General features: G+C 38.0%; 6 protein-coding genes across 9 annotated transcripts; 4 read left to right on the top strand and 2 right to left on the bottom strand.

The window, feature by feature from the left end:
* The first annotated feature begins 1,822 nt into the window (after positions 1 to 1,822).
* Positions 1,823 to 9,062, top strand: LOC102232413 (inward rectifier potassium channel 16-like). Its single transcript, XM_005794795.3, has 2 exons — positions 1,823 to 1,898; positions 7,451 to 9,062. Exon 2 carries the CDS (start codon positions 7,461 to 7,463, stop codon positions 8,745 to 8,747), a length of 1,287 nt encoding a protein of 428 aa, XP_005794852.1. The 5' UTR covers positions 1,823 to 1,898; positions 7,451 to 7,460; the 3' UTR covers positions 8,748 to 9,062.
* A 7,273-nt stretch (positions 9,063 to 16,335) lies between these two features.
* LOC102222149 (inward rectifier potassium channel 2-like) lies at positions 16,336 to 21,007 on the top strand. Of its 2 annotated transcripts, none has more exons than XM_005794670.2 (2): positions 16,336 to 16,476; positions 18,190 to 21,007. In XM_005794670.2, exon 2 carries the CDS (start codon positions 18,415 to 18,417, stop codon positions 19,684 to 19,686), a length of 1,272 nt encoding a protein of 423 aa, XP_005794727.1. In that variant the 5' UTR covers positions 16,336 to 16,476; positions 18,190 to 18,414; the 3' UTR covers positions 19,687 to 21,007. The 2 variants fall into 2 exon arrangements, with proteins under 2 accessions (XP_005794727.1, XP_023196152.1); XM_023340384.1 differs by having other exon boundaries at positions 18,187 to 21,007.
* Positions 21,008 to 63,411: 42,404 nt separating this feature from the next.
* LOC102221885 (dual specificity mitogen-activated protein kinase kinase 6) lies at positions 63,412 to 97,333 on the bottom strand. The gene is made up of 12 exons (XM_014470901.2): positions 96,969 to 97,333; positions 76,221 to 76,284; positions 75,253 to 75,301; positions 74,694 to 74,807; positions 73,622 to 73,741; positions 72,909 to 73,025; positions 72,765 to 72,816; positions 71,582 to 71,709; positions 71,273 to 71,350; positions 70,762 to 70,901; positions 69,087 to 69,132; positions 63,412 to 66,581 (listed from the first exon to the last, which is right to left on the bottom strand). Exons 1-12 carry the CDS (start codon positions 97,126 to 97,128, stop codon positions 66,504 to 66,506), a joined length of 1,146 nt encoding a protein of 381 aa, XP_014326387.1. The 5' UTR covers positions 97,129 to 97,333; the 3' UTR covers positions 63,412 to 66,503.
* A 1,280-nt stretch (positions 97,334 to 98,613) lies between these two features.
* Positions 98,614 to 103,324, bottom strand: btbd17 (BTB domain containing 17). The gene is made up of 3 exons (XM_023340615.1): positions 103,230 to 103,324; positions 102,165 to 102,456; positions 98,614 to 100,350 (listed from the first exon to the last, which is right to left on the bottom strand). Exons 1-3 carry the CDS (start codon positions 103,306 to 103,308, stop codon positions 99,276 to 99,278), a joined length of 1,446 nt encoding a protein of 481 aa, XP_023196383.1. The 5' UTR covers positions 103,309 to 103,324; the 3' UTR covers positions 98,614 to 99,275.
* Positions 103,325 to 114,562: 11,238 nt separating this feature from the next.
* LOC102231909 (probable G-protein coupled receptor 142) lies at positions 114,563 to 122,770 on the top strand. Its single transcript, XM_014473108.2, has 3 exons — positions 114,563 to 114,715; positions 120,420 to 120,574; positions 121,569 to 122,770. The coding sequence occupies exons 2-3, from the start codon at positions 120,436 to 120,438 to the stop codon at positions 122,513 to 122,515; spliced, it is 1,086 nt and encodes a 361-aa protein (XP_014328594.1). The 5' UTR covers positions 114,563 to 114,715; positions 120,420 to 120,435; the 3' UTR covers positions 122,516 to 122,770.
* An 8,417-nt stretch (positions 122,771 to 131,187) lies between these two features.
* On the top strand, positions 131,188 to 141,491 carry gprc5c (G protein-coupled receptor class C group 5 member C). Of its 3 annotated transcripts, none has more exons than XM_014474630.2 (5): positions 131,193 to 131,320; positions 134,077 to 135,097; positions 138,196 to 138,296; positions 139,185 to 139,310; positions 140,727 to 141,491. In XM_014474630.2, the coding sequence occupies exons 2-5, from the start codon at positions 134,110 to 134,112 to the stop codon at positions 140,757 to 140,759; spliced, it is 1,248 nt and encodes a 415-aa protein (XP_014330116.1). In that variant the 5' UTR covers positions 131,193 to 131,320; positions 134,077 to 134,109; the 3' UTR covers positions 140,760 to 141,491. The 3 variants fall into 3 exon arrangements, with proteins under 3 accessions (XP_023197264.1, XP_014330116.1, XP_023197263.1); XM_023341495.1 differs by lacking the exon at positions 131,193 to 131,320 and adding an exon at positions 131,399 to 131,505; XM_023341496.1 differs by lacking the exon at positions 139,185 to 139,310 and having other exon boundaries at positions 131,188 to 131,320.
* The last annotated feature ends 454 nt before the right edge of the window (positions 141,492 to 141,945 follow it).

The raw sequence follows: 141,945 nt of genomic DNA, 5'->3' as shown, positions 1-141,945 counted from the left end.
TGAAACTAACAATTTCAAGATGGTATTGGGCCTTGAAAATTATCCATCAGTTCCAGCTTTGTATCAGAAGTAATCAAGCAGGTCATGTTTTATAAATCTGCTCCAAATGATAGCTGTAGAATATGTAATGGAATTAGATTAATCTAGTGGTTGCCTTCATAAATGTCTTTAAGCAAATGTATATACCACAGGATTACACATCCAACATACAGTTGAGGAAGCAGAGATGATCTGTGTACCACCGGTGAACATGTTTTAGTGTCAAATGTGCAAATTAACCTGAGAACAAAAGCAGCAGATCTTTTAAAGATGCTGCCTAAAGCTGGTAAAAGATCATGGAATGAAAAGTCACTCAGTAAGGAAGAAGCTATCCCTCCAAGACTTATTTAAATCACTGTTTGAAAAAAGAAACACTTTAAATTTTTTAAGTATGTCCTTTGGTCAGATGAAAATAAGAAATTAGCCATAATTAATTATTTAGAGTAAAAATGTTAATTATTGCAAGTCTGATGTTGCAAGTAGAACATTATTCCAACTTTTATGCTCTGTTGCTGTCTTACTGCAAAAAAGGAACGGATGTAGTTGATAAAACAGATGGAGGAATCTTGAGGAGGGCAGAATATAGAAGAAATATCTCAAGACATCAGCCAGTAATTTAATACTTGGACACACAGTAGTCTTTATAATGGGCAATGACCCCATGAATTCTGTAAAATTAGTTCTAAAGCGTATTGAGTACAACAATGTCAGTGTACTGGAGGTGGACTGACAAAGTTCTGATCTCAGTCTGAAAGAAAATAAATGGGTAGAGTTAAAAAGCAAAGCAAAGCAGCAACAAACAGAGCGAAAGATATCCAAGTTAGTAACTGCAGTAAGGCTTTATGTTTTGGACAATAAGCAGAGTTTTGTTACACAGCAGTTTGAAGGTAAGCAGGCAGATATAAGTGTTGACCTCTCTAAGGAGTTTCATTCAGGGAATTAGGGATTTCTATGAAAGCAAAGACACAAAAAGCAGGGCAGAGTCAGTCATTGTATCTGGTGTGAATGAAGGTGTAACCCATGCATTATTCTCACAGTCTGGTTACTTTTATGACAGAGCTGGTCAATATGATGCTATGGGATTAATGTTTATATAGTATAACCAGGACAGACCAGATGAAATAGTTTTTGAATTTTAATCTCAAAGTTTATTCAAGTCAACCTCACATCTCACTGTTGTGTGCATAAATTGGTCAGATTATTGTTATATGGAATAGATTAAAATTACAGACATGTCATAATACTATGACGGGCCGTTTAGGACAAAAAATTAAAATGTCACACAAACATACAATTTTTCTCTCACATGCATACACAAAATACTAAAATTGTACATATACACTACTAAAATATCACACACGCATGCAATTTTTATTTTGTGTGTGTGAGAGAGAAAAATTGTATGCGTGTGTGATATTTTAGTAGTGTATATACGCAATTTTAGTATTTTGTGTATGCTTGTGAGAAAAAAATTGTATGTGTGTGTGACATTTTTATAGTATATACTGTATGTGCAATATTAGTGTTTTGTGAGTGTGTATGAGTCTTTAGTAGTGTGTCAGAGACAAAACATAGTGTCTGTCCTAAACGGCCCCTCATATATTACAAAGGTCTTTTGACAAGATGAGCCGGCATGCAAACAGACCCACAACATGCATTCCTGCAGGTTGACATTTATACGCACACACACTGACTAACACCTGCTTGACAGACACCATGTGATGATGAAGGGAGGTGTTAATCTTTAGTTTTGCTGTGACGTGTGAGGCGGCTCATTCCTGCAGGTGACTGCTCTGAGAATCTCTGGAACCTGGGACACAGAGTCCTGCAGCTGGCTGAGAATTTCCCTGTGCAACACGGTAAGAAATGATGCCATATATCTGTTGTTTTTGAGGAAATTGTGCAGCTTTGTATGTAAGAAAAAATAATTGAAGCGAGACGGAATGCAAAGTGTTACATAAAGACGTTTACATATTTGCGTAGGCCAACAAATGCCACTAGTTTCAATGTGGTCATTGGGGTGAAAAATATTCAGACACAAAAAGAGAGCTGAAAAACGAGTAATCTGAGCTACTGAATTAACAGCAGCAACACAAAACAATATGGGATGCGGTCAAGGTGATAAGTGCAGCTCATGTGATCATGTTTTACTGAAAAATATGATCTTATCTTGGATTAAAAAAAATTCTAAATAACTTCAAGTTGCATTTCTTAAAAGCATATAGATGTTTGCAGAAATAGTCTTTATGATGTGCTCTAATATAAAAATATTGATTTAAGAAGAGTCCTGGACATGTGGAAACGTGATAAGTTATAGTTAAACCTGGTCATATCAGAAATGATATGAAATGAAAATAGAAATAGAAATAAAAATGACGTGGAATAGATATAGAGGCAGGTGTGCAGTGGAAATAAGCTCCAAGCACATTAAAAAAGGTTAAAATTCTGCATCTGTAAATGCAAAGCTGAAGTCTTTCTGATGACGCAAGTAGAATTCTGTTCACTTGGTACTTTTTATGCTTGGATAAACCATTAACTCCCAGGAACACACTTCCAAAACATAATCAAAACACTCCGGTATGCTGACCTTTAATCCTTACTAAAAAGACCTCTGCTCCAGGACTTTTCAGTTCAGAGCTAACAAGTCTTAGACGTCTGTTCATCTGGTGGCAGAGCTTCAGGTGATATGGCACACTCGTATTGAGATTCTGAAGGTCATTGGAGGTGGCAGAGAGCCTCAGGCAAAGCTGTGACCAGCCGCTTGTGTACTCGGTTCTGTCCCAGTGAACCACATGTGGGTGGCACGGTGTCATTTGCAATAAGTGAGCATGTAATGGGGTTGTAAGTGCCCCGAGTAGTGAAGGAAACAAGACAAATTGTTCAAGTTCTTTCCAGAGTTCATCTTTTAATTCTTAGTAAACTGTGGATGCAAGACATTCGGTTTGACTTTGGGAAACAAAAGGAGACTTTGAGAAAGTGTTGTGGTCAAAAACAAAAACGCAGCACTCCGAAAAAAAAAAAAAAAAAAAAAGCTATTTCACTTTGGAGTACAGCGGAAACTTCATACCGAAGGTCATAAAGTGTTTGTGCTGTGAGCGCTTGTCAAGTGTGGTGTTTAGTACAAACAGAGGGTAGCTGCAAGTCTGATCTCCATAAATACATCAGTTGATGTGGTAACAACAGTTCAGTCTGTACACATATGAAATAAAACCTGTCTTTGTTCAAAATGTTCTGATTGTTGGGAAACAGACGGCTCTCACAGGTCACCGTTCTGCATGGTACATTCGGTAGAAATTCCTCTGAGATTTTGAACCAAGCTGAAGTGATTTGCTTCAAATTTGAGATTTTCTGTTTATTTCTGTTTATTTTACAACTGGGCTTTTCTTCAGCAGTTCCCTCGCTGCTTGCCTTAGGAAAATTTAGATTTTCAGATTTAATGTTTGAGATCCTGTTGTGTTTTTAGAACCAATGTTATACGTAGAAATCACACATTACAGCAAACCATAACTAAATAAACTTAATTTTCATTCCTGACAGCAGAGACACCAATTCTTAGTTTAGTAGTTCATTTTAGTTCTGTATATAATGCTAATTCGCAACAAATGTCATCACAGTTCACTTTGTACCACTTAACCTGACTTGCATTTCCTTGAAAAGATACATATCAAACAAGTGAATAAGACTCCAACACAACTTTCTACACATCTAGTAACATAATTTATGCAATTTGTTTCAATGTGGCAGGGATGATTTGAACATATACAAATCTTAGATAAGCTATGCACATGCACCATTGCTATAAAGTTATTGTAAGTACTGTGCAAATATCGCACCAATGACTCAATAGTAGTGTTATTTAAACTTGAGCTACTTCACACAGACGCTCTCTCTGTACTGATGAAGATTCACTCAGAGCATGCTGAATGTTTGAAGTGGCTGCAATTTCAGGGTTGTCTTCCCTATTTTCCAATTTCCATTGTTTCTGCTAATATTTAAGTGAGTTCTTTGGCTTATAAGGACACTGTGTTTAAAGCACATACATGCATCTTCCATTACTTGAATGAAGATGCTTAAAAACAGAGAGTGGCATCATGCAAAAGTCATCATACCCTTCATACCAATATGCAAGCAACTTACAAAACAGAGCTGCCAATGATGCACATACTTCTTAGATATAACATGATTTTCCATACAATGTGCTTTTATTTTTTCATCTTCAGAATCATGGAAAACACATTTTGGATGTGCTAACATGTGGCAAGAAAATATACTAGACATAGTAACCTTTTTTTGTTTTATAACCATAAGAGAATTAACTTTTTCGGAAGCGCTACTGAAGGAAATAATAAATAATACATTCACCATGTTTCCCTACAATATTTGCTGTAGTAAAACAAACAGACTTGATGCTTCAACAGGAAAGCTCAGCTGGCACAAACGTGTAAATATGCAGAAATTACCAGAAAAGGAAAACTAAAATGACCCTTGTGCAAACACAGCGTTTCTTGGAAATCTGCTTTGAGCTTCTATTCTGCAGCTCTCCACACAACCTTCAGACACTAAACAAACAGAAAGAGAACATTTACATTGCCTGCACTAACTTGTGGCTCATTTCAACCATAAAATGAGATCCTACCTGCTGAACTATGATTTACGAAGCAGATAAAGATGACCCAGAGGAATTTAGGGACAGGGGTGTCTAGATTTTCTCTATATCTAAAAAATAAAATAGAATTAGAAACATCAGCTGTGAATCCATAGGCAGACAATAAATGTAGTACCCCTCTTTTTTTTTTGCTTTAAACTGGAAAACTACTCTTCCCATTGATCCACATCTTCATAAAGGGTCACTGGGCACTACATAGATGCCCGAATCTGTACACAGTAGCTGCTGGTTTGACACTCCAGAAAACAATAACTCAAATTCTGCAGGTTTTCATTTGGATAATCTGATTATTTTAAACCATATCAGGACATTTAGGATAGGATTACAGGAAACTAACTGGAATATATTTCCATGACCTCATGGAACGAGCTCCAAATTGTGGCAGGGTGAATGTTGGCTGTGGTCAGAAAAGAGTGGAGTCCCAGTTCACCCAGTCAGATAAGCCGTGATTCAAACTGTGTTTGTTTTGGGCGTGGAGGATGCTCTCAGTGGTTTGGCTGTGATTGATCCTTCCTCCGCCCATGATCCCACCATGACACCATTCCAGTTTCCACATTTTCTTTTCCCTCTGCTCACTTAGACCCATTTAGTCCTGGGGTTACATTAGTATTTTTCAAATTGGGCAACTGATAATTTTCTGACCTCTGTCCAAAGAGCAAAAAAGTTCTTGGACGGCTGCTTTTGGACAGACAACCTTTGCATGTCAGAAATACTGTATTTAAAAAGTTTTATTTATTTATTTACTTATGTTTATTAACCAATTTCATCCACGTTTTTATTATTATAAAATATGCCAGATTTTTATGTAGTCCAAAATATATTGTCTGTAATGAAAGACATCCACTGTTTTATTTAATCAGGTTCATGCAATCTTTATATATGAATTACACAATTTTGTAATGTCTGTTTTATATAAAATAAATTACATCTATATTTTAGGGGGCGTGTAGGATTCTGAGGCCACTTCTGTTTGTTCATTTTCCACAGTAAAATTAACATTACAGGCTTTGAAATCATCATCTCTTATGCATTTTATTTTTTTAAGACCAAAAAGCGAGATTATTGGCAAAAGAAATGAGCAGCAAACCAAACATGAACTGTTATGATGAGTTTGTCATCTCCAGGCAACTGCCCCATTAAGATCAAACCTATTAAAGTACAACCAGGAAGAAAAAGGAGAATTACTCAAGTAAACATTTCCAGATTGCAGTTTTGAAAATAAAAGTAATTTGAGGTGAAAAAAACTAAACAAAATGTGATAGTAAAACATGCGGATGACTTGAGTGAAGCAAATTATCCCTGCCAGATGCTCTTCTTATCAACAAAACTGTCAGCACATTTAGTTTTAACTTGTAGCATTTGTCTTATGGAAATTGATTTAGATTTGTGAAAGTATTGTTTCTTTTGCAACCCAGAGTGTGTTATAAACTGTTCATGGAGAAAACGTTTAGCATTATCATGCGGATGAAACCAGCGACCGCAGTTTTCAAGAGCAGGAGCCTCATAAACCTGGTAAAACCCTTTATTTTCATGTCCCATTTGGAGACGCCTAATTTGGGTCAGAGATCAGACAGCTCATCTGTCGGGCTGCTCTTGCCATCATGACATTACTCTGACTTTAACTCTGACGAGGTTTGGGGTCAGTTAAACTGTAAACCAACAAATTACACTGCTGTAAGCCAAACAATCTTGATTGTTGGATGATAGTTTCCAAATGAAACTGTAGAAGGCACAAATATCTTTAAATATTGTGTTTAGTTGATGATGCAGGAAAGAATACACAGAGACCACTAAAGCTAACTTCACAAATAAACTTGACTGATTTTTCCATGACTCCATTGACTCATTATTGCACTACTTTTTCTGAGATTGATATAAAGATTAATGCAATCAATGCTTTAGCAAATTTCCACACAAACTCAGTTGTTTGGATCTTTCCTACTACTCTTTTTTCTTCTCATCTATTGTGATATTCACCAATCCTGGAATCTAATCAGGTATTAAACATACTTATCATTAAGTATGTTTATCATACTTATCAACAGCAATAAAAGATGCTGTTTTATTGGTCTAGTGTAATATTCTACATTTCAAGCTGTAAGTAGAAAATCATCAGAGTAACTGAAATAAGACTTGAAAACCTGTGTCAAGTATTTGTCTTAGCAAATTACATTAGTGAAAAAATATTATTTTGATAATATTCTAAACTCTGACTATGACTCCTTACAAACCAATATGTATAATTTAGAGCCTATGTGAATTATGTGATTGTAAGTGACTGGAAATCTCTCTCCAGACTTGTAGTAGAGTGGCTACTATAATACAAGTACATACTTGAATGTTTCTACTGTAAATGTAAGGCCGTATTTAGGTTCTAAGCTCCTTAACTCTGGAAAAAACTCCCTGAAAATGAGATGTGGAAAAAAACCACAGTTGGTTCCTTTAACTCATAACTTGATAGATCATTCTTCTACAGATGCTTTTTGATCACAAATTGACTAATAAACAGTTTGAAACATTTGCTTCTTCTATGCCTTTAATATTTGTATTCTAACAAATGTTCACCTATACAATGCTTTCATGCTTATGTTTTCTTGTTTTATTTCCGTCTTCCCTGTGATGTCCTGTAGACACTTTGATTTACCTTTTGTATGACTGGTTCTATATGTAGTAAGTAAACTTGCCTTACAATGTTAGATGCAAGTCAGCCAAATAAATTCACACCCTTTTCTGTATTCTCCACAGATTCTGAAAAATGCCTAAATATCTATCCGTGAACCCCTTTGAAGAAGTCAGTGTGAAGACAGAAAATGGACCTCGCTCGAAGAAACAACGCTACATACGCAAAGAGGGCAGTTGTAGTGTGGTGTTTCGGCATGTCCCAGAAGAGTGGCTGCTTTTTGTCAATGACATCTTTACCACCTTAGTTGAGATCAGATGGAGGGTGATGTTCCTGATCTTCGCATCGTCTTACATCCTTTCCTGGCTCTTTTTTGGGATACTCTTCTTCATCATTGCTTTGGCTCATGGAGACATCAAAGACCACAATAAAGACCCTTGTGTATATGAGGTGCATAGCTTCACAGCCGCTTTCCTCTTTTCTCTGGAAACCCAGACCACCATTGGTTATGGCTTCAGAGGAATGTCTGAGAACTGCATGATTGCTATCATCATCGTCACCATACAGGATGTCATCAGCTGCTTCATCGACACTTTTGTCATCGGGATTGTGGTGGCCAAAATGGCTTCGGCCAGAAAGAGGGCGCAGACAGTTGGCTTCAGCAACCATGCAGTTGTCAACCTCCGTGACGGGCATCTGTGTCTTTCCTGGAGGGTTGGGGATTTCCGCAGGTACCACATGGTGGAGGGATCAGCCTCCGCTCAGATTCTCCACACCACTGTGCAAGCAACCGGGGAAGTTAATATTACCTATGAAGACCTGGCCATCCACCAAAAGGACATTATCTTGGTCACACCGACCACAGTTTTCCACAGAATTGAACCTGGAAGCCCATTGTACAAGATGAGTTTGGAAGATTTGCGAAAAGCAGACTTTGAACTGGTGGTGTCCTTCACCTATACAGATGACTCCACAGGCATGCTGCATCAGACAAGGACATCGTACACAACAGATGAGATCCTCTGGGGTCATCTTTTCCAGGAGATGATCAGGGTGAACAAGAAATACTACAAGGTGGATTACAACCTGTTCAATAACACAGCTAAAGTGCTGGTACCTGTGGTCAGTGCTGAGGAGTATGAGCAGAAGAAGAACGAAAAGGAGGAGCAGGAGGAGCAGAAGCAGCTTCGGCGTTCTGCTCGACCTTCTCCTAGACATTCCCCAAGGTGTTCCCCACAGCCATCTTCACGATCGCCGCAGAAATGTGATCAAGAGAATCGTCTGAATGCCCCAACAGTAACGGTGGAACTTATGCAAGACAACCAACCAGAACCAAATCTTCCCACAATGGAAGCCGAAAGTCAACATCAAGACACTTTGACTGTGCTACGAGACCCCACAATCACAGAAAAGGATAAATAAAAAATTTACCAATACACCCAACACTAACTGTGTGTATGTGACAGAATGCCATCAGCAAAACTTAAGACATTCCAAAATATATTTCATCACTCAACCAAATTGTTTGTGGAGCAGAACATTTTCACCAAGGGTGCTAAAATTACAGAGGTTCTAGTGACTGACACAATTTCTTCTCCTTTTTTTCCCCTTCTTCAACAAAGCCAATCTGGTTGTGGTACCGCACTGCGCAATAAATTCAGGCTTGTTTCATTTCTTTTTTTCTATTTACTTTAGTGTACACACAAAATGCGAATAAACATTAGACTTTCACAAATACTTTAAATGTGTTATTTTTGTATGCACACTCAGCATGGACTAGTTTTGGTACAGATCAGTTTTTAAAAAAAAGTTTTTGAAACAAATATTTTCTGTTACACATATGCCTAAAACTGCTTTGAAAAACATTAGAGTGTAAAGTTTCTCAGCTTATGCAGGATGTAGATCAGTGACTCAACCAGGTCTTTAATTACCATGTAAATTAGATTTTTTTTAATCACAGTATATTTTAAAACGGGTTACTGGTTTTCTTGTATTTTATCAGACATTTATTTGTCAACCAAAACATTTAGAGTAGACTCTAAAATTAAAGTCTGAAGTTAAAGTTACTATTAACGCCTTCATATGCCTCTGTGTCTTTGTGGTTATTAAATATTCAAAATATAAATATTGAACATCAAATGTGCCATAATTTAGTGCATCAATATAATATCAAATAAATATCTATGTGATTTTAAAATGTGTAATAAATTACATTAAATACATAGGAAAAACTATCAATATTTTTTTATATAAAACTTTACACTTTTATGATGTACACAGATAACTAACTAAATGTGTGAATAAAAATCAGAGACTTGGAGCTTTTCACCATTTTGCCCTTTTTCCCAATAATAAGGCAAATGGCAAAAAAGCTGGTCAGTAAATATAAGGAGGCTTTAATTGCTGTAGCGTCCATAAACATTTTTCAATTGATTACTTAAAATAATGTTTACCCTTTAATTAATATGTAAAGAAAGGAATATTCATTTTGCAAAAATTATTCTCCTTTTATATTTCATCTTTCAAAATAGGTATCTGCTACACCGGTAGCAAATTTGGTATGTAGCTATTTATTGGATAGTAAAGTAAAAATATTGAACCTCACATTTGGATATAAAGACAAGACAACTGCTGTTTTGTGTTGTTTCATTACTTCACTATTACTTTCACACAACATTAAGCTGATGCAGCATCAGGTGTGACTGAAAAGGAAACAGCAAACATCCCAAAATTAGATAATGTTCCCTAATGGTGTTAAGAAAAAAAAAAATGAAGATAAACAGATGAGCTCACATCATAAGGTTCATGTGAGACACAGCGGAGCAGATATAAATTGTACTTTGAGTTATTTATCTTTTATAAGGTCAGATTTACTTTAAGAAAAAATTTAAAACATCAAATAGATGATGATTTGCCTCAGACTATTTTACAATTCATGGCATTTTTAGAAAAACAATTTCTAAAAATGTTTATCAAAACCGCTCTAGTGTGTGGGGTTTTGATAAATATGTCTTTATTTGGTTGCTTCTTTACTCTCATCAGTCATCTAAGACTGATTTAAATTCTTGATGCCCTGAGCTTAAAATTCATGCCAACATCAAACAACCAGACACAACCTTCATCTGTGTTTTGCACATTTTTATAATTCATTTAACACATCAGAAAAGAGCTTGTGATGTTACACCGGACCTGTTTAGTGACAAAATCATGTCATATTTAACACAAATTAATTTAATCTGCCCAGAGGTTCATGAGACTACATCTTTTCATACACCACATTGACGTATCAAAGTCGTAAACTTTGCATTACAATTTATTGGAAATAATAGGAATGTTTGGGATCAAACGGCAATAAACTGGGAATTTAAAACTGTAACAGATATTTTAGATATTGTTGGGGAAAATATTTTACCATGATTGTTAAAAAAAGATGTACTCTTGAGTACATCTTTACTTTTTCTCAATATAATGAACATCTATGCATCTTCATGTGCATGAAGTGATGCCATGCTCCCCACATGCACTATGTATTCCTCCATTACATGCAGAAATTATTTGGAAAGACTAGTAAAGCCACAGATTGGTGTCCGAAATAAATATAATCAAAATGTTTTAATGATAATAGTGGGTAAATATTGATATGCTATACTAGCATTCAACTTTCAAATATGACATGAAAGTACAATGGATTGCTAACTGGCCAGATAGACAGATGGAGTGATAAGCTACACTAACAGTGTGTTCCAGGTGTTACCATAAAACCCTGGATGTGCCTCTAATTAACTCAAACGTGTTAGTTAACCTATTAGTAGTATGTGGAAGGAAAGCCAATTGGTTTGACCCAAATCATACATTTTAAAAGACAGATATCCCTGATACTTACCACATATGTAATTTTTTTAATTTGGGGAAAGTTACAAAAAAACCTCTAAAAAAACCAAAACGTTTCTGGCATTTAGCCAATAGAAATAACGTTGGTCATTCTAACTAAGCAAAACCAAGAATTTGATTTATGTTCAGACAGTGACAAAAAAAATGTGTTTGTGTCTTTTTATTTGATGTATGTAAATGTTGTAAATTGGCACTATACAAATAAATAGAACTTAATTAAATTGACTCTCAGGAAACAGTAGTTCAGCACCCTCTCCACCAGTTGAATGCTTTCATGAAATCCACAAAGGACTCTGGGTGTGTGTTTTTCATTCACCATACAGTCAGCTGCTCCACTTCATCTATGTAGGTGGACTCATCCTCCCCAGAGTAACATAAACTGCAAATTTGACAATGGTGTTGCTGTGGTGGGTTGTAACATAGCCATATGTCTAAAGATTTAAAAGCCCTGAAGAGTATCATGCTGACACTGATAGCTGAGGGAGCCTGAAGGTCATATGTGTTTACTGAGTCAAAGTCTTCTATCCACAGGAGCAGGTGGAACACTGGAGACACACATAACACAATACATGTGCTGTTAAAAGTAAAACTAAAGTCAGTTAATATGACTGACTGGTCCTCCAGGTAGAGCGGAGAACGCAAAACTTCATCAACTCTAAGACTGCTTCTCAAATCTGCAAAGAATTTCCTGTTTATTCATTTCCGACAAACCGAATGCACTCAAAAACAGCTTTGAGAAGCTAAAATTGCCATTGTTGAAGCATTTTCAACATGAAAGTTGTGCATTTTCAAACATCTTTTTTCGTTTTTTTCTGTTTTTCATTATTTTATTAAATTTTCAAATTGCCAAGTCAGAGACGTTTTGACTATACAGAATACATATTCAAGATATCAGTAATGTCATTCTGACTAGTCAGAATGTTAATTTAAGATATCTTAAATAGAAAAGCTGTGTCAGATATCATTGATATCATTAAGATATCTCTAATCATTAAGATATCTCTAAATGAATTAGAGATAGCTTAAAAGGAAATTTGACTAGTCAAAATTACAATTCAAGATATCTTTAATTTAGTTTTGTCTAGTCATTATTTGCTTTTAAGACTAGTTTTCACTAGTCAAAACTACATATCTCCTATCCAAAAATAAATTTAAGATATCTTGAATTATGTTGTCATTGGAGATATTTTTAGTTAGATTTATGACTAGTCAAAACTAAAATAGAGATATCTTGAATTTACTTTAAGACTAGTCACAATTTAATTGAAGATATCCGAAATGTGTATTTCAGAGAGTGAGTAATTCATTGTAGTCAAGTCTAAGTCTAAGTCTAGTCAGAATGTAATTCGTGATACAGTACAGACCAAAAGTTTGGACACACTTTGTCATTGTATTCAATGAGAAATTGAATCATTGAATTCAATGAGAAAGTGTGTCCAAACTTTTGGTCTGTACTGTATCTCAAATAGGTATTTTATCTAGTCAAAATATAATTAGAGATGTTTTAAATCGCTAAAATGTCTAGTCATAAAACAATTTGAGATATCCGGAATGTATGGGCGGACCATACGTTTGGTGCGGTGATCACAATTTGAGCAATACTTCTGTAGACCTATGATCTCTGTAATCTCAAGGTTCTAGGTTTCTATATTCAATCATAGAACTTTAGGGGATCAGATTATCTAATTCACCAGCCATGAAGTATCTGGAGCAAATTGACTAATAAAACAATACTGAGCCGAATATTACCAAAACTTTGAGCATATAAAACAAACTACATCTCACTTGGTTTTCTTGGCTGCGCCTTCTTGTAAATAAAGAGTGACTTCACATTTGGATGATCGTCCAGAGCCATGGTTTGTTTTTTTTTAAAATGAAGAGTTTCTATCAAATGCTGCCAGAACACCATTGTTTCAGCTTTCCAGGTCTGTCTGACCTCCCAGAGCAAATAATGATGCAACGAGCAGTTCACATCTGCTGGGTCCCTGCTAAGGCGCTGAAGAAACTGGCCTCAGTGTGAAAGGAAATATTTTCCCCAAATAACAGAAGAATCATTAGTCATGATTGTCTTTAAATAGATCTGCCCTTACTTTGTAAACAACCTGTTTTTGTCTGGCCACTACAAGGTTGCATGACTCCGTGTTGTAAACAAACTGAATATGATGAGCAAATACAGAAGGTCGTTGTTTATTTCTAAAGCTTACACTGCAGCTGGTCAAAAACGAAAAAAAAAAAAAAAAACAGCAGGTGGATGTTTTGCTACTGTAAGTGGACATCAATCTTTTTTCTTTCCTGCATTGAGGATTAATCTTCAGTACAGCTTGCAAAAATTAAATTCATCGGTACTTACAAATTTGAGCATAAATCTCTGTTGTTATCCTTTTTGACACGTTCAGTTCTGTACTCAATGATTTCGGGATTGAATCTAATGTGGTCATAGGTCAGGATGATGGCTAACATTCCAACACAGGATTCTACTTTGAATTTAGCCATTTTAACCATTGTGGCTGAATGTGTGTTGAGGATCATCCTGCTGGAAGGTGAACCGCCATCTCTATCACAAGCCTTTTGCAATCTCTTAACCTGTTATGTTCTTTTCTGAGGTACAGCAATAATGTTCATGGGTCAATTTGACCAGGGGAGTGTTTAATTATGCAATAGTGCCAGAAACCAAAAAATTCCTCCAAAACATTTTTGTATCTGATTATTAACTCCAATACTAACTATTTCAATCAATATTTTTGCAGTGATGTTTTTTTAGTTCTCAGAAATTAATGATCAATGACGACAACCTACTCAGTTACGGTACTCATTTGGACATAAAAAATGGAATTTACATTTTTATGTCCACTGAAAAAAACTTAGACACAAAAGCGCAACAATTTCCTTGAAATTGATCCTTTGTAAATGTTTTTATATTACATTTTGATTCTTTTTTTCAATGGGTGATCTTAATAATTGAACTTGAGACATGTATACTGTTCTGGGTCAAATTGACCCATTGATTAAAATCAAGATAAATGAGTCATGCAGAGTATTTATGTTTTCCTCCACTTCTGCTGAGTGTCCACTCTGTGTGGGGGGAGTTTGTCCACGGGAACAGAAAGGTTTCCTGTCAAAAGTTGTATGAACACCTGCTTTCTCGCAGTTTCCTAGTGAAGTAAAGAGAATAGTGAGAAAGTGGGCTGGGGTGTGTCGGTGTGTACATGTATGTGTGTGGTGTGTTGTGTTTGTGTGGTGAAATATGGTTCATAGCTGCAAGGAAACACATAGCATTGGACATTTTTTAATCTTCTTTTGCACTTCAACTTGACTGCCGGGTCAAATTGACCCGAACAGTATCTATGTAATACGTAGACGCAAATGTGCAAATGTGTAAAATGAATAAATTTTCAATTTATATGTAGAACATAACAGGAGGGTTAAGTTTTCTTCAAATATTGCCCTGTTTTAAACTCCATCTCCCTATGAACTTCAAAAAACTCCCCTTCACCATGATGCTGCTACCACCGTGTGCCACCATGAGATTTGGTGGTAGTTAGAGCACATTTGGGTAGATATTTTAGAAAAAAAAAATCAAGAGAAAACACACCTATGGGAAACCTATATTACTTGCATAAAAATCGAAATTGGAACCTTTAGACTTGCTTGCTGTAAGTAAACGGTGCCGGCCATTACAGCTTCCACTATTCACCTCTTTTTATTAAAGAAATAAATATATTTTTCAACCACAAAATTTTACATGTGTGCGCATTTTATTTGTTAGTATTCATTTATATTTGGATTTTGGTGAAAAAGATAGTTGTGACTACCTGCTCTTTTTGAACATTTCCAGTTATCTCTTACGTTTTTTGTTTTTTTTCTTAGATATTTTTGACATTTCTACCACCATCATGAGCTACATGTCTAAGCTGAAAATGAAAATTGTAGCAATAGTTATTATGTGGCCGTTAAAATCTTCGAAACGCAGATATGTGTGCACAAAAGTGTTAAAGTTTGTTGCACGATTCTGCCCTCAATCTGTGTTTACACATCTTGATCCTCTAGATGCTGCTGCTGCTGCAACCTGAAAAGTCGGACTGAGAATCCTCCTCCTGTTTCACGCAGTGCTCACACTTCAGAGCCGTGTGCTTATCCGTGGGAGAAAACCCCACCGGTTAAATCCAGTCTCCAGCCCTCCACCTTGTGGTCCACACGCAGCAATGGATCCCTGCACGCATTGCTGGAAATTGGGCATGGAAAACAAACACACACACTCACGCACACAGTTCACTGACACAGGTGGTTTGGACTAAATAAATGTGCTGCTATAAATAAACCCGAGCTAAAAATAAGCCGGACGGGGAAAAATGAAGGCTGTGTGAAAACATGAAGCTTGTGGGGTTAATGTTTGGAATGAATTAGTGAGCAGGAAGAATGGTTCAGCTGGAAGACAACATGGTTAAGGACCGACCTAAAATTACAGGGCAACAGATGCGCAGTCTAAACATCTAAAGCAACCCGATAGCTCAGTGGAGAAAGACAGTCATATCATAATGCAGGCATGTAGGCCCTGTATTGAGTGAGTCAGTCTTTCCGACAGAACACTTCCCCCCCCCCCCAAAAGCCTCATTTTAACAAACCCAAAGTGCAAAAAGAACATGCATCACCAGAATCACCTTTTGTTTATTTGTAATTCATATGTAAATGTTGTGTAAATTAGTTTACACGGAGCCTAAGAGCAGCTGCACTTCCTTTTCCACTTATGCTAAATGAATAAAACAACATACAAGGTGATATTGCGCCGATTTTAAAAGCATCCACTGCGGCTCTCCTGGTAATTATTTTCATGTCTCGGCTTCCTTTAAATCCCTGATTTGGGTTTAATTTGTCGTCGCCTAATTTGCTTCACTTCCACGCTGTGACCTGCACACATGAGTGGTGTCGGTCAAACATGAAAACACGATCACTCAGCCAGTTCCACGGTGCGCGCTCCCCAAACCCCCCCTTCCTCTAACCCTCAAACTCCCTCCTGTCCCTCTGCCATTGGTCGGGCGCGGAGCGGGGGGGGCGGGTCCCGCAAGTGCAGCCGATTTAAAACGGTTTGGGGGAACTCAGCGCGAAGCATATTATCAAGACCGGTCCTCCAGAGACGCTAGGGAAGTCTCAGCTCGTTAGTGCTAAAGTAAATAATAAGCGGAGCGGTTAAACGGAGGCCACAGGAGCGTCTGGATTATATTTCAGACAGCTTGATCCAAGCCGGTCCACAGATGCGCAACAGGTAGGAGCAGTTTATTGCACAAACTATTTGTGATAAGACAGTATACAAAGTAGTTTTAAAGTACTTTTATTTGAATTGTTTTTGATCAAACTCCTGACTTTGATGGGTTCAGATGTTTCTCTTTCACGCTCAGACTTCCTGCCTTTTACACAGTCCAAATGCGCGCGGTCACATCTGTCTGACAGCCCGCGAAAAAAGTTTTTAATTTATTCACTCATTTCATATTTTCTTTTTATGGGTAAAATGTAAACGTGGATCTCTATGTGCGGGATTGCCTCAGATTACAGCGCATTTTTCCAGCGCTGCACCTGTTAAAATGTGTCCTGCGGGTTTGGTACGTTCTCTGTCAGACAAGTAATAAATATTTCAAATCATGTACAAGCAAGTATAACATGGTCAGGGAGTTTTGTGCATCTGTTTAACTTTCTGTGTTCAAAACAACCGGGAATACAAATGAAACGTGTCGCTTAGATTTGTATGCATTTAATTAATATTTAATAAGCTAAAGCAACATCCAACAGCAATGTGCTGTAAAATAATCAGACTTCATCCATCACGCTAAGCAGCCTGCATTGCATTTGACTGAGCAGGCACATCAAAATGAGTTTAAATTACCCACTGATATTTTACCCAGCTGTAGCTTTTGATGTTTAACACAGCAGAGAAGTTGCGTCAGCCATATGTTGCGCCGGTGTGAAACTTCACTATGAATCAGCAGTGTATACAGCCTACTTGTGGTACCGGTACATCTGAAGACGTTTCTAGCTCTCCCTACCTGCTTTTCTTTCACTTTTAAGCATTATGCAAGATAGAGAATTTCACTACGAGTTTAAAAAATAAAATAAAATAAAAAATCATAGTTGAACTGGTCGATTAGGACTTTGTTGCCAGGACAGCCAGACGTAATGAGAGATGCTTTGGTTCTGCTGGGAGAAGCACAGCAGAAAGCTGAAATCCCTCCAGCGGGAGTTTGTTGTGAGTCAACAAGCTGTGCATCATAAATGGAGCTCATGCTTCTGCACCACAGAACAAGTGCACAAACCCTGGGAGTGACATTAGGCACCTGTACCTGTGAACAACCAAAGGTTAACAAAATATGCAGCTTTGAATGCCGACTAGACACAGACATTACACATTTTATCAGTTGTGTACAAAATTTATTTCATATATAGTATTTTGCAAATACATGACATTATGCTTTATATATTTGTGTAACTTTACAAGTTTTGTTGTATTTTGAATAATTTGTTGCATGTTATGTGAATTCTGACACAGAATGACACGTTTCCTTAGTAAAGAGAAAACCATTACTGTTTACCTGATCCAGTATTTGCCATATAAACTCTGTAATGCTGAACTGAATTGGAAATGATCAGATCATGAGGGGCATCTAAGAAAAGTAAGACTGCTTTGTAAATAGGCAAAAACTAGACTTAAGTGAAATTACTGTGCAATCTCTGTTAGTTCAAGCTGCAATATAAATCAGAGTAATATTTTTATGTTTGTCAAAATGGGGTAAAATCTGAGGTTGAGACAAGTTCCTTCATCCTTAGGCTTTAGGTTCTGATTGTTTTTCTCAGGCTGCATAAATGCCGCATAAATCCATCTCTAGTGATTTAATCTTGTTTTATGTTTTCTTATTTTAATAAAGTTTACTGATTCTGTTTTCACTAGTTTATCTAACAGATCATTATCTCTGTGTTTCTGCAGCAGATGTCGTCGATGAGGTCCAGTGGCCCAATGAAAGAGGAGTGACCACTTCACCCTCCTCCTGTTGCACTCCCATCCTGAGGCGTCCCTTCTGCCGCCTCATTTTGTCACCATTTTCTCCCTTAGTTGGTCTCCCGAAGCGTTTCAAAACTGTTTCTCCAACGCTTTTTCCAGAAACTCAGACTGTTCTCTAAAGTAGAAGCAGCACGGCCCTCCCAGACTGAGGTGATGGGAAGTGTGCGAGCCAGCCGCTACAGCACCGTGTCATCAGAAGAGGACAGCATGAAGCTCGCCACCACGGGGGTACCAAACGGCAAGGCTAAGGTGCACACGAGGCACCAGCCGCAGAGCCGCTTTGTGAAGAAAGACGGTCACTGCAATGTGCAGTTCATCAACGTGAGCGAGAAAGGTCAGCGCTACTTGGCTGACATCTTCACTACATGCGTGGACATCCGCTGGAGGTGGATGTTCATCATCTTCTGCCTCGCCTTCCTCCTGTCGTGGCTGTTCTTCGGCTGCATCTTCTGGCTTGTGGCCATCTTTCATGGGGACTTGGAAAGTGATACTAAGAAGTGCATCTCCAACGTGAGCAGCTTCACTGCTGCCTTTCTCTTCTCTATCGAGACTCAGACTACCATTGGCTACGGCTACAGATACGTGACAGAGGAATGCCCCGTTGCGGTCTTCATGGTGGTTTTTCAAAGCATTGTTGGATGCATCATTGATGCCTTCATCATTGGTGCGGTCATGGCCAAAATGGCAAAACCCAAAAAGAGAAACGAAACGCTGGTGTTTAGTCATAACGCCACAGTGGCCATGAGGGACACCAAGCTTTGCCTGATGTGGCGCGTGGGCAACTTGAGGAAGAGCCACCTGGTTGAGGCACATGTTCGAGCTCAACTTCTCAAATCTAGAATGACAGCGGAGGGAGAGTACATCCCTCTTGACCAAATGGACATCGATGTGGGCTTCGACAGTGGAGTCGACCGCATTTTTCTGGTCACCCCGATCACTATTGTCCATGAGATCAATGGGGACAGCCCCTTTTATAACATGAGCAAGCAGGATCTGGAAAACTCAGACTTTGAAATTGTGGTGATCCTAGAGGGTATGGTGGAAGCCACAGCAATGACCACGCAATGCCGCAGTTCGTACGTCGCCAACGAGATCCTGTGGGGCCACCGCTTCGAGCCTGTTCTCTTTGACGAGAAGAACTACTACAAGGTGGACTACTCTCGCTTCCACAAGACATATGAGGTGCTAAACACTCCCCTATGCAGTGCCAGAGACCTGGCAGAGAAAAAATACATCTTGTCCAACACCAATTCCTTCTGTTATGAAAATGAGATGGCACTAGACAAAAAGGAGGACACGGATGAGGGGAATGGGGGCAGTGTCGGTCCCGATGGCACCCAGATGGACAGCATCTCAGAAACTGAACACAGCCAAGCCATGGTGCCGCTGGAACCAAGGCCTCTGAGGCGAGAATCAGAAATATGACGACTCAGACTTCTCATGAGTGACTGAAATAAAAATAAAAAAAACAAACATCTCCTCTCTGCTCTGAAGGCTTGACAAGCCAAGTCAGGAACAAGGGGGAGTCAAGTGGTACTGCTGTGGGAAGCCGGAAAAGGTTCAGGACTCTATGTAAGGGTCTGTCTTAACTTTGACTACAGACAGTATGATGAAACACAGCACTATGAAGCATGTGCTGAATGCAGAACTAATTCTCCTCCAAGAACTCCCCACTAATGTGTTCTCCGTCTCTGCAAAGAGGAAGCAGGTTGTTGTAATGACCTCAGAAGTGAAGAAATGTACCCGGTTGTCCCGTCTAGCAAGTACAAGGCGCTTTCTGAGTTTTCTTTAGAGTTTTAGTGCTGCTACACAATAGAGAAAATACACACTCGCATCTCTTTCATTTTGACGCTTTTACCTAGAACCAAAGAGTAAAAAAAGTCGGAACAAAGAAGGTACAAAGCAGAGTATTTGTTCGTGAGCTGGTCTCAGAGCAAGAAGATATCACAGACCATTGTCTCTGTATGCAATAAAGAAAATGTGTCCTCTGACATCACAGCGCTGATTCTCTGAGCTTATGTTTTACAGCAGTTGATCATAACGTCTGCTAAGAGCTGCTCAAATCAACTGAAACCTCTGAGCACAGCAGTGTTATTCCCTCAAAACTGACAGAAATCATTAATTTAAAGAGAGTTAAAGGATTTAACTATGGGGATGTGAATGTTCCAAAATAAGTGCTGCTATGGTGTTGCTTCAGTTGTTTTCTTTTCTGCAGTTTGTTACTGAAAAATACCAAAGAGTATTATTACCATAGTTATGTTTGTTTAAACCAACACCTGATTAGATTTGGTACAGAAAAGCAGAATACTGTAGGGAATTTTAATAATGTTTGTTTTTAAAGAATGTGTGTACAGTTTCTTTTAATATTTTTTTTACAGTGATCATCCTTATCTTGAGCCACTTCATCAAGCCTTAATCTGAGCGGTCAGAATGAGGAGAGAAATCTAAGTTGTTTTTTGTAGTTTTCAGAACTAAAACATTTTTTTTTTGGATGATTCTTTTTATTATTTTTGGCTTTAACTTGAATTAAAAATGTTGATTACTAAAGACAAACCTATTTCACAGGTTTTAAAATATGATGAAGCAATGCAAGATTAGAAACTACAATCTCTGAATGAAGATTGTGTCATAACCTCTAACTGAATCCACTTCTTTTGCGATGTGAGAAGACTAAAGATCATCTTTCAACATCAACACTACTTGAGTCTTCATTCTGTGTTGAGAATGTAAGACTTGAAAAAAAAAAGTTCAAAGCCAAATGTACTGTAACCCCAGCACATTTCTCTGCTGCACAAAGAAAACACATTTATATCCTGTATGTTTTGTTGAAAACAAACAAACAACAACAAAAAAAAACAGACGGAAAGCCGCTCGGCTACACATGTATATACTTGTCCTCCCTGTTGCAGTTGTTTTGTTAGGAGTCTTCCAAATGCACTGCAAAGCCACAGAATGTACAGATTTTTGTATTATTGTTATTATTATTGTACATTATATTATATTGTTATTTTTCAATAAAACGTCAATGGACACATAGAATCACTGTGTCACCAATAATTTCTCTTTCATTTATCACTTATTTCTTATAGGGTCAAGCATTTGATATCAGCAAAATCCAATACTTGAGACATTAGCAGCCTGAGCAAATTCACAAGGCCTGTCAACAGAAAAGCTTTTGATGACATATGGTTTAAAATGAAGCACAAAGAGTAAAAAATAGGAGCCACAGTAGAAAACAACTAAAAAAATAGAAATGCTGTAAATTACGTGAGTCAAAGTGCTTTACAATTCCACCAAGCACTAAGATGAATACAGTATAAAATAGTTGACGAAATACAATAAGAGATAAGAGCCATGTAAGAAATAAAACTGATACAAAAAACAATTTAATCTCCTTCTTAGTTCAAAGCCATTTAAATAAATGGTGACTTTCATGGCAAGAGAACATGTACCTTCAAAAAGAAACTGATTCAGCTTAAATCAAAATGATTCTAAGTTTCAAGGACAATTTTGTACCTCTTTGATCAGGGCAGCACAAATAATAAGTCCCAGGCTGCACAAAAGCAGCCTAGGGACTCCCCAAGCAGCCCTCTGGAGACTCCATATGTACATGGAGTGTTTTCTCTAAGCTCTTCAGAGATACCACTTAAAACTTTAACACCAAGATGAAAATCTTTCCAAAAAACCTTAGAATATTGTCTCCATTGATGAAGAAGAAATCCAGGCCCAGTTTTCCCTACTGACATGCAAGGGAAGATAACTTGCGTCTTTCACTGCACAACTCCCTGAAACTTCACTTTTAGCTGAGTGACATTTAAGTGTTTCTCTGTTTCATTAGAGAAACAGAAACAGAACAAGAAAGTTCTGTCTCTTAAAAGTCTTTTTAGCGAGCTGCACTGATCGTACTGATGAGCAATGTAACACTAACCAGCTACCTCACCTTCTTTCACTCCATGAGGGAGGGATTAACACCTTCTATTCTGCTCTCAGAAATGCTTCACTTTCATCCATCTCCCATCCCACCTTAGACTGTTTCTGTCATCCGTCTCTGGAGTTATATAATGGATCCATCCAGAGATGAAATCCAACAATCAAACTGAGAGAAGATTTGATTTAAAAATCAACTTTAAATAAATCTATGTCCTTTATTTTGGTAATTACAGTGTAAATGTATGAGAAGTTTAAACAAGTCCATGAGGCTACAATAAACATTTACTGTAACATTTACTTTATTATCATATATATCAGGGTTTTATTGAATTCAATCTTTTATGCAAGATAGTATAGAGTAGTAGATTTTAATTTGATTAAGTATGAAAAGGAACCTTGTTTTTTTTTATTTCACTGTTTTGAAATTGTGAAAAGTTTCATATGTCAAAGTATTGGATTATGAAAGCCACACAGTTAAAAAATCTGAGCTTTTGTGGTGGTGTTAGCTGCCAGCCCCGAACTGGATGTCAAAATATATATATATATATATACAAGTAATACTTAAACTATATAATGAAATTTTGTAATATCATTTCATCTGTTGCAGAGGAAAAATACTTAGAGAACTTAAATAAATTTAATGCATTGAAAAGAATGTGAAGTTAAAATATTGCTGCCTCCCTGAAATAATGGCCTAAGACACTTCTCAAAAAAGTGATTTTTACTTTATATATATATATTTTTTTTTTGCCTAAATCATCTTTGGCAAAAAGAGGTGTTGACTTTTTTGTCATAATCATTTGTGGCAAAAAATGACTTAGGCCATTATTTTAGGAAGTTGATGATATCTGAAAATTTAATCATTTTAAATTGTATTTTAGACTCTGAGATTTATAAGCAATTAATCAATTCAAAGAAAGAAAAAGATCAGTTCTGTAGGAGGCACTTTATGTCCACAGATAGATAAACAGTGTCATTGATGCATCTGAAAGAAAAACCTCAAAAACTAAGTTTTCTGAGAGACTTTAATGCTCTTGAGTGAATGTGTTGGTGTGTGATCTTTTTATAATCTATCTCTGTCTGACACGTTATTCTTAAATCCTCACAGTGTAGCATAAGTGAAATGTTTGAAATTTTTAGTTGGAGAAGAAACAAAGCTTCTTTATTGCCATTTTGGTAAACAAAAGCACTTTTTTGACTTGCATTCAAAACTTGGCTCTATTTTGTCAGTGCAGGGTGGGAAAGTAAGGAGGCACTTTCCGGTCACACCATTTAATATTGCTTTTATTTATTGGATTATTAATATAAAGTTGAGAGCAGGAAAGGCCCATCCTGCTAGGAAGGAAGAATAGTAACACATTGTTAAAGCGAGAGCAGCAGCCCTTACTGCTGTAAGTGAACGGCTGTTTCTGCTGTGCTGTTTATAACAATAACTGTGAATCAGTTCAGTAAACAATCAAAGCTAAATGTTAAGCCAGCTTCTATTATTTCTGTGTAAACATCTGACATATCAAATATCCAAGCCAATTACTTGTTTGATCACTATTTATTTGTGCCCAGCATCCGCTGAGCCCTGGTCAAGGTTTAAGTAGCAAGTGTAATCTAGAAATAACAATGCAGGAGTAACATGCTTGAACCTGCAACACAAACACAGTCGGTGCTCTTGAACTATAACCGGAACACCGGGCTTTTGCTGAGGCTTCTGGGAAAGCTGGTGTTCAAACAGACTCAGTTTCCCTGCAGACCTGTGATCCTTGGTGTTTTGTCTGTGAATACAGTAAAGTCTTCCTGCTTCACATGGACCCCTGCCTGATCAGACAAAACTAAAAGTCCACATAGTGGATGGCTTGAGGAGCCAGTAGCCTTTGGAGCTGTAGTCAGATCACTGTGTTGACCCAGATAACCTTTTACTTACAATGACCCTTTGGTGGGCTGCCCACTTAAGATAAACAGCTTGATTTTATTATCCAAAATAGATCCTTTTGTTTCAAAGAATGCAGCTTTAATACTTCTGACCATCTTACCTTTGTCATAATAAAAATGTTTTTTGTTCCACCAACTCAGCAGACAGAAACAAACAGAAAAAGAAAATAGCAAAAGATCAATAAAATATGTTTGTCCATGTTTGACAGAATATTTTTTTCAGCCTCAACTCATTGTTATAGATAAACTATGCTTTTCTGACTGGCTGACAGTCTCTTCGAGGACTACTTTATTAGTATCTTCTGTCGCTAGCTTGTGATTAGAGAGACAGAAACGGAACAAGAAAGTTCTGTCTCTTAAAATAACATGGACCCAATCTAGTCAGGAGCACAACTGTTTACATACTGGGCAACGTTTTAAGAAGCACATATGCCCCACAAAATATAATCCTCCTGGGAAAAGATTTTTTTCATTCATTCAGCAGGAAAATTCACTTCTTGATGACCTCAAGTGTAGGTATAAGTTCAGACTATATTTTACACTTTACATTTCCTTCAGAGCTACATTTGGACATCGTATGTCACTATTTAATCATACTTATAATTCTCTTATTATGAAGGCCTGCATTACCATGTCTAGTCAACCCTTATAACCCAACCCTACCCTTATAAATTACAATTGCATTCCAATTTATAATATAACAAAACAAAAGGGCAAAGAAGCCAACCCCATTACCTGCCTAGCAAATGAAAATACTTTTGACCAACATCAGAAACTGCATATTTCTAATTCAAATATGTGTGGTTGCAGCAGGATGTTAATCTTGAAAGGGCAGCGTTTCCTCACATCACATGATGTCAAAACTTTGTACACATGTATATCAACGCTATATATCAATATTTCATGTTGTCCAAGTACAAAATTTCACAGTAGTTCTCTGGATGATTTTCATTTCATATTTCTGCTTGAAATACCCCAAACCCATTTTCTTACTCAACCATACTTTTTAAGTTTTCAGAATTCAGTTATCAAGAAAACCGACCTAGAGTAATCAGAAATACATTATCAGCACAAAGCCCTGAAACTCACAAAGAGACTCCGGAATGTTGTGTAGAACCAACCACTGAGAAGATCTGAAATGCCTTGTTGCCTATTGATTTAACCCTCCTATTATGTTCGTTTCTGAGGTGCAGCAATAATGTCCATGGGTTAGTTTGATCCGCGGTGTGTTTAATCATGCAATAGTGTCAGAAACCAAAAAATTCCTCAAAAACATTTTTGTATCTGATTATTAACTCCAATACTAACTATTTCAATCAATTTTTGTGCAATAATGTTTTTTATTTCTCCGAAATTAAGGATCAATGACGACAACTTACTCTACTCATTTGGAAATAAAAAATAGAATTTACATTTTTTATGTCCACTGAAAAAAACCTAGACACAAAAAACAATAATTTCCTTGAAATTGATCTTTGGTAAATGTTTTTATATTACGCTTTTTTTTTTTCTTCAGCGGGTGATCTTTATAATTGAACTTGAGACACATATACTGTTCTGGGTCAAATTGACCCGCTGATTAAAATCAATATAAATGAGTCATGCAGAAAGTATTTATGTTTTCCGCCCTTCTACTGAGTGTCACTCAGTGTGGGTGGAGTTTGTCCATGGGAACAGAAAAGGTTCCCGTCAAAAGTTGTGTGAACACCTGCTTTCTCGCAGTTTCCTAGTGAAGTAAAGAGAATAGTGAGAAAGTGGGCTTGTGGGGGTGTGCATGTACGTGTGTGGTGTGATGTGGGTGTGTGTTGGTGAAATATGGTTCATAGCTGCAAGGAAACATATACAATTGGATTTTTTTAGCCAATCAGCTGCAGCACCCAAAGACTTCCAACAAGTCCAAGAAGTCTTTGGGTGACTTCCAATAATTGTCACTATCAGAAACAAAGCATCCATCATCATTCTAACATATAATCATTTCCTCTTGAACTTATGACCTAAACTTCGCATTCAAAAAATCTTCTTCTCATTCTTATCTTTGGTAGCAAACACGTCCCTTCTTTGAACAGCCCTCTCCAAGGTTCCTGGAAAGCTGATTATGGAAAAAGTCACTTTGTTGTTTTTATATTATTTGCATTGGGAGAGCAGTTCACAGATTGGAGTTTTCTTACAGTTCAGGTTTCTGCTCATCAAAAATGAGCTACAACCAGTTCTATAAATTCAGTTCTGACAACCTTAAATTCTGAATGACTCAGTTAGGATAAATTTCTCTACTTCTGAACTGATTTAACAGAAGGCTTGTAAACAACATGTTGCTGAATAATTCATCAGCCTTCTTGATACCTCTTTGCCTTGTTGTGTCTTCTTAGAAGGCAAATTTGGATTTCACTCTGCTTACCAGATAATCCTGTCCCTAAAGACGCATTTTCATTTCCTGCATCTGTTAGCTGGCACCTTCTCTACAGAAAGGGACAGAAGACTAAAGGTATGATATCAAAAAACATCTCCACTGGAGCTGCATTGTCACTGACAGCAGTAGATGCTCGGTAAAGCTATGAGACGTCTTGTGTTTGGGGTGCAGCATGTACATTGCAAGAAATTATGAATATGAGAAAGTTACATCAAAGATATTTTATTTTTATCTTTCATCTCTTAATATATTATTTTTTTTCTGTAATGACCTCATTGAAATTAGCACACTCAAGATCCCAAGACCTGTTCTTACATATTTTCCATCCAACAGTGGTAAGCGGTTGAAAATTCACAGGAAAAAAAAAACCCTCCCAACTTCATAGTAAAAACAAAAAGAAATCTTTTTTTTTTTTTTAACACAGACCAGTCTAAGTGTTTGTATGACCAGTGGATGACCATTAACAGTGTATTATATTAAACTGAGATATTTTAGAGGTTCCATAAACCCCGCTGCAGAAAACCTGGCAATATGTTTCACATGTTCTTTCTGATTGAGAGACATATTCTCCTAGTTTTTATCACTTCACTAATAACATTTCATTAGAAATAATCATATAAAAGAAGCAATGTTCCTCTGTTTCCACAAAGTAAAGAGACCAAAGCATTAAATATGCACAAAAAAAAGGTTTCCGAGTCGGAGCACAGGAGTTTGTTTAACAGATTCCAGCTCTGATCCTCCTATTATATCAAACCCAGCAGAATGTCATGTTGGCAAAAAAGCTAAAGAATGTGAGTGATGCGAGAGGCCATATCATTTAGCTCCGTAATTCCACAGTTATTTGGCCTTTTGTTGCCAGTCACAACAGGGTGACAATGTACAGTGCAGGTTGGCACACCTTGTGGTACAGTGCAATTCTGCTGCCTCATCTGATAACACAAACATAAACACATGGGCAGCAGCCAATTAGGAAGGTTTCCCATCATCACCACTACCATCATCGTGAGGCAGAATCGCTTTGTTAATCCAATCTGGCCTCACTCGTTCTTTTTATAGAGCATGACACAGACAGCTTAAACATCAGTGAGCGAGCAACACGAACAAATCCAATCAAAGATTTGACTTTCCTTCACAGGTCTATGGCTGAGGAGGAGAGAGGAGCAAATCATAAGAGAATTATAAAAAGTAACATTAGCATCAGACTCACGCAGGCTTTTACTGTATCCTCATTCAAAAGATGCTTAAGTCCCACTCTGTCCAAAATAATTTACTGTTGTAATTGGGTGAGTCAACTATAGACAATAAAATATAAAATAAGTGATGGTATTTAAATATTTCAATGGGCTGTTCTAACAGGACTTTCTGAACAGTATGAGTCACACATCCTTGTGTGAAGTATTAATCTGAATAAATCAGCATTACCTACCAATGGAGCTGAGGCCAACAGACCATTCACAAATCCTCATTCTGAATAAAATAACTTGAATTCTTAATTATGTTATTCAAATAACACCAAAACTGATTTTGCAATGCATGTTCAAAGTTTCTACAGTAAAGTACATCCAAGGTCATCAACAATTTGACTGCAGGTGAAAGAGTGCCCATTGTCTTTGCTCCTTTTAAACAACCTCTGGGTTTGTATCCGGTGTAGCAGCTGCTGGGAGCGCACTCAGATTGTGTAATGTTTGAAGGCTGCGGATCAGCTGCAGTTGGAGCTTTAAAGCTGGCATGGAGCAGACATGGATTGCAGGTTGATTTGAGGGTACAGAAGTCATTGGGTTCACCAAAATCATAATTTCTGGTGGTTTTTGGTCCATTGTGTGGCATAAAACATTTTACTTTGTAGCTCAGGTATTGTATTTTAAATTGGGTTTTACATATTTTACCAGTAGGCTGCACAGTGGCGCAGTTGGTAGCACTGTTGCCTTGCAGCGAGAAGGTCCTGGGTTCGATTCCCAGCCGGGGTCTTTCTGCATGGAGTTTGCATGTTCTCCCTGTGCATGCGTGGGTTCTCTCCGGGTACTCCGGCTTCCTCCCACAGTCCAAAAACATGACTGTCAGGTTAATTGGATTCTCTAAAATTCTCCCTAGGTGTGAGTGTGTGTGTGCATGGTTGTTTGTCCTGTATGTCTCTGTGTTGCCCTGCGACAGACTGGCGACCTGTCCAGGGTGTACCCCGCCTCTCGCCTGGAACGTAGCTGGAGATGGGCACCAGCAACCCTCCCGACCCCATTAGGGACAAAGGGTGAACAGAAAATGGATGGATGGATGGATATTTTACCAGTTTGCACATCAACGTATGCATGACGCTGCAATGTTGTTCATCATGCATATGACAGAAAAAGCCACAAGGTGACAACATGTGTGTTGTCACCTTTATTACATTGATTGTAATGCAATCAATGTATATGTATTATTGATGTATTTTTTAATTTAATCAGAATATTATCTAATGTTAAAATTCCGGATTCATTGCACACATAACATATTTAATGCATTTGTTTTAATTAATTTTGAAGATATTGTTTTACATTGTTAATTCAGTTTCATAGAAAATAAGACTATATTGTATAGATCAATCAAAACTTTTAACAGAAGTGTTAAGACTATGTTATAACCTGCAATATTATTGTGTATCGCGTGTTTGAATTTTGACTCTTTCACGTAAATTTCTGAAATTTATTAACTGTTGAATAATCTGCCTAATAGATTTTTGAGGTTTGCAAAATTTCAATTAAGCATTTCTATAAACAGCATGCAACTGCAAACCCCAGCGGCCGTTTGGAGCAGATGCACACTTCTAGATGGCAGAGCTGAGGTCTGTTTTGTGGGTGTCTGAGCCTAGACAAAAGTTTAGTTTAAGCAGTCAGTCGGATATTAAACAGACATGAAATCGGAATAATGGCTAACAGTTTCTAACGTGCAGTGTGTTCAACCAGTAATATTAACCAGTGGTAGTCATGGTTGCAAGACTCCGCCAGAGTTATTTTGTGGGTAAAAAGGTGAAAGACTTTGGAAGCCATCATCTCTGATGATTACAAAGTAGATGTTTTTACTCCATACACTACAGCCATGCTTCAGTGGACTTTCGGGCATCTTGTATGTCCTGTACAGCATATGCCATGCAGAACGCATATAGGATAGAATGACTGTTTACCACGTTTTTACACAACTCACAGTGAGGCACAAGTGAATCAGGGTTCAGACAGATCCCCGTTTTGTCCTCCCAGAGTCTATTTTTGTTTGCCAAACACTTCACAGCTGATATCTTACCCTCCCTATTCTGGGTGGTCGATTTGAGGAGAAGAGGTTTCACTGTGACTGTCAAAGAGGGTCCAGTCTGGAAGGAACATTAGATTTTAGATAGCATTACAGAAATAAAGTTTATTCATCCCTTTGCTTATGTAAAAATATTCATAAAATCTGATACATAAATCATTTTAAGAAATTCTTTTTGACTTTGAAACAAGGATTTAATCCTGGAAGAGAGAATACTTCCCGCAATCTTAAAATTTAAATTTATATGGCAATAATAGAAGCCCAACTGCTAAGAGAAAAGGAGATTTCATCCAGGAATTTTAAGAGTACCAATTTAAAAATCTATATCTCTAAGACTTTATAGGAACACTTGCTTTATACCCAATTCACTGGAAATTATTTCTAGCATTGTTATTGACATTATTATTTATTGTTATGGGTTAAGAAGTATGACAAAATATGGAATAGTGGCCAGCCAACCAAAATGTCTTCTAGATCATATCAACAAAAGAACCCAGAATAATATCTAAACCCCTGTAGAGCCAAACGTTCTTCAATTAAACACAGTGCTCATGATTCAACAATAAGAACTGACTTCCACATGATAGTTTCAGGGTGAAAAACACTGCTGGCCAAGAAGAACTCAAATTCCCATCTCATATTTAGAAAAATGTGAGATGGGCCAACACTTTCTAATCTGTAAGAGGCATGTGTGTCCCATTGCATTTGGTTTAAAACTAAACCAGCTGTTCAGAAAAACAATGACATACTTACAGTGAAACATGGGGGTGGTGTATTAGGGCTACACCACAGCAGGTCATTTAGATCCTAAGCAGCAGTCAGTCACATTTGATTTAGCAGATTATCCAAACTGCATCGCCAAATCTTCCCCTGAATAGTAAAAAAAAAAAAAAAAAGGTCTTACAGTGGGTTGATAAAAGTGTGGTGTAACAAACACTTCATGGAAGTCATTTTTACCAAGAGTAGCTAAAGCAGTTACCCCATTTATTAACAAAATCATTGTATTTTCAATGGCTGTGTGACATTTTTTCTGTGATATTTAATTTGGCTTTAAGATATTAAAGATCTGAATTTGACAAACAACTGAAAGATAGAAATCTTTAATGGCACAAATACCATTTCTGACACTGAATAGCCACAGGATATGAAGCTGAATACAAGGACAGTTGTGGTCAGGTAATTTTCTACAACTTCACTATATGTAGGACTTTATTTTGTTATTTACTTCAGTGTTTTTCTGGGATTTTTTTTAAGATTCTATAGATTGTATTTCAAAGCCAATGTATTAAGTTCTAAAAGAAAAATTGAGTACATTTGCCTATCTTTACTATTGTGGAGTAAATCATCTTTTATAGGTGCAACATAAACAATCCCATTCCTTCTCAATTTGCCAGAGAAGCTGATGGCCTAGTTATGTTGATTGCATCTTGCAGGATGCACAGAGACATTGTCAGTGATTTAATGAACATCACAGAAGGTTGGGATAAGGCCGTGTTGTCTTGTGTGTGTGCCAGATATCTAGTGACAAACAGAGAGATTAACTCAGAGTGAGGAAATCGTAGGTGGAGAGGAGAGGGAGGGTGTACACTGGTCAGTGTGGCTAATCAAGGACTTGGAGGGCAGTGACAGGGAGAAAGGAAAGCAACAGCTGAGGACAGAAAGGGACACTTTTAGTTTGAGCTTTGTGGGGACAGACGCTGGACAAGTTGGGCAGAGCTTTTCCATTGCCTCTTTTGAGAGAGGCAGCAGCAACTTATGCAGGAGCTCACAACAGACCAGAGTACGTCACTTCATATTAGAGACGGGACAATTAAATAAATAAAGGTGAAATGCGATTGTCCCTTTTGTGATATAAATGAAAAACTCTTTAAATTCAACAGGTCAATCTGCTGTCATAAAAGAAGATCCCAGTGATTAGTTATCCTGTATACCCAAGTTCCTTTGATCCTGTTCTTTGTAATCAACTTGGTTTGATTTCTGCTCTTTGTGCTATTGGCTGATCTTTATCACTTTCCAAAATGAGTAGCAAAAATATTTCACTTTTTCACTATATTCCAATTACAAACATAACTGTACAGTACAAACATGAAGATTTCAACCACCTGTGAATCCATGTTTATAATTGTGGCAATATATGTATACTTTTAATATGTGGGGAAAATATTATTTGACGAGAGCTAATTCAGTTAATATGTTACTTAACATTTTATGTCTCGCTACTTATTATCTTCTGGCAAAAGGAAGGGTGCAAGTTTAAATCCAGCGTACCATTCCACATATAAAAAAAACACAAACTGATCCGAGTGTGTCGGGTTTATATGATTTATAGTGTATGAGCACTTTGCATTCCCACCATCAGTAGAAAATGAACACAGTATAAATTATTCCAGCTACCAATCAAATTAGCTTTTTGTAAGGTGGATCAGAGCTTATGGGTGGCTGAGCTAAATAGCCACAAGACTTCTCATTTCAACAGCTTTCAATGAAAACCATTAGACAATTTTTATTCCCATTGTTATTTTGTTAAACACCCACTATTTATATGATAGCAGGGGGACTGACATCCATTTTTAGGAGTTAAAAGCTGATAGGACAGGTAGCCAGGCCATCATAGGGGAACACAGAGACAAACTAAAACACTATAGACAAGAAATTTGGAGTCTCAGGATAACTTTTAATGAAAAAAGCAAATGGAAACACTTACAAAAACAAGCAGCATGGTGCACAGAAAACCATGAGGGTTGACCAAGGACGGGAGGCAAACTGGAGAATCCAACATCGTAGAGCGAGTGGTATAGATAGTGGGGAGCTTGATTACTGAACAAAGGACAGATGGCTGATTAGAAACAGGTTGCAGCTGGGTAGAAACCAGCCAGGTAAGCTGAGAGGAAGAGAGAGAAATGGCTTGAGAGGAGAGGAGATGGCAGTATACAAATCTAATAGTCACAGAATATGAAAAAAAAAACAAAGAATAAACAAACAGTATACAAAAAAAAATCCTTTGTCCTAATCTAATAGAGTATTTACCTAAGAGCGGATATGTCCCACATGTTTTTGTTTTTTTTTTCCCCCAATGGTTTTCTAAAGCAAACAAGTTATTCTGAAGAAAGCCATCGGAAAAAAGTATATTTAGAAAATGCCAGCTCTCGGCTTCCATATTTTTGTGTGTGGAATTTTGAGGAACTAGATTAATTTAATACAGTTTGGAATAAGGCTGTGACATAACAAAATGTGGTAAAAGTAAAGAATACTGTGAATAATTTCTTGATGCACTGTACCTTAAGTGATTCATTCAATATATTAGTTTTTTTATGTTTTTATTTTACTTTATTTTGTTAAGTTGCTTTTTTTTTCACAATGACATTGGACAGTGTAATTTTCGGACAAATTTTCAGTTTTAATGTTCAGGCTCAAAAAAAATATTTATGCAAGAAAAGAGTTATCTAACCTGCATTTAAGTGGTTTTAGGATAAGTTGAATGAGGCAGACACAAAACAAGTTTTTCAACCCATCGACATAAGCTTGTAAGAGAAGTGGAGCAGAAAATGCATCCAGCCTTTTAATATAATGATCTAAAAGTAGCTTGTGGTCCGTACAGTCTGCACAGAGCTCATTTAAGCACCAGAGATGTGACAGCCTCCCTGCAGTGAACAGCTGTTGCTATAGGCACACACAGTCTGGACTGGGAGGATGCTGACAACCAGCCACATCAGCTCGGGGTCTAAACTCCCTCAGGAGGGACCGGTGTAAAAGGAACAGGTACATAAAAGCACAGACGGTAACAACAAATTGTTACAAATAATTAACCAGGCAGAAATGCCAAGTCAGCTCAGAGAGTCCAGTAATTGATTAATACAGAGTTGGAATCAAAGCTGTTTGATCATTCACTTTTTAGCTTACACGAGACATAAAGTTTTATGCTCAGGGATCATTCCTTTCTAAAATGTGAAGTAATTTTAATAGTTTCATAGAGTCAATATTTCAAGGTGAGTTTGTCAAAACATATCAGTAATTGAGCAAATAAATCTACCTGGCTTTCTCTGTTCACCTAGATTAAAAAGATAAATAAACTCATCTCCTTTCTCAAATATAATTAATGTCAGCTGCTGGATATACTGGTTCTCTACTCGTTGCTAAATGTGAAAGCCAGTTCAGCCTCAAAAATGTAACAATTTAATTAAATAAATATAATTAAATGTTGCCATGTTGAATGTAATTAGATTCTGCAAGTTTTCATTATTTCATGACCTGGCCAGGCCATTCTCCTTACATTTTAAAAACATATGTACTGTTTACTTCCTGCCCTGAAGAAGCTGTTAAGAACAGTTTCTTTAATAAATCCATAGAGAAAAATAACACTGTTCTCATGGTCAGCCTGGTTAAGTAACTGTATTGCTAAAGTATTATGGAAGGAACAGTTTGTGAATCACTTTGTCTTTTTTATGGGAACAATGTCCAGAGTTTTATTAATAATGTGCAGGAAAGGACAGCAGCACATTTCAGAAACAGACATCTGACTCGTCTTCAATTAGAGGCCTAATTTAGTTGTCAGTGCCAAGGCAACCAACAAAGAGCCTGTATTTACTGAATCAGAGAAAAATTTCTTTAAAAGGCATAATGGCACAAATTAGTCAGAATCCTCTTTAAAGAAGAGATATAAAAGAAATGAGGTCATACCCATAATTAATGCTTAAGGGGTACCAGAAGAGTAAACCCACAAACAAAAAGCTTGTTTTTTGAGTAGTGGGTGACACTGAAAGAGGGTCCAAACCATACAGCACTGGGTTGACTAGAGCAGGATGAAAAACCTGCTAAGCACAGAGATACAGCAAATAAAACACAAGAACAACAACCCCCCAAAAAAGTAGAATGGCTCTGGGTTGGTTTATTCCAGGATTTCAAACCCACACTTCTTTTATCATGGTCATGGTTCTTTTATCATTATCGCAAGGTGATCTACTTCCTTCCATAAACATACAATTTATTTCTCTTTCTTTCTCATCTTGTTGTCTTTTTTCTTTGAAATAAAAAAAAAAATCGAACCTGACATACTTACATTTAGGATATTAATGGGGTCTTTTTTCTCCAACATTTGGTTCACAGGCCTTGGTGGTGGTAATGCTTCTAAAATAGAAAAGTTGTCTCACACTACAGAATTAGCAAAACACAGATAAAATTACAGTTAAGAAATCTAATGAATGTAACTACCTATTGCGGCATAGAGTCACAGGCCTCTGCTAAGCACTCAGTTTCAAAATCTAACACATTGGAGCTTATGTAAGTACAATCTCAGGTTACTAAGGAAAGAGTGAATTTATTTTAAAAAGGAAAAACTGGTATTTTAGTGAAGCTTTTGCTGAAAACATCAGCGACTTGCAAAATTGCTTCAGACTTCAGATCACCTTCGCGTGTGCAGTCAGCTAACTGGCCGTGCATAGAACTAAGTTAGGGATGAAGAGCAGTACTGTCACTCTCCAGTACTTTCATTGAACTCTCTCTGAAAAGACGTGGATGCTGGAAAAGTTTAGTGGTTTTTGAAATCGCAACTGTTTAAATCTTGATGTAGTGTGCTACTGGAACCTGGACCTGGAGCTTATGCACAGGAAGCCAGGACAGTAGAATTAGTGACTTACTTTTGACATTTGGGTGTTGCAGATTGGTGTTCACTCCATGCCCCCCCCCCTTTTTTTTTTAGATCAGCTCACAAACTCAAATCTGACCCTACCTCCATGTGTCACTGCAGCCTCAAACAGGCTGATAATCAGCCAGTTTTAACTGGAAAATTAAGCTGAAGCCTTATGGTGTGATGGAAAAAGATGGTGTTTTAACTTTCCTGGTCGAGGAAAAAAACAGGGCACAAGGACCTGGTTGTTCTTTTTGATCACATGGCTTATGCACACACAATGATGAGGAAAACCTGCCGTTCGGTATCCAGGAACACATCGGCTAAGACGTTCACAATAACAGGCTGGGGCTGATTAATGCTGACAGGGTCTGGCCTTTCATGGAGCCTAATGGTGTCGTGTGTCTGCGTGAGTTGGTGGGTGGGTGTGTGTGTGTTTGCCACTGTCACCTGTCTTGGTAGTCTTGCTCTCACCACAGCCTGAGTCTTTAGCCACAGACACTTCAGTTTGCAGCTCCTGTCTCTCCATAGAAACCGGGGGTGTGTGTGGATTAAGTAAACATGTCCTTGATCACATTGTCTCCACTTTTCTTCTGTCTTACACAAAGCAAATGATTCCTGCCTATACGTGAGCTGATTATGTAAGAATAAAAAATAAAATAAAAATCTGGGTCTTCTGCACCGCAAGACAGTCATGTGGTTAAAATTAATTTATGTCAGAAATACTTCTGAAGAAATCCTAAAATTTGCTTTAAGTGGATAACTTTTTGTGTTCTTCTGTCTGTATCCAATATTTATTGTGTAATGTCAACCAACAATTGGAAAACGAAACCTAAACAATGAAGCTAAAATAACATCCATTCAATTAATTTATTACTTAAAAACTGTCCACACACAGATTTCCCCTCAGGATTGTGGATTATGTGGTTTTATTTTGTTGGGTCATTGTTAAACCATCAGTCTGCTTACAGTAGGCAAGTGGAAAGTAAACACAGCTGCGTGCAGGAGATACAGGTCAGATCACATTTCATTGTAACTTAAGGAAACTCATCTAAATGCAGGCATCCTAAACCTTTTTTCTGCCTCTTTTCCTCAAAATCCAACCAACTTTTGATGTCTGCCGTGTATTATATGTAGCTGCAAAGTGATCAGTTCAAGATGGTGCGATTAGGAGAGGGACGGATGTTAAAGAGCTTTGTCTCCACATCTAATCAGGATGGCAGGTATTAGAGGCCTGAGATGCATCCTGAAAATCTGCTATATCTTGAGGAGTTTGCATACATTTATTGGACACTTTGTGTTGTTATTGTCAAAGCATTACACCTCATGAGATAGTTGCTAATATGAAGGTACAATTAAGCTCAAAAGAGGTAAACTGTCTCTTCACAGATAAAAAAAAAGGAGAACTAAAAATTTAAGTGGTGGCAAGGAGACATTCAGTCTTAAAGACACAGAGCTTTTCACCAAAAGTGAATAGTAAAAGTACACGTGGAAAAATGCAAATAGCTTGTCAGTCATTAAAAAAACAATTTGATCACTTAATGACACAAAAGAGCTTTCACTCCTACCTCCTGAGCCAGTCAACCAAATATATATCTTCACTTATATTATATAGATTCATTTCACATACAATAAAATATTTCAAACCTTTATTTCTTATCATTTTGATCATACAGATAATGACTCAAAATTAAGTGTCTCAGAATATTACCAAAAACAAAACAACTAAGTAAACTAATGGTGTTATCCTGTAATTAGCTTATGAACTCAAAGCACCTGCAAAGGTTTTGTGAGCCTCTAAATGTTTGCTCTGTCTGGGTCAGTTGACTGCGCATGTAGACAACTGCTGACTGGACAGATGTCCAAAAGACAGTCACTGATACCCTGCACAAGAAAACTAAGCCACAGAACATCACTGAAGAAGAAGCAGATTGTTCACATAGTGCTGTAACCAAGCATATCCATGTAAAGCTGAGTTGAAGTAAAAGTGTGGTAAGAAAAGAGAAACCAGAAGCTTTGAGAGGGTTGTTAAGCCAAATCCATTCGAGAATTTGAGGAGCTTCAATACGAGTGGACTGAGGCTAGAGTCGCTGCTTCAAGAGCCACTATGCACAAATTAATTCTCCATGAGTCACAAGCGTCTTACCTTTTATTTTGGAATTAATGTGAGAATGAAAACAGCAAAGCTCTTTTTACACCTTTGCCCTGATAGTGTATGAAAAGTGCTCAATAGATAAAAACTAAAATCATAAGATCTTTTTACTTCTTTGTTCCCTGTAACTGTTTCTTTTGTTGTGTTTTTTCTAGGGTCAACCACAAAATGGTCAATCAGAACTAATATTTTACATCAATAAAACTATGCCATTTTAACACAGGAGTGTACGCTTCTTAAATGCCTTACATGCCATGCTTTCTGATTAGATTATTCTGTTATGGATCCTTAGTCATTTTTAACAGATACAATTTTTACCTCATATTTAACCATAGCGTCTAAATGATTACCTTAAGGATTTTAACCTGAAAATCTTTGGGGCTAATAAATGGATAGCATAATTTTTAGGCCAACAAGGTTTCAGCTTTTCCTCTTTGTTGGACTCAGCGTGTCATGAGCAAGTGGACGGAGCTCTGCTCAAACAAATAGCTCCATTGATGATTGAATAAGAAGTACAGAATGTGTGGAAAGAAGGTGAGGTCGATGGCAACATTCCTGCGAGCATTTTGTCATCTGGGAATTCATTCCGAGAAAAAGAAGTTTCAGATATTATTTTTATCAGCATTGCTTTTATTCATTCACTCTTCAGTTTCAATTTCCTTCTCCGTTTGGGCAATCCTGTTTCTTTTATATGGCTATGTACATGTAGGTAGCTTGGATTTCCAGTTAGGCCTGTTAAGTTTAAATCAAAACAAGTTTAAAGTAAGAAAGAGCTGACAAAAATTTAGACTAAAATACATACAATTTATTAAATGTTTTTTTATTTTTATGAAATCACGATATTGTATGGTCCATAGTGAATAATACATTCCCTAATGCCATTGAAATGATCTACATGTAAAAGATTTGTAAACTTGACTAATATATTTTTTCATCTACATTAAAAATGATGTACAAATATAAAATTATGAAGTTGTTGAAGTCTCTCTTCAATAGATTAGCTGTAACAGGAAGATTCCATTCATAGACTATTTTTAAACATAAATTGAACTTTACAATAACATTTATAATCAGAATTTTTAAAACCAAAATCCCAGTTTGAAGTTTTCACACAAAGTCAAAAATGCCACAAGTCATCAATGCTGGGAAAGCAGAACAAAAAGAGTAAAGCAAATCTAATTTCCTACCTTTAATCAAATGCTCGTCCAGCTGCAGAGTGGTGATTATGTCTGCCTGTTGCCATCGCCGCTGACCATACGGGGCTTTGGGTTTGTTTTCAGCGGGTTTATTGTTTCTTCGCTCTATATGTACATTAACCACTGGGCCTGTATGAGCACTTAGACGTGAGCTGGTTGTACTTTCCCACTCATCCCACAGCTCTGTAGTATTTGTGATACACAGCCCACGTGTACTCAAACCAAATTGGTAGACTTTAATAAAACAAGAGTAGAAAAACACCAGTGGGCTCCATCAAATAGATACGGAGAGTAAACCTCCAGGACTAAAAATAAAACTACAAATATCATTAAAAAAAGCAGAATGCTGAGATTTTTTTAAGCTTTGAGCAAAAATGACTTGTCTGTATGTACAATCTCACCTAATCCAGTAAATCTCTGGAGATAACTATGATTCAGATCTTATGAAAATTGGCTACATTACCTTTTTGGCTATGACTTTCATGACAAGTTTAAAAAGTGCACATTACAAAGATAATACTTAAAAAATACTGCACTTAATTCATTTAAGAACTATAAACAATAATGTTTTGCTTATGTCAGAGGCAGAACTGAGGTTGTACACTGATGCCATGCTATCTGTTGTCATTTTCTTAAAAAGAAACTCAAGCTTGAAAAGACTTTTTCACTTCTACATATATGGTCCTTTCTTTATAAGGCTTCTAGGAAATGTCAACCAACTCTGAAGAGTGTCAGATCAAAAGACAGGCAGATTGCATAACTTGTGGTTTGTCAGGATATGAAGAGCTCTGTTAAGCAAAACGCCCATTTTGGAATGTACTAGAAAAAACACTTATAAGTTACAGTATCACTCCAATCACAACTTCCCAAACTTCATCTTGTTTGATCAGTGCGGTCGGTTCCCGCACAGGTTTATAGTTTTGTTTTATTTCTGAGTTTATTTAAGAGCATTTTAGTGTCTTGTAGATGGTCTAATTTTTTTGACTAACCTTTTGGTTAAGCAGCAGCGTTCACTTCTTAATCATTAAGCAAACATTGCAACTTGAGACTTACTCTGATAGCTTTGTGTGTAATTCCCATTGACAGCAGCAGTTGTCTTTCCATTCCCATCTTCTTCATGGATCACCAGTTCTTCACAGCATCCAGTCAGTCTTGCTTTTGTTCTCCTTTTTTTCTTGTTTGTGCAAAATAATCTATGCTGAATCTGAATGGATAAAGATCATCAATTTATCAATCCACTGTTAAACATGTATATGCTTTTATTTAATGTCGCATAGGGTCATTAGGCTTCCATTTTTCTATCAACTCTGAACACTTAATCCTATTGCCTTTATGTTTTCTAGTTAGTTTTTTTTTTTTTCAGATAAAAGTGAAATTGTTTAATATAGATAATTTACACACAGTAATATTCAAACAGTTTAAAAAATACTGTTAATATAATACACATGATATTTTTAATATTAATAATAATGTTGCAATAACTACTGCATAAATAAAGTCAGTGCACTGTCTAGAACTTGAGAAAGACATGTTAAGTGTCTCTGCCTTGGGAAGATGCACAAACGAATGAAATAGCCCAAATAGCCCATGGTTATGGTTTCTGGTTATTTTCCACAAGTTGTAAGTTGATCTGCACCTTTCCTGAGCCAGATGCCAATGTAGACACACACTCTGGTCATGATTTAAGCTCATCTGAACTTGTACAGGCCAGTTGACATTTGACCTTGTGATTCTACACCCATCTCAAGCTCTCAGATAGGGTTTCTAACTTTGACAAACAGGGTTTTTTTTCATTATGTTCCAGGATGTTTCTCAGTTTGCTTCTTTGGATCTTTCAGACTCTTCCCAATAAAAAGATTGAAGAAATTTGCAGATGAAAATGTCTCCAACAGGGGACAGATTCATCTTTTGACCGTCTTGCTCTAAAATGTGTGAATATGTCAAGAATTATTCATGAAAAGGATTTTTTGGATGAAGTCTGAGTTTCCTTTGGCATTTTATATTCGTTTCAAAACTTTCTGCACACTCATGGAAACAGAAGCATGGCCCAGACAATTCCAGGAAGACTGCAGCATGCAGCCTCGCTAGCCGTACACACGGAAACGCCTTTACTGAAAGATGAAATATATATTTTCAGAAGCTATCTGAAGTATCAAGTAGCTGCACAGTTGTCCAGCCCTTCCTGCAACAGTAGCCCAAACTCTCCCAGCCCAAGTGGAATCTTTGGATGACGGCGAAAACGGGTCATCGGAGTCTAAAAACGGACGTCGGCCCTCCAAAAGTCATTGTCTGTTGTCCGTCACACCCTTTTTCCCTTTCGCGCACAGCTGTTTTTACACGAGTGGGGTGACAGCTGGCTGCGGGGAACGTGCACGATACCGAGCTCATGATTGCGCGGAACCAGAAAGAGCTGTGGGAAATTCCAGGCGGGAGGTTTGGGAAGTGATGATGAGCGGTTGATGAACAATCCGTATCTGTCAGCTATTAAAACAATGAAGATAACTGATAATTACGTTTCTGTTCATATCCCTAAAAATCCCAGATTTTTGAACATTTGCCATCATCCTACTCTTTGCTTTAATGTTATAATTTTATAGACTGGTAATTATGAAAGATGTAAAAGCAACACCTTGAATCCATTCTCGCTGATATTAAACTATATAAAAACAAGATTATTCTAAAATGCCTTGCAAAAGTATATCACATTTTGTCAATGCACAACCAAACATTTCATTGTATTTCACTGAGATATTATGTGACGGACCAACAGAACTTAGAGCACAATTGTGAAAAGAAAGTAAGTAGATATGATTTTCAAAATCCTCATCAAATAAGAATCTCTACAATGTGGTGTGTACTAGTATCAAAGATTTAAGATTTTGCAAGAGCAGAAATAGAATCAAAATTCACATTGATAAATAACCAGTTCGACTTTTTGAAAACGTTTTCTACTTCGGTGCAACAATGCAAGACCTAAACCAGGAACAAGGAAAGACAAAGTCACTCTAGAACCTGGGAATCTTTTAACTTCAAAATTATAAAAAACAAAGAAATGCTGCAGGAAACCAAAGCTGTTGGATGTTTGTTTGTTAAAAGGATTTGTGCCATTAGTGTTCCCACGTTAACACTCGTAACAATTCTGTGAAGGAAATCTCACAGAATTCCCTTCTGTAAGGTGATCTTAGGGAATTGAATATTTCCATAATGGAGAGCTGTGGTCTAATTATACATATACTTCCTAACTTCAGGAAAAAGATAGAAGGAATGGCCGGATTCAGATCCTCTGGCTAATTTCCTCTTAAATGGTCCCTTGGTGACCAAAAATAAACAGATGGCAAACAAAGTGGCAACATGCAATATGGCCGCATAAGGTCAGATGAGGTGGAGTTTTTTTTTTGTTTTTTGTTTTTTTGTGGAGGGGGAGGGATTATCCCATGATCACAGCCTAAAGCCACATGGGGCTTCTGTTATAAAACTGTAACGGCTGTAGGCGTGTTCGTCACGCCTTTGGCAGAGATCTCTCCACCTGTTTGAGATTCAGTCACTCTCGGTTGGCAAGAATCCAAGTCGCTGTAGGTACAATGCATAGCTTCACGTACGTACAACGTGTATGCAGGGACTTGATTAAAACGAGTTCCTGGTTCCTGTCTGTCCTGATGTTAAGTAACTTTGACCTCCATCAAAGTGTATTGATAGCAATGTTCCTAGTTTTGCTAGTCAGAGTCAATAAAGGCATTTTGCATAAAATAAAGCCCCAACAAAACAAAGCTAAACAGATCAATATTAAACTAGTTGCATATACCACAAAATAGTATTTTAATTTAAGTGGTGTATAAAGTGAACTGTTTTGATGAATTAGTTGATTTTTGAAGTGAAAATGTTAATATAATTTATAGCTAGAAAAAAAAACTACTAAACTTTTAATTATGAAATACATGTAAATAACTATTGGCCTTTATATTGATTTTCAAAGCCAATGAGGAATTTTGGTTGTAAGATATCTGCTCATCTCAATGTGAGAATATGTCACTGCAGTACGAATATTCTAAATTACTTTTAGGTGACTTTTCAGAGAAAAGATTTAGATAGGTGGACCTGCTGCTGATGGACTAGTAGAGTTTGAAAGGTGCGATTAAGATATCTTAGTAATAGCATTTTCACTGCTCCATTACTGTGGTGCAGTTTAACCCTTATGAGTCAAACATTGACAGATTATGTGGAGAAAGGTGAGTTTTACATAATGCACAGATGACTTCCTAATATACAATATTCTGGTGCTAGTAATTTAGAGAACTGTAACTGAAGTTCTACATGCTCATCAGAGTAAAAGTGCTTCCTCTTTTACTGTGTCCAGTGACATATTATGTCTAACCGAAAGCAGTCTTAATTTTTGTGTTTCAATTTACATTTTTTGTCATAAGTGATCACTCTCCTTCGGATTAAGACTGGTCACATGTGATCAGACTGGGCTCACAAGAGAGTGCTTTTAAATCCTTCTGTAGGGTTCCAGTTTAGTAATTCTCCAAGACAATGCACTCAGAAAGCATTTCTTCTTTCTCCACCTCACTGGATTCGTCTTTAGATCTTTTTCAATGCATGTTGAAATTGTAGAATGCACTAAAAGTCCATTTCCTTACAACAAATTTTAAATAAATTTAAAACCTTTTATAAAAGAGGATAACTAATAACTATTAGAAAAAACTTTCAGACATTTTTCACATTGACCTGTAACAACAGCGTTTGAGTCTAGTTCCTCACTCTAACATCAATGGCCATCTACAGACCTTTCTGACTGACAGGTTTCTGATTTATATCTTCTGTTTTACATTTCATAGCCTCAGTATCTTTGACTTCTCTATTACCAGCTCAGCATCCATTTTCCTGACATGAATTGAGATGAACTATGTGAAAAAGGCCCTCCGGGTTGCTCTGGGGACACCCTTGAGAGGTGTTGCTGTCCAGCTCATGATGCTTTCTTCTGCAGTAGGGAACAATGGAAGGAACCAGCTGCTGTGGGAATTGGTGTGACACAGTAGAAAAGCTGTTTACATGCAGCAGGCCACTCAAATCAGGCCGGATGTTGGCCTACGTCAGGACTCTGAAAGTTTATTGCTGTTTGGTCCTGCAGACCTGAGTGTGATGCAGAGAAGTTCAACCTCACATGTTCTTTAAGTTCTTCTTTAAGCTTATCGGTGTGAATGATAGCTGTGGGTCATGACCCCTGTATTTGACCCCACAGATTCTATGGTAAGTTTAGTTTTGGATTCAGGAATGGCAGCTCAGAAGCTTCTAAATCTTCTCCAAGAGCACACAGGCATCTTATCCAGAAGGTCAAAACAATCCAGAGCCACATCTATAATCCTCACTTGCATTAAACTCAATGTTTGTGATTCAACAAAAAGTAGGAGACTTTGAAAAAAATAGCATCAATATTTGGCTTCAGAAGCCAAAACCATTGCAACAAAAATATCCATCTCACATTTGCCAAAAAAACAACAACTTGGTCTTAAAGACTTTTTAAAATGTGGCTTGACCCAGCAAGAGTAAAACTTTTTGGAAGGCGTGTTTCCCATTACATCTGGAATAAAGCTAAAACAAAATTCCTGAAAAGATCATAACAGGTGTCAAAATTGCTGGTGAGGTTGTGGTGGTCTAGGCTGCTCTCTGCTTCAGGAAATGAGGTAGTGCAATTAATGTAAATTGTTCTCTCTACCAGAAAATACTAATAGTTCTTTAGTTGAAGCACACTTTGGTTATGCAGCAGGTTCAAGGTCCCGAGCACGTCAGAAAGCTTCTGAACTGCTCGAAAATACATAACTAAACCATTTAAGGGTTCTGACAGTCTATTGAGATTCAATATGACTCAATAAAACAATTCCACAAAAGAGAGTTATGCAAAATTTCTCAGCAGAGATGGAAAAGCCAGTTTTCATAAGTTCTTGATGGTAGTTGTTGCCAACAAGGGCGTCAAAACCAGTTATTAGATGTTGAGGCAATTGCATTGTCAATAGACACAAAACTGAAGCTGAACCAAACTACATGTGATGCAGTTCAAGACACATCAACATGTGAATAATAAAATATCTCCCTCTCTGGTAATTTTTCTACAATAATGTTATGGCTTTCAAAACACTCGTCTTGTTCAATTTTGGTAAAACCAAACGACATCTGACCAATGACTAATTTATCTGCCTCCTTCTAGAAGAACATGTAGCAGGCCTCTTCATTGCTGCCCTCAGTGTTTGTTTACAGTTTGTTGTTTGTCGGCAGGCAACAGTCCTGCTTCATAGTAGGTAAATATTGTTTGTCACCTTCCTCTTCAAGGTTCAATTTAAAAATAGTTCCCTTTAAATTGGTCTCACGTTAAGCCCAGAGTTAAGAGCACAAGCCAGAGATACCCAGGCTTCAAATGCTCTGGCTGGTGTTTCCTAACCGCCTATTTAAAGACTGATTGGCATTAGGATTCTTTGAGATTGCAGGCCTCCCCGAAAATTTCCCATCTTTATAATAAACATTATTTTCCATCCATCACTCTGTCAGGGGAGAATATTGGAGAAAGGTCAGAGTTTGGTTATTAGGATTACAAATCAATAAAGGAAGTTGTAGCAATCACACAGAGGGCCATTGCTATGAATAAGCAGGATGATGGGTTCACATGCAGACAAAGCAGCTTGGAGAAGAGAATAGAACAGAAATATCCTTTGTTGTTCACAGTGGGGAAATCCAAGTGTCACAGCAGCAATTAATTTAAGTTGAAACATGCATATTCACACAAAGGTAAAAAAACAAATAAATAAATAAAATAAGACTGCATTAAGGGTAAATTTACAACATAAGAAAAAAATAATACTCAGATTACAAGAAAATGTGCAACTGAGTATGATCAGTTAAAGAAAGAAAATATACCCAGAGCTCAGAGACCTCCAGGTGATTTAGACCGCCAAAGTCTGCAGCTGGGGTAAAATGCTGCTTCAGGAACACGTGAAAGAAAGCACATTATACCTGTTCTGGCTTCTCTCCACCTCTGTATTTTAGAGTTCATTTTAAAATTCTTTTGGGTATTTCTAAGGTTTTTAACAGCCTTCACTGGCCTGTGTTAATAGTCTCTCTGTCAACTAAGGAGGTCATTTAGGTCTGCTGACCAGCTGCTCCAGTGACTTAGCATTAACTGGCATTTGGATTAATATGATTTAAGTTTACAGACACTTCACACTCTTGAATCCTGATTTCAAATTCAAAAATACTTCATTGAATGAAAGGGAAATTAAATGTTGTTGTAACTCATATTCATTAAAATTCTTCAAAGACTTATTGTAGGTAGTGACGTCTGTTGGCAAGAATGATCTGCTGTAACGGTCTGGTGCAGAAATCTGAAATATTGTTTCAGCAACTATCCAGTTTGACTAGCTATGTCTGTTCAGCAGTTGAAACCTTGAAGAGTGGTGCCCAGTAAAACATAAATGGAAACAGTGGAGAACCTTTCCAGAACTGTCCGACCTACCGGAATTACTCTAAGAACACATCAATAACTCATCCAGGAGGTTAGAAGTGGTACAGGCTGATAGTTAAACATGGTGGTGGCAGAGTGATGGTCTGGGGCTGATTTGTTTCTTCACAAACTAGGTGAGTTACAGTTATTAACTGGAAAATTAATTATACATGCTAGCAGAAAATCCTAAAGAAAGATTAGTGGTTTGCAACCTTAACGTGAAGCACACCGAGGGTGTGCAGCAAGACAATGATCCAAACCACTCCAAAAAATGCATAATACTTTTTGTTTCTGTTTAAGTGTACACTTTTAGCTACATACAGCCAGCATGTCTCACATGCACATGGTTTTTCAATACATATGGTACAGCATGGCTTGTAATGCAATATGCCAATATCACTATAGACCTCTAACTAATCATGATTCCCTGATGGGTTGCTATTGTTGTCCTTTTCCCTTTCGTTCACCGACAGCCTCCGAGTCATCTGCTGATATGGCCAGTTGTTTTAAAGCCTCATCAGTTGAACTCTTTATGATGATGTTGTTGAAAGCTGCCTCTTAATATTGTGTCAAACTCATTCATCAAAAAAAATATTATCCCATTTGTCTTCAATGCCATTTGCAGGACGTTAAATAAAAACAAAAAAAGAAATACCCCCAAGGATTCAAAAGAGTGCAGTGTCAAATTCAGTAAATCCAAATTTAACTCTATTTTGCCTTTCACAAGTCAGAAACAAAGTGTAAACAGGGAATATGATCAGCCGCGGCTTTACAGATGGAAAAAATGTGATGAGTCAAAGCAACACAAGTGTGCGGGGGGAAAAAGAAATCATCTCTAGTCCCTTTTTATCCACTCAGCAACTCCACTTCGATGTTTCAATTTAGCCCTGAGTCACAGCCAGTTGTGCTGTGCGGTCCTGAATAAAACAGAGGAAGCATGAGTGGAAACAAAGCACGGCAACAGACGTACGATACTGTGGAAGAACAATGGGGAAAACCGTGGGAGGCTTCCAACACTTTCCCCCAATTCACTCATTCCAAAACTGAAATATCAATGTGAATTCTCTGCATTAAACTTATAATTGAAATTTAATTTTGCTTTGAGCCACTTTGAAGTTCTCATTAAGATGATGAATTTGAGCTTTTTATGCCACCACACCAGTAAACTTTCCACGTCTGGGATTTTGCATAGTAAGTGTGCAAGCATAGTGTGGTAGTGTAGTATAATAAGAATAATAATATGGTAACTTGACTTTTAATTTTAAACTTTTCCTGTATATTGCAGGTTGACAGCCTTCCATCGTTTTATGTAGACGTTAGAGCTTAAAGCGACTGCAGAACATTTTCAGTGAGACAAAATTGCTGATTGTCTGAGTAAACCCAAAACAAACTTACAGTTTAACATCTCTGGCCTGCTGGCAAAAACCTTCTGCTTATTCTTTTCCCTTGATGATTCATTTACGATTTATTGGTATGCACTTTTGAACTGAGGGAGGGTCTATGCCAAGTGTCCTATCATGCTCTTATTAGAAGCAGCAGGAGCTGAACAGATCATAAATATGTTTTCAAAAATTACAGTTTAAATTTTAGGGGAAAATGAAAGTACTTTGGAGATTATGTTTGGCTTACCAAGTATTGACTTTTGTATGAGCTATTGCTGACTCATTCTCCCAGCAAGATTCTTGGCTGCCTTACAAGGAAGCAGTGATTGTTTATCAGTGATTTTTATTTTTGTTGATTCTTAGAGAAATGTCCCCGTCAAAAAAAGAGAAAAAAAGAAAAGTTTTCAAGAAGCAGACTAGGAAGTTCATAATGGTTACGAGATGAGGAGGAATTGATAGAAAAAGATACATTAGCTAACTTGTCACATTAAGAAAGTCAAAGAGAAGTAGTTCTAAAATATCTGTCTTTTTGAAGACACAATGTAACATTTTCAAGCAGATTCAAAGCGTATTAGTAACGGCTGAATTCCCTCATCAGAACTAATGTTTTGACTTCGAATTTTGTACTTTGTCCAATCCTTAAATTGTATTTGAGTTAAGAGATGGCAAAAATATCAAGGGGACATTTATCAACAAAACAGTTTCCAATGGAACAGAAATGAGAAAACAACCCAGAGCACCCGGTTTTAACTGCTGCACCAATGAAAAGGTGAGTTGGCCTGGGAAGGGAACGGTTACAGTACCTGTCAGAACAATGATGGCAGTTTGACACTGAGAATGGTATGTTGTAAACACACAGAGAGATAAGAATGAAAGAGATGGAAAGGAAAGCAGGGACACGAGGATGTATACTTTTCTGGTATAGTTACAGTGAATGGTAAGAACAAAAAGGCCTGATATTTATTTTAAAAAGCTGGTCGAATTCTGTGCGTTAGAAGCATTTCTGAGGAGTCATTTTAAGAGTAAGACATTGAATTGTAATTAAGTTATTGTGTTCATTGGCACAAAATGATTTAATGTCTTAAAATATAACCTGTTTGGTTTTACTTTTATTTTTGAGAAAGTCGAGGCTGCTGGTCACTATTCTGTTTAGATTAGAAATATACATTTTGTCGTGTTTGGTAATAAATGAGGACCCAAGTGCAGAGAGCTTGCCAATGAAAGTGACTTTCACAGATGATGAACAAAAGGAAACTTAGAATCAACTTAAAGCACAGCGAACAGTGGAGATAAACAAACTGCAAGGGAAGGAGGCAGAGGAAAAGAATGAAACCAAAAAAAGCTATAAATACATTGATCAAGGAGTGGAAAATGACAGGGGAACCAGAAAAGCTTATCAGAAAACAATATGGGACATCTGAGGGAGAGTGCAGGGGGAGGGAAATTAGTAAATTAGTAGATGGACTACAGGTGGACCGGGAAGCAGGTTGACAGCAGGCTGAAGAAGAAATGCAGAACAACATGTCTGACCTTTAAAGCCTTGTAACTTTCTCATAACATGACTGTGTTTCAAGCTCTGAAAACTAAATGTGGAAATATCTGCTTTTCCAACACCAAAAATATTATTTTTTTAAATGACAGCTTTTCCAGAACTTACAAAAGTTACTATTTTTAAAGACTTAAGCTTCTGCTATACTTCAGAACCTTATCATCATCACACTGGCTGTCTTACTGTATTTCATAGACAGCAGAGAATGTGGAAGTACCAGACCTCCTTGTTTAGCTTGCTATCACCTGCTTGCATCAGTAAGTCAACCAACCTGATTTGGGCCAAAGGTCTCTGTAGTGAACTGTTGTGAATGGACTAAATGCTGTACAGATGAGAGGTGAGAGTCAGATTGACAGGAGAGGTACTAGTATATTTTGATATTCAAATATGAAAACCCTCTTTCACATGCAGCAGTACTCAAGCACAGTGCAAGAAACTAATGAAAGACCTTCTTAATGTTGAAGCAATTTGGGAACAACTGTGTTTTACAGTACGTTCCAATGTTAAAAGCGGTTCTGTCCATGCATACACAGACCAACCTTGTCTTTTACTCCATCAAACAGCAAATGTTTAACAGTTTCACAAGCCTGCCAACAATGTCTTATGCTGTTTGACCTCCAGTCTACATAATCCAAGGAAATCTGACTTGATTTGTCCTCATTGCTGGACACAGAAACAACGTACATCATTTCCTCTTTGCTGATCCATCGAAGAGAGTACTACAGAATTCTGCTGCTTGCATTTTCCTGTCAAAACTGACATTTTTCTCTGTATGATGCACTAGATGATGCACATTCCACCTTCTCGAGAATATGGTTTCCTGAAATCTTTTTGTAAGCAGAATATCCTCCTCATAAAATCACGTAGGATGTCCATATTTTGCTTGTGAAAGGCTAAAAGAAAAACATTACTTTGTCAGGGTTTGATGTTCTTCATTTAGTTCCTCTTTCCGTTTGTTGAGTGGACCACTAGGCCTCTGGCATCTGTTTTCATTATCAATTGCTTGCTCTACTCCCTGATGCTATTGGTTTGCTAATAAAAATCTGGATGACTGAAGTTTTTAGTACCTGTATAACAGGCACTGTTTTTGTCTGCCAGAGTGGGATTATCACGGCATATTCTGCATTACATCTCTGTACGTTCATCAGTTATTTGAAACCAACTGACCTCCAGCAACCACTTTTCTGAGAACACCGACTTCTTTTGTGGCTCAGGCTCAGTCGTCTAGCCTTTCTTTAGAGGTGGAGGAACACCAAATTAATTGCTTAATGGAGCTTCCTTCGTTGACATTTTGATGAAGTTCTAAAACAATGGCTCCTGTGCTTGACCTGCACCTATCTGTCCTCAAATCTTAGGTATGGTATTAAGTAACATTTCATCTGGTACCATTTTCATGTATTTTTGTTTTCTATTTTTTTGAGTGGCACATGAGCACCCCCACACCACGTTTGCATCTCTGAATGCAATTTTTGTCACTTCTGAGTAGAGGTGTCTCTCTCCTTTCTCTCTGTTAGACGATTTTAAATTGTATTCATTCTTAAAGAACTTTATCCTTTAGTAATTTATTGTAAAGTGGTCCTATAATGATGACACAAACCAGACAATTGCTCCTAAAGACTCACTCCTTCATTTATTCAATGTGAAACTGACTGGCACACTCCACTTCCTGAAAACCAAATGTAAAGAAGACAGAGCTGTGACAAGAAAAGAGAAACTGATGCTGCTCTGCCTTTCTGTGATATTTTGAAGTAAAAGCATGTCAAACAATCCATCACACCTTTGCAGACTATATCAAACTGCTAAACTGTTTGCACCCTGTTCATCTGCAGGGTAACGAGAGACTAAATATATTGACCTGCTCTTACTGACGTTATTGTGAACTAACAGCTAGTTTCATTTTAATAGAGCCTTATCTTAGACATTTATGCTTTACCCGTGGTATCTGAGTTGATAAACCAGTGTTTCCTTGAAACCTGCTTGCACTCACTTTAACAAGTTGAAAAAAGGGAAAAGCAGTGTGTGTAGCCCACGTGCAAGTCTACTTATATTTCTATGCTTCCATAATGAAATGCAGCCTATAGGAAACTCCCCCCAGTCACTCCCCGCCCCTCAGGGGATGCCAGCCTAGATCTATAAGTTGTTTACATTTCAAAGCTAATGAGGGGTTGTTCTGGCCATTGACCTGCAGCGACACTGCACACGTAGCGTCCGGTAGGTCATTCAGAGACACTTTCATGTTGTCCCTTAAAGCACTGAGATGACCTCTTGTTACCGGGTAGGGTTTCTGGTGCATCTGCATTGTTGGACAATGGAGCTAATCCTCAGTTCCTACACTGATGACCCTGAGAGTCCACAGCGTCAAAGCAGCCCCTTTAAGCCAGCTCAGAGTAGTGGATCAGGTTTTTAGCACGTATTGAGTCGCCTGTGTGAAGGTCAGCATGGACAGCCGGTGTTTACCAAATGCAACGTCACATGGGTCATTTTATGCTAAAGAAATGCAAAACAACACTAAAACGTTGACACATTTATAAGTCATCCTGAATGTTTTGATATTTGGATTGCTCTTGTAATAAATTAATTCTTTGAACAACAATTCCTACACTAATAAACAAATAAAATTATTATTTTATTAACACTCAAATTAGAAGATTCAAGCTCTTGTTTTTACAAATCCTACATTTATCTAATGCAGTGGTGTCCTATAATTGCGAAAATTAAACATTAGCAACAATGTTTAATATCTATGCAATAGCTGAGCTGATTAAGCATGTTTTCAGATCCAAAAGTGGGGGGAAAGGCCTCAAAAGGAGCATAATTTATATTTAAAAAGCTTCCTCAAGCTTCCTCAACAGATGCTGTAAGACTACAAACATCAAAAGCTTAATGAGCCTGATGATAGTTCTTTGTGCTGTACATAAAATTGATATTCAAATGTTGTTAAAATGGCTTTCTGTGCTAAAACCAAAACCAGTTGAGCTGTTTGTGTGTATTTTAAACTTCTATGTAGTTTTGTCACGAATGTTCAGCTTTACATGTAAGTTGAAGAGATATGACTGCACCTTGAAAACGTTAAAGACTGTGAAAAGGTTTCTAACAAAATTCTAGGTGTACTTGTCCAGTTTTTACACTTTGGTGTCAGTGTCACAGCATTTTGGATTGGAATCCCACAATTTAAGGTAAAAATATTTGCTTAAAGATAACCAGAGTATGGTAACTAGGGTGCAAGATTCTTTTTCAAATATTTCTTTAATATATTTTAGAGAAAACTATACCTGCATTATCTTAGCAATGTTATATTTTAAGAAACATGTCTCCATTTTCCTAATGCTCAGTGTCAATTGAATATTATTTTGTCATCTTTATCAATTTAGCATTTATGTTTCATTCTTTCATTTTGTTGACATTTTGTGGTTTTATTTTTTTAACTATTATTTGATCCCAACACAACGAGGAATGTTGTCTGTGTGCAAATGTTTCAGATAAAATTATGACTTATTATTTTTATTTGTATTGTCTTTGTTTCCTATGTCAGTGGAAATTTCTACTGATGTCTGCATATTATGTTATTATGTAAATCATTAACTTCGTTCTCTAAATGTTCCTCCTATCCAGAATATTTAGCTGTAGCAACATTTTCCTTTTTTTTGAGTGTCTGGGCCAAATGAGGGTCAGAATGTATTGCGGCAGCTAAGATAATTTACAGGTAGCCCAAGTTATCCACAGAGCACTTGTAGTATGCTACTGCCCAGGGACTCTCTATATATTTTTTACCATGTAAAATAAAAGCATAACAGGACATATTGCAATCATTTTCTTCTAGATGGGTCATTGTGTGGTGCATTGATGTCTGATTTACATCTTCCTTATGTAACGGTCTCACTTTTTGTCACTTTCAGGCTTTCTGCTTGGTTGCTTTTTCTTTTTGAGGTATTTCTCAGACATACAAGTTAATATAACTTAAGTGAGCTACAAGTTTTAAAAGTTTACAAATTTACAAAGTGTTTTAAAGATATTAAGCATATGCATTTTTAAAAGAGCAAGTACCATGCATTTATTTTACATTTACCATGAATTGTAAATCAGTTCAACCATTCAGTGACATGAAATCGTCTTGCTGCAACTGTGATTTCAGGTAGCTGCGGGATCCAGCGACAAGCTGACTATTATTCACACGAGTGTGAAGAAATGACTGGATAGAAGGAGGCGGGGTAGCAGAGGCTGGACATGCCATGTGCTGGATAGAAGACAGCAAACAACAGCTGAACCTGCGGGTGCCAGATACCCACACAATAGCTAGCAGACATATTGGGGTTGTAGCCTTTTGCCAGGGTGGGGCATCTGTTTGGCAATGGGGGACATCACGTAGGTACAACAGGAGCATCAACAACTTTGGAGCAAGCAAACAAGTCCGGACACGTTTGGGGCGTGCAAAGTTGGAGTTTCTAATACAGGGTTTTTGAAGGTGTGCGGTGCCAGAGCTCTCTGTAACATTAGAAAAAAATTAAACCTGAAAAAGTAACTGAACATTTAGCCGACTTAACCAAGCCTATTCCAGAGAGAGAGAGAGAACAACAACAATAGATCTTAAATACCTAAAGCTACGGTGAGGTAAAGAGACAGAAACTGGGCCAAGCAAAATAAAAAAGGAGGAATTTGGCCCATGATTACAGTATTTAAAGTTTGCATTGTCGTAGGTTAGATCTGAAGATGCTCAATTGCCAGAGTTGTCTCCAAAACCCTGGAGGTTTGTTTCACAGGAGACTAAACTGAACTGCAGCCTTAACAGAAAGTTGCTCAGACTTTTACTAGTCTGAGCAACTACTAGAAGTACTTGCTCAGACTACTATTGCACTGGAGTATGGAGCAACTATTTATTTCCGTTATACATGTTAACAATATCAACTTTAAAATTGTGATAAGCCAGAAAACCAACAGCAAGAGAGAGGTGTGCTTGTGCAAATCCAGGGATTAAAACTTCTGATTATCCCGATTTCGATGAGCCTCATCAGATCACTGTCGAGTTCAGGTCCAGAGTTGCTCATCCCTACGGCGGGCGATCAGCCAGGAATTCGGCTTTAGTCGGCTCAGCTGTTGTTGCGTCACACATTGTTTTAGTCATTTCATAATAATCTACAGTTCTTTTAAGGTTAAAACGCCTTCCAAGCTATGTTTCAGGAGTGGACCCGTGGTGGGTGTATTTGTGTGTGAAGGAATGTGGCGATTAAAATGAAAGGAATAAATGTTTCTACTTAGGAGTTTGACAGGGTTTATAGTAGCAGGCTGGCTTATAAAGAAGCTGGGTTTTTCTGCAAGTATCACATTTTTTTTCCACTTGTATTTAGTTGTTAGATTTAGGAAGCTTTACCTCTTTGTTTCCCTCCAAGCTTCATCAAACGCCCTCTTTCTGGTCATCAACAACAGGAGCAGGAAGCATTTTGTTGTGCACAGGATGCTTCCTGAATGCGACCCTCCCACTCGGCTCGTAACTTTAACACTTTGTCTTCCGCTCACACTCACTTCCGTTTTGTAGTCACTTCCTGTGTGGACTGCGGGAACAACGTGCCCTCTGATAACGTGGCAAGATTAAACATGTAAAGCAACACCACCTTTTGCAAGTTACAGCTCACCAGAGGCTTTTACACTCAAGCTTTTGTTGAAATTGTCAAAAATAATTACAGAAAGAATTATTTCATCTAAATTTTTATGTTGATCTCCCAGCAAAGAGTCCAGAATCTGAGTTCAAGGTTTACTTTAACAGAAACTATCATCAAGAGGTCTAGGACAAAAAAACTAAATAATACTTATTAATTAAAATGCAGAAAAAAAATGTCTTTTTTTGTTGTTTTTTTTTTAAGTGTCACAGTAAGAGCAACAACTATGAACGTGTATAAATAGAGTTGCTTAGTGTATGAACAATAGTCGGTCTAAAAATTAGAGCAAGAACCCCAGGGTTGTCCTATCATATTGTTTATATTCTATTTCATATATGAATATTTCACATTAGACTATGAGAGACATTTTAAATTGTACTGTTTGCTTTTTGTGAATACATAAAATGTTATTTAGGTTGACCTTTTTATGGCCTTTTTCAGATGTCGGTAATCTGGTAAATCTGTGCACTTCTCTGGAGTTATTTGGTGCAGAATGGTGAGATTTCAAGAACAAAAGAAATTGTTGAACTTTTCAGTGGTGCTCACAGTGGAACACAACAGAAAAATCAACGTGATTTAGGCCAAATGTGGGAAAAGGAAGCTCTTTGAAATGGCTAAATAAAACAATGACGAGCAGCATGAGCACATGAGCTGCCATTTGTGATTCCCAATGATATTTTGGGATTTATTCCAGGGATTTCCCTCTATTTCCAAACTTCCTGATAGGAAGCCGGTTCTCAATACAAGAAGAGGTGTCACGTCTGTCGCCATATTTGAAGATGAAAGGAAGCAGGCGATTAGTCATCATTCGTTCATTCAAGTCCATCAAGAACCAATGAGCTGTTGTTCAGCAGAGAGACGACTGAATGGGATGTTTGAATGCAGACGAGCAGGAAGTGGTTCGTCTTCCATCTTAGCCTGACTCATCTGTCCTGTTTCTACATACAGGAGCAGGAAAAGCTATATAAACACTTCTGGGATGAGATAAGGAAGGGGGAAACAGGATGTTTTCTCTAAGTTTTAGATCCTGTTTTTTTCCCCTTTCCCCCCAATAATCTGGACTGTCACAGGTGTACGGGCAGGACTTCCTCCTCATGAAGCCTTTCTTTCATTTGGTCCTCTTGGCATGGTCGATTTGTTGGCCACCTGAAGAGATTTACAAAGACAGGGCAGATCAGGGATTATCGTGAGGAGTTTTTTGGCTTATATAACAAATTTTCCCCCCATTATCAGGAGAGAAAGTCCATCCATCTGCATGTCAGGCTGTGGAGCTGGCGGCTTGAACCGACTGCTATTTTCTGTAGGGGTGAAACAAAGGGTCAGGTGAGATTTTATGGAGTTGCAGTCGCCATTGGAACCTGCGGAGGTAAAATAATCCCTCGTTTCTGCAGGCCGGACCTGAATAGATGGAAGGGCTGCTTATCGTCACAAAGAGGCATAATTCTTTTTTACCCCCACGTCCAGCAATGAGCCTGAAACTCACATCCCCTCCTTAGAAGAAAGCACTAAAGAGTGCTGGAGCTGCCTTTCATTATAAATCATTCTCTAGTTTTTAAGTGCACTGCTCAGAAGAGTTTCCATTACATCATCAGCTGTCGGTATGGAAAAGCCAGTTGCTTATAGAAAGAAATTCAAACCAGCACAGCAGCAGGATGGCAGGCTTGCAAGTGAGGAATCTCATGCTCTTGTTTGATAAGACTCCCAAATCCTCCAACATCGCAGCGCTTTGAAAGAAGTTAACCCTGGGTCAGTGATTTTTAGCATTTATAAATGTGGGCAACAACACATCACTTTTTTTTTTTAAATATAGAGTTTCAGTCGTATGGGATGCATTTATATTTAATAGAGTCATTTGTGTAAAGTTTAAACTTAGCATCATCCAGCTGTTTGTGTGAAAGTTTCAGATGTTTGTTAGACAGCAGAGAGAAAAAACTGCACAGTGAAGACCTGGGTACCTATCAGACACATCAGGGATAAAGGTTTGGAGAAGGTGAAACAAGCTGCAAATTTAACACAATAAGAAAACAAAACGTTATCTTTGTTTCTGCACACCACATACACTCAATGGCACTGAGATTTATAAAACTTATTCTAATTCTGGAAAAACAAAAAAAGTATCCAAGTGTTTTTATTATTATTATTATTATTATTATTATGTCTTTTCAACTAGATGAGATCAAGGCGAGAAACACGTCTAAACCTGACTATTGTGATAGTTCAAGCGCACTCAGAAAACCTGCTGTAACTTTATTAATTGTTGATGGAAAATTCATCTATTAACCAATAAACAATCATTAATTAACAGGACAAAAACACGGTGAAAGCACAACAAAACATAAACAAGCTAAGCAAACACTGTCTCTGATGGAATTCCTAGAGCAATCAGAGATCAAATATATGACTAAGCTTGATTATTTAGGGCTCTGTCAGTGAGAAGGAGGATTGGCCTAGTCAAAGTCCAAGCCTAACACTAATAGAGAATGTGTTGAAAGAGTTGAAAATGAATGTATAAAGTTGCTCTTCATCCAATGTGCCTGAGCTTGAGCTGTTCTGCAAGACAGAGATAAAGTTTGTTTGATGCATTTAAATTGTCACCATGATTTTGGTTCTTCATTAACCAAACCAGTCGGGCAGCTCTTCTTGGAAAATATAAACAATGACTTCTTGGGTGAGCTGTGGATCAAAAATAGACATAGAAGTTAATATATATTCGTGTTTGGTTTTGGAACATAATCACTATAAAAAACTTCAACCTTCTGCCTGTTTTTATTATCTTGAAGCCACAGAAGTTATGGAATAAAAATCCTTTTTACCATCTACTTTTTATTATGATCCGTTCTTTTTTTCAGCTTTCTTGTATTTGTTTGTTTTCTCTTTATGTTCCACAGTTTCTCCTCATTGTCTTGGCGTTGTTTTTACTAACATTTATATTTCTTGTCACGTTCTCTCCTCTCACTTGAAATCATAGTTGGAAAATAATTTTTCTTTTAATGTTATGTCTTGTTTTTTTCTTTCTCATACTATTTTGTTTTCTGAACATTCCGTTAAAGCTACAGCAGGGAGTGAGTTCTGGGAAGACTGACGACAAAGGCTGGAAATTTGAAGCAGCACAGCTTTCTGGTTTCTCCTCTTTGCTCTCTACTGCGCTACAGCCCTCCCTCTGCAGCTCCTCCGTCACAGCAGAACCTGCTGAGAATTTGAAAAATTTTAATTTACGTTAGACTGTTTCTTCGCCACTTGCTGAGTAGCACAACAACATACTCTGTGTGGGCGTGAGCAGCATGTATATGAGCACAATTGACAGTTTTAAGAAATTCTTCCTGGCTCTGGTGTTGCATTTCTGCTAATGAAAGTAAAACTGCAGGGAAATTCCGGAGGAGCTTGTTGTTTTCATAATGTATACGTCTCATTTTCTACTTGGCATTTTTGACAAATATTTTTAAAAATACTTAATCAACTCTACCGACAGCATCTTGACTCTTTTCATTCTCTTTCTAATGCCTATTTATATATATATATATATATATATATATATATACACAGTATATATATATTTCTAAGTTTACTTTTCACCTTTATTTTATTGTCCTATAAAGTCGCCATCATTCTTCCACCTTAATTTCCATTGATTTTTAAAAATTCATTTTAAAATTCTCACGTTTCTCTTCTATTTATTTTTTGTATCTGCTCATACTCTAGTTGCTTTCCTCTCTTTCCTCTGTGAAAAAGAAAATCTGATTTATCATTTAACTTAAGCATTAATGGGAGTTGAAGTTTGTGAACATTTTCAGAACACCTTATCTCTGCATCAGATTCTGCCTTCTGCCATCTGCCATTCCTTCAATGCCCTTTTGGCGTCTCGTTTTGCTCTGCAGAAAGTCACGTAGTGCCGCAGATCGAAGGAAGCTTCAGATCTGGGAAATGGACCCGTTGAACTCGTACAGTACGAGGCTGACACGTGCTAAAAAGAAAAGCAAATAACAGAATTTGCTGCAAACCCTAGAAATCATTGAGCGAGGAGAGAGAGGAGCAAAGCAAAACAAAGGCAGAAAAGGTTCAGAACAACATAAGCAAACTACCTGCGACTGTTAGCTTTTCACACACTACCTGCTCCTGCTTACAGTCTGATCTGACGCACATCCACCCTGCTGGACTTCAATGTGGGGGAAGGTGGGTATTTTTGGCTCCCTGTTGCATCTTCCTTCCTAAAACAATCATCTCTCAGACATCTGTGAGCAAAGTTCAGCCCTGACTTTAGAAAACTCAAGCATTCATAGAAAGCCAGAACCTGTGACGCTTTTGATCAGGTTGGAGGGAAATCCTTTACTCTTTTTGTGAATTTAGGCCAGAGGAGCTGGGGGAAAAGTTCACCGTTTTCCTTTCTTCCAATCACTGTCCACTAACTAACCATAAAAAAACAAAATTTTTGCTCCAACGGTTTGACTCTATAAATACAGATTAAAGTTTTTTTTTTCTCCATTGTTAAATCATTAGTGTAATGTAGTGTGAAGGACAGTCGCTCTAAAAAAAGTCAACCAATCCCTGTTTAATTTGTAAGTTCCCGAGGCTGCAGTTTTTGAGAACACAATAATTCCCCTTGAAAACATTTGAACCCTTTTAACTGCAAAACATATCAGTGATAATTTAAAAAAAAGAGAAGTAGCCTGTTTGCATTAGAGTGGACAGAATTTCAAACTTTTGTGCAATGCCTTTCAAAATGTAGCTTTCTTGAGTTGTAATAGAATTTCCCTGACATCTGTTAATTTCCATCATCCAGCAGAAGGATGCAAGTGAAGGAGCTGTGGCAGTATCCAACACATACTGATTGCTTTCCACATATTACAACAATCTTCCATCTTCTCCATATTCTAAGATATAGAGTTGCAAGCTATGGGTTTTTCTTCAAAAGAAAAAAAAAAAACGACCAGTTCTCAAGCTAAAATCTCCCAAAACTTTGTGAAGAGATGTCTGCAGTAACCAAACCGGAACTTTTCTTCCACAGATGCAAAAATTTATGTTTGACACAAAACCAGTACTAAGCATCACCCCAAAAAAACCCCTCTCTGAAACATGAAAGAGGCAGCATCTTGCTATGGGTTACTTTTCTTCAAATGTTGGAGGATAAAATTTTAAGCAGCCCAGTTTTGGCCTAGAATGTCTCCCCTAATTTTTCTAAATCTTTGTTCCCAAAATAAGTATTCCAGCTGGTGTTCAAGTTTTGTTTGTCAACTACTACAGAAACATGATGCAAAACACAAGAAACGGATGCAGAACTTATTGTGTAAAAATACCTCTTTTTTATTGAATTTTCATCATTACAATTGCACACAATCATTTCGAGCAATCTAAATTATTCATAGAAATTCATTGAGCTCTAAGTGAACAGTCATCAGTCTTTAGCGGAGGCTTAAGAGACGTGGAAATATACTGAGAACTTCACTTCCCATGGAGCTGCAAAACCCAAAGTAAACCTCCCCAAAAACCCACTCGACAGCGACAAAAACACCCTCTTCCACGTACAGTAGCATCCCTGGATCACTTCCCTCCCGATCGCAGATTAAAGAACACAACACCGCAACATCAGAAGTCACATACAGCTATGTGTACCAGCAGTTTACCAACAGAAAGCTCCACGGTGTCACAAGTCATGTCGCAGCATGAGAAATGTGCAGACGCACAGACGACAAATTTACACCTGAAATAATCCTAACAAAATGTCTGTAAAGGGTTTAAAGTTTCCCTCATCCGCAGGCTTTCTGATAATTCTTTAGATAGACTTTGAATATGTGGAAGGTGAGCAAAACAAAAAAATTTCCTCCAATTCTCTCCGAGCATCACGTCTCTTTATGACCTTCAATGACAAAATAAATAAACTGTTACAGCAAAAGCTGCATCATCCACACATACGTGCCTGCTGCTGGTTGAAGTCAGATTATAATGGGATGTTCCCACGCGGACGTCCTGACCCCGGTGAGCAAAGGTTACCCGGCAGGTGACCGCAGGATGGAAATAGACTTCCTACATGCATGTAGAACAGACGAACGCTCACAGAGAAAGACAAAGACGCAGAAAGAAAGACGTTGCAGATTTTTAGAGGGACGGTGATTTACCGTTTTCTCCAAAAAACGGGAAGCTCTACTCTTTAGCAAGTTATTGGACTGGGACAGACTTAAAAGCAACAAGATGTGATGTGGTGTGTGACTAGATTTTTCTCTTAGCCTTTCAAAATCTCTCAGTAGCTTAACCCTGCCTGGAAGTGAGAATATAGATTTAAAAAAATAATTGATCCCAAACAGCACAGATTAATATTTACTTATCAAAAAAAAAAGTAAGAAAATTTGTGTTTGTTCCATTAATTCTTTGTTTTAGCGCTTCTTGGCAATAAATGTTATAGTATAGTATTTGTAGGTTGAGTGGCAGAGTTGAAAAGGTGGGTTTCAGACATAAAAAACAAATCTCACTGAGTTTTTCTTGGTTTTTCATATTGGATTGGATAATTAACGTCAGAAGAAAGTAGACAAATTGGCAATTAAGAGTTTACTCACTTAAACAGAGGCCTAAGTGGTGTGTGGGATAAGGACACAGCCTCTCTCCACATTAGGATTGTCTCTATTTATGACAAACCTTGCTAAATTTCTTTAAATTTTGTGCCAATTTTATTATGGATTAGCTGCATACTAACATGCAGCTCCTCCTGCGCATTATGTGACTGTCAATAATTCCAGTCTGTAGGCTTCAGCTGAATTGCTTTGATCAATACAACTGTGTTCATCCGAACACTATTTTAAGCTTTTTTCTTTTTTTAGTCAATGAATGAAGTAGTTTGCTGTCAGATATGAAAAATCTTAAGTATTACTCCAAATAAACTTAGGTAAGAGCAAAAAGCTCCAGGGAAGAATCAAAATGAGGTAAAATATAATCAGATTTCCATTTGTCTTGAATGAAACAATGTTGAAGTTGCAGTGTGTAAACCTGGGGCAACAAAAGTTGGAATAAAAACATATACATTTTAATTTGGATAGATTACTGTTTTTTCTATCCAATTTTATGTACCAAAATCTCCATAACAGAATTACGCTGCTCATGTCTTTTGAAGACATTAAGCTGAAATCCCTCTTCATGATTTCTTTTTGGGGTTTTTTTGTCCCACAGGTTTGGCTCTAAACTTGATAACTGAAGAGTCTTTGCCCACAATTTTGTGCAGAACTGATTTAATTCAGTCATATCGGAACGTTTTTGATCATGAACAGGCTGTTTAAAGTCATAACAGTGCCGCAGTTGGTAGCACTGTTGCCGTACAGCAAGGAGGTCCTGGGTTCGATTCCCGGCCCGAGGTCTTTCTGCACGGAGTTTGCATGTTCTCCCTGTGCACGTGTGGGTTCTCTCCGGGTAGTCCGGTTTCCTCCCACAGTCCAAAAACATGACTGTTAGGTTAATTGGTCTCTCTAAATTCTCCCTAGGTGTGTGTGCATGGTTGTTTGTCCTGTCTGTCTCTGTGTTGCCTTGCGACAGACTGGCAACCTGTTCGCTGGAGTTAGGCACCAGCACCCCTCCCGACCCCACTTGGGACAAGGGTGTAAAGAAAATGGATGGATGGATGGATTTAGCATCTCAGTGAGATTTACAGTCAATTACATTCCTTTGACAGACTTTAATATTTGCAGACTTCAAGCCTTAAGAACAAAAATATTTTTTTTTTCTTTAAGATTTGTTTTTCGTATGTAAATAATTTAGTTAGTTTTAACTGTAACAGTAAAAGCTGCATTCTTTTTCACTTTAATCGTAAAGTCACCATGTGAAGATTGTGACATCTAGTGGTGCATCTGAGTAGTTTCAAAAGATACGACTGAAGATGTGAGGGGAAGCTGTTCCAGTAGAATTTAACTAGCAGAACTTTTAAAAAATTAGCAAAACTTTAAAATATCCAACTCTCTATTCCACTGTCCACACACAGCAACTTTAACAACTGAATTTTGTCTTTATATATATAAGTATATATATAGATTGTGTCCTCAGTACAGTGCAAAAAGTCCCAGCAACATGCAGTGTCAGTGGGTTCAGCAGAGGAACTAAAGGACTAAGATGGTGTTTAGCTATCACGCCTGAACACAGAGAAGGATGTAAGTATAAATCTGTGACAAAAAGCATCATTAGGCACTTAAGTCACCCACAAACACCACATATACATGATGATGAATAAAAGGATTCTGGTAGGCTTCTCTTTGGTCATATTTAGAAAATGTTTGATTTTTTTTAAATATATATATAATTTGACACAAAGAATCTTTGAATTTTGCTAATTTTGTCATAGAAATGTGGTAATGAGGGAGCCCTTGCTGTGCTCACCACAAACTGATTCGTCTTGATTGGCAGCTGTACAAACACAAAAACATCCACCGCTCATCAGCGAACTGGCTCTTGGCAGCATCAGCAGCCAACGCTTCGTAGCGGGAACAAACAGAGGAGAGCGACGGTTTGTTTAGAAGACTTTAACACCTCCAGAAGTTCTCTGGGCTAATGGTTACGAGGCCTGAGCCAAGCTAGGGCTGGGTTATGGGGTGGAAGGAGAGAGGATTATTAACCTGCAACAAAACAGGAAACCTCAAGACAAAAAAAGACAGAAGCAGACTGAGGACAGAAAGTTGGTTCTGAAGGCTAAAAATAATCTGCATTTGTACAGTGCATAAACTCACATCATTAGATCCCAGAAGGAGCTCCAAAACAAGTCAAAATCAACAAAAAAAAGTGACTTAAAATAAAGAGAGTTTTAAGGTTAAAGACAAAGCGAGAGCATTGTTAAAATTTCACTCACCATCTTCAAGCTTTCTGCCCTCAGAAGCCACTGAGGCAACAACAGGCACAAGTACAAACACCCTCAAGCTACAGCAAGAGTAACATCACAAAGAAACACGAAGTCCTCAAAGCTGGCAGGTTGCTGGGGATATGATGCCATGCAGCGTGTGAAGAGGGAGGGAGCCCAACCCTGCATCATCCTTATTTTCTTAGACATTTTTTTTTCTTTTCAATATAGAGGCACATAGAAGGCATAAAAGTTACATTGTAAAAGCATTTACCTGTTTGAGCCAAGAAAAACACAACAAAAACACACAGCTGCAGAGGCAAGCGAAGAAGAGTCTCTGATGGATAGCTCAAGTCTTCAGAAGGACACAGCAGTTGTAATAAATAAGAATAACTGCAGTTAATATGTCTGTAAGATGGATTAGAGAGTGGGGATAAACCCAAATAATAACATTAATATAGTACTTACAACAATAATAGCAACAACGTCCAGTTCATTTTATGTTGAGCATGGAGTGGAGAGGGTTGTGATTGGCTCAGTACAGAAAACAAGGAGGATATGGGACAATGTTCCCCATGTAACACACAAACACACACTGAAAATAAAGCATGTGGAGGTCTGCACAGCTGCATCCAGCATCACCAAGACCGCGAGTTGCAACAAATCAAACTGAAGAACAAGACTCACTGCTCACTGGTTCAGGCTTTGCAAAGGGACAGAAAATACAAGCTAAGCACTGTTACTTCAAATGAGTACTTATAACTCGTACGGCCATTCTGTACCAGAATTAATACAGTTTTACTATTTGTGCAAACATAAGACAATGCTTTGGTTTCCCTTTGCTCAAACTGTCATGGCAAATTATTTTGAGCTTGAAGATGCGGAGCAATAAAAACCCATTAACTAGGAAAATAATATATTTATATTAAAAGTGCAAAACAGCTGGACTAAACTGAAATGTAACAAATTATTGGGCACTATCCTGTACGAGGGGAGATCGGTTCATTGAAAGGTTACCTTACACTCAAAGAAATATGTGCAAAAACCAACTAGGCAAACACAAATATTTGACAAATATTTACAGTTTCCGGCTAAAAATAAGTCCTAGAGGCTCCTCTGACTTCTAATTCTTTAGTGTCGGCCCCTTTCTACAATATAAACCAACATTTAACATTTTCGTCAGGAACATCTGAACGAAATAAGCATCTGTTGCATAATTATTGTTTTGTGCAAGACAGTTATATTTTCTGACAACACTTAAGCAAGAATAAGGTAAATCACAAACTTTGGAAAAAAATTGGTAAATTGTTGCTTTTGAAGTATCATTGGAAAGTTAATTTCAGTGATTCTACAAAAGATCAGTAGCTGGAGTCAAGAAATCCAATGGTGACTTGAGTTTGACAATTATTAGCTTGATCAGGAATGACCAGTGATGAGGGAGTTGGTTTCTTTTTTTTTTGGATCTAGGGAAGGCATCACACATAATAGATTGCGCTATCACTCTTCAGAGTGGATGCTGTTAGCGCAAAGATGCAAAGTTAGCCATTTTCAGTATCAGCAAGATGTTTTAACAATTAAAACATAGGAGTGGAAAAGATGTTAAGAAGCTATTAAGACTGTAAACTGCATTTCTGAGAGGCTTGTTAGCTTTTCATTAAAGCTGTGTCTTTTAAAACAAGAGAGACCCTATTTTAAAACAATATCTTCTCTCTCAAACACAACATGAAGTCACCTACCCTCCGAGTTAGTTACAGATTTCCATAGATTCCTGTTCTTGTACTCAAACAAAAAGTGGAATCGGCAGCTTGAAGCTTAGAAAAAAAAAATCTAACAATAATTTCAAGATTTCTTCAACCACATTCAACAATGCCAGCCCTTTTCACATAAAGCGAGTGTATGATAGGTATTTGGAGCTCAACTTATAGTAAACTGCACATTAAATCAGGGGCAATCCTCTTTTTATAGCCACTCAAAATGTTCCTGGTCTAAAAAACACCCATACATGTTGGTAAAAGACAGTTCATTATATTCACAGCTTTTCTGATGACTAAATCTGATTAGTTTGCTCTGATTAATTTGCTGCAGCCCGACGGCCTGAAATGCTGAACAACAGCTGTATCAGAGCTTCAGCCGACCTCTCGCCGTGTTTGCAAACTAACCGGACAGCATTCTGGCTCTGCCTCCACCTGCAGCCGTTTGAACACATCCCTCAGCTCACACACACAATCACACACACTCGCAGGCAGCCAAGAGCCTAAAACACGTAGGTAGATGGCATTGGCGAAGAAAGCAGTTGCACTGCAGTACCTATTAAAGACCACTAGGGGAGGCTCTTAAGTCTACAATCAGGCTCTACAGCTGCTCATCATTGGCCATCTGTGGCTGCCAGAGATATATTCTGTACATGCAGTCAGTTAATAATCTGATGCGGGACTTTTGCTTTGAGTAGGCAAATATTTAGATTATACACAGAAAGCGTTATATCATCCATCTTTTTTTTTTTTTATACGATCTGCACATCTTCCACTGCTTTTCAGTGAGAAAAAAAGAGTTTGACCACGATGGTGGATGGCGTGGCCAGCTCGTTAATAATATTGGGAGTAGTGGGTGAAGCTAATCTGATCACAGGGGGAGGTTTTGCATACAGACACCTTGAATTATTCCACATTATACTCGAGGTCTCCCCCCGCCCCTCCCGCCACCTCACAGGGGAGACGCGGAGGCCGCCTCCTCGTTCTACTTCGTCCGCTGGTCTTCCTCGTTCTGACTCTGGAGGCGTGGAGGGGGGTGAGAGGGAGACCTGCTTTTTTCTAGGATGGGTTTTTAGGTTTTCCTCCCTCCGTGCTATGCGCATGTAGAGCTCAATCCCCCAGGATGACTTTCACAAAGCTAGCCACGTCAGTTTCTTTGGCCTCGTGGGAGGTGAAGAAGGGATGTTGCTGTGGAGGAGACGGAGGTCAGGTTAGTCTGAATGAAATCAGGAGTCTTTTCATGAGGGCAGACTTACATCCCTAGCAAGACTGAAAATATAAAGATGCTAACCATCAATTTCTAGTCTATTATACAGCTTTCTGTACTTTGTAGTTCCTTATAATCCTTACAGTGTTTCTATTTGAAGTCATTTCTTTTCTTATTGTCTTTCTTAGTTGTTTTGTCATTTTGAAATGACTGTCTTGTTTTTATTTTGGATAAAGATGATCAGTTTTGATGGGCATTTTAAAGCCTTTTTTCTTATTTAAGATGCTCCATCTAATCGTTTCCTTCACTTCATTTTTTGCCTTTTGAAGTAACTTTCTGTCTTTTGTATTTTAAGTGCTCTTAAGGTTAAGATTTATTTATTGATGCACTTTTTACTTAGTCAAAACATTTAGGGGCTTTTCAGGTCAAATTTCACTTCATAAAGTTGTTTTTCTGTTGTAAAATGTGCCAACATCTAAAGTGCCAACATTGGCTTATTTAGTCCATTTGTTTGGTATTTGACTTTAACTTCATTTGTTTTTGAGGATTTTATCTTATCCCTCAGATGTTTTGGACCTTTCTTGTGTGAATCTATTCTTTAAACTTGTGTTTTTTCCCTCCCTGCTTTTGGATCTTTTTACATCTTGTGGAAATCATTTTGCATCTTTCTATAATGCCGTGATGGCCTCTAGTGGCCATCTTGTCTGAAAATTCTTTGCAGAAATGCTAATGCTAAGTCTATTCGTGTGTACAAAAAAAAAACAAAAAAACTGACATCTATCTGCATATACATTGTTCTTTAGAGAACTTTACAGGGTCTGTATATTTTTCTCTGTTCTCTTTTTACATTGTTCATGTCCTTGTTTGACTCCATCTTTCTCCGAGTCTAAATGAATGACTGATTAGTTATTGGGTCTCACTAAGTTGTGTGTGTGTGTGTGTGTGTGTGTGTGTGTGTGTGTGTGTGTGTGTGTGTGTGTGTGTGTGTGTGTGTGTGTGTGTGTGCGTGGGCATGCGTGTGTGTGTGTGTGTGTGTGTCCGTGCATTGTTGTTCGTCCTGTTTGTCTATGTGTTGCCCTCTAATAGGTTGGTGACATGAAACTGACATGATTGTCAGTTTGTTTGAAAGACCTTTAAACAAAAATAAATAAATCCCCATTATGAATAATGAAAGTTGCATTTGTTAACACATTGAACAGCTTTTACAAAATTGTCAAAAATCGAGGGAAAATGCCATATAATATGTAATATATTACTTTTTAAAGGTTTTATACAGCTTTGATTTGATTTGACTGCATAATATCAAGGTTATGGTGTGATCATGTTACACATTGTAGGTTTTTTTTTACCTGTAAAATATTCAAAAATATTTTAAACTGCGAAATGTTCACAATTTCTACATCAAAATAAAGACACTGAGTGGACATCCCAAACCTCCAATTCATTCCCATTACATTTTATAGGAATTAATTTTATTACATTTGATATGTAACTTACTTAAAACACTCTAAAGGTCTAAATGGTTGCATACAAGGACAGCATAAGATGGTAGTGGTGCTAATTGCAGACTAGTAAGTCCTATACTCTACACAAAGTGACTGTGTATGATGGTTAAAATCATGTTTCTCTGTGAACTCCTGCTCTCCTCTGCCCCTAAAAATGCTGGTAGTTATTATAGCAAACTGTGATTGAGCATTTCTGGTGAGTGTCTGGTTCTTCCATTACTCAGCTACTTTCTTTTCTAGCACATCTAATAGAAGATGGTTGATGTATTTTGGTATTTTGGCAAAGTTTAAGATTTCTTCTCAAGTTTCCTAATTGTGGTGCGTTCTGCCACAGCTGTCTGACATTTTGCTAGATTAATTTACATGATTTGTTGTCTTATTTAATACTCTGTAGTTCAATCTGTCTTTCTGATCATTTGTAGAATTTGTTTCTTCCGTCATTGGATTTATATTTCTACAGGTTTGGCTATTTTGAATGTTTGTTCTCAGTGTACGCGTCTTATATTCTAGCTTAACGTCTATAGGCTTCAGCAATCTCTCGGTTTATTTTTTCAGAAGATTTCTTTATGCATGTCATTATTGTAAATATTCTTTGGTTATTTTGTGACTCTTTGTGACTGATTTGTCTCTTTGCAGAGGTTTGGTATCTATATGTATTCATTGTAATGTAATTGACCGCTACACTGTGCAAAATAACCACTTTGGTCTAGAGTGGTTTGGCTTTGTTTTGTTGAGTGTGTGTTTTGTTACTTCAGTCTCTGTTCTTTGTTTGACTGACTTTCTTGTGTGCATACACCCCTTTTTTCAAAATTGGGTCATTTAGGATCATTTTGCAGTCATGTGTAATAGTAGATCTTTCTATAAATATGTTATAGATTTTATCAGCTCCGTAGTGTGTAATTAAAGCCATGGTAAGTAGACAACAATAAGAACACTAGACATCAAAAGAAGGACAAGATGAACATAAAAGAGAAAACTCACCATGAGTTCTGTGTATGTTGGCCGCTCTTTGGCATTTTTCTTTAAGCTGTGGTTAAAAAAAACCCCAAATAAAACAAGGCCAAAATACAGAATTACTCTAAAACAAATTGCAACAAGTTGTTTCTGTACTTTCACATTCAGTTTTGCAGTTCACAGGAAACGAGCAAGATTGATTTGAGTCAATTAGTGTGACAGCGGATGGAACATGAACAGCTGCATGGTTCTGCTGGTAAAAATCAGCGGACTCCATTTTCTGAGAAATCATTTGCCCATCATTTGAGGACAGAAGAGTGAGAAGAAACCTCCATTCTGCAGGGAGAGCTGGAGTTGCAGCAGAATATCACAGACAGTTTATGCTACTTTCGGCTCAGAACACCAACAGATTGGTACAAGATCATCCTGCAGCAGAACAAAGAGCCCACACATGCAGACAGAACTGTGATGGTCTGGATTCTACAGAGGGCAGGAGTCTGGAAATAAAACAATCTTCATCTACAGGGTACAAACCTGCTTTACAGGTCTAGAATACCTGCTGCTCTAACTTCTCCGAGTTTGAATGAGTTTAAATATTATCACACAAAACACATCAGAATACACCTGCAGGATTTAGACGTTTCATAAATCAATGAAAACTGTCAAAAGGACAGTTTGACCTAATGATGTCACAGAAAAAAAGACACTTGAAAGCTTATTTCAAGCAAAACTAGAGCTGCCAAGTTTCCTGTAAATTCTCAACATAGTTTTGATACATACAAAATGACAAATAAATAAGAAATACTCTTTAGCTGATGGAGTCAGATGAGAAAACACTCTGTCTACTGTGATCACTGAGGGAACTTATTTAGATAAATTACTTTTATCTAAAACAAGGACTCTGGACCACTGAGCAATGGTCCAGATCTTTTCCTCATAATTTCTGTTCAGGAGTGGCTTAACACAAGGAATCTAGTCCACATATTGGACTAGATTCACGAAAAGGCAGAAGCTAGGCTTTTCACACCTTTCTTTATATTAAAGACATCCCTCCGCAGCTCACACAGTTACTGGCTGCATCTTCCTGTTACCATAATACTTGCATCTGTAACTAAGCAACTGAGAAAGGAGGAAACAAAACCAGCAGCAGGAAATAAGAGGCAACAAGTTTAAAAATGAACATCAGGTGGATACAGAGACAGATCCAAATCAGACCGCAGAATTAATGTGTTGTTGTGTCATTGAATGGCTGCTAGTGATAACAGATTGGGTCAGTCAGGTGAAAACTTTGCTCTGCTCTTATCGGAAGGGAGAAAATAATAACGTTTTCTGACAGCTGTTACATGTAGGCCTGCCAGGATAACAAATTTTGCCAGACGATTAATTGTCCCAGAACTTATTGCGATAAACAATAATATTGTTGTTTTGAGACAATTTTCAAGACACGTGATACCTCATTCAAAGAAACAATTAAAATGTAATCAGTGACTGAAGATTTTTTGGGTTGCCTGTTTAGATGTCTTAACATTTTTTATTTGTCATCTTCCAAAAAGATGGTTCAACTTTATTAGATGTAAATAAGTAACTTATATAGGAAACATTAACATACTAATTCTATCAGAACCAACACCAGTAACAATGATTTCCTGTTTTCATTTGCTTCTAGGGAAGTGGATCAACATAGCGCGACACAAAGACATACCACTGAGAGGTGAAATCCACAAAGTCAGGGGAGAACTGGTCGGCAGGAAGCTGGGGCGAAGGTTCTTCCACCACCTGCTTCAGCTGCTGAAAGGGCGTTCCCCACGAGTCGTACGGGAAGCGCAGGATGGCGAGCTCAATCTGAGAACACACACAAACTCATTTCTAACACTTGAAATAAAGGCGAATGTGACACAAACAACTACGCAGAGCTATGGATATGACGGGTGAACACAGACAATAAATAGCTGTGGATTCCCACAAATTCCTGTTAATCTCAGTAAAAAGTGAAAGCAAAATGCAAGTTTTCAGTTTTAAGAATTACTTAAATGCTGTAACCCTACTTACCAGTAAGTGTGAGACCAGTGATCTAACAAAAGTTTTTACTGAAATACAAGACGCATTTATTTTAAGATTTTTTTAAACAACTTTAGCTGGTGTGGCAATAAGTGTGGATGGTGCTGTATTCTCACACCAGTTCAGGTGTTACTTATTTTACTTAATTGCCCTACCATTGTGATTCCTAAACTCCAGATGTCGGATTTGACGTTGTAGCCTTTCTGGTTCGTCTCCGGGTTGATCCTCTCGGGCTGAGGTGAAAGAGATGAAACAATCACAAATTTTACATTTGAAAGACTATAGTTCTTTCAAATGTAAAAAACAACTAGCCTCTGAGAAGCTATGTAAACACTATTAATATAAAATGGTCCTCATATGCTGACAACTTCACTATAATAACATTGGTCTCATACATTTCTGCTATTTCTACTAAAATAAAGAGCTAGACATTTCTTTCATTTATAGAAAAGGATGCTGCTTACTGCCATGTAGGGTTTGCAGCCGGCGTCCATAGTTTTAGCCACAGAGTCCACCAGGTAGCCACTGATGCCGAAGTCGCACATCTTCACTTGACCCTGAGTGTTGATGAGCACATTGGAGGGCTTCACATCTGGAGAGACAACAGAGCAAACAGCGGTTTTTGTTTGATTAGGAAAAAAATGTAGCTGGTTTTAAAATGAGAAGCTGTCTTCTTACGTTTCACATGCTAAAAGAATAAGTAGCAAGGTTGTAAAATAAATAATATAAGATAGATATTATAATTGGACATACCAATTTCTCATATTACTAAAACTTAAAATTTGAAACCAATACAAAGAAAAATTGTCAACACTATTTTTGATGGTGCAGCACAATTTTTTTTAGTTAAGAGAAAAATCTGATTAGTTACAATATGACGATCTTATAGATTCCTTAATTATTGAAAACACAAGACATTTTAGCCCTCCTTTAGAAAATTATATAATTTAAAAGTGTCACTACTCTGCTTTGCGAGACAGTTGACAGTATAAGAATATATATCTTAATATTCAGTCTATTGAAACTGAATGTTTTTAATATTGAGGCAACAATTTAACTTATTACTTTAGAACACAATAAATAAAATTTCAAGTTGATATGCAGGTAACATTTTTTAATTAAAAGTGAACTAGAAATGTATGTTTGCACCCCATACTACTTTGCTCCAGTTCAGACCTGGTACAAAGTAGTTGCACTTAATTTTCCTTTCCATCATCTGCATAAATATCTACCTGCATCTTCCACCAAATGTTAAAGCCTCCTCAGAAAGAATGCTCAGGCTCCTTTTGTAGACCATTTTATATTTTATTTTATATTTTATAAAATTTTATTTTTTATATTTTAGTACATGCATCAAAGTACGTAAGACATTTATACATTTACCCTTTTCAGCGACTGACTGAAATTGCATCAAAAAGATCCCAATTGATGTTTAAGAAGGCAGGAAACCTAAGACCTTTAACCTGTAGAGTGCTCTTCACCAGAGACAGATTCACATTTCAGAACTTTTCTCGAGTGTTGAGTAATAAAGATGCTGTTATGATCCTTTAATAGGATCTGGAAATAGTCTAAAGGAAGGAAGGAAGCAGCTGACTGGATACTGAAAGCATCTCCGAGAGTTAAATGGGTTTCCACTCAGGCTCTTACCTCTGTGGATGACTTGCAGATTGCTGTGCAGATGCTCCAGAGCCTTTACTATCTGTATTAACAGAAGTCATTAATAAACAACTGAGTTACATAGCAAATATCTGAAGCATGTATTCATGTGATGCTGCTAGTGAAGTAACCCACAGAGACAGCGATTTTTCCCAGGATGTCCTCGGGAATGGTCAGTCCCTTCTCGATCACCTGTTTGTAGAATTTGTCCAGGGAAGTGTCCATCAGCTCCATGCAGATCCACACATCACCCTGGCAACAGATGGGGGTAGGAATTGGAAAGAGATCAAGACACAAAGCAGCCAGACGGATTCTCATTAGAGGAAGTTTAAAAAAAAAAAAAAACCTAAAAGAGGAAATCCTGATCATTCATTCATTCACTGGTGCAGGAAGTTTTCTCCATCCAATAAAATCCTTAGAAGAGGTTTTAGTCACAAGAATGTTAGCCAGGAATAAAACAAAAGGTTAGTCCTGCTGTACATTATATATGTTACATGTACTGTATGTAATATGGGAATCATTTGTCCTAGAATAAAAGCTGGGAAGTGATTTTAAATTATCTTGACCTGCTTGTAACCATGTACATCCAGTAAGTTTCAGTCTAATGAAATGGTTGAACAAACAGGTTCCGTGCTTCACTTCACTTTATTTATATAAACAGACAGCAATGTTCTGCATTGATGATGCAGTTTTCTTAAATTACATGTTCTCAGCAGTCATTTAAAGTCTCTAGCACAACTCATATTTCCAATTTTATTCTTGAATTCTCTTCCTTTTTCTCATCTCTGCCTTATACAGGCTTTACGATAATCATTGAACAGAAAGGACGCCTAATAAAAATAGCATACCTCTCTGAACAACGCTCCATAGAAAGTGACGGTGTAAAAACAGTCCACTGTCCTCATGGAGATGTCCAGATCCATCAGCAGCCTCTTCTGCTCCTGAGTGTTAACAGTGGCCCGAATCCGCTGGAAGGGAACGACAGAAAATCTAATTAATTAATACACTAACAGTTGGAGTTAATTATGCAAGGAAAAGCCGGAATATAACAAAGTCAACTCATGGGGAAGGTCAACGCTGTGGGAACCACCTGTAGCAGCAGTTGTTGAGGAGAAACTTTAGTCTACTCTTTTTTTACAGCTCACTGAGGTCTGTAGAAATCTGCTGGTACATAACTCTCACAGCACCTTGATTCTGCTTTTACTCTGCCATTCTGTTGTCCATTTACTGTTGTGTTTAGCATCTTCCACCTCTTGATGACTTTGATTGGTAAAAACTTCAGCAGTCAATTAGATGGCCTCACATTTATCTCTAGAATACTTTGGTATGCAGAGGAGATCATGGCATACTCATTCATTGCAAAGTGTTCTGGTTCTTGCGGCTCATTCAGATGCAACTTTACAAGTCTAAGTTGTCTAAATTCCAGTTTTGTATATTCTTTCTCACTGTAGAATGATGAGTTTCTAATGAATGCACAGTAAGAGTTGCATCTCTACGGTCATTGCAAATATCTTCTCACTCTGACATTGTGTCAACACACACACCTATCTTCTAAAATCTCTTGAATTTACAGGAGGTGGGCACACCAGTTACGACCAGGTAGGTGGTGTTCGCCAAGGGGACAAAGTCCTGTTCTAGTTAGCTATTGGTTTCACTCTCATGAGAATTCCTCCACAGTTGTCCAAACTGACATAGAGACTACAGTCTTCTGATTGTGCCTGATCATAGCTGATCATCAGAGTTCAGAGTTTTCAACCACAGTGGTAATTGCTAACTGACCAATGATAAACAATGAGTTTAAAAGGTAAACTGATATATTTAAAGTGGACGTTTGGCAATAGTAGGTGTTCAGAGAGACTAATAAAAGCAGAGAGCATCTGATCTTTTGGGTGGCAATAATACAGGCTTTAATTTACTCACCTTAACAGCCATGATAAGATCACTGGGCACATGCCTCATCTTGTCCACCACACCGTAAGCTCCTCGTCCCAGTTCGCAGATCTGCTCCAGATCATCGGCTTTCACCTCACATTTCTACTCCAAACACAGCAAGAGGACAGTGTCAAAGGGGTGAAATTTTTCACAATGGATGTGTTTCATGTCTGCAAAGCTGCCAGTTGGCTTCCAGCATTTATTAATGCACAAGGAGGGAAAGAAATGTTTTTCAAGGAAAAAAATAAATTAATTAAGCCCTTCTGCCAATGGAAAATTTCTATTATTTGAATAGTTTAAAATAAATATTTTTTCAGCATGATCGACATTAAAGAGCATTCCTGTCTCCCCACAATCAGAAGAGTTAGAGACAGCTGTAATGTCCAACGGAGCGTTCTTTACAGCTAGCAGATGCTACTCTGAGCCCACCAGGGTTTATAAACAGTAAATGCACTAAGAGAAAGAATAAAAGTCCCCAGTGAGACGCTACAGCACAAATAAAAATTCAATGGGGTCAGAAGTGGTGGAGCAACTGAAAAATGATTACCTTTTCTCCGATTGTTACACAAGCCTTTGAATCCAGATCTCTGGGGGGTCTAAAAAACACAAAAGGAAGCATTATTACACATAAATCAGTTAAATTGGACGGCAAGAAACATTAAACATGAAAACTGGCAAGCAGAAAAAAAGTCCCTGATGAATCAAACCTAGACCCGAAATCAACACTTAACATGTAAGTCTAAAAAAATAATTACTTTCAAGTGTTCTGTTGATATGTAATTTCCTCCACGCTTCCACCATTTACTTTACACATCAGGACTCGTAAAGGCTAAGAAATGCTCAATATGTTCTTATTTCTTGATTATATCGAACATATATTTTAATTTAATACATAATTATTACTTTCATAAAAATAAAATGAAATGTTAAATATAGATTTAACAATCTAGAAAAGAAATAGATGGGTTTTTTTTAGAAAAACGTTTATTTAAAACCAGCACCTTAAAAAAAGAATGTATGAAAATTATTGCCAAAACCTGCAATGAAAATGAAGAAATTGTATATCACATCATACATTTTGCATGGAATTTAAGAATGCAAAAAGGGTATTTTTTTATATAATAAGAAAATACATGAAAAACAATAAATGATTTAAAACTAAAAGCAGTACTACTTGAAAAAACATACAGAAATGTTACTAAAGTATCGGGATCTGCCACTCTATCTTTCTTCAGATCTCTACATCTTAAAAACAATTGACTTATTTGATATTTAAAAAGAAAAAAATCAGGACTGAAATGTGAGGTTGCAAGTATTTGTGATCAAAAACAAGTCGAGAGCAGAAATTTGCTTATTTTTCGGGAACACAGATTCTTCCTGTTGTTCTGTGGATGTGTATTTCCCATGTTCAGCAGTCTGACGAGGTTCAGATAAGAGCAGGTATGTGCTGAGCAGGAAGTGAGGATCAATAAAGTGCAGGATTTACTGGTGTATGTTGAAGGTAAAGAGCCTTACACTGCAGCAGGTGTGGGCTGCTCAAACACCTCTTTAGAGAGCTTCAACACTGGCTTCTTCTTACCTGCAAACAAACAAAACAGTGTTAGAGAGAGATTTGCTTTCACAATGTTAGTTTCTCTAAAATGTGAACATTTTTTTGAACATTTTAAGACTTCCAAAGATCAAAAAGGTTGCAGTTTTGAAGCTGTTTACTGACATATTTAATTTTCAGTATCTTTTTTCTTTAAAGTTCAGCCTTGATATTTGCACAGACACCTAACACTCTGCATTAAGCTAATTCCATTCTAAAAGCACAACGTACCTTTTTTTTATGCATTTTTTATGAATAGCAGCAGTGCTATGGAAAAAACAACCAAAAAAAGAGAAAACGTCTGCAACTAAGACTAAGAATAGTTAAACAAGAACTATGTATCACTGACTCTGGTGTGTGTAATGCCATTCTGAATACAGAGGATTTGGTGTTCAGAAGCCAAGAGGCCTCTCACTACCTTTTCTATTAATAAAAACATGTTAATGTAACAGTTTCCTGCAGAGATAGAATTATATCTGTTAAATATGTAATAAGTTCACATTTACAAAATTTTCAATATAGCTTGCATATTGAAAAATTACTTTGTTGCATTATTCTGCATTAAAATAAAATCTAAAAACATGTAACACAGAGATTTGTTTTAGAATTAAACCAAAGCATAAAGGCATCAAATAGAAATCAGGCTATCAATGTATTTATCTAGACTGCTACAACTGCCTTCGGTAGCTTTTATTATCAGAGAGCAAATCTTTGCACCATGATGGTCAAATTATCTTAAATATTATAGATATGCAGCCACATTACATTAGAATACACAATGACATCTTTATGCGACTGTGTGACAAAGCTCAGATCAGCTCTCCAACAGTACTTACAGTACTTAAGATACAAGCAATAAGTATATTTGGAACCACAAACTGACATATTTTTCTTAAAATGTTAAATCATATCTAGTAACCGGTCTGTAACTTTCTGTGCACTAGTTTGTGCAAACTTGTGCAATTCTGGAGTCTGTGTGAGGAAGGAAAGCAGACCGATGAGACTCCAGAGGATGGCTGCAATGGCAGCAGAGCATACCACAAGATGAAAGCATACTTAGCTTCTTAACATAGCTCAGGATGAAAGAACAGTTGATCATCCTGCTCAACTTTCTGAGTTTTTTTTTGTTTTGGTTTGGTTTTTTTTGCAGTCACAATAAAGAGAGCTAATTATATACAATTTTAAAATGAACAAACTGACATGCAGCTCCAAAAGAAACAACAAAAGCTGCATATTTGCGCAAAATAAGCAGCTAATTGTTAAACATCAGCTGTAAAACTCCACATGTTGTGAACATTTTTTTCACAGCTACAAATACAGTTAAAAACAAATGACACCACTGTCCCTGCCTGAGTGTTTCTGCCTGGATAGATGAAGTCACTTAAATTATGAACCGATTCAGCTGGATTAGAGTCAATCTACAATTTACCATTGTCATCATTAGTACTCACGGTTAAATGCAGTGTCTGGCTCCAGATCCTAGCTAAATGTTAGAGGTAAGAGGAAGTAGACGTCTGGCAGCCCAGGTGTTTTTGCCTCATATGAAGCTGCTGTACCAACAGTTTAATAGCAGCATGCTTTGTTAACCATAACTGCTTTCTGTGAGTTGTTGGGTTGCAGACTGTGTCTGGCTCAAACCTCCTCAGACCGGGTTGCAGAAGAGCAACCCAGTCAGTATTTACATATGATTGGATTAAAGTCTGAAGAGGAGTCTCTAGTTGGACCTAAGCTAAGCACTTAAAAACTGCTTTAGTACATGTTCACATATTACATTTGAGGGTTCACGCTGAATAAAACAGTAAATTACAAATCAAGTCATCCCCACTAAACACAGTGGGGATGACTCATTTCAAAAGAACGAGGCAAAACCACAAATGGTGCTGCGTCAAAAGCTAAACATAGACAAATCAGTTATTTTTCTGTAGAAAGAGAAAGTAATACAGCTAAGGAGACTTTCAATGCTATTCCACCAAAAGTTAACCGTAAAGCTAAAACCATAAGAAAAATAGCAACAACACACCTAGCATAGCAACCATGAGCAAAGCAAAAATAATTTCCTAAAAAAATAGTAGCAACACACATTAAGACTTAAAAACTAAACAAATACATTAAAGAGTAACATAGTTAACATCACATTGTAAGTTAAATACATGGCTTAAATCAGTGGTGTCCAACCTTTTTGCAACAAGATTCGAAATCGTCAAGTTAAAAAACACTTGAGGGCCATAGAAAAACATATTTTTTAATTAAAATATTGTGTCTTTTTTTATTTCTGCTCGATAATAAACTAAATGTGCAAGATTTTATTGAGTTGAATGAAATGCACATTTTCAATTAAATTATATTTTGCGCTATCAATTACACATCTTCAGCTACAACTTAATCTAAATATTTGCTCAGGCTTTAACTTCCAGAACACTAAACAGCCTTCTGTGCAAGTTATACTATGTAATCTTGCTTTAAAAACAATTGTGATATCCAAAATTATGTAGAAAAGAACAAAGTCGACCACTGATAACAGGTGAAGGTAAAATTCACGCTGATAGTTCCTATTTAACAGGAATCTCTAATATCTTTGAGATTATATTATATCTGGTTATGAAATCACCACAGAAAAAAAATATATATATATATCATTGTATCCTCCAACCAACAGGAGGCAATGATGATTTCTTAAAATAAATGGCTATGAATAAGAAGAGAGAATATTTCAGATTTTTCTTGAGATTGTTTATTCAGTTTGAGACATAATATCCTTGTATCCTAACATAATCCTTTATAGTAATGGATCTTTAACAATATGCTTTTTGATCCTGAAAGTGTTTGGAAATCTCTGTAAGTAACTGATGTCATTTGATACTATTTAAAGCAACGCTGACGGCGTCTCTCTTCAGAGAGCATGGAGAAGAGCCAAAAGAATAACTGGAATATCTGACATTGTTGTCTTGAGGGAAAATACAAACACAAGTATCTGCAGATGAACCTGTCCTTCAGAGAGTTTTCCTGAAGCTTTCCAACACACACACATAGCACTGCGTGTCCTGGTTTTTATCCAACTGTGCAGGGTGTGACGCTACCGTGCTATGCAGTTCTCCACTGGTGGCCTCATGCTGTTAGCCTCCTAGTCTCCACTTTCCAAAGCAGCTTTGTTGCAAAATGTCACTTTGAGCCCCTCCTACATGCATTTACACAGACAACAATAGTAACTGGAAACAGGCAATGCTGTGACAACTCGCACTGTAAAACAGAAAACAGGCAGAGAGTCAACACCTGCATCAAATCTATACATTACCTGGGAATTAAAGTAATCTCCATCCACAAATTCTATGCTAATCCCACTGAAATATTGTTCTAAGGTATACATCCTTCCAGTCAAAACTCTATAACTTCAAAAATGGAGAAAAAAACCCAAAAATCAAAGCAATTTAACTATGAATTTTAGGTTGTAAAAGAAAACCAATCCCATTTCAGATGGCAAAAAGGTCAAATGCTTTTCAACTTTTCCAAATTTGGTTACTTTACAGCCAACATTTTCAGAATATTTTGGTGCAATTTTATGTAACAAGCCAGCACAAAGTACTGTATAATTATGAAACAGTTATACATTTGAACCCAAACTTTAACTGTGGAAACAAAACATTGGAAATCTAAGCTAAGCACTAAATGTACAATTCAACCTCTTAAATATAATAACAGCCTTAAATAAAATAAAGAAAATACTGCAAACAAATGCTTTCATAAATCAAGTAGAGCAAACCTGTGTGTGACTTGATCTCAGCATAAATAAATAACACTAAATGTAATCACAGAGCACTATTCATTCCATCATCTGAAGATGGGAAGACTGTAAACATGATGGTCCACCTGAACTGACAAGCTGGGAGAGGAAAGCATTAATCAGAGAAGCAGTCAAGAGGTCCATGATAACTCTCAAAGAGCTGCGGAAATCTATAGTTCAGGTGATAGAGCAACTATTAGTCAGGAACGCCATAAAACAGCCCTTTATAGAGGATTGGGGGAAATGAAGACATGACCAGAAAAAAAACTACAGAATTAAATTTAAAGATTGCTATAAGCTATATAGGGGACACAGTAATACAGAAGAGGACCAAAACTGAACTTTCTTGCCTACATACAAAACCCTATCACTCAAAACGCTCCATCGCCATTATATGATTTGGTAAACTTTTCTTCAACAGGGACATTGAAGTTGGTCGAAGCTGATGGGGCCAGAGCTTCAAAAGAATGGTTGATATGAAAGTATATCATAGTTAGAATGGACCAGTCAAGGTCCACATCTAAATCCAGTGAATCTCTGGTAAGACTTAGACAATTATATTTGCAGATGTTCTCCATTAAATGGGAATGAGATTAAACCAGTTAGTTAAGAAGTATGGGCAAAGTTTCAGTTTGAAGATGCAAAGATGTCGGATTTTTGAAAAATACAAGAAAAGTCTGACGGGTTCTTACTAAAATCACAAACCCGAGTTTCTAGAGCTTTATCTGTAAGAAAAAATTGGAAAACTATAAATCCTTTTTCTTCCACTTCACAAGAATACACCAGTTTGTAATGATCTGTCCCAAAAATCTACCCCCAGAAAATACATGCAATTCTGTGGTTGTAAAGTTACAAAACGTGATAAAGTTCATGAGGTTTGAATACTTCCATAAGGCACCATTTGGTTTAACACACGTATAAAAATAGACTGTACTGTAGATATTTATAGACACAAACACATACATACCCATTCAGCCTCTGAGTTTGTTCCTGCTGTTAGCTTGACACCAAGTGCAAAATAAACATAGAAAATTGACATGCCACGGACCATTTACAGTTCATGAGCAGCTTCTGCTTGCCGTTTATTAACAAAAAGACAAAAAAACATGACTCATGTTGCTCTTTTATTCTTTTCTTTTTTTACATAAGGATTCAGACTTATGTTAAGACCCCTTATGATGGACAAGAACTTTGGACTTGGTGTTCCCTCGCCCGGACGCGGGTCACCGGGGCCCCACTCTGGAGCCAGGCCTGGAGGGGGGGCACGATGGCGAGCGTCTGGTGGCCGGGCTTTTACCCATGGAGCCCGGCCGGGCTCAGCCCGAAGAGGAAACATGGGCCCCCCCTCCCATGGGCCCACCACCCATGGGAGGGGCCAAAGGGGTCGGGTGCAGTGTGGGATGGGTGGCAGCAGAGGGAGGGGACCCTGGCGGTCCGATCCTCGGTTGCAGAAACTGGCTCTTGGGACGTGGAATGTCACCTCTCTGGTGGGGAAGGAGCCGGAGCTAGTGCGTGAGGTCGAGAGGTTCCGGCTAGAAATAGTCGGTCTCACCTCGACGCACGGCTCTGGTTCTGGAACCAGTCTCCTTGAGAGGGGCTGGACATACTTCCACTCTGGAGTTGCCCAAGGTGAGAGGCGTCGGGCAGGAGTGGGCATACTTGTTGCTCCCCATCTTGGCGCCTGTACGTTGGGGTTTACCCCGGTGAACGAGAGGGTAGCATCCCTCCGCCTACGGGTGGGGGGACGGGTTCTGACTGTCGTTTGTGCTCACGGGCCGAACGACAGTTCAGATTACCCACCCTTTTTGGAGTCCTTAGAGGGGGTACTGGAGAGTGCTCCTCCTGGGGACTCCCTTGTTCTGCTGGGGGACTTCAACGCTCACGTGGGCAATGACAGTGAGACCTGGAGGGGCGTGGTTTGGAGGAACGGCCCGCCCGACCTGAACTCGAGCGGTGTTCTGTTGCTGGACTTCTGTGCTCGCCATGGATTGTCCATATCGAACACCATGTTCAAGCATTAGGGTGTCCATATGTGCACTTGGCACCAGGACACCATAGGCCGCAGTTCGATGATCGACTTTGTCATCGTTTCATCGGATCTGCGGCCGTATGTCTTGGACACTCGGGTGAAGAGAGGTGCGGAGCTGTCCACTGACCACTACCTGGTGGTGAGTTGGCTCCGGTGGTGGGGGCGAAAGCCGGTCAGACCTGGCAGGCCCAAACGTGTTGTGAGGGTCTGCTGGGAACGTCTGGCGGAATCCCCTGTGAGACGGAGCTTTAACTCCCATCTCCGGCAAAACTTCGAACACGTCCCGGGGGAGGTGGGGGACATGGAGTCTGAGTGGACCGTGTTCCGTGCCTCCATTGTCGAGGCGGCCGATCGGAGCTGTGGCCGCAAGGTTGTCGGTGCCTGTCGCGGCGGCAACCCTCGAACCCGCTGGTGGACACCTTCGGTGAGGGATGCCGTCAGGCTGAAGAAGGAGTCCTATCGGGCCTTTTTGGCCTGTGGGACTCCGGAAGCAGCTGATGGGTACCGGCGGGCGAAGCGGCATGCGGCTCGGGCGGTTGCTGAGGCAAAAACTTGGGCGTGGGAGGAGTTTGGAGAGGCCATGGAGAAAGACTTCCGTACGGCTTCGAGGCGATTCTGGTCCACCATCCGGCGTCTCAGGGGGGGGAAGCGGTGCAGCACCAACACTGTTTATAGTGGGGATGGTGTACTGCTGACCTCTACTCGGGACGTTGTGGGCCGGTGGGCAGAGTACTTCGAAGACCTCCTCAATCCCACCAACATGCCTTCCACTGAGGAAGCGGAGCCTGGGGACTCTGGGTTGGGCTCTCCAATCTCTGGGGACGAGGTCACCGAGGTGGTTAAAAAGCTCCTCGGTGGCAGGGCCCCGGGGGTGGATGAGATCCACCCGGAGTTCCTTAAGGCTCTGGATGTTGTGGGGTTGTGTTGGTTGACGCGACTCTGCAATGTCGCATGGACATCGGGGGCAGTTCCCCTGGATTGGCAGACTGGGGTGGTGGTCCCCCTGTTCAAAAAGGGGGACCGGAGGGTGTGCTCCAATTATAGAGGGGTCACACTCTTAAGCCTCCCTGGCAAGGTCTATTCAGGGGTCCTGGAGAGGAGGGTCCGTCGGATAGTCGAACCTCGGATCCAGGAAGAGCAGTGTGGTTTTCGTCCTGGTCGTGGAACACTGGACCAGCTCTACACCCTCGGCAGGGTCCTGGAGGGTGCATGGGAGTTCGCCCAACCAGTCTACATGTGTTTTGTGGACTTGGAGAAGGCGTTCGACCGTGTCCCTCGGGGAGCCCTGTGGGGGGTTCTCCGGGAGTATGGGGTACCGGGCCCTTTGATACGGGCTGTCAGGTCCCTGTATGACCGGTGTCAGAGTCTGGTCCGCATTGCCGGCAGTAAGTCGGGCTCGTTTCCGGTGAGAGTTGGACTCCGCCAGGGCTGCCCTTTGTCACCGATTCTGTTCATCACTTTCATGGACAGAATTTTTAGGCGCAGCCAAGGTGTTGAGGGGGTCCGATTTGGTGGCCTTAGGATCTCATCTCTGCTTTTCGCAGACGATGTGGTCCTTTTGGCTTCATCAGATCGTGATCTGCAGCTCTCGCTGGAGCGGTTCGCAGCCGAGTGTGAAGCGGCCGGGATGGGGATCAGTGCCTCCAAATCCAAGGCCATGGTCTTGAGCCGGAAAAGGGTAGAGTGCCTTCTCCGGGTCAGGGGGGGTGTCCTGCCCCAAGTGGAGGAGTTTAAGTATCTCGGGATCTTGTTCACGAATGGGGGAAGAAGGGAGCGGGAGATCGACAGGCGGATTGGCGCAGCGTCTGCTGTCAAGCGGGCCCTGTACCGGTCTGTCGTGGTGAAGAGAGAGCTGAGCCAAAAAGCGAAGCTCTCGATTTACCGGTCGATCTACGTTCCCACCCTCATCTATGGTCATGAGCTTTGGGTCATGACCGAAAGAACGAGATCGCGGATACAAGCGGCCGAAATGGGTTTTCTCCGTAGGGTGGCTGGGCTCTCCCTTAGAGATAGGGTGAGAAGCTCAGTCATCCGGGAGGGACTCAGAGTAGAGCCGCTGCTCCTTCACATCGAGAGGAGCCAGTTGAGGTGGCTTGGGCATCTGGTCAGGATGCCTCCTGGACGCCTCCCTGGTGAGGTGTTCCGGGCACGTCCCACCGGGAGGAGGCCCCGGGGAAGACCCAGGACACGCTGGAGGGACTATGTCTCTCGGCTGGCCTGGGAACGCCTCGGGATTCCCCCGGAGGAGCTAGAAGAAGTGGCTGGGGAGAGGGAAGTCTGGGCCTCCCTTCTGAAGCTGCTACCCCCGCGACCCGACCTCGGATAAGCGGAAGAAGATGGATTCAGACTGTTAAACAAACATCAAATACAAGTGAAGTGAAAAATCATGCCCACAATACTGCAATTAATAACTAAATATGAGCTTTAACTGGCAGATTAGCTGAGTCATGACGACTACATGCGTTCCTCACCAAATTCAATTTGAGTCTGTCTAAAAAAGATGCAAGCACCTGAGGCATGAAGAAAAGTATTCCAGCAGAAGTCTGACAACTTCCACATTTAGAGAAAGAAGGATTGACAATGTCTGCATCAACCTGAACTTTTTCACATCACTGACCTAAAACAATGCATTAAGCAAAGGCCAGCTGTATGATCACAACAGCATAGTTTTTCCTTCTTCATGAAATGGACTGGAAAATGCTTCAGCTGTAACTCAGCTCATAAGGCAAGAAGCAGCATGTTCCTCGCAGCTAAAGAACAGAAGCCTACTTCAAACCTCTACAGAGATATTACCATGCAAAGCCATGAAAAACACTGACAATGCAAAGGTTTCCCAAAACAAACATCAACCCCGGTAAGTGCAGATACATATGCAAAGTGTGGAATGACATGTCTAAACTAACAACAGAAAAGCAGGGCTTGCGGAGTATCGGTTAAGACTGCAGCTATGTGAAGCAGAAATGACAGGAGGAGCGCCGAGGTGTAGAAAAGCAAGCGAGAAGAGGTGGTGGGGGTCGGAGGGGCAGAGGATTATGTAATGTGTGTGGCTGGAAGGAATAAGCAGCAGCTCTGTTGTGTTTCAGAATGCATGAAGCAATGATGGAACACAAATTCAGCCATAACTTACAGTTAGAGACAAGATGTCAGAATAACTGAAACCTGATAAATGGAAAAGTCCAACAATTCTTAAATGGTGGACATTAAGCTATCTCAATACAACTGTTTAAAACAAACTCCACACAAATGACAACCAACCAGTGTTATCCTGTCTAATACTGACTGAACGTTGGAGTCACCAAATGAGCCTTGATTCATCAGCATCAGACACTCAGCTAGCAGTAGACTTTTTAAACTGTTGTTATATACTCACTACATGCGAGGAGAAACGTACACTGAAACACAAAGGAAAACGATCCTAAATATTTCTAGTATGATCAAAATCTGTGCTGCAAACAGCTCAGAGTAGACTGAGGATATGCAGTCCTATAATCAAGTGAAAAAATAAGGTGACACAAGAAAGATTCAATACTTGTACCATTTTTCCCCATCTATGGAAAATAAAGTAATAGAATTGCATTTTTAAACCAATAATTTCTGCTAATTCCCTGTGAACTAAAATACAAAGTATTTTCTAGCTGAGGGAAAAGTAAGCATACTTTAAAGGAGATGCTACTTATAGCCATGTCCCACTCTCTGACGTACGTTTACTCCACTCCTGCCTTCCAGCTCTGAAATGACTGAGGGGTTTCTTGCACAGACAGCCCAGGTAAGCAGAAGGGATACCAATTAGGTCAGGGTCTGGGCTTTGACTAGATTCCCTTTGTAATTCGCACATCTGAGGTCCTTGTCATTTTGTAGTGCACAGTTCTGCTTCACCTTTTATTTCTTTATTTTCCTTAAGCTTCTTCTAATGCATGGTAGAATTCACAGATCTGATGTGATAAGCCTATATGAGATTTTAGAGATTTTACATAAGAATAGCCCGCTTAAATTAAGTAAAGTGTCTTAATTAGTTTGCCATATGAAACTGCATTGCCACTATTACAATTTTTGTCCTAATCGTCTCTCGTACATGTTTCTATTTCATTAGGAAATATATTCTTCCTGCTTGACTTCTTTTGCAGTAATTTCTGTTCTGTGTAGTTTTCTTTGTGGTAACGCCTACTGTTGAGTAAGGTTAATGTAATGACTGTTCCAGTTCTCTAGTGCCCGGATAAACGACAGCTCCACTCTGTCAACATCACACCCTTTTGCACAACAACGTTATACTGCAGTATAGTCCATGTTCATTTACGGTCTAGTAAAAATTATGTAATGATAGGATTGTGCAGTTTATGATAGGATTTAATCAAGTTTATGTGTATTTCAGTGTAAATGTTCATAATAAACAATACATTTAATATTATAATTCAATGCTTGTTTACAGGTGTAATGTATATGTTTTCCATCCTCAATGAGTAATCATATTAAATGAAGATTTTTTTCTAAATCAATCAAAAATAATTGCAATCTTGGTTTCTACTGTTATTAAATGCAAAAATGTAAATGATTCAAGCCAAAACCATACCATCATCAAAACCTTAAGCTTCCCAAAATAAGTTTAGAAAAGCAAAATTCCCCAAAAAGGAAATGTAACAGTGGGTAAAGCTAGCATGATGGCAGTAAAGGATCACACCACCAAAGTCTAAGCAGAAGCAAAGCAGATAGCTATGCTAGAGAACATAGAACATGTTATTCACAGACATGATAATCTATAATATTATGTAAAACAAAAAAATGATTTTACCTGCTTTCATTATTACATTAAAACCAAACCAAAATAAGTACAAACTGTCTTAGTCAGTTCAAATTTGTCAGTTCAACTTCTAGTTTAGAAAGGTTAGCTCTGCCATCATTATTATCTATGTGCATTGTCAGAAGAATACAGATCCTGAACTCTAAAGTGTCTAAATCACAGGCAAAATTTCAAAATACACAACGTCCCAGTGCTGGACAGAACATTAAAAGGTGAAAAGAACAGACTGGAATAATTCTGTGTAATTAATTTAAGCTTCTTAGTTTTACTGCATGTCTTTCTTTGTAAATATTTCACTGATCCTGAAAATAGCAATTCCTCTTCACTCAGTAACAGCACCCACACTGAAGAGTGTTGCTACAGGAAACGAGTATCACTTAAATATATAGAAATATACATTTTGTTTTTATTTTTCTTGACAAAAGAGGGTTTAGAAAATATCATAAGCCCTTCAAAAACACAAAATTCGAAAACACAATTATACAACATGAAATAAACTCCTGTGACAGACCACAATACAATATGCCACAAATCACCTTAAGGATATGTTAATTAGATGAAAACCATATGTACTCTACAGTATGTAACTGTAAATACAAATTTTTTAGCCATATTCCAATAATTTAACATCTGAACAAAAACAGCAAGCCTTAAAAAGCAATCTCAACAATCAGGCAGTCAGCACAGGGAAACCCCACAGAGCAGGACATTCAATAGGCAATTGATTAATCAAACTGATTAAATGCTCAGTAGCTACGACCTTTGGCTTTGCAGAGAATTAAAAGTCTCTTACCGATAATCAATCATCTTAGAATAAGAAAGTTAAAATGCATTCAAATGTGAAAGTTACGCGAGTTAGGCAAATAACAGAACAACAGATATAATGGATAACTGAAAAAAACTGATTTTGGATAAAATTGTGCATACATTATTCATGCACCAATCAAAGAGCTCAAAGTAAAAGCCGACTGAGTTGGTATCAAAGACTTGCTTAAGTTCAATGTTTAGAAAGGAATCGTTAAGGATATGTCAAATTTTGTATTCTACAGGTTGAATAAAGTAGGATTTATTTAACCGAACTTGAATAAATAAATTCAATTTGATTTCTTAAAATCAAACTGAATTAAGTTCAATTTCAATAATCCCAAAGGTTACCTTGTATAAACAAAAATTAAATGTCTGGTATGTGGTAGTGTTAGGAATATTTAACATTTACACAGAGTATTTCCCAGTTTTTACATTTCAAATTAAAAAGGTCCCCTTTCTTCATCCTTTCTTCAGATTGTAATGCATAGTTGGTATGCACAATTCTTTCCTTGTTCGTGGTCATTCTGCTGCACTCAGTATCAAAGTAGTAAACCATGGCAGAGAGTGTGGGTTAGTTAAAAGCAGCAGTACAAATAATTCCAAGTAATTTCCAGCACATGAGCTCAAGTATGCAGGGAAATGCCGGAGGGAGGCCACAGGAGATGTCTGTGCTGGGACACTCCTTGTTCCCAACGAAACCAGCACAGACGAGGAAGGTGAGAAGCCGGCTTTCCCGCAAAGAACGCACCTATTGTTTCTCAAGAAGTGACAGCGAGAAGGTAACAGCTAAGAGAGGCAATGCTCCTCGTCTCTGCCACGCCTGTCAAGCATGCATGCATGCATGCATGCAATCGGCCTTGTCATGCATGCGTGTCGGCTTCTTAGTCTGCTGAAGACGGAAGCTGGCACTGACAATGAAGGCTTGCACTGGGTTTTGTGCTGCAGAAATAGAGGCAGAGTGCAGGCAAAAAGCCTGGGACTGTGAGGGCAGACAATGTCCTGGCTGGATAATGAGCCCAGATGACTGGGAACGCACAGTGCCAGCTGCTAACCCACACATGCACCCCAGCTGGAATTCAAACAATCCCAAAGCTTCTCAATGGAATTCCACAGAGCAGGAGGAAGATGGATCAATCACAGAGGGAGGGAGGCAGTAAATCGCAAACATGGACTCAAGAAGGAACGGGGAAAAAGACAGGAACAGAGAGGGGAGGGAGGCTATTGGCAGAGCAGGATTTGAAAATAACTCCAGCCAGCGCCCTCGGCCGCTTGCCCCCTCCGACTCTGGCAGTTTGTGAGATACTCTACACTTCCAAAGATGGCAGCTCCTTTAGGTTACAGCTGCTGGATGCTCTTTTGGGAATCATGTCATCATTGGCTCATGCTACAGTTCCTTTGCAGTCAGATCAAAATGACTAACACAGAAGGTTCTGCTGATTACCAGGAAGAACATCTGAAGGAGTTGCTGGGATTTGATTTCAAATCCAAACTGGCTGTTTTAGAAAGACTGAATGTGTGAGTAAAATACAACAAGAAGGGACCTAAAACGTTTCGGTTCTCTGCTAGAATCAAAACTTAGATACATTTTCAACTAAATGAGCCCTTTATTCTGCATCAGCACCAATGATCTCCATGCAAAAGTGTTTTTTGATGGAAGATAAATTGAATCAGTCGAGAAAGTGAATCTTCACAAGCCCCACATTTGCATTTCTGTGTGTGAAAGTTTATAAGAGTGTGTTTACTTGAAAGCCCTCTTTGTCCAAAAGTACTGTGGCCTCATAAACAGACCGTGTACTGCACCACACATTCAGATGCATTTAGATGTGAACTTAACACCATAAAGTTAAAAGCAAACTAATGTGGTTAGCTTCCTATCAGATGTAGTAGCTGAAAACTAATGTTGTGATACATTGAATTAGAAATATGACTTATTTTCCTGCAGATATTGTATGTTTCAGCTAAATGAAACTAAACTACTGGTAAAAGAACGATCTTGACCCGACCAAAGGTCAGATATTGCTTTTTGAAGTCACAACTGAGAGTATTTAAAAACCAACTATTTTTATTCAACTCACATGTGATTAGAAATACTAAAGCTCATCTCATTGATTACTTTATGCAAGCGTGAGGAACACAGTGTCTTCATTCCCATGATGATCAACAATCCGGCCTTCGCATGAAAAACACTTTACAGACTGAGTCACTTCACTGCAGCCTGAAATTATGGCTTACTCACTCATTCAGACGGCTGCTTTGAAATCAACAGAGGTTCACGTTTGTGGCTGGTTTAGGTTACATCTTTTTCCATAACACTAGAACACTGTCTTTCCTTTATGGAGAAAACACAAACGTCTCACAGTTGATTATAATTTAACACCTTAAGCTGGGGCCATGCAACACTTTTCTTTTTTCCTGAATTTACCCCAGATTCCCATATGGGGAAGGCTGCACCAATCTATACTCAGTCGGAAGGACGAGTCAGCAAAAAAATCTGTTATTCTGAGTTTGGAAGAAGACTTGATTCTGCAAGTGCAGAAAGGAAAAACGATCCGACTCAAACCCAGCTGCAGTCAAACAAGCATGTTTGATTTTTTTTTTTTAAGCAGATCTGGATGCAGCCAGGAAGTAGGATTTTATCTCCAACCCAACTGCAAATGCTTTCTGCTGACAGATAAATAAAAAAGAGAGGGTGGGAGATGACATCAGCTGGGAGCAGCCTTTTTTTTACAGCTTTATATTTAAGTATTCACAAACCCACAAAAGCATGGAGCATAATGCAAAAATATCACCTAGCTAATTATAAACATAACAAATAAAACACATACATATACTCGAATATATAAGCCTGAAATACAATATGTATTGAAGGGTCTTAATGAAATAAACCAAATGGTTACATACTAGCCATAAACTGTATTGGGACTTAATTGACATATCGCAATGAAAACATTTCCAAATAGAAAAATACCACCTGTCATATAATCCTAATGTTTATTTGCACCGCCCCAAAGTTCTGACAGAAATTCAAGGATTTCTTAAACATGCATGAAAGAATCAAAACAACACTCCAAATATGTTTTTGCTGAGAGAATAAGATTATAACAAGATGTAAAGCTTAAAAGAGTCAATTTGACATAATACCCTGTGTAAGATAAAAATAATATGCCTCTTTTCTAAATATGTCAAGACTGGGATAGTGTGTCCTCAGCTTTTTGAATCGTATCTCTACTATTTTTAACTTTTAACATGCAAAACACATTATAAACTTATACTAACATTCTTTTTATAGCCTGCTTTTGAAGGTTTGTCTTCCTAAACCAGCTACTGATTCCTTGGGAAAACAAGACAGTGTTGCTTTTTTATTGTGTAACTGATTTTTGGCTTTTACTGAGGTGCTAATTGGAGGTAAAAAGAGACTTTAGAATGAAGAACTGCTGATTGCAAATTTCAGTCCAAGGCAGAGGAGCTCAAGAATGTATGTGTTTTCCTCACACATATGTAGGACCGCACAATTAATTAGGAGAGGACTAGATGGATCAAGGTGTATCTGCAGAAATTATCATTCTGTCAAGGAGAAGAAGGTTCTTAGCCAAAAGAGAAAGACTCTAGATGTACTTAATTCACAATGTACAAAATAGATGTAGAGGAGATAAAGATCTAAAAATAAAGATGAAATTTCAGCTGGATGAAAGCAGCTGAAATTAGCTTCTTTCACAGAGTAACCAGGCTATAGAGCCTCGTTTATATCTAACTGTCATCTTGTTTGGAACAGCACGGCATCTTTTCCCCATGAAACAAAAGTCTGCTGAAATCATTCAAAGATCTCATCAGAACACTTCCTGGATGGACCCAGGTGGAGGTTTTCCATGTACTATATCGGTAGGTGCATACTGGGAAGAGATCGCATGGCAGCTGCACAAACTTATTGGAGGAACTATGCCTCACTTCTTGCCTGGCGACACATTAAGATCCACCAGGAGGAGCTGGAGAGAGTTCCTGCATATAAGGATGTCACGGTGTTGGAGAGGGTCAGGGAAGATCGGGCAGTCGGAGGGGAAGCGGATGGCTTGATGGACGGAAGTTAGGAAGCTGCATTACTACTTTTTTTGTTTGTTTTTGTTTTTTTTGTAAACGTGTGAATCATGTAGCAGAAAACTTATGCTCAAAAAAAATTTTCAGCTTTAAGTTGGAAGAAAGAAAACTAACACAAAGAAGCATCATTTATTCCGGTCTCAATTTAGCAGCACGGATAAAGACAAGCAGCAGCTACATTCGTCACTTAATTTGCATCTACATTCGTCACTTAATTTGCAACTTCCACTCTTTTGGCCTACTAAGGTGCAACACTCCACCTCCCCTGCTCCTCACCCTCCGTCTCATCTCAGCAACAAGAATCTGAAACCTGCTGCCAACCTCGACAACACCTGAATTTATGCCTCTCTCTCCCTTTCAGCCTTGCACACACAGTCACAAGAATACCTTTTTGTTCCCTGCAATCCACTGTTACAATAAGAAGCAATTATTTCTTGTCTGGATGTGGTTGATCATTTGAACTACACTCAACTAAACAACAGTCATCGTCAACAGCCATCAACACAGCAAATTTGGTGAAAACAGCTGAAATAGCCAGACAAACACAGTGATTGTGCAAGACTGGGGCTGCAGGAGGAGGCAGCTGTTATGCACAGAGCTTGAGGTAAAACTAAACTGGTAAAGAGGCAATGCAGCACACGCAGTTTTTACCTGATATTTAACAGGTAGATCTAAAGGTGATGCAAGCGCAGTTTTGATGTTTCATGTCCTGATGAGTTTTGTTAAATCGGTCCAGAAAGAAAGTTATCACACAACATAATTGTGCCAGTGAGAATATTCGGTTTTGCAGTGCATTCATTCCACATGAGACCCAATCCGATTCAAAGCCACATTTCTGTAGTTAAAAACAAAAACAGATGGCACCCAAAGCTTGAATGAGTCTCGTTTTTAAGTGAAGACATGAGAAATACATCACAGATGCACCAAAAGGACACACTTAAACTTCTTTCACTTAATAGAACATCACTAATCAATGCATAATTGTGAAGTGGCAGGTAAGAAGTGAAACTGAAATCTGGAAAACATACAAATAAAGTCAAAATTATTCATAGCGCTGGCAAAATTATTTCATTTTACTAACTGACTTTTAATTTCAAAATGAATGAAAATTAATGCTGAAACTGAAACTACCAGGGGTGTGAATAGTTTTGAACTGAATGTAAAATTGTTTATCAAGTTTTATACCTGCCGTTTATAAATTTGTTCTGTGGGTAGCAAGCCATAATTTTGTTTCTATGATTAAGTTTTAAAGATATAACTTTACAAGTCTCTTACAAAGAAAGAGTTAAAAACATTTTCTTGATTGGGAAAAAGCATACTAAATGGAGAAAAACTATTTCTTGTATTATTAATGTTGTTTTGTGCAGACCTTTCAGCAAAAATACATAGAAGACCTGTTGTAATCAGCCTTTTTATTACTTGCCCATTTAAAAACACTAGTCAGCTCTGTATCAGTGTTGGACAAAGTCATTAAGAGGCTCTTTGGAGAGATTAAAGAGCTAAGTGAGGCTCTGGTGCAGCAGGTTACGGAACCCTAGTTTCGATCAAAGCATATTCATGTGTTTGAATCGTTCAGTAAAAGTTGAGACCCAAAATGAACTAAGATTCTGTTGGGAGTAGAAAATGTATACTTTACACAAAAAATTGTGTCTCTTAATGAGATCTGAAGCTGTAACTGGGGCAAAAAAGTTAATTTACAAAGCATTTCAGAATGGCTAAAACATTTTTGTGTTTTAGGTCATAAAAACTTTTGAAAACCCTGAATGAGTTTCCTTCCACTTTACAATTAGGCACTATTTTATACTGCTCCAAAACATTAGGTGCCAGTAAAATACATCGAAATCTGTAGTTGCAAAGTGACAACATGTAAAAAAAATTAAGGGATGTGCAAAGGCACAGCAATCCCTGGTAAAGATTGTATGAAACCTACAGGTATATGCCCTCCATCTTTCAGAGATATTACTTTCAAGTATAGTACTCAAGCTGCACAATTTATCAATATCTTCTTAACAAACCTGTAGCTTTATTTGCCTTCTATGACAGATGAGATGAAGCGGTGAAATGATACCACTGAATCCTAAAATTAGTCTCCATGAGTGATGAGCACAAGCATAAGGAGGAAGCTTAAAAAGAAATGTTACTACCCCTTCATTAAGTCTAAAATGACTGAAAAAAGCCATACAGCTTCTCGCACAGGTGAGCCATCTGGTGACTCATGAATCTGCTGAGCACAAATCAGCCATTCAGCCATGGAGACTTTAGTTTGATGAGCAATTTTTTCTTATGAGGTACTAAAACACATGTTGGCTACAAAACAAGGCTTTCTGTGCTCACAAAGTCTTGAATGCACAAAGACAATCCCCTGATTCTTGAGAATTCAGTGTCTCAAAAATAGGAGATTACAAAAGCAGAACTGAACGGCGGCATGTAAAGGTGGAGCAAAACTACTGTAGGAATACCACAAACTATCCCAGAGAGAGACTCAACTGTTAGCATCTCTAATTCAGCTCAGTCTTTAGGCTTTCTTCACATTTTCCACACTCAAATTCCCCACGTTTTATAACAGTTAAGGCCTTCAGCTACAAAACATTAATCTTTAACTGGATGAATAGTCATTGGGTTTTATTACCTGTAGGTTCTACAAATCATGAAGCAAAACGATGACTTCTGTAGTGCGGTATGGAGACATGTTACTGCTGTTTTGGCATAAGAACTATAAATCAGCTCTATTTCAACCAAAATATCCAACACTATATAGATTTTATTTTTTTACTCCAATTTATCAAGTCCCCAAAGGGCAATTCATTTGTAACAAGTAGTGGCAGTCATTTGCAGTGGCACAACAGCAAAATAAAAGATAAAAATAAAATAAAATAATAAAAATAAAAATAAAAAACTTATACAAAGGGAGGAGATTTAACTGTAGTGTGTGGGATGGGTGTAATACACCAAGATTTTTTTTGGTTTTGGATACTGATCTGGACTAGAATAGGTCCATAATGTCACTCAGTTGTAATTTTTTTTGCATTCTTTGATAATGCACCGCAAGCGGTTATGACAGCACTGTTAGTGATTTTTGGACCTTTATAAAATACTAATTTTGGTGCTTTAATTCAAACCGGAGCTCCAGTTCACCTTGATTTTAAGCTTGTCAAGGGTCAAGAAAAGTAGCAAAATAGTTCATTTTTATTTTATTTTTTTCAATGAGCGTATATTTAATAAGTCAAAACCTACTTATTGGTTAAATTTTATTTTAAATACAAATCAATGTAAAAATCTTAGCTATTATTTATGTAAGCATCTTTAAATTAGCATCCTAGTAACAAAAATAATTCTGTTTTGATGCAGGATTCTCTATATCTTATAGTTCACAGCTTTTTAAAAGAACATTGAACAAAAGATCTAGCAAACTAAGGTATGAATGCCTCTAAATAATAATGCTATCTAAAGATTTTTTTTTGGGTGCAACACCTTGTAGTTTTACCTATCATCTTTGTGAGGTAAAACATTTGTATTTCCAACACTAATGTCCATATTGCTCCTCCTGATTACCAGCTTGATTAAATAATGAGCAGCTGCTTTAACACAGCAAAAAATAAAAAATATTTTTTTTCTTAATCCAGCTAATTCTGATATTTTTTCTGAATGTCTGATCAGGACTTTACATTTAGCTTGAATTAGAATCTGATGACAACCTGCAAAGCAGTAGTCAAACTGCTTCCACTGAAATTAAAGCTATGAAGCTGCAGGAAAATCCACCATTTGTCGAGTATGAAGCATTTAAAGTTACTCAAACTGAGAAAAGGAAGAAATTCCTCACACTGGAGGAGCTGCAGACAACAGATCTTTCAGTGTATTTTGCTCAGCCCAACTCTTTTCGTCGCTGGGGACCGTTAATGTCTCACATCTGCAGCCGTTTGGCCTAAAGGTGACCAGTGGAAGCAATTTTGATTCAATGCAAGCACCATTTTGTTGTTTCAGAAACCTACAAACGAAATCTGAAATAAAAGAAAAATCTGAAGTGAAAGATTAGGCGGCTGCATGACAGCGGCCTCGTGCACCAAGCGACGTCAGCGAGTGGCAACTGAAACCCACTTCTGCTCTCAGGAAAGCCCCTGACCGACTCATTCATGTAAAGAACATAAATAAAACGTGTGCATTATTCATCACAGGATGAGCCGGATGCAACAAGACAGTTCCCCTGTGTAGGTGGGTGGACACTTGACTGTAGCCGATAAACAGGCCCTGACCATCCGGGACTTTCTCCCTTCTACCTGTACAACCACCCCCTTCTCCCCCCCACCCAGCCTGTTGCAGTTGGAGTGTGTGATCTGTGTGTGCTCTGCATGTTGTGCAATAAACCAGCCTCACTTTGGATTTCTGGGAAACACAGAGAGGGGAGGAAGAGGAAAAAAAGAAGACCTGAGCTGCATTTACTGCAGCTGTCCTTCCTCCCCCTCCACCCCCCAAGAGCTACATGCAAACTGCCTGCACCGTAGATCCTGAGGAGCTGGGCGGCTGTAGGGCTCAGGCGTTACTGCATGCCGCCTGAGCTCGGGGTCAAAGTGTGCTGAGCATGCTGCACATCAGTGGACATCCAGGTGTTTCACTCATATCCAGTTTCTGGACAAAAGAAGGAGCTGACGCTCTTTCCCTGCAGACTTTTAAAAGACTATGCAGCTCTTCAGCTCTCCACCTCCTTGAAGCTCATTTCTATTTATAGATTTAAAAAATATATTATTATTATTTTGTCTCTAAGAAGCAGAGACAGATCTGAGCACTGACAGCTGCAGAGTTTGCCGCTCTCCTGCACCAAAGCCGCACACTTTTTGGCCCTGGACGTGACATGGCACTTAGGATTTACCTGGAGCAGGGTGCATCAACTCGTGCAGAGTTGATTATAAAGAGTTCAAGTGTCCTTGTCTTTTCTCGTGACTCTGCCCAACATCCCCAGTCTGTGCGCCGCTATTAGCGTCAGTATGAGAACACACAGCATCGTCTTACCAGGAACTGTGCAAAGGGGAAGATCTCAAACAGGAAATGCAACTGACCCTCCTAAGCCTTGTAACTTTAAAATGCACCGACCCTGCTCGGGCTGCAGCCGTGCACGTTGCAAACCTTGCAGCTGTGATTGCATGAGGCTAGTTTTGCACGGATCGGCTTCATTTTCTTACCTCCCTTTGGCTGAGGCATTTCCCCTCTGCTTTGATGAGGGGGAGGGGAAGCACAAAAGACTTTGCCTTCTTTCTCGCTCCCTCCCTCCATCGCCCTCGTACTGGAGCTTCGGCGGCTTGCTTTGCAACAAAGATGCAAAATACAAGCCTCGATCTTCATGCACCTGGAGCCTTCTTGGGTCCGAGCCGTGCGTGTCCGTGCACGGGGCGCGGGTTCGGATGCACAGCCCGCGCAGGCGTCGGGAAAGCGGGTAATTTTGCAAATGCGCTGCAAAGAATTCTCCGCAGCACTTACATGATGGGCCAAGGCTGGCAGCTGAAAGCTCCTAACTTGGATCAGAGTGAGCCCCTGCGAGACAACGTTCTTCCTGCTTGGACCGCAGAGGATTGTGGGAAACTGAGTCGCGGGATTTACACGGCGCGAAGCTTTCACTGGCTGCGTTTCACACAACAATCACGTTTTCTCAATTGTAGTTCACTTTAGACGTCTAATCTGCTTGGAAAACAAAAATAATTTAAAATTATTTAATTTTAAATTAAACAGATTGAATAAAAAAAGGGACGGGGGAGTGGGGGGCAAAAAAATCACCTAAAAAGACAAACAAAAAGGTGGTTTTATATTTTTTTAGGATCGCATACGACTGTTCCCATGTAAAAGAAAAAAAGAGTAATATAGTTTATTTATAAAATAAATCATCTTGAAACTAGCAAATTGATATTATTCACTGTATTAAACTTATATCATTATTATCAGAATATTACCATATATTTTTGACAAACTTAGTGTGAACAAGTATTAGAAAGAAATAAATTCTTTCATAAATATTAATGCTCCATGTCTCCCCTCTTACCATTCATGGGCATTGATGTCATGGGTGAAACACTTGTTTTGTTTTGTTGGCGTGTATTTTACGTGACTGGTGACAACCCGGGTCTATAGAAGCTAATCAAGATTAGAGCCTAAAAACGTTTTATTTTCAAAACAGAAATGCCGCGTAATGCTAGCTAACAAATTTGTTTAACAAATGTACTCGGTAGCTAAAAAATAAACTGTTAGCCAGCAAACATAATAGCAATTAACGACAAGACAAAAATACGTACCTTCATAGTCAAACAGGTGTGGTTCCGTGAAGAATTTGTAGCCTTTGTCCGGTTTCGATCAAAGAAAATTTGTTTGCAAATCATATTTGTGACAGATGTTTTAGAGACTAAAAAAACGTCATCCTCCGGAAGTAAGGTATGGAATCCAAATGGAAGTTGTGTGACGTCATGTGAAAAGGGCCTGTTGAGCTGTGGAGGCCAAATGTTTTGTATTTATCAATGAAGGTGTTTGCCGGTGAATTTTCATTATCCTAACATGAAAAAGATCAAAACAAATAAAATGCGTTGCTCATTCGTTTTTATCGACCAGAACAAAACATATTCTACCAAGATATTGCTTTAACCTAATTTCCTTCATCATGTTGTTATAATCTGATGTTATGTTTTTTGTTCTTTTAAAACACACTGCTTAATATTTTAGATTTTCATTTGTTAGTACAAATTATGATTCATTTTTCTTCCACTTCACTAGTAATTCACTAGTTTATTTGGTCAGGTACGAATACTTTTGCAAAGCACTGTATTTTTGCGAATCACAAAGACACACAAAACTGTAAAAGTCTTTATTAGTAGGTAACATGAATCATATATAAGCAACAATAAATTTAATAAACTAAGTGATCAAGTGTTGGGACATCCACAGATTCATACAGGAAAGAAATGAAGATTGAAAAGTCACAATCTAGTTGTTAGGATAGGGATTTGGTGCCCAGAGAGCAATTATTTAATGATTTATTGATCAGAAATGTACTTTCTGATACAACTTTGTTATGACCCATTAACATAAAAAGCAAATACTTTTTCTCTGGGCTCATAAATTTACTGAAAATAGCACCTGAAAAAATAGTATTTAGAGGAAAGAAAGCTGCTGAATGTTCTTCGTTCTTCTTATTGTCAAATACACTGTCAATAATTTACAACAAAATCATGAAAAAATGCATTTTGTTTTTTTAGTTTTTAATCCACATACGTTGTTTTTTAAGGCTTTCAAGCAGTTTGGATAGATTTGTCGATGTGATTTGTTTTGACAGTACAAGAACTGAAAATAGCACCAAGCTACAACATGTGTTCATGATTTCCCTCATGAACCTTTCCACAAGACGAAACACTGAAAATCTTAGTTGCCAAGTGAAAACAGTAATTTTATGTGAAAAGACAAACAAGAGACCAAGCTATTAGGATTCAGATATGAGTGAGGGCTTGTAGTCAGTTCTTGGTGGTTATGAGGGTTTGGTAAAGTGGTTTCACCACGACATGGAGAAAGAGGGAGCTGTCGATGAGGTATTCAGAGGTGCGCCTGTACAGATTGGCTTCGGCCAAGAAGTCACCGTTTTCCTCGGTGCTCTGGTGGAAGTTGTAGACATGCTTCACGACTAGCTTACCGTGCTGCTGAGCCATCACAAGAACCGTCTTTTGGAAGTTGACTCCTGCAAAATCTGCACTGGATGTTGCTGGCGTGATGATGATGCGAGGGCGCCCTCCTTCCACACGTGTCGGCTGCATGGCGCCGCTTTCCGTGTACATGGGCCTCATGCTCAGAGGTAACCAGCGTGGTGAGAACAGGGCATTCCAGGTAACTCGTTTGCTGGCATCATGGCTGCTGGGCCCTAGTTGAGTTTGGAAGCTGGTGCTGCGGTCGTCCCGGGTCGGATTGTTGATTATCCAAGGTGAACCCCACACTGCAGACAAATAGTTTCTTGGGACAAAGAGGCTACAATTCACATCAAAGTATTTTGCCATTTGCAGTGGTGAGGCAGAGTGAAACTGGTAGGACATGTACAGCAGGTCACGGACTGACTCCTGATAACGAGCCAGGACTGTTGACTGGGTCTGCAGACGGAAGAGCTCCCTAGGAGGCATCATAGCATAACGCACAGCTCTTAATGTGTTCTCTGCCGTCAAACCATCGGGCTCATTCTGGATAATCCAGGCCTCTAGAGCTGCAAAGAGCTCCATCTCACTCTGCAGGATGAGATCAGAGCGCTGAAGCAGGGTCATAAGCAGCTGACTGCTGATAGACACCCACTCCCCGCTCTGCAGCACAGATGACAGGTTCCAAGCCAGGTACTGCAGACAGCTATCCCTCAGAACAACATCCCCTGCCTGCAGGGCATATTCATACCAGCCTGCCACATGACCAGAAGGTGAGTCTCTGGCCAAATTTTGGGTCATGTAGTTGGTGACACCCTGCTGGAGGCTCTGCACTTGGTACTTGGTGGCCAACTTATGCAGAGGTGTGGCCTGGTCAAGACGAAGAGAAATCTCTCCACAATACAGATATCTGCACAAAGAAAAGGGGATAACAGATTTACATCTTCAAATGTTACCCACAAAACAACCAAATCTTATTCACATATTTAAATGTTTCTTTCAAACTATTGCAGGACAGGCAATGAACAGTCTGTTCAGAAAAACGTTCAACAGAACTGGGAGTTGAAGATGCAAAGACCTGCTAATGACATTTCTATTCAAGGTATTTCAATTACTATTAATTAAAATATTTTCTTAGTACATATTTAAACCCTTTGAACCTTTTGAACAGCTTACCTTTGCTTACTTAATCATTATAGGAAGTCAACTCCAAAGCTATCTAAGAAGCTATAATTGTGTCTTACAGTGTAAAATCCTCAGTAATCATGTAGTTTTCAATATAGGAAAGACACTGTTGTCTGATTTTACAGAGAACAAAATGTAGAGGATACCTAAAACTTCTGGAGCTTTTTTTTTGACTGAGTAACAGAAACATTTGGCTCTGTCTTGGAAACTTTTATTGATGTATGGGACATTATGCATAATACTGCACCACAATGTAACAATCAAGTTCCAAAGAGCAACTTAAGAGGTTTTGGAAAGTAGCTTGTACATTCCAGGAAAGTAATGTATATGTTCTTGAAAATACTGTGTATGTGCTGTTCACACCCTCCTCCTTGCTCTCTGCTATGCTACAAGTCCTTTCCAATAACAGAGCCTGACATGAATGCTAATCTAGTTAGTAGTTTTCCTGTAATGGAATTTACCATTTAGCAAAGTAAAAAAGCTTGATTGACAGCACTAAGACCTTCCTCCTGGCACTGATTGGTTGTTTTTGATGGAAGTGGTACATTTCTACAGATGGCAATCTGTCTCATACTATGCTGTCACAATATAGTAACAATTCTAACAAGTAAGTAAAAAATATATATTTTTAAAGTAAAAGTTATTGCAGTTTAAATCATGAGACACAAATACACTGTTAGTTCCTGGGAGTAGCCTTTGTGGCCTTTGCATTCCATGACAGTAACTTGCTAAACAGGATAATGCACCTTAAATTCTAGACAACAAGACGTAGGTTCCAGAAAGTAACCCGCAAATTCTCGGAAAGTAGCTTGAAGATCACATTATCATACAACCTGGTTACTAATAGTAACCTGTAAGATCTGAAAAATAGTAACGTGAAATGTACTCTAAGTTCTGAAAATGTGCAAGTTTAACAACCTCTATTTTGTTGTTGTTGTTTGTTTTTTGACAGTGATTATCATGTCTTTATCAAACCTTAAACAATACCAGGAACAAATATTGTCAGGTTTATGAAAAGAACTGTCAAAAACATCTCAATTTCTGTTGGTATGGTATACACCAAGTAATGGTGAGTATGTGCGAAGTGGTATTCTAATGTTTCCCAGAATCTCAGTTTCCATTAAAATACCAAAACAGCAGGTCAGAGAAATATGCTATGTTCATCTTAAGTGATGTTTGCATGTGGATAAGAGACCCAAACACAAATAAAAGGGCTTGGTTTTCTAAAGTTGTTTTCTTTTTCAGTCCAGAAAAAAACAAAGATTAAGGTGTTCAAGAACCTCATTAGCTCATGAAATAGAGAGTTGTTTTTCTGTATTGATTATATTGAGTGTCTTTGTCCGGTCTCCTTCAACCTGCAACACAGAGGTTTTCAATGGCGAGCTCAACAGTTTCCCTCACCGGTCAATTTTCTGCTTGACTGACCACAGGTTTTGATTTGTCTTAGGTGTAGGGCATGGAACAACCCTCTAGGTGGCAAGATAGCTCAGTCTGATTTTAATGGTGGGATGCGGTGGGGATTCACAGCTCCAGCCTCACCTGATGAACTTGTCAAACACAGCGGCGCAGTCGGAACTCTCTCTCAGCACCATAGTGCTGCTGTTGCGGCTCAGCAGCATCTCCTCAAACACCGAGCTCTGCAGGGAGAGCACCAGGGAGTGAGCCTGGATCACCTTCACCTCGTCAGCATTCGGCGTCTCCACACGGAGAGAAACATCACTTCCGTTCCCCTGATTCAGCAGGGCCTCCAGCCGCTGCAACAGGGTTTGGGAGTGGCTGATGGTGTTGCCATCACTGCCTCCTTCCTGGGCTAAGTCAACTTTCAGCAGACCTGCTTCCAGAGAGGGAAGACCAAAAAAGAAATGGAGGAACTGGAGAAGTTAGTGCATGTCACACTCAGAACACAGCTCACATTCAGAGCTTGCCAACAAGTTGTCTGTGACTATTTACTGGGGCAGATAGTGGGACAGTATCATGAAAATCCATGGCATTGATCAGTCCAGCTGCACTTGCTGTGTGGATAATGAAGGATTGTGGGTCATGTTTAATTAAATCTTTGTCTCAGTGCACCACCTCCTGCAGCCTTTCCTCTGTTGGACTGGGCTGTTTCTGTAGCTGCTGGGACTTCAGAATAGATTTTTGTCAAGAAAAACTCAGTTTCCTCTTTCTGATTTTCATACAAGTTTGACACTTCCTTCCCCAAGCGTCATGCAAACACAACGTATTGCGAACTCACCCACCGGCTGTGAGGTTCCGATGAGTCAACTCACAGACTGCAGAAATTATTTTATAAATAGAGTGGAAAAAAAAATCACAGAAATCAGAGCTACTTTTTCAGGTCTCCTTGTAGATGATTACCCTAACATCTTTTTCTAAATGTATTTAATATGATTGCCATTATGGGATCTCTTGTGTTGGATTGTAAAGACCCAAAGTCCAATTACTCTACTTTCAGTCGAAGAAACTGGTAAAATTCCTCATTTCCCCCCACCTCTATCACCATTTCATTTTATTTCTTACATCTCATGAAATTCCCACTTGTAATATTACCCAGTTTTTTTTCCAGTCAAACTCTGCTGATGGTATTTTTTAGTTGTGGCTTACCTGCGGCAGCCTCCTCCACCTGCAGCCACATGGTCAGAAGCATCATCCCAGCACGGATGAGATCAGCCCGTTGAGCCATCTTCTGTCTTGCCTGTCCTCACCGCAGTTGGACTTCTGATTCCTGGAGCCTGGCTGTGTGAAGAACTGCACCGACATTGCTACAATAATTGATTAGTGGGTGGAAACATGCTAGAAATGATGCTATGATCACCACTATGACTAACTTTTCAATACTCCTCATCAATACTGGTTGAATGACATTGATTGTTTGATCTGATGGGGTTGATGGCTCCCAAGGAGATTTAACTCTCTAAAAGGGAGAGCAGGAAAGTTTAACTAATTTTAAATAAAATTCAACAGCTTGAAGAAATCCTCTTTAACAGCAATGACTGAGGAAGTCAGTTTCTATCTGACATTAGACAAAGATTTTGGCCCAATCTTGTTGCTTCAACGTTGCTTCAGTTCATTGATATTTGCAGACAATCATTTCCATTCTGTTCTCGTAAGATCCTGCAAAGCGAAGTTAAGGTCTGGACTTCGACTGGGTCATTGAAACCTTGATTTTTTTTGTTTTTTTACCCATTTTGTTGCACATTTACTGCTAGTTTTGGAATCATTGTCCCATTCATGACCTAGTTTGGTCAAAACATCAGTTGTCAGATTGCCTCACATTTCAGTCTAGATTGCTTTAACATAATGAGGAGTTTATGGTCGGTTGAACAACTGCAGGGCACTTTGTTCCTGTGGCTGCAAAACAGCCCTTAATCATCAATTGCAACCTACTACTTGCTTGATTAAGAACTTAAAAACAATAGCAAGGCTTACCAATATACCGTACAATGAAACCCAAAATAAAAGGCAAACACAAGTCAGAAGAAAAAAAAATAAACATTTCAAATTTGCTTCAAGGTCATGGAGCACAAGTGTTTCTTAAAATGATATTAAAATGACAATAAACGTTTTCCATTGTTTAGGTGCTGCAAAAGAAAAAGCTTTCTTCATTCAGTTTTCATAATGTCTTTGAAACCACAACAAGCAGTTGGTCTACTGGTCTGAGTCAACCAGACATAACATATGGGTGCTGCAGTTCAGACAGATTAAAAGAAGCAACATTACTAAGAGACTTCAAAAAAACAAATAAAAGAATTTGCTCGCATACTGGAAGCCAGTGGGGGAAACTCAAGGTTGGACAAATGTGCTCAGGTTTACTTGAGTTTAAACATCAACGGGTGTTTTCCACTACTTGACTTTGAGCTTCTAAAGCCTGATTCTTTTTTTTTTCTTTAAAAGTGCATTATATAAATTGAGGGATAAGGCCATAAAATAAACTATGACAGCTTGCAGGCAGTTTTTGGGCAGAACAGTCTAATTTTTTTTGACAAACCAACTGGAAAAAATAGAGGTTTACCACTGAGATTAGTTCTTTACTGTCAGGTTTTATGGTAAGATTCCTCTAATTTCCCAAGTTTATAATCCGTATTTTCTCACCATCTTGCAGGGGACTAACTGTATATACAGCAGTTCCTGCTGGTGCCTTTAAATATGAACAACATTTCAGTGTTGTTCTCGTTAAAGTTGATGAAAATCAGTCTTATCCATATCCTGATTTCAATAAGAAACAGTAACAGAGGCTGGACGCAGCTGGATGTGTGTTCTTTATGCAGTTATTTGTGTCAGTGTGTTCACCCAGTTCCACCAATGAGCGTGACACTTCTGTCAAATGCAATTTATTCCCAGCTTCAGGCTACAAAATGCTTCATTAGAAAGGGCAGTGAGATATACAATCAATATTGTCTCAATGTCATTTTCATTCAACTCAACTCTTTTCAACAGGATGTTTATGCCCACAAACGCAGTCTATGACTCATTTCTGTTGATGTTTGTCAGCGTTGAACCTTTAACATTGATGTAAAGTGTGTTTGAGTTCATATAGCTGTTCACTGATTGCTTAAATAATTGAACAGCTAAATAGACACATTTGATATTAGTGTCCAATGCGTGCAGTTCATGTGCTACATTTAAACTGTGATGAGATGTAAGGTATAGGAGAAGATCGCAACACTGATCCAAACCATTCATCTTAAGGTAAACTCATTTCATTATCATTAACACAGACAAAACTCAAAAGTTGCCATGAGGACCCATTTCGGTCCTGGGGTCCCCAGGTGGTGAATTCATAATAAGTTTAATCATTATTAAAAACGTCTCTTTATGTTGTCTGGTAATTTAATGAGAGAACAGTCACAGTCAGCGTGCACCAACAATCCCCCTTCTGACGTTCTGCAAATTGCATTTACATGTTTCTTCCAGTAGAGGGCAGTCTGATTGTGACTGGACAAGGACAACAAAGCAAACGATTGCTTAGTGTCTTATTCTTATTAATAGGCAATTTGGCTACATTTAAAAGTCAGCTGATAATCAGAATGCAGTCTCTTTGTGGAGTGAATCGGTAAAAATGTAGGAAAAAAAATATGAGATCACCACAAAATTATAAAAGTTTACGGAATGGACAGTGTCATGATTGTTTCCATAACAGCTTCTGCTTTCTGATTTTTTTTTACTCTCAGCACTCTTTCTCCTCTTTCAGAAGTTCCTGTTTTGAAGTACGTTCCTCTATCAGTGCACATGGTTTGGTCAGTTCCCCACTGATTTAGTCAGCCTGTCTTAGCAACTTCTTAGAACGTCTATGAAGTATTTGTTTTTTGTTGTTGCTAAATTATCCATTTTCTCAAGAGGAAAAAAGGAAAATTACGTATACAAAATAGAGCTAGGCACTTTATAAAGAATGTGAAGAACACATTAGATTTTTAGTTGAATTACAAAAGATACATTTCAATATGAATGTGGAAAAAAGTTTTAAAATTACTATCATGGTCCTCTCTCAAAAGTCTGGCATTTTCAAAAGTGTGTGTAGACTTTGAATTTCCGCTGTAAAGCACCAATTGCAAGGTCACCTAGAAGTTTTATGAACAGGTTAATGAAATAAACAGAAAATCCAAACTGGATATGCACATGGAAGTTTGGAGATTCCAAAACATATGAACTTTACAAGCTATGTGAAAAGTTTTGTAGATCTTTAAAATTATGATAAAAATAAAGTTGCAACTCTTCTTTTTATGTATTTTATGCTTTTAAAAGGGTGTATCTGATTAAAGCCAGTGATTAACATTTGCCTTTTTGACACAATTTCCTGCCATGATTTATAATGCTTCTCTACCCCATTCTTACATGCTGATTAACTCATTACTCTCACCTGTGGCTCTGCTCCTGCTGGGTGCTGATTGTTCTCACCTGTCCTGCTGTCTATGTAAACTCCAGCTGCGCTCACTCTGTGTGAGTTTGGCTGTTGTTATCCTTGTCAAATGAGCAACGTCGTGATTCTTTACCTGAATTGTTATTTTCGGACTCCTGACCATTGCCTGTTCCTTGTCCACAAAGTGAGTCACTCTGATTTTGGCTCTGAACTGTACCTGTACTGTTATTTGTGCACAGGTTTTGGATTTGTTCTGCACCTTTTGCTGTGCCTCTGCTATAAACTACACCAGAGATTCTCAAACAAAGGGCTCATGACTCCATCATTTAACTCAGCTGTGTTGATACAGAAACTTACCTAAAAGTTGCAGGAGACTGGCACAGAAGGCCAGAATTTAAGGACCCTTGTCTTAGGATTCAAGATCCTAGTCTTGCAGATGATCTCTAGGGAAACCACATCGCAGTCTGACCTGAAAACTGCTGCTGCAGCTGTTGCAGACATGCTTACACTATCATTATTATCTTGTTAAAGTCTGTTTAACTTTTTTTGGACTGTGGCATACATTTTGGATTCAAAAACTACGAAATTCATTACATTTGTGATATCATCTAGCAGTGGTTCTAGACACACTATACAAATGTAAGAAATTGTAAACAAAGAGGCTATTTGTTACCACGTACATATTAATCTGTCTGCTATTACTCTGCAGTCATGTGCCATTATTAATGGAGTTCCTGAGCTTAATTGTTTCATCCACATTGTTGTTTAAATCTGTCTGTAATTACATGGACTGCAGTCACAATGTTAACAGTGAGGTCTTGTTTGCTTTACAGCAAAAAGTTAATTGCATATTTAAATTAAAGAAATAATGTGAAAGTCTGATGGAGTCACTGCTCTGGTATGACTACTAAAAAGATACAGAAATGTGCCTCTAAAAAAAAAAATAATCTGACAAATTGAAGTTAGAAAACTACATTCATATATTCTTTAGAAAATCACATCTAGTGTAAAAACTATATACAAATAGTTTTCCAGTACTTACAGGTTGCTTCTGTTTTTGCGTTTTTGTCATCTTAGATGTTTTAACATCAAAAAGTATCTGAGTTTCTAAATTAGGAGAAACAACTGATGAAAACCAGATCCTATATGGACAAGGTATTTTCCCCATCATCATTCATTAACTCTGATTAACTAGAGAATTTGGAAAGTCTAAAAGAAAACTAAAATCAGGATTTTGAAGTGGCCTAGTCAAAGTCCAGTGGGCTGAATTAAAAGGGAGAAAGAAGAATGGGCCAAAATTCTTTGGGATGAATATTTTTAGAGAAAAATTACTTTCCTTTTCTTGCTTTCTCTTAGCAAATTAAATCATTATTTGAAAACCACACTTTTTATTTAATCATGTTGTCTTTGTTTGATGACGTAAGTTGTTTGATAAGCTAAAAGACTGTTAAAATCTAAAAGGGTGGGAACACGGTTTTAAATCATTGCATAAGATTATAGATGCACCAATCAATTGGTTCTGATGGGCGATAAGGCGCTAAAGTTCTAAAACTAACAAACAAACAAAAATCTAATGTTTTAAAGCTATTAAACTATTCTCGGTGTATACACAAGTCAGCAGAGAAGCAAAAAGAAAAGAAATCCCTGAGGCTGCACGCAGTTTTTCTACAGGACTGTGAAGATAAATAAAAACCAGGAGTAAAACATAAATATAAGTAAGACATTTTCACTGCAATTGGTTTGCCAAACACAGAGCAAGCAGTCAAAGTGAGTGTCTGATTGGAGGTAATTTGTTTGTCTGTAAAGCTGTTCAGGTTACAGACCAAGTGTCTTGTTGCAGGATGGCTGCACACAGGGACAGTTTAGAGATGAGGCTGTGGCAGACTTCCAGACTCAGGGTGACCTGTGAGACGAGCTCGGCTCCAGCATCACTTCATCTCACTCAGTTGCTTCTTTAAGCTCTGCTTTCTGGGGTTTGTTTTTTTCAGTCCTCTAACAGCTGCATCTCTTTCACAGCTTAATGCCGGTAAAGGCTTGATATAAAATTAGCTGCCGACAGACAAAGGGAGGTAATTCTCACGTTATGAATCTTACATCCTTGAACACAGCCTTCTTATGATTAAATATCTAAAATAAATCAGACTCTGATCTTCTGCTGAAAATGGTTTGGCATTTAAGTATTTATCAAAGCATCTGTGTTCCATGGATCGTGGTTGAAGCCATCAATCAGACAAATTAAAAAAATGTAATTACAGAAGCATTATATGGAAAAGCTACATTTAAAGCGCCATAATTTACTTTAATTTTGCTTCTAAAGAGCCAGACTTTCTGATCCTCTAAAGTGTTTTTTCAATGACTCTGCTGGCTTTCTAAAGCTCGTCAAGTTTCTTCTTCAAACTTTGGTTTGAAACCAGATATAGATCTAATGGGTTTTGTTGTCTTTTAAGCTTTTCTGAGTTATTTGTAGAGATTCATTTTTACGTGCGTTTAAAGTAGACAGAACAAATGAGAGCTGAGTTTGCGCCTCAGTGGTTTAGACGAAGCAGTGCAGCGAAGCGTAGAAGCAGAGATCTGGGACTGCACTTGGAGGAAAAATAGAGCTTAGGATTAATATTGGGAAACATAAGACTCAAGGACAGAAAATGATGAAAACCAAAAAAGCACTAGTGAGAATAATGACTGAAGCAGAAGCTAGAATTTGTCCAAACGATGAGACAAATGAGTCCAGCTCTTTTGTCTCATTGTAAAATATCAGATTCTGGTACGTTAATTAGGACATACACTCTGGAGTCTACTTTATACGCATAAACAATATAGAAAATGCTTTTGTTAGCCTAAAAACAGAGCCTACACAGCAGTGTTTACAAGACATTCTCAACCCAAATGTATTCATTTGGTCACAAATGAATAAGAAGCTGTTGCTGCGAGGTTAGAGGGAGTCTCTCTCCTCTTTGAGTAATCTAACACTTAGCTTTAACTGAAACAGATTTTCACTGAACTTATCTACTAATATCTGACAAACTTTAAAATGCAGTTTGATTAGCAGCAACTAAATACTATTCAACACTTAATTTTCTGGCATCTAGAAAATATGAATAATTTTGGTTATTCTAACTGCACAACAACCAGAAAGGTTTATGTCAGAAAGTGAGAATGTGTAGTTATGACCTTTTTTTTTTTACTACATTATACAAAAACAGCCCAAATTATTCAGATTTAAAATGAATTTTATTTCATAATAGGATTTATAGATATATCCCCAATTTTTTGTTTTTTTTCGTTGATTATCTGAGAAGGGGTATGTTGTCAATACAAATCTCCTTTTGTAGATTAAAAATAATAATTCCCATCATCTTTAAAACACTTGCCCTACGGTGAAGCTTGGTGGTAGCAGCATTATGCTGTGCAGCTGTTGGCCAGAGCATTAGCTTATACCTTTGTCTCTGACAACACCACTGGTCTGACACGTCTACTCTGCTTTTATTTAAAGACAGTGGTCTGCATGAGTGAGGTGTTGATAAGTAAGATCATTTTCAACAATGACGGAAAATGAACCATCTTTAGTCAAACTTTACAAATGCATTATACAGAGGAGAACCTAGTCTAAGATGTTGCATTTTTTGTTGTTGTTATTCCTAGCTATAAAAGGAGAGGAACATATATTCCTTTTCCTTCTTCTGATTGGCAAAGATTTGTGTCTGTGCATTATCGCCAGCTGCACGCTTCATTGTTGGGCTGATCGACTCCTGCTGCAGGGCAAGAGCAGGGCTATAATAGTGTATGTCAGATAAACACACATTGATATGCGACTGTAGGGCGAGGGTCAGCCATGTTGGCTCAAAGCGAGCTCACATAGAGATCAGGTTTTTAAATGGTTTCTCAGCACACTTTGGATGAATCAGGCAGTCAGATCTGCTTGTTTGACGCTCTGTTTGCTTTGGAGCTCTGCTATCGTCAACAATTTGCAGCCCTGAGACGTGCTTCCTTAAAGGGTTTAGTTAAATTAAGGAGACATTTGTCTTGCTCAGAACAACAACTCAGCTCCCAGATCTACTGATGGTGCCAATTTCCTACCATGTAATTGTGTTAGCTTCAAATGCTGCAAAGAATACGTGAGAGAAATTAGAAAGCTGCTGCAGGCTGTCGCTCCCAGAGGACATTACACACCACACTGTGTCCCAATTTCAGGGTAAATAACACGTTTTTATGTTTGAGCACGTTGCATTTTAAATATGAATTCATTTATCTCATTTATATACACACATTATTGCATATGATATAGCTTAAATCCAAATGTATCTGATTTTCATTTATTGCAGGTATTCATCATTCTGTTTCAGGGTTTTACATTTTCGATGTCTGATTACTTTTATAATACCCCTATCTCATGTACTGAAATCATTTGTGTGATATCTGTAACATTTTCATTTACTTTTACATATTTTTCCTATTTTTATTTCATTTAATAAATGCTTCAAAGCCAGAAAAGAACAACTCCAAGCTCAGACTTCCTCTGATTTAATGCAGATCCTCACTGAGCGTTAAGCTTGAATGCCCCAGGAGGTTTAGGTGTTAGGATCTCAGGGTTGTTAAATTGTTTTGTTGTTTGATTTCATTTTAGTTTCATTATTATTTTGTGTTACTTTCTTATGATGGTGAAATCTGTCTTGTTCCTGTTATGCTTTATTTCAGTTCTTCTTAGTGTTTCTAGTTATGTTGATTTCTTATAGTTATTCTGTGTTACTCTAGTTTTGCTAGTTTGTTTTTTTTAGGTCAGTTATTCTTTAGTGTTAGAATTATTTATTGTTCCTCTTTGTACTCTTCCTCAACCCTGTGCCACTTTTTCTCTCTCTCCTCAGTCTGCCTCCTACTCCCTCCACTCTTGTTCAGCGTTCAACCTCCCCAGTATTTAAGCCTCTCATTCTCATTCACTCCCTGCCGGATCCTCACGTCTCCTCCCATCTTTTCTGTTTATTTTCCAAAGTTTCTTTGTAGTTTTCCTGACTTCTCATTGTGTCTCCTAGCTGACTTTTGTTAAGGTTTATTTTTGTTCACCTTTGGATTTCCATATTTTTGTAAGTTTGCCTTTTCAGTATTTTTTCATTAAATATCATAAAATCACCCGCTGCCTTCCACTCTGCTTTTGGGCCCACTTTAAAAACATACAACATGATGTTATTCTCACACCAAAATAACAGAAAGTCTCATTGCATCTTCTTGACAAAATAGCCTTATTTTAGATCACTTTCACTTTTCTGTGTTATTGTCCTCCCATTCATGTTATAAGACAGCAAAAAACACCACCAGAGACTCATTTTATTTCTTTAATGTGCATATTGTCACATCACATCGTTAAAAGCCTCTATATTTCCATGTTTAGCGTTTCAGCTGAAATATTTCTAAAATCTAAGCATTCCATTGACAGTCAACGTTAGTGACGTAATGTGATGTATTTAATGTGTTCCAGGTTTTGATGAAATATAAACCTGAAGTGAAGGAGCTGTCTCCTGTTTGGTTCCTGTCTCCTGACACAAGACAGGAAACCATATCCCCTTCACTTCAGACAGGTAGGAGAGATATCTGGATCTTTTACTGTAGACATCTTAATTCTTTTCTCTGAAAAGTTCAAAATATCTTTTTCCTTTGACATCTTTGATTCTGCCTTTCTTGAAAAGCCATCAAAATGTGAACACAGGTGATTTCATAGGAAAACTAAAATGAGATTTTCTAAAGATTGTATAAATTTCAATTATGAAGTACAACTGAATTAGGTATTGTCAGAAACATTGATATCAAAATTTTACATCATTTTTTTTCTGATTGTGTGGCTTCTAAGTCATTTAGTTCTAACTGATTGTATGTAAATTGTATAGTGTGTAGATTGGATGAAGCAATGGTGATTTTCAACATGCAATAAACCACAATATACCAAAGATATCAGGTTGCCTATTTATTTACTGGATAATATTTTCCTATAATGATGGAATAACCTCTCCAGTTTATGCTAAATTCATTTTGAGGTATCGGACAGTTGAACTTTCTTTCTTTATTTCTTTTAGCATAATTTTAAGTTCAGAATTTTTTCAGATTTAAAGATTTCACTGATATTTTTGCAGCAAACGTAACAGAATCCTTTCTACTATTTTACCCAAAATAAAACTTTGTGCTTGTGATAATGATATCGATTTGATATAAAGCAGGATGAGAAGGACAGAGGAAAACGTTCTCTATTGAATTGATGCTGTACTGCATCAAAATAAACAAAAACTAATAAAAAGGTGACAAAAATGCTAAATAAAACAGCAACACTGACTGTACACATCAGAAAAAAGAGACAACATAATAAATAAACATCTTTTGCTCTGCTCAGAGTAAAAGATGAGCTCCCCGCTCTGCTCTTCATCTTGATAGACCCAGAGGATTTTAATGCTGCCAAATGAATTCAATTATTTTATTGTGCATTTAACATTTATTTTAGCAAACTGACCTTTCTATGTTTGTATGCTAAGCTGCTGTGTGGGTTTTTTTTCAGTCACTAAATGAAGTTTTCTAAAGGTTACCATTTCATTTTGAAGTTTTGGATTTGTGTGGCTCCTGTAACTAATCATTTCTGCCTTAGAAACAAAACAGATTTACTGACTGATTAGATAAATGACCAAATAAATAAATATGAAGAAGGACACTGATGACTCAGCTCAGTCGGATTGGTGATACACAGCTGGTGCAAATGGAAATGATGAAACTGAACTCATCTTCTAGCCTCCTACACACCTGACTGCAGGAGGAAATGTGTGGAGGTGAAGAGGAACTGACCTTGAGAAATGTATGGTAATATTAAAAGCTGTGTAAAATAACTTGCTCTTGAAAATATCAGTTCCCAACGAGTGAAATGTAAAGATCCCAAAACAGAAGTAAGACTGAACTGAGATTTTATTTCTCCCTCTGACATCAATAATGCAATTATTCAACTTAACTTGACTCTGATATGGAGTTGCCTTACAATTCTGCTGTTACATACAGGTATGAGTCAAAATAGCATAAAATAAGTCAGCATGAATAGAAAAGAATAATCTGATATTAGAATAAATAAATAAGGGCAGGGAAAGTGTTTTGAAATTAGAGAGAAAAGACATCTGGACATATGAATATTTAATGTCAGCTTTAACAATGCTGAAAACAAAAAAAAAATCTGTAAAATGCAATTAGAAGGTTTATGTGAGGAACAAATTAGAACACTTCCATATGTATTCTCTCTTTAAAACACCTAGCATTGCACATATCAATCATTTTGAAGGAGGCCTTGTTTATACCTCAGACATTTAATTTGGTCTGCTCCTGACTGTTGATGTGGTTAATGAAAACTGTGGTAAGATTGACAAAGTTGTTTGAGGCCCTGAGAATTTTGCAGCAGATTAGAAGTTTACAAGGGTTTTTTTTTTTTTAAATTTAAATGTGCAATTTCAGTACACGGAAGAGATTGATTTAAAACAGCCAACCTGCCCAGGTCTAACTGTCCAAGCAAATTCACCCACAGACCACAGGATCCAAAAAAAAAAAGTCTCCATAAATCCTGAAAAGTCATATTGCAGGGTAGATAGAAGAAAGAAAAACAAGTGGGAAAATGGCTCATTTGTATTGCTTCTTTTTTTTTCTTAAGAATCATGATTAATCAGAATTCAAATAATAATAATAAAAAAAAAATGGAATGAATACCATCTCAAATTACTGCTGGTCAGACCTCCGGATTTTCTCAGCAGTGTTATATAATTCAGCTGAACGAGGTTGGTATATAATTTAGAATTTGGCTGCAGAGTTAGTCTGAAAGCTCTGACTTTATTTATTTTGTCGTTTTTCCAGCATGAAAATACTTCAGACTAAATCCCCATTAGATCCATGAGCATGAAAAATGACCACTTTATATCCCTTGTCAGGCTCAGTGCGGTTTCCCTTCATTTTCTCCACTTCATCTGATCAGTTCCCTCCTTCTTCGCACATCAGTCTCCTCCTCCCACCCTCGCTCCCCTTTTGCCTCATTTCTCCCCTCTCCTTCAGTTTAGTTGTTGCAGCGATGTACCGGCTGCCTGGACTCCTCTGCTCCTCCTCCTCATCTTCCTCCTTGTCTCCTTACTGGTCATCCAGCAGGGACTCTGAAGGAGCGTTTGGGGGGAGCGACGCTAAAGTGGACCTGCTGTGATCCAGGAGGAGAGAAACACCCTGAAAACTGGATCTGAAGGTAAGACAGCAGATTGGAAACTAATAAATGTTTAAAATATTATTTTTTAAGTGCAATCAGGGCTTTTACAATTAAATGATTTTCTGGATTGAGAGAAATTTTCGAATCATAAGTTTCTCAAGAAAGCAGGTCTGCATTATCTCAGTTTTAAAAGTTGACTTGAACTATTTTCTCGTTATTTTACCCCCACATTTTTTTTTCCTAAAACCCATTCATCATCATATCTGGTGTCAGGAAGTACTTCTGGATTCACTCTTCTTCTGCTCTCCAACCGCAGGTCAGGAGTTTGGCATTCAACTCAGTAACCAATCTGCACAGACATTTTTTTTCCCACTGTCATCTGTTGGCGGCTCATTTTTTCAGGACTTCTTCGTCTTCTTCTTCTCCCCGTAATACACAAATAAATATTTCACTTTCCTCCAAAACATTTAAAGACACGAGCCCTGTTGTCATGTAAAACACCAGCTGCTGTGCAGTTAGGCTGTGAGCACACAATGTCTTAAAGCACTGTTGTTTTAGGTGATGAATAATTGAGAGACGTGCAGGCAGAGTTTGGTTCGCCATCCTGGGCTCCGAAGCCCCCTGCAGAGCCGCGTCCTGCAGCCTCCAGCTGCATCTCGAGAATAACTATTCAGTCAGTAAGGACCATCCCACTGATCGGACAGAGCTCATCTGTTCAAACACTCATCTGCTGAGAGGTGGAGATGATTCTGTTGAGACTTTGAGTTGTTTTATTGCCTGTGCAACACATCTAGCTGCCTGAAGGATGATATAATAAAACACACCTGGAGTGAGAACGGTTGATCTCTCCTTCCAGTATCCACAGCACTCTCGGGAATGAAGGTGTCAGGAAAACGTCTGAAATAAAGAAGATTTTGGCTGGTCTGCAGGATGTCTGCAGGATTATTGATCACCACGAGTTTGCAGGTCTTTTGTCTCACGTTTAGCCAGCAGCCTCACAACCTTCTTATTCATGGTGATCATCTTTCTCATTTCTGGTCCTGAGCTGAGGCCCGTGAGGAAACAGATCAGGTGTCTTCACACCCTGAGCGTTAGTAAAAGTCTTCAAATTAAGCTCCAAATGTAGAGAAAGTTTTGTATTTATAGACTCTGCTGGGACACTTGCACACAAAGAGATGTAAATATTCCAAAATATATTTCTCTGATGAGTGACAGGACTCTTGGATAAAAAGTAATATTTTAGGCAGATCTTTAGGGATTCCAGTTTGTCATATTTTTGATGCTACGACTACTAACTTTAAAAACTTATTCCCACAAATGAAATCTTGTGCAATCAACTTATACTCATCACATTTAGTCACTGTTATACTCTAATATTTCTCTCTAAAAGTGTGTTTTCTGTGGTCATCACTGTCATTGACAGAATTTTTTGTCTCTGTTTTGTTCACATCATAGACTTTACATGTCATTCATTGTTTCTACTTTGCTGTCTTACCTTCCTGGAGTTAGCTGAGCAATTATTACCGTTTTCCCTCTCTTAAGGTTAGCCACTTAGCTCTGTCTTTCTCACTTTCACCCTGTCTCACTCCAGTATAAAACACCTGATGGGGCTACTCCTGTCTCTAACTATATGTATTTTGCTCTTCATGGTGTAGCTTTTACTACTTACTCAACCCTGTATGTTTAGCTGTAGTTATCTAGTTAATGAAGCTACTACAGGAGCTTCTGCTGTAATCAACACTTTAAGTTTTCTTATCATAGAAAATACTCCTCGTCCAGTCCGTCAAAGTTTTTATTGTGTGTACTTTGTCTACTCAAACCTCCATTTGGTTACTGCAGATGGCTTCTCACACAGAGTCTGGTACTACTGGAGAATTGCTACAAGCTGATGACATGTAATCAACTATCCACTGTTGTTACATGCTCATTAAGTATGAAGGATAACTGTAGAGTCAGTGACTAGATGCAATCAACTTGGATTCTTTAGAAAAAAATGTAACTTCTGCCAGAGTAAAACAGCCCTTTATATCTAAAATCAAACTGGAATTTATATAATTGGTCTTGACTCTGTCTATTTTATTGGATTGAATTGACCTGAAACAGAAATTGCAGGAGACATTTTGAGGGTCCTGTATCATTTTCCTTCCTCTTCCCAATTACGATTAGTAGTCTGGGGGTTTAATGTCACAAAATGTGGAGAAATGGAAACAGCACAAATTTGTTTGCAAAGCAGTGTAGAAAATAATAAAAGAAATAGGACGGAAATTTTGTCAACTTCTGAGGCAGACATGCTGTATAATATCATTTGATCCATTTTGATTATTTAAAAAAATAAAAACTTAAATGACCTTGTTTTTACTGTTGAGATAGCAGGCAGAAAGAGTACTATTTTAACTCTGAGTAAAAAAATTTGGGATGCATGCAGGACTGCAGATGTCACATGCTGTTTGTAAGACTGTGGCACCTTGTGTCACACAATGCAGGGATGATGTATCCCTGCAAACACACACTCCACCTCCTGCGGGAGCCGTGTGTGCCTATTAATACTGAACAGGACATTTTATCTCATGCTATTAGATAAGGAAAAATGAAATGGGAGAAGGTTTTTATCGATAAACAAACTCCCTAAAAAAGCAAGAAACTGGAATGAGCCTAAGCTCTTGTTTCCTCCAAAAGTTCAGGGATATGGCAGCTATTTATGGTCCCGGATTGAAGTCTCTGTGAGAGTTCAGTCTTGGCAAAACAGTAACCAAAAGTCATGTTCTGGACCTTTGGTCAGATGAATGTTACGTAAATGTCTTAGTGTGTCTTTGTCCGTTCCTCCTGACCTTGCAGATGTTCCTCTGTTCAGTCTCTTAAAGCCATATAGACATTATTTCTGCATGACAAAAAAAGCTTGAAAGAAACCAATCCTCATTTTACTATTTTTTTCCTCTAAATAACACAGTAAGATCACAATATGATAATGATTTTATTTTATAACGTGAATCAGTGCTGAAGAGCTGACAGGCTTCATGTTTATGTTAATCTTTCACATTTGCTTTAAGGTTCCAGACAGTAACTGGCTAAATTTAGCATTCACAAATGTCCAAATTCATTCAAAATAGAGTGCATTAAAATCTTGTGATGCTAAACATTGCATATTTTAAAACTCCACAGTATCTCTTATCTCAATAGCGTCTGTCTCTAAAAGCCCGTTCCAGTTGCCGTTACCATGTGATTTCATCTGGTGGAGCATGTCATAGTGCCAAAAGTACTGAGGCGACTGCCTTCACACATAAACTTTAATGACATCACATTTTTGATTACAAATTTATTAAAGCTACAATAGGTTTAAATCTTCCAGGAAGTCTTTTTTATATGGTTTAGGAATCTGTTAACTAGGATTTTTTAACATCCTTCAGAAATGCATTTGTGAGCTCAGACAATGATGTTGGCCGATAAGACCTGGCTCACAGTTTCCACTCAAATTCATCCAAAATATGTTCTATAACTTTGATGTCAGGACTGTGTAGATTTGAGTCAAGTTCTTCCACACCATGCTTGCTTATCTGTGTCTTTATGGCTGTTGCTTTGTGTACTGGTGAATGAGTGCGTTGACTGACATTGTTTATATGTGTGTTCAATACCACTTGCAGAGTGGTATTGAAACAGGAAATGGGTAAACCTGCAACCTTTACCTCAAAGGGTAAGGTTGGTTGGGGCTGAAAGGTTGCACCACACAAAAAACTTTCTTTCACCAAGCTGCACACATATCACAAAAAAGGAAGCAAATTTCACAAAAACTCAAAGTCAAATGTAATGATCAAAGCTTTATCAAATTACTAATATAATAATTATCCATGGATATTCAGTGCCACACAGATGATGAGTAGATCTAAGTGGACAAAGTGAACACTGAACACACTGAGTTTTAACTTAGTGTATTAAAACTAAAACACTAAGTTTTAACTATTAATTACTCTTTTAAATTCTGCTCAAATAGCAGAATTTGATAAAACTTTGAAATTCCCCCTCTGAGCTAGCAGACGGCAAAACCTTTCACACTGACAATAAAATGATATACAAAGAATAAACATCTTTCAGTTAGTAAGTCTTTCTGCACATATTTGAAGCTTTGGGATGATGCAGTCAGAAAAGGATGAGTTAGATGCAGGAAATTATAACAAAATCATTCCTGTTTCATGTGAAATCTTAAAGCTAACTGTAACTCTATCAAAACTTAGCAAAATTATTTTAGTTTTAAAATATCTCATAATGAGTTTGGGAAATCATTAAAGGTCTTTTCAATGAAACAGTTAAGAAACCTTAGGCTTTGAGGAAATATTAAGCACTAGTGCCTGTGAACTGGAGCTTTTTGGAGCTGAAAAGCTGACAGGCAAATGTGGATCGATTAAAGACCAATGGTTCTACTGCAGAATGCCTGCAGATCACGAGGAACTCATTTCAGAAGGACATGAAGCTGTCCTATTCCTGCTGACCTGTTCTCTTTATATGCCATTAATTACATTAATCTTCATAACTGCAGTTCGGTCCAGGCCTTTCTGCTGGTGCTAAGATGAAATAAAGCAGCCATCCACAAAGCAATTCGATGCCCCTCGGTTTTATCAAATTACATCTACAGGCACTAAACGTGCCAGTCATCAGGTGCTTGTGCAGGGTTTTGGCACATAAACAACCTTTATGATGGCCTTAATTAAATACGACAAACTGCTTGTACTGGTGATTGCCCTGGTTGTATCTGGGGAGCGTGCATGAATGAGTAGACTTTAAAGTGCTGTTTATACTTGCTGTGTATCCGCACATGGCTGAGAGATAATACAGTCCAAATTTGGTGACATGGATGAATGAAGAAAATTAGGAGAGCACGTCCTGGATTGGCTGATGAAGAAAGGGTGAACAACACTCAGGTGAAAAGGTCAAACTGGCAAGACAGCAGTATATATTGAGAAACAGCAGGTTAATAGGGTCAATGAGTCAGCCCCATCTGTTGTTGTGAACCTGCAGTTTAATTGAATGAGTGCATTGACTGACACTGTGTATATGTGAGACTGTTTGGCTGTGCAAACAATGTTTCTCTGAGATTTTCCAGAAATCTCATCAGCACAAAATAGCATTTCATCCACGATTTTGTAGTTTTCTAAGTGAAAGACATGACAGGGACAAGAGAGAAGACTTCCACTGTAATGTTCGCACATTTTACAGCTAAGACCAAAATTATTCATGCCCCTGGCAGACGTAGATTTCTAATTATTGCTAATGTTTGTTAAAGGTTGTATGTTGCATATGTGTTTGTGCGTGTGTGTGTGTGTGTGGGTGTGTTTGTGCATGGTTGTTTGTCTTGAGTGTTTGTGTGTTGCCATGTGTTAGACTGGTGACCTATCCTCTAAAGAAAGTCAGCATCTCAAAGTGACTAAGTGAAAGCACTAATATGGGTTTTAAAGGCTCCCTTTGTGGCTCAGAACAGAAGAAGTCAGGTAGGTAAAGCAGGACAGCAACTTCAGTATGGTTTTAGAGTGCCTTGGTCTGTGAGTTAATGAGTCGGTCACTTTGACATTTTACCAGCTCAAAAATGATGACAGCAGATGTTTTTCAATCATTACTAGTACAATAATTTTCCAATAGATCCTGTCACAAGGCCTTCTAAGAGAACCTATAATCTATACTTCTATTTTATGCTGTTTTTTTTAAACACTTAAACTAATTTTTTTTTGACTTGTATTTTTTTTGTTTTGTTTTTCAGAAGAAGCACAAAGGCCATGATCGACTGGCCTAATGTGACAGCGTCCAGCTACGAGGAGCTGGTCCTAAAACCTGAGGAGCTGCAGAGATCCAAATGTGTCCTTGGCTTCATTCCGGTCATTTACTACAGTGTTCTGCTTTGTGTGGGAGTACCAGGTATGCTGTTTGTCTAATTCACAGTTTGTATGTAAATTAAAGGTATACCTAGAGAATGAATAGAAATGTGAATTAGTGGCACATTACTGGTGCTAATGGGTCAATTAGTTAATATACTGGTCAAATGATGTGTTCTTCCAACATAAGAACCAACAGCATATTTGTGATCATAGAAAAATATATAAATTAATTAATAAAGCCAACCACTGTTAGATTTTTTTCCGCATCGCTTATACCAGCCCATGGTATATAGTATAAGCATATGACAGATATGCTTTTGTCATTGCTTCTTCCTATATAAAACACATTTTTTGGTATCAATCTGAAGGAGATTTGCAGTAATCCTAAAGACAGGCAGAGGTATCAGTGACCACTGAGCTCACTTTACTATTTGTTCTCAAAGGTAAATAAATAAACAGTCAAGAAAAGGATTTGACTTTTAACCAATGATAGGAAAAGTCCCTCTTTTGAAAATGAGAAATTAAGCTGAAGAATAAAGTTGAATTAAGCTGAAATCTATTAATACTTGAACCTTCCCTAAAAACAATTAGAGCTGCCTAATTTAATAGGTAAAACACCAAAAATACCTTAGTATGCATTAATATGCGAAGTGGAAGCCATCGGTCACAGAAGCTAATATCCACAGACTTCTTTTCACCAGCCTTGTGTCAAGTAGTTGCACTAAGGTATTTCACCATGCTGCATTTTCTTTTGAATATTTTAGATACGCTCTACAAGAAATCCACAAACAAGCACATTTCCAGAGAATAATATGGAGTCTCGTTCCACGAAATCCACGAATAGATGATATTAAATTAAATGCAAGCATGCCAGTAATTTTTTTACAATGTACTGAAACAATGCAAAAGGAGAATTTCTTTTGAAAAGAAACTTGACTAAAACATGTGAGACACCAGGCCAAGAGGGCCGTAGTTGGACACTCTTGCTCTGTGGCTACTGACATTCCTGCTTCTGTCTTTGTTTGATGTTTCAGTAAACATCCTCACAGCAGTGGCCCTGTGCAGACTGGCATGTCGCACCAAGAAACCTCTGTACTACTACCTCTTAGCAGTGACAGGCTCAGACATTCTTTCCCAGCTCTTCATCATCTTTGTTGGATTCCTGCTAGAGACGGCTGTTTTTCACCGCGACGTCCCTACTGTCCTGCTGCACGTGGTCAGTGCTGCAGAGTTTGCTGCTAACCACGCCTCCATTTGGTCCACTATACCCCTTACTGTGGACCGGTATGTTGCGCTGTGCCACCCTTTGCTCCACCGACAGATCAGCTACCCGGCACGGGCCAGGAAGATCATTGCAGCTGTGCTGGTGTTGTCGCTAACGTCGGGCATACCTTTTTTCTGGTGGTCAGACGTGTGGAGAGACAGCCACCTTCCCACAGTGCTGGACGCAGTCCTCATATGGACACATGTTACCATCATCTACTTCCTGCCATGCAGCATCTTCTTGGTGCTGAACTCTTTAATAATCCGCAAGCTGAGGATAAGGCAGAGGCAGCAGCCCTGCCAGGAAGAGCGTGGGCCTCCACGCCGTCTAGGAAAAACCACGGCCATGCTGCTGGCGCTCACCTCCGTGTTCTCAGTTCTATGGGCTCCTCGGACTGTTGTAGTCATCTACCACCTCTATGTTTCCTCGGTTCACCAGGATTGGCGTGTCCACTTGGCCTACGACCTGTCCAATATGCTGGCCATGCTCAACACGGCTGTCAACTTTTTCCTTTACTGCTTCGTCAGCAGACCTTTCCGCAGCGTCGTGCGGGACATCGTGCTGCTCAGAGGAGGGCCACTGCACCCTCGCCGGCCTCTTCCCCAGCAGCAGGCCCCCAACAATGCCTCCAACTCATCTCTCTACAGTGGGAACAACAAACGCTCACGGCGAGACTCCACCCCCTTGTCACCTCGTAGAAACAGAAAGCCCTCGTGACCTGGTGTTTCCCCCCATTAATCCAAAACACCCGTCGTCCCACGGTCCTGGTGCACATCAAACCCCAGGGACCAGCACTGCGTTCAGGCCACGACTGTGGACAGTTGCCAGTCAGCCCTGGAGCTCTCTCCCAGGGCTCCAAACGATCTGAACTTTCATGGTTTTTTGTCTTCTCTGACCTGGAGTTGTTTGTTTTAGTAAATCAAGCAAAATGGCTGTTTATTTATCTTTGCAACAAAGAATTTGACAAAATTAAAGTGGGTACTTTTTTCTTTTCCATATTTGGTAGAAATTTTACATGTTTTTCAATCTGCTAGTCGTCAGGGGTAGAAAAATAATAGAATAAATCACATGCTTGCCGCTAAATGTAAAAAATGAGTCTGCTGTGTCGCTACAGTTGTTACGCAAGTCTAGAAAATGAAAAAATGGAGATTGAAATGTGGCCGGTTCATTTGTAAGCAGTTTGTTATAAACCACAGATTTTAAGCCAGTCGAGCAAAGAAATTGTACCCCACAGCACGCTCTCAGGAACAAAATCTGCTTCTATTTGAATTACGAGTAGATTTTCTGTGAAATGAAATGAGAAGCTGTACACAAGGCAGGAGTGAAGACCTACTCAGTAAACAAGTCCTCAATCTGTGGTGACACCAACCAACTCGACTTCAGCTCTGCCGAAGCAAACTACAGATCGGCCATGGATGTGTGCACAAACACACACAAAGAACACGGTACAGCTTTTCATGCATGCATGATCATGTGCACGCATAGCCAGCTAGTACATTTCCACTTTCACCAAAGCACTGAATCAATGAAGCCTCATGAAAGCTGCATCAGCTATAACTGTATTTAAACGTTCTACCTGAAACTGTACGAGTTATGGTTTAATGCCACACCTGATTTTTCAAGTGGCTTATTGTATATAATATGTTTTGTATTATTCATGCAGTACAAAAGTAAGCGTTGGATGGTTTTTTTCTGCAAGTCATTTTACATAAAATTTTTATTTTTAAATTAACTGAATACATTTTTTATTGCCTTCTTGAATGATAAACTGATGTTGCAGTTTGTAACATTATACATTTCCTTGCCATACAAATAAAACCAGTACCCAAGCAGACTTTATTTTTCATTAAAGATTGTAATCATTCTAGTGGCCTTTATTGACAGTTAAAAGAGAGAAATGTACAGAGATAGAGGAGGAAAGAAGACGTGCATCAAATGTCTCAAGGTCGGCAGTTGAACCCAAGATGGCCGCTTTGAGGACTGTAGCATTGCACCACTCAAAAATTAAACATTAAACATTTTTGAGGTTTTGATATTGTCTTTACTTGTTTCATTGACACTGAATAGTCCATAATCCAGGTGTACCAATCAAAAATTCTTCAAAGAAAACAGCTTTACACAAGTCCTTGTATTTACTATAGAAATTCAGTATATCCTTGATATTTTTCTTAGACAAAAGTGGCTTCTGTGCTGCCTTTGGCAAGCAAGCGCCTTCACCTCCCTGTCCAATTAAATGCCCTTCTCCACTCTGCTACTCCAGTCTAGCAGCAGCAGTAATTAGCAGACACCTAGTAGAACGACACATATGCTGAGCTTATCATTTAAAGTACATCTCAGTCCAACACTCCTAAGAATGATTGTTAAAAGCATTATGAGAAGAATTGTTATGATGATGTGCTGAAGGCAGAGTTTCAGAAAGAATGGGAGCTTCTTAAAAAGACAGAGGTCCAATTTCAAGGCATCAATTTACAAAGTCAAATCGGTTGATACATTCAGGATTTTTATAACAATGGACGATAACATAATTTTCTGGTTGTGCTATCAAATGGCATTATGTGCTGGAAAATACATAATACCACTTCTATAATACTGAAGAGATTGTGGATCGTTTTGTATGTTTGGTTAGATTGTTTTTGTTGCAGCCAAAGCAATGGCAGATCGAGGTGTGCATAGCAGGCAAGCTGGCAGGAGCGCTGCCAGCTCTGTGCCAGATAATTGGGTTTAGCTCTGGCAAGATCCCCTCATGGTCGGTCCAAGTTCAAATTCCCTGAACACCAGTCCATAGTGGTAAACACAACACAGATTAGCTACCACATCTGCTGCCAAGCTACTCTAGGTTTAGGAAATTTCCAGCAAGTAAGTAATAGTTTAGCAACATCATGTGACCAGACGATTTTGTCAGCTGACTACATGGAATATACTTAGTTTTTTTTTTTTCCTGGCTGGTGTTTGAACTTATTCTAATTGCCAATTCCAGGATTCAGACTCAAACTGTTAAAATGAGTGGTTTGATAAGAATGAGACATTGTTTTTGGGTTCCTGATGAATCTTCTTGCTGGAGAAGACTTCACACAGCTGTTTAACTTGTGCATTTTCAACAACATTCAACTCTGAATGGGTGTAAATGTTGTGACATTACTTAAATTTTCTACAATGAATTGTGATAATCAAAGCTGTTGGTCTAAATATTAAGCATGTATCTTTTTTGATAAGTTATATACACTTTAAATTTCTTCCTCCCACACACTCGTATCTGAAGTTCCCAGTGTAAACCATCTGCTCCATCATTGTGTTTACAGTAGCAGTAAAAGACGTAGTGCTCATTCCAGATGTCAGGCTCATGTGGCCTACGCTTAGAGTTTGTGCACAGATGATGATGTGAACCTTTTCTTGTGAGCCGTCTCCTGCTGTCCAGCGACAACAGAGGAAGGGAAGGAAGAGGGCATGTAATGACATCAAGTCGATGCCTATGGGGACAATGGGGAATGAAGAATGAGGTGTCTAAACAGGCTTTGATTTGTTCAATCAGAGCTGCTGCTGATGGTGTCTGGCTGTAGTGAGTTCAGGTGGAAGGTGAAGACTTCATACAGCATACAAACCCCCACAGCCACACATCCCTGTGCCTGTCTGCCACCTGTTCTTTTGTGCTTGTTCAAACACCTGATGATATCCCCTGACTCAGTTCCTATTCAGCCCCTCTTCCTGTCGCAAAGCATCAAATGAAACACTTCAGAGGGTGACAGACTCACTCACACAAGAGAAACAGGAAGCTCAGGCTAATGGGCACTCAAGGGAAGTTCACCCAGTTTGCTTAAAACATGTTGTTCCCTGGAGAATATTCACAAGTGAATCAAAGAGGATGATGTTAGGGGAGGTGGCAAGAACCTCTAAAGCTCACTAATAGAGAAATTAAATTGCATTTGAGGGGTCACCAAACATCTATGACAACCATTAGACATGATCTTCATGCCAATTGTTATTTAGGAGGCAAGTCAGAAAAAGTCATTTTCTGTACTTCCATCGCCAAAGATGTGCCATTTTATTTTATTTTATTTTATTTTTCTGTTTTGTCAGATGAGGCAAAGATTAAGCTTTGCAACTGAAAACACTCCAGATGGTTTGAGCTTAAAACAAAGCTAGCTAAATTTGTGAAAAGGAACCTCATGCACAAGGATAACATGCAAACTTCATGCATGTTCTGGGATTCAAACCCAGACCTTCTTGCTGCAAGGCAACAATACTATCATCTGTGCCACTGTGCAGCCCTCTATGTAAATATTTTTCATGCAAAAAATATGCATTTTAATGTTTAACAATTATATTATATGAAGAAAAGCTTCTTTGAACTGACTTTTGGAACACTTTAGGCAGGCTTGAAAAATTTATCAAAGCAGTTTATTATGTGACTAAGAACATTTTTCAGACACATAAGCATCCCGTTTGCAGTTATAGTGTGGGTGTCTTAAAACACTTTACATTGTTTATACCGAGTAACATTCAATTTAAAATACAGCTGCTCAATTAAGAGTTCCAACAAGAACAATTGCTCACCTTTAATGCCTCTCTGGGGATTTGAATCGAGCAGACTGAAGTGATCAATATGAAAACAGTCTAAAAGACCTGCACAGATGATGTAATATAGGATGAAGTCAAGAATGAGATACAGCTGAGCTCAGATGTTTCATGATGTATATGTGGAAAAAGTCAATTGAGCAACCCAGTGAGAGAAAGTCAGGCCAGATGCCAGGTTCTAAGGCCAGGTGGAGGGCTTAATTATGGGGAATGGAAAGCTAAAAGCATGACTTCCTATCGGTGAGGGCTAAATAGAGGAGCTGGTTCACACAACGCAAAGATCAGCCTCCCTGCATGGGACAAATGAAGCTGCAAAAATCAGCTCTTGAGTAACAAGTGTAGGTTTCTGCACGGACTGTTATGGACTAAAACGTAACACGCCAGCTTGTACTTGTACTATTGTACAAGCTGTCCTCAGGAAACCAGCTTACTACATCAGATTAGTGCTGTTTGAAGGAATACAACCAAGCACTCTTCACTGAGCATCAAAAATACATGTTTACCTGTCATTAGTAAATTTAATTGTTTACTTAAGATAAATATTGTGCAGCAGTTTAATTTTTCATGCAGTTAGAATATTAAACTCTCTATAATATGAACATTATAAAAAAATACTTTCAATCATTTCCTCTATAAATGGTGACTTTTTTTTTATTTTACTGATAATTGAAAAAAAACTTTTAATAGTATTTTAAAACAATGTCACTGTTCTTAGTGATTAATTTCTTTTTCTTTATTCTTCATCTGTCCGTTTGCTGTAAATGGACGAAATGTAATAGATTTTAATAGATTTCTTCTTAAACACAGATATCAAATGTCTACTCACTCTTTAAAGTGTATTGTCTTTTTCTCTTTCTGTCTTTTTTTAGCTTTTTTTTTAGCTTTCTCACTGCATAATTTTGAATAAAATATTATTTAAATATAAATATAAAATTACATTTATCTGAACTATGGTCTGAGTATTAAAGGGGTTTTTCCATCTGTTGGTCCTTGATTTAGGTTCTGAATTTCTTTTTCAGATGGTAGCATATTGTGCAATATAGAATGATTGATTCTATATTGCATTGTGATTCTGTGTTTGTAATGATGTAAAGCACTTTGAAATGCCTTGCTGCTGAAATGTGCTATACAAATAAAATTTGATTGATTGATTGATAGCAGCTCAAACTCCCCATGAAGTGGGTGACACAATAGAAATGTTGCAAACTATCACCAACTTTTGAAACTCACTAAACTGATTTGATTTATAGAGCAAGAGCAAAGTTTTGTGTATTTATTTTTTCTGACCTTATATAAGTCTTTAGTGAATTGTCATCTTCTTGTTAATGACAATACTGAACATGCTCCGCAGGATCCCTTTAAATGAGAACCAAAATGGGTGGACTGGCCTCCTTTTTAAAATCTACAAACAAATCTTTGATTTTGGTGATATTTTGTTTTAGGTAGGAGTTATTGCACCACATAATAAACATTCAGATTAAAGTCTAGTCTAGGCAGGTTTATTCCTAAGATTCATACCAAAAAATTGACTTAGAAGCAAGACATGAAAGGTTGGCACATGAATGAAAGAAATTTGAGCTTGGTTGACTATGAACAATGTAACAATGCTTCTTGGAAATGTGTCTAATACTGCTGAAAAACATATTATTCTGCCTTTAAGCTGTTAAATATTTGGAGGGGAAATGCATTCATAGGTTGAGCAATAGCGATGAATATGTTGGTGGGCCCCCCAAAAACATGTCTCTGTCATGCACTGGAGAACCACACACAGCCACAACAGCCTGGCATTTCTTTTTTATGCTGGTTACTAGCTTGGCTGCACAATAAATGTTGTACATGTCACAATGTTTAAAGAACTTATTTTCATAATGAAGGATTTTTTAAATGAAATTTTCAGTGTACTGGTGCACTAGAAGGGGGATATATTCAAGGTGGTTTAACACATCTCTAACCTGGGTGTCAATACGTGGGGAGAACACAACAACCAAAAAACAAATAGAAAATGTAAACATAAAGGCTTATATAAGAGTAATTTCTTCAGGGAATACCAAGAGTTGAGCAAAAGAATTAAACCAGCAACAGAAGCAAAATGACAAAGTACAAATACTGTAAGAAAAAAGGCTAAACCAGAATATACAAAGAATTTCACTTCACTTTTTATCAATTTCAGAACTTTCTGTGGTATTCGGTTTAGAGCGAATCTCAAATTGAACCTGGTTCAGTTATTTTCTGCCCCCTGGTGGCTAAAGTCAACAGAATTTATATGATTTAATATTTTAGCCTGTAGCTGAGATTTTGTTGGCAGCGTTTTGTTAGTTTGACAGTTATTTTTGTTTTTTCACCAAAAACCTTGACTTACTTTACCTCCACTTCCTTCCTCTGCCTGTTCGACACATGTCAGTTTGTGGCAAAGGGTTTTGCTTGTGTAAAAGTTGAACAATTCATTTACAAAACAGATCATAGCTTCTGACTAACTTTATTCACTGAGACTGAATATCAGAAATTTCACCATTTTTGAAAAACTATTAGACAATTTTTGCTTTAGAACTAAAACAGCATGTCAAAAACATAACACATATTTCTGAGTGTGTAAGTAAAATTGTCTTGTTTATGAAGCTACAGTATGTTCATAAAAAAACTGCTTGAGGAGTCTTTGTCTTTTACTTATTCTGTTGTATTCTTTTTTGGGGCTTGAAGAGCAATTCCCTCAATTTCACTAAGCAATATTGACAGGTTCAGATCATTTCTGCACAAAATACACTATTATGACTGTTCTGCTGACCAGTGTGATCTTTAAAATTTCATGCACTGTTTAAACCAATATTCAACTGTTTTGAAACTAACAGAAAACATTGTTTTCATAAAGCCATAAAGTCATTGGGCATTTTCTTTTCTATTTTCCACCTCTAGGTGTCTCTATATGACACAATAATATCATCCAACCACCCAGTAGCCTATTTTGATGACATATAAATGAGTGAATAGATCAAATAATAGATAAACTAACTCAATCAGAAGTTTTCAGTGAGCTGGACATTTAAAGTTTTATATATCTGTTTGTGGTTAAATCCGGATAAAATACACCATGTCTTGATAAAAGGTAAAAAAAAAAAAATTAAAAAAAATCACGAATGCATTAGAAATAAAAAAATATATTAAACCTAAATGTGGGCTACAAACAAAATTAAATGTGTTAGTTTGCATCTAGATAGCTGAAAGAGTAAAATGATAGCATTAAGATAGTCCTGAAATGAGGAAAAACATGATGAGATTAGTTGTACTGAAAGGATGATTAGGAGGCTTTGTAAGAGCATAAAGATGCATGTATTGTTCCTGGGGACTGTTGATTAAATAAATCAACCTTTAAAACGACCCTTTTTTTAAGACCAGATGGAATCTCTCATCTGTGTTTGCAGTGAGATCACTTACATGTCCGGATTTATGTCAGCAAATAAACCGAGTGCATGTACTGAGGACTGAATGTTCTCACTTCTTTGTGGCCTTTTCAAAATGAAACAGTACGTATTTAATTGTATTCAATGGACATTAAACATCTGGTACAGAAAGGAATATCAGCCCTACAGTACTTATACATGAGCAAAATATGCCCTGAGGGCTCAATGAGACTTAACTCTTTAAATTAAAAAAATCACTTTTAGTTTTTACTTTTAGCAAAAAAAAATACAGTTTTAGAACAGAAAAAGGTGTCTAAATTTTGCTTACGCTGTGTCTGTCCTCATCATTTTGCTTACAGTGTCAGCATGCACATGTCTAATCCGTTTTTGAATAACATACTGATCTGGTCAAATAGACCAGAGATGTTTCCCTGTAAATCTTAAGAATAAACCCTGAGAATGGCTCTCAGTGCTAACACCTGGCAGAATTTGAAGTTACGGTTCAGCTTTAATTTTAACCCAGAACCCCTCTTCCTGTGAGGCAGGAGTTCTAGCCACTACCATCCAGCTGCTCAACATGAGCCTGGTTCTGGTTCTACAGCACGTTTCTTCCTGTTAAAAAGATGAGTGTCCCTTTCTACTACTGCCACATGCTCTATCTGGATGGATTGCTACCAAGTCAATGACTTGATGCAATCAACTGGGCCACTTAGATAACTTTTCATCAATTAGCCTTGTCAGCTGAATTTGATAAATTAATTTAATTCTGTCTTTATGATTGCATTTTATTGAATTCATTTGATCATTTCCTCTGGATATGGCTTGGATCTGTTTGACTTGTAATATGCTTTCAGAGTACATTGTTGTGACTTAGTAACATAAACAATCTGAATTGGATAGAGTAATGATTAATATGAAAATGGACAAGCAAAGAAAATCCAGGAGTATAAACCACATCTATTCCTGGCAGGTATAGTTTTAACCCCTTGTAAATTAAACTAACTAACTAAGAATGGGTTGAAAACAGCAAGAATAGGACTTAACTATACAGTATCAGTTGTAAGGAAGTCGACATTATGAAGTCGTTCAGAAAAAGTTACATATCACATCTTTCATTTGCTCCTGTTGCTCTGTAATTTAACCTTTTTTCAGAGTCCATTAACATATTTTTGTTGTTGGGATGTTTCAACTATTTAAAACCATGCAGCTTATCTGCTTTCCTTCTGCACAAGACCATAGTAAAGGTGCTTTTGCCTACATATTTTAAATGATGTAATTAATGCGTAACCAAAAGATGACGTCCTACTGAAGTTGGGATATTTCGACATAAAGAAACATGACCGTTTGTGTGTGTCACACGGGAAGGGGTAGATTCCAACTTTTATCCCCTGGATTCTCCGTGGAAATGTAGTGGTGTGTGCTTGTATCAGTCCGCCACAGCTCCCTGTTGGACTTCTTTTTCCAGCGGAAGACTTTTTGTCCAACCGCGCGGCGCGTTTGTTTCAGGTGGAGCTGAGCTGTTCCCTCAGAGATAAAAACTACTGACAACATCCAGGTAAGCCTCACCTCGCAGTGAGTTTCAGGTTTATGTTATGATAAATCCATGAAGGCTTTCTAAAGAAATACTAGTTTTTAGTTGGAGCGTACGTTTAGGTTTGCGTGTTTTTGTTCTTTTTCCAATTGTGTTTGACGGGCTCTACCAGCTGTGTCTGTACAAGGGGTCACGGTATCAAGTCAAAAGTATTTACTTTGAATTAACACTACAATGTACTCATACGTTTAATCTCATATTTTTTTTATATTTTCTTCAAGTTTTAATCCATGTTATTACAGTTTGAGTTTATTAATTATTTCTGACCTATTTCAAGCGTTTGGCTTATGTTAAGCTTTTTTTTCCCAGAGCTGTATTTGTTTTATAAAAGACATATGTATGTACATTTTTATGGATGGAATACATTTAAAGTTAATTAGAATATTATTTAAATTCAAAAGTGATTTTGTTCATTACTGTGGTTCTTCTTATTCCCGGTGAGACACTTTCTGTTTTATGTTTTATTTTAAGCTATGTTCTCAAAATGCTGGTTGACTTTAAGTATAGCGAGTAATTAATACAGAATAAAAAACGGGTTACACTTTCCATTCACTTTTTAATATAGGTCTAAGTTTACAACTTTTACGTGTAAATGTCTTTCATTTATGTTTAAGCAGAACATGATTTGATATGATTACAAGCTTAATCACATGGAAACCAATCAACTTTCTTGTCATTTCTTATAAATTAGTTGTTTTTGCTTAAATTCTTAACTTTTTTTTTTCCTTTATGACTTCTTCACAAATTAAGCAAGGTTGTATAATTAACACTGTCATTATTTATTAGAAAAAGATCAATCTAAACCGAGGAAAACATCTCTTTTTCTTCATCTGAAAAAGAGATGTGGAGAGCTAAATAAGTAAACCCCATGACAACCACATGAAACAACAGTCTGACCTGATCAGTCTCCATCATCCTTGTAGAGGAAGTTTCATTACTCTTAATCAAGCTGAGATCCAGACTTTGACTAAGCCATTCCAGGATCTTGTTTGTTTGCATCTTCTGCCAATATGTTGTAGATTTGCTTCTGTGGTTTGGATCATTGTCATGGTGTTGATCCAACTGGGACCAAACTGTCAAACGCATAACCTCACATTTGTACCTAGAATGTATTTGTATTCAGAGGAGTATTTATTTCTACACTCTGTCTATTTTTGGTTTAATCTTTCCATTTAGTGAGTAATGTTTTTGTAAATTTGTGATTAGATTTTATCATCCTATTGTATCTGATCATTTTTTGTACAGTTTTTAATTAACATGAAACTATTCATATCATCTGATCAGCACAAATCTTACACACTGACAATCAGATTTTTCTTACATGTTTACCATTTAAACAACTAAATGTTGGGTTAATCTGGTTCATTTTATTTATTGTGTATTTGATGCCGTGTTTCTGGTTTTCTCAGTATAGTTTTTTGCTCCTTAATCCGGTTTGAGTTTTCACAGAGCTTCCCCTCCACTGAGTTACTTTATCTAATCTTTCTGAATTTCATTGTAGGCCTACTGATGGATGCAGTGGCGTGTTAGACATTTAAAAACCCCACAAAGTCATGGAACTAAACCTTGGTGTTTTTACCTTGCATGTTCAGAAATACTATAAAACATTTGTTGCTTTATCTCTCTAACAGCAGAGACACTGTGGAACCGAGCGTAGGAAATCATAATAAATACGAGCTCTAGTTAACCTTGGACATTAATTAAAATGTTAATGACTCATGTCATTAACAACCTGGCAATATGATTGGGATTGTACTTTTGCTTCTTTCACAATGATTTATTGATTCGGATTCCATGGCAGCATCAATCAATACCAGTATGATTAAAAATATAATCTAAAGCAATGTTTTTTGCTATTTGGTGACCACAGTTGCATTTAACAAACCTGCTGCATTGAAGAAAGTCTAAAATTTAAGTCTCAGTTTAGAGTAATATGGGCCTCAGACGATATACATCGACATTCGTATTTCCACAAAAGCATTGTACTTTTAGTTTTATTGTTATAATAATAAATGCCACAAACCATATCAAGTTAACTGCTTTTTCCTACCTTCTTACCTCCTGAATTTATTTTTTTTCGTTTGATCATCTCTGCACTCAGTACTAACGTCAGCAGACACAGCAAGAACATAATATATCTCATAAAATATCTTTGTTCTAGAAACATCCTTGGTGTGATTGAATGATGGGACATCCGTCACCACACTTTATCGATCCAGCTCTGAGACTGGTCTGAATTCAGTGTAATTGGATCTGATGACGACAAACGGGAGCAAGCAGCAGAAGAACAAAAAGCTTGACTGTTCATTCACAAAGCAAATATTTATCTTTGTATGGCCAATTGAAATGATTTTAAACAGTATTGCTTTTAGATTTAATTGGAAAACTCAGTTTTTTATTTAGCCTACAGTCCTTATCAGTACAGCCTGTTACTGATTAACCTCAGGGTTGGGAGAAACTCCACTTGTTCTCTGGTTTCTGTGGTTTGTAGATGCAGTTTATCAGTGACATATCTTTCTGATTGCATATTTTCAAATCAAACATTCCAGGATTGTGTGTCTAAAGTGTGTTTTGACTCGTATAGGTGAAATATTTGACTGATTGGGTGGAGACCACAGTGTTTCAAAAGAGTTATCTCTGATGACGTATTGTGAGCCTTGAGTTAATATCATCCCAGATCAGATCCTTCTCAGTCACTCCCTGTCTTTCTCTCTGAACAGGTACAGTTCCATCCACAACGTGTTTTTGGCTCCATGGCTGCTAATATGACCCCTCAGGGCTGCGGCCTCGACCTGGACTCCCTCTACTACAACCTGTGCAGCCTCAGTGCTGTCTGGGGCATCGTGGTAGAAGCCATAGCAGCAGCTGGCGTCATCTTTTCCTTCGTGCTCTTCGTTTCACTTCTGGCCAGCATGCCCTTCATCAAAAGCCCCAACCATAAAAACTCTTTGGCTCTTCAGGCCAGCTTTCTGTTCTGCACTGCTGGACTCTTCTGCCTGACATTCGCTTTCATTGTGGGGAAGAACTTCTCCACCTGTGCCTCGAGAAGATTTCTCTTTGGGGTGCTGTTTGGTGGGTGTTTCGCCTGCCTCCTGATGCAGTGCATCAGGCTGAACATCTTGGCCAGGAGGAATGCTGGGCCCCGGGGCTGGGTGCTCTGGCTGGGAGCGCTGGGGATGTGGCTGGTGGAGGTTGTCATCAACACCGAGTGGCTCATCATCACAGTCGTTCGCCACCCGCTGCTTCCTGTCAATGCCACGACTGAACCCATCAGAGCCACTGCAACACCTTGTAACATTGCCAACCAGGACTTTGTCATGGCGCTGATCTACGTGATGGTTCTCATCCTGGCTACAGTCATGGCAGGTCTACCCATCATGGCGGGCAAATATGCAGAGTGGAAAAAGGAAGGTGGTCTCATTCTGGTGATAAGCCTGATCTCTGTGGGCATCTGGGTGGCCTGGATCGTCATGTACGTGTATGGGAATGGACAAACTGGAGGCCCGACGTGGGACGACCCGACCCTGGCCATCGCCTTGGTGGCAAATGGTTGGGTGTTCATCATCATCTACACCATTCCTCAGATTTGCTGTTTTAATAGCGACGACGAGATCGAAGAAGACTATGGGGAGGATGCTTACACGAACCGGGGAGTCGGATATGAGACGATCCTGAAGGAACATAACTCTCAGAAAATATTCATGGAAAATAAGGCTTTCTCCATGGATGAGCCAGGCCAAGGTAAGTGGTCTGTATATCTATTCAAAGCTTTTGCTCAAAGGCTTTTTTTATAGCAGGCACTCTTGAATTCAGAATCCTAAGAATTAACAAATCTGTGAAAAGAAACAACAGAGCTAAAATCTAGTTGTTTTTTTTTCTTTTAACTGATAAATTAAAATAAAAATAAAATAAATTAAATCCCATTAAAAGTGGCCAATAAAGGAGGTGAGGATGGTTTTCAATTTCTATACAATTTGTAAATATTTTCTATTTAATGTGCAATCCTACGTATTGCATGTATCTTGAAGATGCATACAAACGTCTGAAAAGTGACAAATATGAAATAAAATAACTTGGCCAGAAAGACTAAATACTAGAAAAGAAAATAACAACTTACAAATAAAATAAAGTCATGAACAAAGTTCAAGTGTTGGGAATGTGCCTTAACACAACTTGAACTTTATCAAATGTCAGCGTATCATATTAGGATTTTGGGTGATAGTCAAGCACAATGAATTACATAATGTATTGCATAATTAAAATATATGTGTTTTACTTTACAAATAAAAAAATTTAAAAAATGGTGGTATTTGTATTCACCCCCTTGACCTAATACTACCTGTTGCTGCAGTTAACTCAAGAGAGATATATAACGATTTTTTTGTAAGTTTTGCTACAAAAAAAGTTCTAAATTGGGTTTAGGTCAAACCTTTGACCAAGTCATTATACGTCATGAATATGCTGATCTATTATTGTAGCTCTGACTGTATATTTAGTATCATTGTCCTGTTGGGAAGTGATCCTTATACTTTTTACATCCTCTTACATGATTTATTCCTCAATTTACCTGCAAATGGCTCTGTCCATCTCTATCGTTGTTTTTAAATTACCTTCTCTGTCCCCATTAATAAAGGCATGCCCACAGCAGGACACCAACACCATATTCTACTGCGCTGGTGGCATGGTATGGTGGATAATCAGTGTTGGGTAGCTTTATGCTTCTCACGAATTCGTAGAAGCATTCTGTAGCAGTGACACGGAATGCTTGTACTTTGTGTTGGGTTATCACATGAAACACCCATAGAATAAAATTAAAGTTTCTGTTCACTCTGGTTAAATGTGAAGTCCAGATGATATTAAAGCAAAGTAAATAGAAATATAAGACAAAATGTACAAATTGTATGTACATACAACAACCAAATAAGAAAAAAAAAGTTTAATTAACTATTGCACTAAATTTCATAAATGGTCTTGAATAACAAATTTTTTAACTTTTATTGTATTTAGCTTTTACTGAAGTATTGTGAGCTGTTGCTTGTTTTTATTATAAAAGGCATCAGTGAATTCCTCTAAAACCTTATTTCTGTCTGTCCAAGAATAACACCATAGTTCAAGAAACGCCTAACATTATTTAAATAATGAGACATGACCACATTATGTGCTTTTCTTGTGTGATTGATGACATTATCTAACCAGTAAATATTACTAAGCATGTTAGATAACCTCACATTCATCTGTATGAGTGGTGTTTATGGTTTTCGCAAAGCAAATACTGGCCCTGTCAACAGACTGGACATTTTTCTATTCTTAAACGCCCTGATAGGTGAAGGGAGGTAAAGTACAAAAACATGATGAATCGTTCACACCCACCGTCTCCTCCGTTTAAGTATGTTATCAAATCTTACCATTAAAGCTTTATGTCCACATACTTATCAGATTTCATTTAATGACCTGTGCGTTATGCGACTGTTGGAAGAACACCAAAGCAAACAGAAAATATCCTGAGAAGGTTGTTTCCCGTCTGCATGATGACCACACAGAATGTGATACGCTGCAGTTCCTCCGCAGCATTGCAGAAATATCTGGGCAACTATATAAATCTGAGAAATATATTGCAAATTCACCAGTGGTGCCAAGGTTTGATGATTTGCTTTACATATTTTATATGTGGAAAATATTATTGGTGTAAACAGTGAGGCTCATAACTTTATTGCTACTGAATTTATCATTTAGATTTGAGATTTTCCTTTGGACATATGAGGGTTTTGTTTTTTCTTATCTTAACACAACTTGAACTTTATCAAACTTTAACAAATGTCAATGTAAATCTGAAACTTAAAAAGTTTCAGATTATATAATCTGATAAATTTCAGATTATATTAAAAGAAATGTACTGTTGGATATCTAGGATATATTGCATCTATATAGTTATAAAATTTAGTGTCAGCTTCTGTTTTCTGACTTGATTAAACTTTGACTTCAGCTGCGAGTAGTAACAAACATCAAAGAATAAATGTCAATAAAGTTGCTTAAAAAAGTAGGATAACAATGAGCAACAATTCCACAGTTTTATGGTATTTGTACTAAAATGAAAGCAACATTTTACAACATTATTCCTACTGCTGATATAACATACTGATTATCACAATCTTCCACAATATAATTTCATGTGTTTTTGGTTTTTATATGTATACATTTAAAATGTAACTGACCCATAGCTCCTGGGAGTATTTTCTGTAAATGTTTAGTTTGTTGACCAATTTGCTTCCAACGGCTACTGTAGTCAGCCCATGAAGCTGTTTGAAAGAGATGAAAAAAGGAAATCTAACTTGACCTACTTCTGTGCACAGTAACAATAGCAGGTCAAATTGGAACAAAAGCTTGAAAATACATTTTTCTTGAAAATACTGATGTCTTCAGCTTTAATTTGACTAACTATTAACTACGTTAGTTAATTCTGAGTAGTCCAGCACAGAGCGGCATTATTAATGATTAACTCCTCACACATTCTGTTTGTCTCTTTGCCACCAGGAAACACCTGTTACCTTGCCTCAAAAATTCAACCTGACACTGAATGTCTTAGCAGTGTTTTTGTTAGATTCAGATGTCGACACCCTCCTCTTAATGAGTATCTATCACCCCGCTCTCTGCATCCAATTCCCAATAGGTACATCACATCCTGTCTTTGCACTATTTCCGCAGAGAATAGGGCGTGGCAACGATTTTGTCAGAGGCAGAGTTGTTTGACGTTTGACGCAATAAGGTGTGAAAAAGTATCAATTGTTAGGAAGACCACCAAAAGCAAATGTACAATTAATGTTTTTCTGCCTTCTTTGCAGGAAACAAGCCTGTGTCTCCGTATAGTAATTACACTGGTCAGATGCGTGCTACGGTCTACCAACCAACTGAGCTGGCTCTCATAACCAAAACAGTTGGAAATGTGAGTATTAAAATGTTCCAAAGCCACATTTGAATACGTCACCTGAGTTGCGGCTGCAAAGCACACTTTAATACACGCACCAGCACCCAGTCTTTTCAAGCTGTAGGGAAATAAATATGGAAATCAGAAACCTTTGATCATGAAAGCATTCTTTTGTTGGAAAGCAACAGAAAAAAAAACAAATGAGATGGACAATATTCAGAGCATAGTGGCAGACACAGGTCTGTACATGAAAAAGGGCTGAAAAATTGTTTGTCTTCAGCTGCCCCATAACTCTTATCCTACTAATTAGAATGAAGCAAACCCAAACAAAACAAATCAGTCAGTAAGTGGCAGAAAGAACATTGGTTAAATATGATAAAATAATATTTCAAATGACATTATGCACGTTAAAAATAAATATACACACAATTAGATGAACAGAAACTACTTCATAGATTTAAAAAGCTAAATATCATGTTGGAAAAGGTTACAATCATTTATAGCATGATTTGAGACTGCTGCTGAATCCATGTCTTCAATGCATTTATTACAGGAAGTAAAAAAATGCAAAAACAGAAAAACAGTAACTTAAATGAGTGACCCCAGAGACACAGAATTATTTGGAAAACCGTCTGGTTTTGTTTACCAATATACATGAATTGATACACCGTAAAAAATGGAGGCATTGTTTTAGATATTTAAATATTTAAAATTTTGATGTGCTAAAATGATAGCAGATAAATGTATTTCAATGCAGGATGACTCCAAAGTGGAGCACTATGTCATTGAGCTGGAAAAGATAGCTTGAATTATGATAGGGAGTTACAGAGAAGGCATCTTAGCAGCTTGTTTTTCTTTTCTTATTCTTTTTATTTTTCTTATGGCTCTTGTTTTGACTTCACACAGCAACAGCGTGAGCAGTCCTTTGACATGATCATTCCCAGAGCTTCCATGGCCTCTGCAGCCAACAGCGGGAGCAGTACCCCCTCTACACACACTGAGCATGGGAACACTTCACGCTTACAGACAAGCGTAGGTCAACCCTCCGCTCCTCCTCCGACACTTCTCCTTTTCTTCACAGTCCTCATTATCTCTTGCTGCCCTCCAGATGCCTTCCTATTCTTCGTTTCTGAGCATGCCGCTCTCTCAGCTCCTGCTGTGTCCATGGCAACTTCTTCTGCAGTTTGACCATGAATCACTTCTTTGTCTGGATTTTTTTTTCTTACCCTGAGCTGTCTCTTCTTTCAACGCCTCGTGTCTCATACCTGCTCTGTGCAGTGCTCAACACATATTTTTGTTCCTTGATCAAATAGAAGAAATAATTCCAGTAAAAAGAGACATTGATTGCGCATTATCTGTCTTTTATGGGGCTGACTGAAAAATTAAGTCTCTATGTCTTCAAGTTTAATTAAGAGGCTCTGAGAAATTTGCAGTTTTCCCATTTGTTTAACAAAATCCAGTGCTTGTATAAATCTGTTGAAACCCACAATCCTTACATTTCTATTGATTAACAAGCTTATCTGTTAATCACTTGAAATGTATGGTCTTATTAATATTTTGTTAGAACTCACATGTTCAAAGTCTAATATAGTGTATTATACAGAGGGTAAAATAAATATTGAACATATCACAATTTTTCATAGTAAATATATTTCTAACAGTGCTATTGACAAGGAATTCTCACTAGATGTTGGTAACAAGCCAAGTAACCAAAACAAATGAGTTTTGAAATTAAATTATGTGTAATAATGTGAAATGCTATAAAGTTCCTTTTCATGAATATTTAATTTATCTTTAGATTATTTTGTGAAAACATTATTTACAAACTTATTTCCACTAACAGACACTAGTTGACTTTGACAGGATCTGATTATTAATCAGAGTACTTGATGTTAGATAGTATTGATTAGAATCAGTTAATCAAATTTAAATACAACAGCTTATGAGGACATTATTAAATATACTTTGAATCTGTTATTAAGACTCAGTATTGTTACAAGATATCTATTTTATTCTTGTCACAACTTAAGGTGTGAAATTACCAAAAATAAATGAGCAGCTTGTCTATTAAGGCCAGATGTAATCATTAGCCATCAGTTAGTAGTCAAAGTCAAACCAGATGCGACATACTTTGCTGTCAAAATTAAAACAGGCCATAATATAAACTATCCAAATATATATTTATAAGAAGTGTTTACTCTCAGTATAATGATGCTGTTTACTAATAATTGATATGTAATCAGTGATCAGTAAATGGGTTATTGAAGTTTGAATAAAAAGTTTCTTGGTGATACCCTTCCCATTAATGATCTTGAGACCACAGTGAATGCTCCAGTTTCAGAGTTGTGCTTTATGTCTTGTTCTTTGACATAAATAAATAAACACAAATCATGCAATATGACATTGTTTTTTATGCAGCAATTCTAACATTTCTGTCTTTCTCTACAGGGTCAAACTGTGCATAGGACGCCCCAGTGGTGATCATTACGCTACACCTGCAGCTCGACTCGACATCTGCTATAACTTTGTCTCATTCCTTGTCATTTGCACTGGCTGACTCTATGTTTGCTGTTTTTCACGGTTCCCTAAGCTGGCTCTACGAGGAACCCCATAGGCCCCAGCACATGGAGGTGAATGTTAGATCACCCCAGTGATGGTGGTCAGATAAACCCTCTATTGACTGATTGTGTGGACCACTGGGTGTCAGACAGTAGAGGGCTTAATTCAGAGGAGAAATCCCAGGGATGAAGCTTTGCTTTCTGGAACAAAGTCTTTGTTGCAGAAAGAACAAAGACTTTCTGCAACAGACACCATGTGCTGACAACAAACTTTCAGCTCTCAGCTGCAAACACACAGATGCACAAGGATCGTGCTGACAGTGCAAGAATTTTTGGGACACAGCGTACTCTATATTCACACTTACTTAATCATTGAATCATATTCCACCAGCCAAAATAAAGAAACCAGTTGCAAGTGCTTATGATTAATGGCTGCAGAAATTTTGGTTTGATTGTAGGAGTAAATGCCATCAATTATGTCTTCACAAAGTTGAATTATTGTAAATACAGTATGTTTGTGTTGGTATCATTAGTTTTGCACTGCATGGAAGTATTGTAAGGGTGTATGTTGTAATTCTATTTAAAACGCTGCTGTGTGTTGTTTAATTGTTTTAAATGTCTACCAATCAAGCAATCATGAGATTTCAAAACTGAATGGCTGTCTTGTTAATTTGTTTCTTTCTTCGCTCATTAAGTCACCAAATTTCTGACACTTCACATTTATTATTTCTGAAAATAATGCAGGGACAGTTGAGAAAAAAAAAACACTAAAGCACCTGCTGCTGACAGGAAGGAAATAAGTAATTTTGCAAATTACTTTAATTAGTCATGTGAAAAAAATAAGACACCCTATTAAATATTCATGTCTTTATGTGGAACTGTCCACATATCAAACTTCTAATTTATCTCTGGAATATAATGTGATATAGTTAAACAAAAACTCATTAAACAAAAGACAAAAAAAAAGTTTTTTAAGCTGAGAAACTAGGAGAGCCAACCTCCCTAATAGTTTAATAACTTCAGTGAAATACTTGCAGTAATTATCTACTAGTCTCTACATCAACCTGTCATGTCACCCCAGAGCAAACGTAATTGACATCTGGGTCTCT

Source organism: Xiphophorus maculatus, chromosome 10 (assembly GCF_002775205.1).
Source record: "Xiphophorus maculatus strain JP 163 A chromosome 10, X_maculatus-5.0-male, whole genome shotgun sequence".
NCBI lineage: Eukaryota > Metazoa > Chordata > Actinopteri > Cyprinodontiformes > Poeciliidae > Xiphophorus > Xiphophorus maculatus.
This window is presented reverse-complemented; position numbering and strand designations above follow the sequence as displayed.

Excerpts from the sequence above, each read along its gene's own strand:
- LOC102232413 (XM_005794795.3), top strand. The coding sequence starts at position 7,461 with ATGCCTAAATATCTATCCGTGAACCCCTTTGAAGAAGTCAGTGTGAAG.
- LOC102222149 (XM_005794670.2), top strand. The coding sequence starts at position 18,415 with ATGGGAAGTGTGCGAGCCAGCCGCTACAGCACCGTGTCATCAGAAGAG.
- LOC102221885 (XM_014470901.2), bottom strand. The coding sequence starts at position 97,128 with ATGAAGATCGAGGCTTGTATTTTGCATCTTTGTTGCAAAGCAAGCCGC. Across the intron at positions 75,302-76,220 it reads CAGCCCACACCTGCTGCAGT|ACCCCCCAGAGATCTGGATT; the intron begins GTAAGGCTCTTT and ends TGTGTTTTTTAG. Across the intron at positions 73,742-74,693 it reads ATCTTATCATGGCTGTTAAG|CGGATTCGGGCCACTGTTAA; the intron begins GTGAGTAAATTA and ends GTTCCCTTCCAG.
- btbd17 (XM_023340615.1), bottom strand. The coding sequence starts at position 103,308 with ATGGCTCAACGGGCTGATCTCATCCGTGCTGGGATGATGCTTCTGACC. Across the intron at positions 102,457-103,229 it reads GGTGGAGGAGGCTGCCGCAG|GTCTGCTGAAAGTTGACTTA; the intron begins GTAAGCCACAAC and ends CTCTGGAAGCAG. Across the intron at positions 100,351-102,164 it reads GTGTTTGACAAGTTCATCAG|ATATCTGTATTGTGGAGAGA; the intron begins GTGAGGCTGGAG and ends TTCTTTGTGCAG.
- LOC102231909 (XM_014473108.2), top strand. The coding sequence starts at position 120,436 with ATGATCGACTGGCCTAATGTGACAGCGTCCAGCTACGAGGAGCTGGTC. Across the intron at positions 120,575-121,568 it reads GCTTTGTGTGGGAGTACCAG|TAAACATCCTCACAGCAGTG; the intron begins GTATGCTGTTTG and ends TTGATGTTTCAG.
- gprc5c (XM_014474630.2), top strand. The coding sequence starts at position 134,110 with ATGGCTGCTAATATGACCCCTCAGGGCTGCGGCCTCGACCTGGACTCC. Across the intron at positions 135,098-138,195 it reads CATGGATGAGCCAGGCCAAG|GAAACAAGCCTGTGTCTCCG; the intron begins GTAAGTGGTCTG and ends CCTTCTTTGCAG. Across the intron at positions 138,297-139,184 it reads TAACCAAAACAGTTGGAAAT|CAACAGCGTGAGCAGTCCTT; the intron begins GTGAGTATTAAA and ends GACTTCACACAG.